Source organism: Leucopleurus acutus, assembly GCF_964270905.1.
Source record: "Leucopleurus acutus genome assembly, chromosome: 1".
Classification (NCBI taxonomy): domain Eukaryota; kingdom Metazoa; phylum Chordata; class Mammalia; order Artiodactyla; family Delphinidae; genus Leucopleurus; species Leucopleurus acutus.
In genome coordinates this window covers 170822917-170967095 of record NC_139142.1, presented here as the reverse complement: position 1 = coordinate 170967095, position 144179 = coordinate 170822917, and the positions used below count along the sequence as shown (strand labels likewise).

The 144179-nt window shown below is 41.8% G+C and overlaps 2 protein-coding genes and 1 pseudogene across 4 annotated transcripts; 1 reads left to right on the top strand and 2 right to left on the bottom strand.

Annotated features, from left to right (window-relative positions):
• Positions 1 to 62486: 62486 nt before the first annotated feature.
• On the top strand, positions 62487 to 63833 carry LOC309961934 (riboflavin kinase-like; annotated as a pseudogene). Its single transcript has one exon. The product of its transcript is annotated as a riboflavin kinase-like (transcript).
• Positions 63834 to 70521: 6688 nt separating this feature from the next.
• MTHFS (methenyltetrahydrofolate synthetase) lies at positions 70522 to 122615 on the bottom strand. Of its 2 annotated transcripts, none has more exons than XM_082853055.1 (3): positions 122393 to 122615; positions 114412 to 114673; positions 70522 to 71797 (listed from the first exon to the last, which is right to left on the bottom strand). In XM_082853055.1, the coding sequence occupies exons 1-3, from the start codon at positions 122507 to 122509 to the stop codon at positions 71565 to 71567; spliced, it is 612 nt and encodes a 203-aa protein (XP_082709181.1). In that variant the 5' UTR covers positions 122510 to 122615; the 3' UTR covers positions 70522 to 71564. The 2 variants fall into 2 exon arrangements, with proteins under 2 accessions (XP_082709181.1, XP_082709182.1); XM_082853056.1 differs by lacking the exon at positions 122393 to 122615 and adding an exon at positions 122100 to 122157.
• A 5531-nt stretch (positions 122616 to 128146) lies between these two features.
• BCL2A1 (BCL2 related protein A1) lies at positions 128147 to 136853 on the bottom strand. The gene is made up of 2 exons (XM_082840614.1): positions 136400 to 136853; positions 128147 to 128389 (listed from the first exon to the last, which is right to left on the bottom strand). The coding sequence occupies exons 1-2, from the start codon at positions 136817 to 136819 to the stop codon at positions 128282 to 128284; spliced, it is 528 nt and encodes a 175-aa protein (XP_082696740.1). The 5' UTR covers positions 136820 to 136853; the 3' UTR covers positions 128147 to 128281.
• Between the last annotated feature and the right edge of the window lie 7326 nt (positions 136854 to 144179).

Sequence of the window (144179 nt, the reverse complement as noted above, 5' to 3'; positions counted from 1 at the left end):
GTGTGGATTCCAATCAAAAAGCACAACTTTTGCAGTTAAATCATCTTCTCTGTGAATCCTAACTCTACTCCTCACTAGTTGCAGGACTTAGGGCAAACTAATTTCTCAGCACCTAGATTTCCACATCTATTAAATGGAAATAATACCTACCACATAGGAATGTTTCAAGGTTTGAATGAGATAATCTGTGTAACACATGTGGACTAGAACTAAACTTGGCAAAACTAAATTCCCCTCTCCCTATAATAATAAATTGAAAATAACATACATTTCCAGCCATAGAGGAATGGTTAAGTAAATCATGAAGCAGCCAGGTAATGGATCTTCTCTGTGCATCCTTTAAAAATGACAATGGGGACTTCCCTGATGACACAGCAGTTAAGAATCCTTGCTCCCAATAATGCAGGGGGCCCGGGTTCGATCCCTGGTCAGGGCACTAGATCCCACATGCATGTCGCAACTAAGAGTTCTCATGCCCCAACTAAGAGCCCGCCTGCCGCAACTAAGGAGCCTGCCTGCCGCAACAAAGACCCGGCGCAATCAAATAAATAAATAAATATATTTTTTAAATGACAAAGAATATGTGGGAAAATGGAAAATGGCTTATGTATCGAGGAAAGGCACAATACAAAGTTGTGTGAGTACAATGCAGGAGGAGGGTGTTGTATGCACACAACATACTATGTGCAAATACTTAGCAACGTGAACATGTGGCATTTCTTGGGGAAAGGTTTGAAGACACTAATGAGTAATGCTACTAATGACTAATGTGTTTGGAAAATACTAATGTGTAATGTTAGTCAATACCATTCACTCTTTTTCCTTGTTAACAGAATTCCAAATTTGTTCAGAGTGGCAATGTGCCCATCACCAAATGACCAATCATGATTTGTTTCAACCAGTCTGGAAACTCTTTCTCTCCAAATTCCCAACCACCCTAGCAACTGAAGAAGGCCATGTGATATGCTTCTGGAAAAAAAAATGGTCTAGTGGAAAATCTGCTCTATGGAGTTTAGGAAAGCTTTGTTTTCCTGATAAAAAAAATAAGAGTAATATGGCAGGTGCTGTCCCTTCCCCTTTCTTTCCTTGGATGTAGATGTAAAGTCTGCGACTACAGCAACCATCCTGTGAACATGAGGTGACCAGCACGAGAGGAGGGTCCAGAAATTCAGCACTGTCATTTTTGAGCCATTAAATCAACATCAAAAACTACTTTCAGTCTCTACACATTTATTTGTTTAAACCTCTACGGTCAGGTGTTCTGTTACTTGTAACCCAACCAACTGATATAAGACACCGTGCTAGTCAATTTACATTCCTATATCATTGATTTTTACAGTAGACATTTAAGGTATATTTTATCAATATAATTCCCATTTACAAATAAGTAAACTGAGAACCTAAGTGACTTATCCAAGGTCATCGCACTATTACATCTCCAAACCAGAATTCATACCCAATCCTTATCTTAGAGTCTTTTCCACAGCCCCCATAGAACATAGTTGTGTACAGAATACAAGGGAGGTTATAAGGCAGAGAAGCCATGAGGCTGGTAAGAGGCACCGAGTCCAGGTTAGAAATGGTGTTGTGTGCCATGCTAGGGGTTTTGACTTTATTGCATGGGTGATAGAGAGCAGCAATATGTCAAGACCTACTCTTCAGCAAACATCGCTGCCATGTTCCCAAGGCATTGTGCATGATAGAGCTCAATAAATAATAAATGAATCCACCCATCAATCAATAAACCACTAAATAATCGGATAAAATTCTCCATGTACACATGGAGAATGAATCAGAGTAGACAAGGTTAGAGGCAAGAAGACCATTTAGGGGATAATTGCAATACCTATTCCACATGAGAGATGTTAAGTAATGAACTATGGCAGTGTCTATAGGACAGGAGAGGGGAACAAATTCAAGATCAATTCAGAAAACAGAATTGATAGGGTCACAATTCTCACATGGCTACCGGCTTGTCTTCTTAAAAGAATATTCTTAAAAGAATATTTTTATTAAGCCACTTGGCTGACCAAAAACCTGGTTTCCCACTACTTGCAGATAGATTACATCCTAAAGTTTGCCACCTGGCATTCATGGCCCTTCATTAGATTCTAGCTCTAAATCTTCAGAGTAACTATTCATCAAAAACTGTTGAATAGAAAGACAAGTTAATTAATTATTTAATTTGCATAACATTTAATCATGTACAAATACCTTCATCTACATTATTTATTTGTTTGAGTCCTCCCTCATTTGCTATTAATTGTTTCCCAACAACCATGTGAGTTAAGCAGAGGCACTGGGCAGTTACAAGTTGCATGGTCTCACAGATGAAGAAACCAAGATTCAGAAACACCAAGTGTGAAGTTGACCCTCTGGTCAGACCCTCCCCATCTGCTGCCTCTGTACTCAAAACGAATCCTATACTGCAACTTGACCCCAAGGTCATGGTCAACTTACTCAGCTTATTGGCCCCAGAACAGAGGGCATGCCTGGTATCCACTGACTCTGTCCAAACCTCAGATGAACTCATGATCAAATCCCACATCCAGAAAGGGTTCTGAGCAACAAAACTGAAGTCATCACTCTTAACCCAGAAATTGGTTTACAGATCTCTGTCCCACACAGATGGGTCATAAACTGCTCTGTTGAACACTCTGTCAAATATGAAACTTCTGAGAGCTTTTCAATGGGCAAAGATGGTTCTAAATCTTTCACAAATCTTCTCCTAATGATTGCTGTGGCAAATATTTTCCCTCTGGTTGGACTGTATGTCAATATCTAGAGTTTCTGACTAACCATATCCTCAAGTCCATTCTCTAGTAGGCCTGTGTCTTTATTCCTGTCTTACCCCTAGGTTCTTCATGACATTTTTTTTCTTAAATTCCATATGTATGTGTTAGCATACGGTATTTGTCTTTCTCTTTCTGACTTACTTCACTCTGTATGACAGACTCTAGGTCTATCCACCTCATTACAAATAGCTCAATTTCGTTTCTTTTTATGGCTGAGTAATATTCCATTGTTTGAGGCCACCCACTGAGGTCCTTGGAGAAGAGCTTCAAGTGAGTATTAATTTCCCTTATGTCTATAGCCCCCAGAGGTTCTATCTTCTCTCACTAGCCTGTACCTGCCTTTAACATTTTGTTTAAAATCTTAGCTGAATTCTTACAAATATCCAGAAGCATCTGCCCCAGGTAAGCCAGTACATGTGTCCTATCTCTCCTTCCTTATTATTCAAGTCAGTTGGTTTTCCTACAACTTCAAGTCTCAGGTAGATTCAAAGAAAGTCGTGAATCTGTAGGTTTTCAAGTGTTGTTTTGGTCATAAGTGTAGAAATTATTCTCTTTTTAGCTCTTTACATCACAAACAGGAGCCAGAGTTCCTGATGTGGATTATTTTAAAATTATAAGACACTGTGTTCAACTTTATAGTAATAAATTTCAAAATGTATTTATTTCTGCAAATCTTGTTTTCAACTTAAAATTATAAAATATTTTGCTATTATTATGAAAGATTGGAGATAGGTAACTGGGTTTTTTTTCTTTTTTCTTTCTTTTTTTTTTTGATAACCTGAACTCAGTGGGACACAAACCTAAATTTTGTTTCTTTCCAACCACTGTAACCTTCAACTCTGCCTTGTCTGTTTCTCTTATCAACACCTTGATGACACTGAGGGCAAAACCTATAGCTTTCTGGTTAGTTTTAGATAATTTTTTTTTTTTTTTTTTTTTTTGCGGTACGCGGGCCTCTCACTGTTGTGGCCTCTCCCGTTGCGGAGCACAGGCTCCGGACGCGCAGGCTCAGTGGCCATGGCGCACGGGCCTAACCGCTCCGCGGCATGTGGGATCCTCCCGGGCCGGGGCACGAACCCATGTACCCTGCATCGGCAGGCAGACTCTCAACCACTACGCCACCAGGGTAGCCCTAGATAATTTTTTTAAGTCCAGTCCTATTTAAAGCTTCAGGTTCTTATCATCCTACCCATCCCCCCAGCTGCTCTCTTGGCTGTACTGACTGGGCAGCCATGTCCTCTGCAGAACAGGCACCTGGCTGGTTCTCAGGGGAGACCACCACAAGTTCTTCAGAAGGTAGTCTCCATTGTACAGTTTCCCAATGTGGGAAATCAACCCTAGCCTGCCCTCTTCTGAGTCAGACTCAGCCTCTGCCTTGTGGTACTTCCCCGAAAGCTTCTCACTGTCAGACCTCCACTCTTAGCTTAGAGGCATGGGGCTGATGAATTCTTCAATGTTTAGTCTTCTGCTCAGTGGTATAGTTGACACACCAAGTGAATGATTTTGTTAACACTCCCATCCTCTACAGGACAAAATTATTTTCAGCAATAAACATGAAATGAAACAAATAATCATAGTCAGGAAAAAAATGCCAGAGAGAAAAATGGTCATTGAACTTCGTATATACAATCATGCCTATAAAAAATGAAATAAAATAAATATTAAAGCACAGAAAGTTCAAACGTAAGGGATAACTCCTTTTTAGTTAATCTAGTTTTAAAAAGAAAAACTTGTCCCTACATATTGGCCTGTCACAGTAATGAATAATATCATTATGGTTTCCATCTTCAAGGCTTAATATCTGCACGTTTGTCAATGACTTCTAAAAATTGATGTTCTTTTCATGTTCACATTCAATAGACAGTATAGCCAGACTTATCGTGTTATTTTGCTTGTAGTTGATAAAAGAACACCCTTTATAAATTTTAATGTCACAAAAGTTTCTTTCACATGAAGCAAGAGATATACAAATAGTTAGGAAAAATCTTAAGTATAAGTTAGACAGAGATTCATTAAAAATCCAATTTCACAATAAATTCCAGAAATCAAAATAATGTCCATGTCTTTGTTTCTTTGGGAATGACTCTGGAGACATTCAGATGGAAAATTTTCACTAAGATGTTATCACCAGAAAATTCAACATAAAGGTCTATTGCATTGGGTAAAATCTTCTGAAGTTTTTCTTCTTCTGCAAAGATCAGAAAAAATGGCTGATAATAACAAACAGAGACACTATTTGACCCACTGCTTTAGAAAGATTGCCTGCTTCTTGGTGAAAATAATTGTCCTTTTGGCTTCTCCTGGCAGTGAGGACCAACACCTTTTGTCATTTCTCCGGGCATTCATATAATGATAGAATTGAAGTCACTCAGGTCCTATTTCTTTGTCTTTACAATCACTGTGCTGCACTTATAACGTGTTTCTAATCCACTGTATAGTTGTAGATACGTATAGTACAAGGAATGGAGATACCAATTGTTCCTGGACAAAGCTCAAATGATTCAGAATCCTTATGAACTTACTCTCCAAAGAGTATCTGTATCTGAGTCCATGGGCAAGGAGTGGGGAGGGCCATGTGCCACTGGGAGTTGTTCGAACTAACTTCCATGTAGATTACAATGTTTAATAAATAAGTAATAAATATGTGCAAAGGTGAGGCATAGAGTAAGTCCCCTACATACGAACGAGTTCTGTTCTGACAGCGTGTTCATAAGTCCAATCTGTTCATAAGTCCAACAAAGTTAGACTAGGTCCTCAACTAATACAGTCAGCTATATTGTACTGTACTGTAATAGGTTTATAATACTTTTCACACAAATAATACATAAAAACAAACACACACAAATAATAAAGAAAACATTTTGACCCTTACAGTGCAGTACCTTGAAAAGTACAGTAGTACAGTACAAGAGCTGGCATCCAGGGGCTGGCATCGAGTGAACAGGCAAGAAGAGTTACTGACTGGAGGAGGGAGAGGAGGTGGGAGATGGCAGAGCTGAAGGATCGTCAGCAACAGGAGACGGAGGGCAAGCTGCAATGTCACTCACACCTGACATAGATGGCAAAGGTTCCTTGCTGGAACCAGTTGCACATTCCTCCTCAAGGGCTATGGATAATATTCTGAGCCATATCCTGTGAGCTGTCTTATAGCTACTGAAACCCTCACCAGGTGGAAGACGTTAACTGTGTGATGACCAGACTGTAGCCATGACACAAGCTGCCACAATTCCGAGAACTGGCCTCAAGGAAACGGGAACAAACCAACCCTGGAACTGAAGATTAACTGTACCTAAAACAATCAAGATGACACTGATCAGACCACGATAACCAAGTTCAAGATGACTGTCAGAGCTGCCTATGCTGTTTCTGCATGTGGCCCACCTCCTTCCGTCTACAAAAGCTGTTGCCCACTGATTGTCAGTGGTGGGGAGTCGGCCTTCGGACAGGAGTCCGCCCTCCCACCCAGGTTGCTGGCATCCAAAACAAAGCAAACTTTCCTTTCACCAACTTTGCCTCTTTATTGGCTTTTGAGCAGCGAGCAACCGGACCCCACTTTCAGTTGCAGTAGGAGGTAGGTTCCCTATCCCACTAAAATGTCCACATAAGATGCCAGGTAGAAAAAAGAAAAGGACGGCCATTGTGAGGACATAAACCCAGAAATCAGGCCAGCTGGCAGGGCAGATGAGAGGAATGAGGTAACTCTACCAGAGCACATTAGCAGGGGGTTGATGAGAGGAGACCAACAGAAAAGATTGTGGTCTCAGAAGCCGGCTCAGTTGAGCCCATTATGTGTCTTCTTATAAACAGGTCCTTTTTAAAAAAAACCAATAGACCGTAAATAATTATGTACAAACTCAATTTCCACTTCAATGAGTCTGTGTTAAGCAAGGTCTGATGAAGAAAAACGGAGTCACTTAAATTGCTGTTTCCATAACCAGTACTGAGTATCATATTTAAATTTGTAGAAACAGTGATTAGGGCACAGAGGGTCCTCAATTCAAACACAGCATCCTTCTCCTGTGTTGTATTAAACACCTCTTCTAGCTGTTTGCCTGAATGTGTGGTCCTGATTCATCTTCTAATTGTTGTCAAGATACAGTTCAGTGGTGGAGGTTAAAAAAAACAAAATGTCTAAATCAGCAGAGAAATGAACATGTGTGCTCCTTCCCTTTCAGTTCATCTTTTTAAGGCTGTTTGGCATTCATCATTGGCAAGATTTTCATACTGGCTGGTGGAATCACAGGTAATGTTCATCTAGCCCACACTGTCACGAGCAGCATCCCTCTGTTTATGGTCAGTACCCACAACTGACAGGTAGCTGTACCATAGTGGACATGAAGTATTTTAATACCGGCTGATAGAGCCTTTGGGCAATTGGCCCTTCTTTTGTAATAAGTCATGAAACAGGGATTTGGAAGTGACCTTCCAGGGCCTACTCTAATTTCACAGGTGTTAAAAAGAGAGGCCAGAGAAAGAAAAGGATTTCTTCAAAGATGTGCAGCAACTCGGTGCCTTTCTGGTTTCCCTTCCTGGTCCAAGATGGGAAAGGAATGAAAATACTATACAATAAGCAGCACCTGGAACAGCTCTGTTCCAGTAGCCACATTTTTTAGAAGTTCAAAAAAGGCAGGTAAGATAAGTACTACTAATATATATTTTTATTTAACTCAGTAGATCCAAAATATTATCACTTCGACATGTAATCAATAGAAAAAATTAATATGAGATATTTTACTTTCTTTCCTTTATACTATTTTTACGGCACACCTTAATTGGGAGTGTGGCTAGTGACTACTGTATTGGACAGCATAGAAGCTGTTTTATTTTTGCATCTGTGAAGTTCCTTCTCTAATTAGAAAATGAGTTCTCAAAACATCTTTAAGAGTTGGCAGAATGAGAAAAATTAATCAACCAATTAGAAATTTAAGGTTAAGCCTTTGGAAGAATTTCACTGCCTTGCAATGTCTTTCCAGGGAAGACGAGTATATTTCCCACTTTGGCGATTTCAAGGAACAATTCAGCTCCACAGATAGTCTTTGATGCCGGCTGTGCTGGGCTCTAGGGAAGCCCCATCAACAAGACAGGCTTTCCCTGCCCTCCAAGTTCTTGCCCCTCAGCAGAGGAGTGCTCTGTACTGGGAGGGTCACCAAGGGCTGAGGGTGGATGAACACCACATCTATTCTAGCATTGCTTTGTGAGAAGCCTGTGGCCACATGAAAGAAAATAGTACGAAGTGTTGGAATTGAGAGTGCTAAGAAAGCACTCCTCTTCCCTGTAGAGCTGAACCAACTGAGAGATGACACAGAATTCAGATGAGCACCACTGTGTCAGTCTGACGGCTGCTAGTTAAACCCATGGATAAAACGGGCTTTCTTCTCCCTCCCTGTGGATTAAATGCCCTCCTAGTCATAGAGAGAATATCTGGACAACTCTTAGCGGGCTTATCACGTGGAGGAGGATGCATGCCAGAATGCCTGTAGCCTGCCAGGAGAAAGAGGGCCAAGGAGAGGGGAAAGTGGGCTCTGCAGGGTCAGTGCCCTTTTCTAGTCTCACCGTCAGATGAGTCATCCCACCTCCCCTGGGATGGTAAGGGTGGTGCTTTCTCCCCAACCCCTCCATAACTCAGGATCCCCAGGGAACAGGCTGGTCAGGAACTCCTGGTGTGGAAATGTCAGTTCCTCTTACACACGTGTTCTGTGGCCTTAACGCTGAAGCACGTGGTCAGCCAGGAGTGCTATCATCCCCTGTGAGGTGGGACAGAAGAGACCAGCCTTTCATCAGGACAGGCCCTCTCCTGCTTTGTGTGCATCACGCTGCGGACACAAACCTCTCTTCCGGGACTGGGGATGAGCTGTTCAGCTTTAGGCCCCAGAGAACCCTGGAATGGAGCCCAACAACACATTAACTATAGGCCACCCTGAACTTTAGGCCAAAAATACACTCACTAGTCTAGCTCCAATTTTGAATTATGCCAAGTCACACTGTCTAGAACAGGCTACTTGGAGACAAAACAACAAGTATGAGTGACAATACAGAATTTCTCCAAGAATTACAATGCCAGTCCCATAGATAATGCCCTAGCTGGAACTATTCTGAACCCCTTCCCATTTCTTATTTCCTGAGAAAAATTGAAGTCCAAAAATTTAAGTTCGCTTCCCTTGTAACTTGAAGTTTGTGCAAATTCTCACAAATTTTTCTCTTCCTGGTCCCTCAGTCTGGCATTTCCAGCCATGGTGGTTTCACCCAGAGTCTGGGTGGAGAGAAGTTTCTTTCAGCATCTTGAAGTCTGGGTTCTCTATTTTTGGAGTGGTTGAAGCTCTTGTAGGTGCAACATTTTAGACTCCAAGTGTCCATAGGATACAGAAAACTATCACAGCACCAGCCCTCAACCGTAGTCACCCTCAGACCCTAGAGCAGTTACCCCAGGGAACCATGCCCAATGGCACCCAGACCCACTTTGCTATTGTCGGCAAATGATCAAGTAGAGATGTAGTGGCCTCTTGGATAAACCGAAAAATCACAAGAGGAAAGTGAAATCCTTCTTTGTTTCAGCCCTGCCAAGGATGCTGGCCCGTCTACACTGGCTGTCTAGAATTCCCCATCAATGAGCTTTCACTCAAGTGGAAGGAATCCCTCATTAAGGGTGTAATTGTGCTCCCAAGTCCTTCCCTTGCCAAACCAGGCAGAAGGCCAACTGTCCCTCAGCCCTGGGGCTTCCCCTAGAACCCTGAATAGAGGCAATGCCCTCTGCTACATGCTTTACCCTGAATCGTGCCTTTCCAGCTTCTAATTTCCCATGCCTTGGTTAAGCTTCTCAATTTCAATGGGAGTATAACCATTCCTTTCCACCAACCTTTTCCCTGTTCCAGCAGGGTTTAATTTCTCCTGGCTACCAGTCCCTTAACCAGCGCTAAGAAAGAGGATGAAGGTGGAAAACAAGCAAAAATACATTTACCTTCTACCCCTCAATGTTCAGCAGTACATAAATTGTAAAAGCTAGAAATCAGAGCACGCGCACTTGAGTCTTATGCCCCAGGGACCAGAGTAAAAACACCATGGAGGGTCTTACCCCTACTCTGCAATCTAGGAGGAAGCAAAGCCCTTGCCCTCTCCATGTGGGACTCTGAAGTTCCCAAGGACTGAAGCTGCTTTTTCAGAGGCAATTCCCTAAGAAAAATCTTCCTGGGACTCTACCTCAGCCTGAGACTAGACTTCTGCATGCTAAGAGGAGGTTCCAGGCCAGCCCATCTTGACTTAAGATGGACACAAGGCAGAGCATTGCTTGGGTAAGCAACTGATCCACAAGGTTCACTTGTAATAAAGAAGTTTGTTTAGCCGGCATCTATTTAAGGCGACTACACACCTACAAACATCAGTCATGATGTAAGCCCGTTGCAGATCACAAATAGCAAACAGTCTAACTAAACCTTTCAACCCAGCTGCACCAGTCAAATCTTGCCATGTACGATTGTGGTCACTGACTTTTTTGTTACATGGCTATTTTATATACATTTTTATTAAGTATAGTTAATGTGCAATATTATGTTAGGTTCAGGTGCACAACATAGTAATCCAACAATCAAATACATAACAAAATGATCACCACAACAAGTCCAGTAACCACCTGTCACCACACAAAATTATTACAGTATGATTGCCTATATTCCTTGCGCTATGTATTACATTCCTGTGACTTATTATTTTATAACTGGAAATTTGTATCTCTTTTTTTAAATTAATTTTTATTGGAGTACAGTTGCTTTACAATGTTGTGTTAGCTTCTACTGTACTGCAAAATGAATCAGCTATACATGTACATATATCCCCTCCTTTTCGGATTTCCTTCCCATTTAGGTCACTGCAGAGCACTGAGTAGAATTCCCTGTGGTCACTGACTTTTGACAGCTTCTTATTAGGGGTTCCCAGTCAGTCCATCATATGGTGAAGATTCAGGGTGCTAGTTAATCACACCTCTCTCCATTCCACATTGTGAGAAACAGACACAGAAATTTTATTGCTGGTACAGTTGGATAAAATTAGAAAATGGGACTTGGACCCAAGGGCAAAGTGCTCTTTTTTCCCCTCCAGCTGCAAGCAGAGTATCTGAATATCTGAATAATATCCTCAGGTCTCTCCCCCATCCCCAACCCCACCACGCCCCCGCAGGGGCAAAGCCTGCCTCTGGTTACTTATCACGTGTAGGAGGCAGAGAAGAAGAGAGAAGGCAGTGATAGAAAGATTCTAAAATAGAGAGAGCTATGGAGAAGGTCAGGCAACGACACACCTGTGCGGTGGCACTTTTCTAAACCTCACCTATTAGGCAGGTCACTCCTCCCACGGGAAAAGCAAAGAAGGAGTGGAGAGAAAAGCAGACACCACCTCCCAGCGCTCTCAGGGGGTAAGTTCCCATTTTTCCGGCTGGCAGTAAGTGTGTGGGCGGGGTGGAGATGAAATGGATGATTCCACCTGCAAAAATATAGGAATAATTTGCTCTGATACAACTGTTCAGTAATTAGTAAAATTTCGCCCCAGAATGGCTGTTAAGACCCCAGAGAAGCTAACTGATTTATTCAAGGTAATACAATAAAGCTAACCTGACATCCCAGACCTTTTATCCTGGGACCAAGTATGTTAATTTCTTTCTTTCTTAAGCTAACAATTACTAATCACTCATCATATGCCAAGCATATGGTATCTATCACACCTAATCTACATAAGAATCTTATGGGGTGGGGTCTATTTTTATGGCCATATTATAGATATAGAAATATGGGCACAGAAAGGTTAAATAACTTCCCCAAGGTCACACAGCTAGTAAAAACAAAAAACACAAAGTCAGGCTTCAGACTCAGATAGTCTGGCTCCTGGGTCTGTGCACTAACTGTACTGCTACAGTCAGGCAGGAGCCTGCTCCCAGAATCTAGACCCATGATTCAATCACTCTTCTCCCTCGTTCCTGCCTTATGGGAGATGCATGCTCAGGCATGGAATGGACCTGGTAGGACTGTCAGGGGCCTCTCTCCCATCTGCGCAGGAGGAGGCTGACCTCCTTATCTCCTCCTACATTCACAAAAACAGCCCCAGACAGTTACTTGGTTAGAGGTAGAGTGGTTAGCAAGACATTGTCCCTGCTCTGTGGAACTCACAGTCTTCTCAGGAAGACCAGCATTGAAAATAGATTATTACAAGACCATGTGGTATGTGCTCAAGCAGAGGGTGTGTACAAGATCCATGAGGGTACAGAGTAGAATGTGATTAGCTTCTGTATCAGGACACATACGACACATTCGAGCTGGGTCATTTGAAGAGAGACTAATAAAGGGACTACCTGCAAAGGCGAAGCCGGGGATTAGGTACAAAGCCTGGGACTTGCAACCGCCAGAAGCCATCACCACCCCTAAGTCTGCTGGACAGCCCTCTAGACCCATGTCCCCTCTCCAGATTCCAGAAACTACACATCATCTCCAGGAAAGGTGATATTGTAAAAACTAATTCTGCCATATAGCAGAATCGCCAAATTCCCAGTTCCCTGAAAGATATAGATAAAGGCCTGACACACATTTCTAAACTGTTGTTACGGGAAGCAGACCTCCACCCGATGAAAACTGCTGACCACAAGAACATAGACCCTAAACTGTTTGAAGCCAGAAGGTTGATGATTCTTGAAACTTCACCTTGATGCCAACCAATCTGAGAACTGTCCAAGAGCTGATCACGCCCTACTCTTTGAACACTATAAAACTGCTCACTACCCACTCCAGGGTGGATCACACAGTCTTGAAGGCATTAGCCCACTAAGGCATTGAAGTCTTAGCCCACTGTGGCCCCCTTTGCCTGGCAAAGCAATAAAAGCTACTCTTTTCAGGAACTTCCCTGGTGGCACAGTGGTTAAGAATCCGCCTGCCAATGCAGGGGACACAGGTTTGAGCCCTGGTCCAGGAAGATCCCACATGCCGCAGAGCAACTAAGCCTGTGCACCACAACTACTGAGCCTGCGCTCTAGAGCCCGCAAGCCACAACTACTGAGCTCATGCCCCACAACTACTGAAGCCCGCTCGCCTAGAGCCTGTGCTCCACAACAAGAGAAGCCACCACAATGAGAAGCCCGCGCACCACAACGAAGAGTAGCCCCCGCTCACCGCGACTAGAGAAAGCCCGCGCACGGCGACGAGGACCCAATGCAGCCATAAATAAATAAATATATAAATAAATAAATTTATTTTTTAAAGAAGCTACTCTTTTCTACTTCAAAAAACAAAAAACACAATTTCTGTGGACGACTCACTGGATCCCTGTTGCTCTCCACTGAGAGGAGCATACTGGCAGTTTTTAAAGACTGCTCTTGGCTGCTGGATATATTTTGCTGAGTATGACTTTGACTTATACTGAGCCACTTGAAGCCCCAGCTCTTATGTGGGTTACATGTTTACAGAGATTCATAAAATCGTGCATTCTGTAGGAAGATTGGTGGAGGCGGAGGATAGAGGCAGAAGACATAGAGATCAGAGCTTGCTGAAAATCTGGCTGGAACCAGATTGAGAGTATTCTTGTAATCTGTGGAATGCCTGCTAGGAAAATGCAGAGAGAGAATCCTGGGTCCAATGCAAGAAGTGAGAGCTGAACCAGGAGGTGGGGAGAGACAAGTCCTAGACTGGGGAGAAAAGCAGGAAGGTTGATTGACCCAGGCAACAATCTACAAGAATCGGAGGGCTAGAAAGCTGGTGGTCAAGGTGAGGGCTGACTAGAGATTGCTGTGTCTACCTGAATGAGCGTGCAGCTGAAGTGTTTTGCTGACCTAGGATTAATTCTGAAAAGGCAGAACCTCTAACTGGCATGAGACTCCTCCAGACTCTCTCATTAAGGTCACCTTGCAGTCCTGGGCAAGCTGGAAGATGAAGCCCAGTCACAAAATGTACTTGCCAAAGTCAAGCCGTCTGAGTTTGAGTTGGATGGCTGGGTTTATGTTTAGAGGCCTGCTTCCCTGGCTTTGAGGATTTCTATCGTGGAGTGGGAGAGAAGGGAGTGATAAAGAAAGGCAGCAGCAGTGGAAAAGCAGAGAGTAACTCCATCAACAACAGCAGTGGTCCTGGCCCTAGTCTCTCTTTGCAGGCAGAGGAAACAGGATACAAAGTAGCCAACCATGGAGGGTTATCAAATACCCAAGGACAAGCTGACAAGGCCAATGACAGTGGGAAATCTCGGGAGGGTCTGATGGGACACGCTGTTTTCCAACCCATACCCTCTGCTCTCACATATTTAGATGCCTGTGCAAAAGGCATGAGTGAATTTAGAGACACGTCCCTTGGCTCGATGGGCAATCAGGATCAAATGTTAATATAATAACTATCCTTATCACAGATGATTGCTAAATCTAGGGTCCTTTTAAAGGAAAAATCAAATATGGATATTTGAGGCTGAATGAATATATTTTTAATTAAACCACATACCCAAGTATATCAAGCGTTGGAAAAGTGGTTCTGTTACACTGAGGTTTCTGTTATTCACTGAGAATTTAATGAGCCTCTGTCTGAAATAACATCACTGAGAATGCTTGCAAATCATGTTTGCTAAGCATCAACAGCTGAATTTTCAGTACACCTCACTCAGAGATTAGCATAGTGCCTTGAGAGTAATTAAACATCATTACTTTAGAACCAAAATGTCCCACACAGTGGGTAAAATAACTGATATGTAATTGTCTAGACATCTCTTTAAACAAAAGAATTCCTAGCTTCAAATGGAGATGGGTGATGGAATGGACAGACTATTATATTGGTTTTGTTTTTCTACACAAACCTGGAAAACCACAGTGGTGGTTTTCATAGTTTTAGTGTTAGTGTTATGTTTTCCACTAAGAATAGGAAATTTTTTCATGTTGACTTGCGAAGCTCAAATTTCCTCTTTAATATCTTCATCTCTCTTACTGCAAAGTTAGTGTTTACTGGTACTACCTGCTTACTCATGTTGAAGCCCTGAGAACCCAGCCTGCCAAGACTCCTGGCCCCAATCACTCACATGCACATGCACACGCACACTCCAAGCCTTAGAGCAGCATTACTGATATTTGGGGCTGGATAATTCTTTGTTGTGGGGGACTGTCTTGTCCATTGTAAGCTGTTTAGCAGCATCCCTAACCTCTACCCACTATCTCTGCCTGTGATACCCTCCCCATGTTATGGGAACCAAAAATGTCTGCAGAATTGTCAAATGTCCCCTAAGGACACCACTGACTAGACAATCAAGGTCTGTAGCAGAGCCCTACCTCTTTTAAAAGTGAATGTGAAGAAGATGTGGTACATATATATATATAATGGAATATTACTCGGCCATAAAAAGGAACGAAACTGTGCCATTTGCAGAGACGTGGATGGACCTAGAGACTGTCATACAGAGTGCAGTAAGTCAGAAAGAGAAAAACAAATACCGTTTAATATTGCTTATATATTGAATCTAGAAAAATGGTACAGATGAACTTATTTGCAAAGCAGACAGATATAGAGAACAAATGTATGGTTACCGAGGAGGGAAGGAGAGGGTGGGATGAACTGGGAGATTGGGATTGATATATATACACTACTATGTATAAAATAGATAACTAATGAGGACTGACTGTATAGCACAGGGAACTCTACTCAGTGCTCTGTGGTGACCTAAATGGGAAGGGAATCCAAAAAAGAGGGGATATATGTATATGTATAGCTGATTCACTGTGCTGTACACTAGAAACTAACACAACATTGTAAAGCAACTATACTCCAATAAAAATTAATTTAAAAAATAAAGAAATAAAAATAAAAGAGGGAAAAAACACAAAATTAATGTGATATCAAGGGCCTAACTTATGGGAAGAACTTGGCAAACATTTGCTCTGCGCCCTAAAATGGGCTGCCAGTCTGGGCACCAGCAATGACACATAACAACCTACACAAATGGCACGAGGAGATTGCTGAACTGGTTTCAGAGCTACTCTGTTTTACTCCATTGTGATTGAACTGTTCAGAGAAAAGTACAGCTCTGTTAAGGAGTGTCTGACAGAAGACAGATGTTAAACAAATGAAGATAGCAAGTAACTGACCAACATAAAGCAGTCATAGATTTTTTTAAAGGAAAAGGATTTAAAACAATTAATAGCTTATGAAGGTTGGTGATTGGTATATCCCTATCTGATTCCCAAACATTTTTGAGACTATGAATGTGGTTCTTTTGAGATTTGTCCTGGATGGACAGAAACCATGGCAAGTTTTTGTCCGGAAGAACGTCAGGTAGCATGTTCTTTTTTTCTCTCTGTTTCTGGTGGGGCAAGAAAGACAAATGAGGAGTGAAGGTACCACAGTGATGCAGTTTAAGGCCTTTCCCAGAAGAGACAGAATGGGGCAAAGGGAATTAACATTTATTTAGAGTCTGTTCTGTACTAAAAACTTCACCTGCATGGTAACCTCATTTTAGGGTCATCTTGTCCTTTGAGATTTAGATAAAATTGACTCAAAGTCTCTCTTTCAGGCCCTTAGGGGAATCCAATCCCTCTCTTAAGATTTCTGTGAATTCCCTAATTATTAGAGAAATGGAAATCAAAACTACAATGAGGTATCACCTCATACTGGTCAGAAGGGCCATTATTAAAAAGTCTACAAATAACAAATGCTGGAGAGAATGTGGAGAAAAGGGAACCCTCCTACACTGTTGGTGGGACTATAAGTCAGTACAGCCACTATGGAAAACAGTATGGAGATTCCTCAGAAAACTAAAAATAGAATTACCATATATGATCCAGCAATCCTACTCCTGGGAATATACCCAGACAAAACTATTGTATAATTCAAACAGATACATGCACCCCTATGTTCACAGCAGCACGGTTTACAATAGCCAAAACATGGAAACAACCTAAATGTCCATCAACAGATGAATGGACAAAGAAGATGTGGTACATATATACAATGTAATATTACTCAGCCATAAAAAAGAACAAAATAATGCCATTTGCAGCAATATGGACGCAACTAGAGATCAACATACTAAGTGAAGTAAGTCAGAAAGAGAGAGACAAATAGCATGTGATATCACTTATATGTGGAATCTAAAATATGGCACAAATGAACCTATCTACAAAACAGAAACAGACTTACAGACATAGAGAACAGACTTGTGGTTGCCAAGGGGGTGGGGATGGGGGAGGGATAGATTGAGAGTTTGGGGTTAGCAGATTCAAAGTATTATATACAGAATGGATCAACAACAAGGTCCTACTGTATAGCACAGGGAACTATATACAATATCCTGTGATAAACCATATTGGAAAAGAATATAAAAAAAGAATGTATGTGTATAACTGAGTCACTTTGCTGTACAGCACAGATTGGCACAGCATTGGAAATCAACTATACTTCAAGTTTAAAAAATAAAATAAAATAAAAAGATTTCTGTGAATTCCTGCAGCCTTGCATTCTCGTTGGCCACCTTTACTCAAATGCCCTGCTCCTCTGGCTTTCTCTGTATCACTCACATCTCACTCTATTTGTTTTTTCCTTCAAATGCCAAACAGTCTCTTCCCTTGACTTTCTCAAAATATCTGCTTCTTTCTTTCTTTCTTACTTACTTTCTTTCCTTCTAAATTTGTCTGTCTTTTAATCTTTCAAATTGACCATTTATTATGCACCAGGCAACTCTGATAGGTCCTGGGGATAAAAAGATGAGTAAAATCAGACATTGAACTCAGAGAAGAGGGACAAAAATCAAATAAAGGGGGCTTCCCTGGTGGCGCAGTGGTTGAGAGTCCGCCTGATGATGCAGGGGACACGGGTTCGTGCCCCAGTCCGGGAAGATCCCACATGCCGCGGAATGGCTGGGCCCGTGAGCCATGGCTGCTGAGCCTGCGCGTCCGGAGCCTGTGCTCCGCAACGGGAGAGGCCACAGCAGTGAGAGGCCCGTGTACCGCAAAAAAAAAAAAAAAAAAAGAACAACAAAGGAACAATCCATGAGGCTTGAAAGCATTTCATAACCCGGAGAGTCAGGGAAGACTTCGCTGGGTGAATGACATCCCTAAATTCTGAGGGATGAATAGGAAGAGGCAAAAGAGAATTCAGGCAGAGGGAAGGGCATATCCTAAAACACTACAGCAGGAAGGAGCCAAGGAAACAAAAGAATGCCAAGTAGATGGGATGCAGAAAGGTAGGATAAGTGTAAGGAGAGATGGGGAAGAGATGTAGGAGGACCAGGACATGCAGGCCAGGATAAAACTCTATGTGATCTTTAACTGGATAGCAGAGAGAAGACACTAAAGTATTTTCAGTGTTGGTGGAAAGGAGAGCCTGGCGATGAGATGACAAAGTGTTGAAAGGCATGGTTAGATGTGAATTTCTCTTAGTGAGATATAACTTACCTATAGAAAAAAATGCATACGGACCAATGAAATGTAAATGTAAACACCAGTATAATCAATATCCAAATGAGATATAGAGCAATTCATCTCCCCAGAGACCACTGCTTAAACTCATCAACCTCCTGACCCTTTCCCCACAATTACCACTGTTCTGAAATCCTTCACCATAGACTAGTTTTGCCTGCTCTTATAATTCATAGGAATGGAATATACTCTTTTGTATGGGGCTGCTGGGTAAACAGCAGATTGTAGAAAGACAATGGTGGATGTGAAGAGACCCAGAGAGAGATAAAGACCATTCAATCCACCGTGGATACGGTGGAGACGGAGAAGAAGTGGATGGATTAAGGAAGGAGCTATTTTGGAGGTAAAATCAATGGTGAAGGATTGGCTACAGAGGTTGAGAGAAGGAGGTATCATGGATGGCATTAAAGTGTTGAGAGAAGGAGGTATCAATGTGAGGAGGTACTTATGTGAAGGTTTGGAGTCTTGGAAAGCCCAATAGTGCCAACAACTTGAATTGCACATGACAATGGTGGTTCCTCAAAATGTTAAACATAGAATTACCATGTGATCCAGCAATTCCACTTCTGTGTATATACCCAAAAGTATTGAAAGCAGGGACTTGAACAGATATTTGTGCACCCATGATAGCAACATGATTCACAATAGCTAAAAGGTAGAAACAACCCAAATGTCCATCAGTGGATGAACAGATGAATGAATAAACAAAATGTGGTATATACATACAATGGAATATTAACTATTCTACCTTAAAAAGGAATGAGATTCTGACACATGCTACAACATGGATGAATCTTTATGAGAGTACGCTAAGTGAACTAAGCCAGACACAAAAGGGCAAATATGTATGATTCCACTTTTATGTAGGTACCTATAATAGTCATATTCATAGTGATATAAAATGGAATGGCATTATCAGGGATTTGAGAGGAGGGAATGGGAAGTTAGTGTTAACAGATTCAGAGTTTTAGTTTGGGAGGATGAAGAGTTCTGGAGATGGACGGTGGTGATCATCGCATAACATCATGAATGTACTTAATACCACTGAACTGCTTACTTAAAAATGGTGAAGATGGTAAATTTTATGTTATGTATAATTTACCACTATAAAAACATAGGAGGAGAGCATAATTTGACCCTAATTTTCTGTGTTAATTAAAAGATTAAACGTTTAAATTGCACATAGATAGCCTTCTTAAAACTTCTCCAGCCCTCCTTGACTATTAAATGATGGGTGGGTAGGGACCTGGAACTTTTCCACGAGTCCCTACCCACCGACCCAGAATCATACTCCCAGCCATTCTCTCTGTCCCTGCCATCTCTGCCATGCTCCACACCAGTTTTCTGTCAATTTGCTTATTAAAGTTGGTGGGGTTTTTTGAATTATTTTACAGCAGGTTCTTATTAGTTATCTATTTTATACATATTAGTGTATATATGTCAATCCCAATCTCCCAATTCATCCCACCACCACCACTGCCCCCCCGCTTTCCCCCCTTGGTGTCCACACATTTGTTTGCTACATCTGTGTCTCTATTTCTGCCTTGCAAACTGGTTCACCTGCACCATTTTTCCAGATTCCACATGTATGCATTAATATATGATACTTGTTTTTCTCTTTCTGACTTAGTTCACTCTGTATGACATTCTCTAGGTCCACCCATGACTCTGCAAATGACCCAATTTCGTTCCTTTTAACAGCAGAGTAATATTCCATTGTATATATGTATCACAACTTCTTTATCCATTTTTCTGTCGATGGGCATTTAAGTTGCTTCCATGACCTGGCTATTGTAAGTAGTGCTGCAATGAACATTGGGGTGCATGTGTCTTTTTGAATTATGGTGGTTTTCACCGAGTATATGCCCAGCAGTGGGATTGCTAGGTCATATGGTAGTTCTATTTTTAGTTTTTTAAGGAACCTCCATACTGTTCTCCATAGTGCCTATATCAATTTACATTCCCACCAACAGTGCAAGAGGGTTCCCTTTTCTCCACATCCTCTCCAGCATTTGTTGTTTGTAGATTTTCTGATGATGCCCATTCTAACCAGTGTGAGGTGATACCTCATTGTAGTTTTGATTTGCATTTCTCTAATAATTAGTGATGGTGAGCAGCCTTTCATGTGCTTCTTGGCCATCTGTATGTCTTCTTTGGAGATATGTCTATTTAGGTCTTCTGCCCATTTTTTGATTTGGTTCTTTGTTTTTATAATATTGAGCTGTATGAGCTATTTATATATTTTGGAGATTAATCCTTTGTCCATTGATTTGTTAGCAAATATTTTCTCCCATTCTGAGGGTTGTCTTTTGGTCTTGTTTGTAGCTTCCTTTGCTTTGCAAAAGCTTTTAAGTTTCATTAGGCCCCATTTATTTCTTTTTGTTTTTATTTCCTTTACTCTAGGAGGTGGATCAAAACAGATCTTCCTGTGATTTATGTCAGAGTGTTCTTCCTATGTTTTCCTCTAAGAGTTTTTATAGTATCTGGCCTTACATTTAGGTCTTTAATCCATTTTGAGTTTATTTTTGTGTATAGTGTTAGGAAGTGTTCTATTCATTCTTTTACATGTAGCTGTCCAGTTTTCCCAGCACCACTTATTGAAGAGGCTGTCTTTTCTCCATTGTATACTCTTGCCTCCCTTATCAAAGATAAGGTGACCATATGTGCATGGGTTTACCTATGGGCTTTCTATCCTGTTCCACTGACCTATATTTCTGTTTTTGTGCCAGTACTATACTGTCTTGATTACTGTAGCTTTGTAGTATAGTCTGAAGTCAGGGAGCCTGATTCCTCCAGCTCCGTTTTTCTTTCTCAAGATTGCTTTGGCTATTTGGGGTCTTTTGTGTTTCCATACAAATTGTGAAATTTTTTGTTCTAGTTCTGTGAAAAATGCCATTGGTAATTTGATAGGGATTGCATTGAATCTGTAGATTGCTTTGGGTAGTAGAGTCATTTTCACAATGTTGATTCTTCCAATCCAAGAGCATGGTATATCTCTCCATCTGTTGGTATCATCTTTAATTTCTTTCATCAGTGTCTTATAGTTTTCTGCATACAGGTCTTTTGTCTCCCTAGGTAGGTTTATTCCTAGGTATTTTATTCTTTTTGTTGAATGGTAAATGGGAGTGTTTCTTTAATTTCTCTTTCAGATTTTTCATCATTAGTGTATAGGAATGCAAGAGATTTCTGTGCATTAATTTTGTATCCTACTACTTTACCAAATTCATTGATTAGCTCTAGTAGTTTTCTGATAGTGTCTTTAGGATTCTCTATGTATAGTATCATGTCATCAGCAAAGAGTGACAGTTTTACTTCTTCTTTTCCAATTTGTGTTCTTTTTATCTCTTTTTCTTCTCTGATTGCTGTGGCTAGGACTTTCAAAACTATGTTGAATAATAGTGGCAAGAGTGGACATCCTTGTCTTGTTCCTGATGTTAGAGGAAATCCTTTCAGCTTTTCGCCATTGAGAATGATGTTTGCTGTGGATTTGTTGTATATGGCCTTTATCATTTTGAGGTAAGTTACCTCTATGCCCACTTTCTAGAGAGTTTTTATCATCATGGGTGCTGAATTTTGTCAAAAGCTTTTTCTGCATCTATTGAGATGATCATATGGTTTTTATTCTTCAGTTTATTAATATGGTGTATCACATTGATTGATTTGTGTATATTGAAAAATCCTTGCATCCCAGGGATAAACCCCACTTGATCATGGAATATGATCCTTTTAATGTGTTGGATTTTGTTTGCTAGTATTTTGTTCAGGATTTTCGCATCTATACTTATCAGTGATATTGATCTGTAATTTTCTTTTTTTATAGTATCTCTGTTTGGTTTGGGTATCAGGGTGATGGTGGCCATGTAGAATGAGTTTAGGAGTGTTTCTTCCTCTGCAATTTTCTGGAAGAGTATGAGAAGGATGGGTGTTAGCTCTTCTCTAAATGTTTGATACAATTTGCCTGTGAAGCCATCTGGTCCTGGACTTTTGTTTGTTGGAAGATTTTTAATCACAGTTTCAATTTCATTACTTGTGATTGGTTTATTCATATTTTCTATTTCTTCCTTGTTCAGTCTTGGAAGGTTATACCTTTCCAAGAATTTGTTTCATTTCTCCCAGCTTGTTCATCTTATTGGCATAGAGTTGCTTGTAGTAGTCTCTTGGGATGCTTTGTATTTCTGCGGTGTCCATTGTAACTTCTTTTTGATTTCTAATTTTATTGATTTGAGTCCTCTTCCTCCTTTTCTTGATGAGTCTGGCTAAGGGTTTATCAATTTTGTTTATTTTCTCAAAGAACCAGCTTTTAGTTTTATGAATCTTTGCTATTGTTTTCTTTGTTTCTGTTTCATTTATTTCTGCTCTGATCTTTATGATTTCTTTCCTTCTACTAACTTTGGGTTTTGTTTGTTCTTCTTTCTCTGGTTCCTTTAGGTGTAAGGTTAGATTGTTCATTAGAGATTTTTCTTGTTCCTTGAGGTAGGCTTGTATTGCTATAATCAACCCTCTTAGAACTGCTTTTGCTGCATCCCACAGGTTCTGGATCATCACGTTTTCATTGTCATTTGTCTCAAGGTATTTTTTGATTTCCTACTGATTTCATCAGTGATTTCTTGGTTATTTAGTATCATATTGTTTAGCCTCCATGTGTTTGTGTTTTTTGCGTTTTTTCCCTGTAATCTATTTCTAATCTCATAGCGTAGTGGTTGGAAAAGATGCTTGATATGATTTCAATTTTCTTAAATTTACTGAGGCTTGATTTGTGACCCAAGATGTGTTCTATCCTGGAGAATGTTCTGTGTGCACTTGAGAAGAAAGTGTAATCTGCTGTTTTTGGATGGAATGTCCTATAAATATCAATTAAATCTATCTGGTCTATTGTGTCATTTAAAGCTTGCGATTCCTTATTAATTTTCTGTCTGGATAATCTGTCCATTGGTGTAAGTGAGGTGTTAAAGTCCCCCACTATTATTGTGTTACTGTCAATTTCCTCTTTTATAGCTGTTAGCATTTGCCTTATGTATTGAGGTTCTCCTATGTGGGGTGCATAAATATCTACAATTGTTATATCTTCTTCTTGGATCGATCCCTTGATCATTCTGTAGTGTCCTTCCTTACCTCTTGTGACAGTCTTTATTTTAAAGTCTATTTTATCTGATATGAGTATTGCTATTCCAGCTTTCTTGTGATTTCCATTTGCATGGAATATCTTTTTCCATCCCCTCACTTTCAGTCTGTATGTGTCCCTAGGTCTGAAGTGGGTTTCTTGTAGAGAGCATATAGATGGGTCTTGTTTTTGTATCCATTCAGCCAGTCTGTGTCTTTTGGTTGGAGCATTTAATCCATCTACATTTAAGGTAATTATTGATATGTATGTTTCTATTTCCATTTTCTTAATTATTTGGGGTTTTTTTTACTTCTCTTGTGTTTCCCACTTCGAGAAGTTCCTTTAGCATTTGTTGTAGAGCTGGTTTGGTGGTGCTGAATTCTCTTAGCTTTTGCTTGTCTGTAAAGCTTTTGATTTCTCCATCGAATCTGAACGAGATCATTGCCAGGTAGAGTAATCTTGGTTGTAGGTTCTTCCCTTTCATCACTTTAAATATGGCATGCCACTCCTTTCTGGCTTGTGGAGTTTCTGCTGAGAAATCAGCTGTTAACTTTATAGGAGTTCTCTTGTATATTATTTGTCATTTTTCCCTTGTTGCTTTTAATAATTTTTCTTTGTCTTTAATTTTTGTCAATTTGATTACTATGTGTCTCGGTGTGTTTCTCCTTGGGTTTATCCTGCCTGGGACTCTCTGTGCTTCCTGGACTTGGGTGGCTATTTCCCTTCCTATATTAGGGAAGTTTTCGACTATAATCTCTTCAATATTTTCTCAGGTCCTTTCTGTCTCTCTTCTCCTTCTGGGACCCCTGTAATGCGAATGTTGTTGTGTTTAATGTTGTCCCAGAGGTCTCTTAGGCTGTCTTCATTTCTTTTTGTTCTTTTTTCTTTTTTCTGTTCCACAGCAGTGAATTCCACCATTCTGTCTTCCGGGTCACTTATCCGTTCTTCTGCCTCAGTTATTCTGCTATTGATTCCTTCTAGTGTAGTTTTCATTTTAGTTATTGTATTGTATTTTTCATCTCTGTTTGTTTGTTCTTTAATTCTTCTAGATGTTTGTTCTTTAATTCTTCTAGGTCTTTGTTAAACATTTCTTGCATCTTCTCGATCTTTGCCTCCATTCTTTTTCTGAGGTCCTGGATCATCTTCACTATCATTACTCTGAATTCTTTTTCTGGAAGGTGGCCTATCTCCACTTCATTTAGTTGTTTGTCTGGGGTTTTATCTTGTTCCTTCATCTGGTACATAGTCCTCTGCCTTTTCATCTTGTCTTTCTGTGAATGTGGTTTTTGTTCCACAGGCTGGATTGTAGTTCTTCTTCCTTCTGCTCTCTGCCCTCTGGTGGATGAGGCTATCTAAGAGGCTTGTGCAAGCTTCCTGATGGGAAGGACTGGTGGTGGGTAGAGCTGGGTGTTACTCTGGTGGTCAGGCTCAGTAAAACTTTAATCCACTTGTCTGCTGATGGGTGGGGCTGGGTTCTCTCCCTGTTGATTGTTTGGCCTGAGGCAATCCAGCACTGGAGCCTACAGGCAGACTCCGGGAGGGCTCATGCCAAGGAGTACTTCCCAGAACTTCTGTTGCCAGTGTCCTTGTCCACAGGACAAGGCTGTGGTGAGCCACAGCCACCCCCCCACTTCTGCAGGAGATCCTCCAGCACAAGCAGGTACGTCTGGTTCAGCCTCCTATGGGGTCACTGCTCCTTCCCCTGGGTCCTGAGGCACACACTAATTTGTGTGTGCCCTCCCAGAGTGGAGTCTCTGTTTCCCCCAGTCCTGTTGAAGTCCTGCAATCAAACCCCACTAGGCTTCAAAATCTGATTCTCTGGGAATTCCTCCTCCCGTTGCCAGAACCCCTGGTTGGGAAGCCTGATGTGAAGCTCAGAACCTTCATTCCAGTGGGTGGAATTCTGTGGTATAATTGTTCTCCAGTTTGTGAGTCACCCACCCAGCAGTTATGGGATTTGATTTTTTTGGGATTGTGACCCTCCTACCGTCTCATTGTGGCTTCTCCTTTGTCTTTGGAAGTTGGGTATCTTTTTTGGTGAGTTCCAGTGTCTTCCTGTCAATGATTGTTCAGCAGTTAGTTGTGATTACAGTGCTCTTGCAAGAGGGAGTGAGCACATGTCCTTCTACTCCACCATCTTGAACCAATCTCCCCTATTAAAGTTTCTTTAATCTGTTGCCCTGATTTCTAGTTCCACCTTACATTCTATGAGTTTTCCCAGTGACCTTCCAAAAAGTCCTACATCTTTGCTTAAGCTACTTTGTTTTGCTGCTTAGGATTTGGTACTTGGAAGCCAAAGAGAAAGTAACTTTATTTGTTTACAGTAAATGTAACACAAAACAACATGACAACTGAAACCAAACCTTTCACTAATATGAATAAATGTAAATAACCTAAACTCACTTAAAAATCTATATGTATATATAGATTTTAGATCAGTTAACAAAGCCAATGAAACTCTATGCTTTCTTAAGGGACACATACACAAAACCACTTCAGAAAAGTTAAAATAAAGGGTAAAAAAAATTTTAAGGTAAAGATAAAATGAAAGCAGGTGTTATGATCTTTGTGTCAAATAATCTATAATTCAAGATTAAAAGCATTGGGACTTCCCTTGTGGCACAGTGGTTAAGAATCCGTTCGCCAATGCAGGGGACATGGCTTCGAGCTCTGGTCCAGGAAGATCCCACATGCCGGGGAGCAAATATGCCCGTGCGCCACAACTACTGAGACTGTGCTCTAGAGACCACGATTCACAACTACTGAAGCCCCCATGCCTAGAGCCCATGCTGCACAACAAAGAGAAGCCACCGCAGTGAGAAGCCTGCGCACTGCAACAAAGAGTAGCCCCCACTCACCGCAACTAGAGAAAGCCCACGCACAGCAACAAAGAACCAGTGCAGTCAAAAATAAATAAATAAACAAACAAGCCACTGGAATAAAAAAAAATGATTAAAAGCATTAAAAAATACAAAGAAGGATACTTTATAATGCTAAAAGTGATAATGCATAATGAAGTTGTACATAAATTTCTGTGCACAAAATAATATAGCAGAAACTTTAATAAACCACAAACTATAGAAGATAAAAGGAAAACTAGACAAATCCACACTAATAATAAGAGAATTTAAAACACCTTCCTCTGACCTAGACAGATTAATGAGAAAATATCTAGCAAGGATAAAGAAAACCTTAATATATAATCAATGAAGTATATCTTATAGCTATATATCAACCCTGTCCCATGATAATACAGGATATTCCTTCTTTTCAATTACATTTAGATCATTTATAAAAATAGACCATATTTTAAGTCAAAGAAAATCTAAATTAATTCCAAAGATAGAAATATTATTAAGAGCATTCTGACCAGAATAAATAGTGGTTGTGTCATGGTATCTCACTGTGGTTTTGATTTGCATTTCCCTAATAATTAGTGAGTTGAGCATCTTTTCATGTGCTTATTGGCAATTTGTATATGTTATTTGGAGAAATGTCTATTCAGATCCTTTGCCATTTTTAACTGGGTTTTTGTCTTTTTGTTATTGAGTTGTAAGAGATCTGAATACCAGTCCCCCTACAGATATAGGACCTGAAAATATTTTCTTCCATCTTATGGGCTGTCTTTTAACTTTCTTGATAGTATCCTCTGAAACACAAAAATTTTTAATTTTGATAAAGTCCAATATAGCTATTTTTCTTTTGTCACATTTGCTTTTGGTTTCATATCTAAGAAACCATTTCTTAATCCAACATCATGAAGATTTACTCCTGTGTTTTTTCCTAAGAGTTTTACAACTTTGGCTCTTATATTTAAGTCTTTGATTCCTTTCAAGTTAATTTTTGTATATGCTTTGAGGTGGCTGTCCAACTTCATTCTTTGCATGTGGATATACAGTTGTTCCAGCACCATTTGTTGAAAAGACTACATATTCGTTCCCTTATTTGTTTTAGCACTCTTGTCAAATATTAATTGACCATAAATGTGAGGGGCTTCTTTTTTCCTGTATCCTCAATTATATCCCATCGATTTATATGTTCATCCCTATGTTAGTATCACACTGTTTTGATTACTGTACCTTTGGAGTAAGTTTTACAGTTGATAAGTGTGAATTCTCCAATGACTTTTTTGGAGGGGGTGTGCTATTTCAGGTTTTTTGCATTTTTGCATTTCTATGTGAATTTTAAAATCAGCTTGTCAATTCCTACAAAAATAGCAGCTGGGGCTTCCCTGGTGGCACAGTGGTTGAGAGTCCGCCTGCCGATGCAGGGGACACGGGTTCGTGCCCTGGTCCGGGAAGATCCCACATGCCGCGGAGCGGCTGGGCCCGTGAGCCATGGCCGCTGAGCCTGCGCGTCCGGGGCCTGTGCTCCACAACGGGAGAGGCCACAACAGTGAGAGGCCCGCGTAACGCAAAAAAAAAAAAAAAAAAAAAATAGCAGCTGGGATTTTGATAAGGACTGTACATTTTACATCTTGTTTTGCTTCCTTTAGTTTCAATGATGGGGTTTTTAATCTATGGACACTTTGATCAAAGTGTACTCCACTAAGCAGGAGACACTGTGCTGTTTGCCCTCATGATGCCAGCAGACATCCTAAAAGTCTATAAAGTGCCCTAATAGACAATGAGCCAAGTCAGTCTGTCTTCCCCTGTGTCACCCTGTGAACCCACAGGCCACCACTACTAAGGGACAGGAGGTCTGAAAGTGGAGACAAAATATTCTCTCCTCACCCCCATTTCAAATATTCTTATAAACTAGAAACCCTGCCTGAATATTGCAATTAATGTTCTCAGGTCAGGAGTGGACATAAATCAGCCCTTTCACTAAATCATACCAGTTTGAGTTTGCTACCCATCACACACACACACACACACACACACACACACACACACACACACACACACACTTCCCATTTGCCCTGCAAAGACTTAACACTTCTAGATAAGCTCAATTATGCATAGAAAAGTGTTTTTTCCTTCGTTTGACAATAGTTTTCAAGAGAGGCCTGGCAAAAGCTGAAAACTCAGCTGTGGGGCTTCTTTTGAAAGAAAAATTGGCCTCTGATTGTACATAAGTGATAATGAACAAGGAATACATATTATGTTGGCCAGATTTCATATGCAAATTAGACTAGCTTCTCTTCTTAACTTCTCTTTCTCCAGCAAAAATATGGTAGGGGAGGCCTTAGTCTGATTAAATGTAAATATTCATGTAGACCTCAGCCATCTTTTGGTGAGTTAGGAGCCAGTATATTGAATTACATCAGACAGAAAATTATTCTCGTGATTTCCCTGGTGGCACAGTGGTTAAGAATCTGCCTGCCAATGCAGGGGACACAGGTTCGATCCCTGGTCTGGGAAGATCCCACATGCCGTGGAGCAATTAAGCCTGTGCACCACATCTACTGAGCCTGTGCCCTAGAGCCCGTGCGCCTCAACTACTGAGCCCATGTGCTGCAACTACTGAAGCCCATGCACCTAGAGCCCGTGCTCCACAACAAGAGAAGCCACTGCAGTGAGAATCCCGTGCACCACAACAAAGAGTAGCCCCTGCTGGCCACAACTAGAGAAAGCCCACGCACAGCAACGAAGACCCAATGCAGCCAAATATATATATATATAAAAGAAAATAGAATAAAAAAGTAAATCATTCTCGCATCTATGTCCTAAATGTGGACTAACTTTGCATTAAATAAATTTATTTTTTCTTCTTAATGAACTTAAAATGGAGGCTGACACTATAAATAGGTGTGCATAGCTGAAATCCAGGTTTGACAACATACTAAATGCATTCTTTGTAAATTCATCCTTCAGGGACCAGACCCATGCTTTGAATGTTCTGTACATAGTAATCAGGTAAAAATAGTAACATATTGCTGACCTGGCAGACTCTCATCTCTACAGGTTCACTTGTAGTGCTGGAAAGCAGAGAACCTAAAAGCAGGAAAAAAAATTAGGTGAAATAAGGTGATTTACACAGATGGTGCTTTGTAGGCTATTGTATGATAAAAATGTTATTTATTTCTATGATAGTGATTATTATTATCATCAGAGTATAAATCAAGAGGCCTTGATTCTACTCTCTGGCTATGTTATATCTTTTTTAGTTTTCTGATACTTTGGGGACCCTTGGCCAGATGCAATAGAAATTAACCCTTTCTTTCATGGGAAGAGTAGGATTTCTATCCCACAAGAATGAGATGAATGGGGCTATCTTCTTTTCTGATTTGAAGACTACAGGCCTCTAATTTTGGGATTAACCTTCAGAGCCTGATGCCAAGCTCTTAGACTCTCCATCTCTTCAACCCCTCTCCCCTCCCACCCCTACTGCACTCCATCTACCACCTGCCAACACCATCTGAAAAGCTGAGCCTACACATGAACAACCTTAGCCTTGGAAATACAACCCATCAGTGACAGATGTACAGGACCCACAAGGAGAAAGCTGAGGAGACACAGTCCTTATGCAGCAAGATACAAATTCTGACTTAAGACCTGTGGCAGTCCATCAACAGAGGAATGGAGATTCCTTTAAAAACTAAAGATAGAACTGCCATATGACCCAGCAGTCCCACTCCTGGGCATATACCAAGACAAAATCATAATTCAAAAAGACACATGCACCCCAATGTTCATTGCAGCACTATTTACAACAGCCAGGACATGGAAGCAACCTAAATGTCTGTCAGCAGAGGAATGGATAAAGAAGATGTGATACATATATACAGTGGAATATTAGTCATAAAAAGGAATGAAATTGGGTCATTTGTAGAGACGTGGATGGACACAGAGACTGCCATGCAGAGTGAAGTAAGTGAGAAAGAGAAAAACAAATAACGTGTATTAAAGCATATATGTGGAATCTGAAAAATTGGTATAGACAATCTTATTTACAAAGCAGAAATAGAGACACAGACGTAGAGAACAAACATATGGAAACAAAGTCAGAAAGGGGGGTGGGATGAATTGGGAGATTGGGATTGACATATATACACCATTGATGCTATGTATAAAATAGATAGCTAATGAGAACCTACTGTATAGCACAGGGAACTCTACTCAGTGCTCTGTGGTGACCTAAATGAGAAGGAAATCCAAAAAAAGAGGGGATATATGTATATGTATAGCTGATTCACTTTGCTGTAAAGTATAAACTAAAACAATACTCCAAAAAAAAAAGAAATTCTGACTTACGACCTGTGGCAGTCCATCAACAGAGGAATGGATAAAGAAGACGTGGAACAGAGGTGCAAGGCCTTCACATGCAGCACCACGTGAGCAACTTAAACTGTACCAAGCACAAAGGAAAGAAAGGGGAGACCTTCGAGGTGGTGGAGGAGTAAGATGTGGAGATCACCTTACACAAATACATCAAAAATAGAACTACATGTGAAACAACTCCTACAGAACACCTACTGAACGCTGGCAGAAGACTTCAGACTTCCCAAAAGGCAAGAAACTCCCCACTTACCTGGGTAGGGCAAAAGAAAAAAGGAAAAACAGAGACAAAAGAATAGGCACGGGACCTGCACCTCTGGAAGGGAGCTGTGAAGGAGGAAAAGTTTCCACACACTAGGGAGCCCCTTCATTGGCAGAGATGGGGGTGGGCAGGGGGGAAGCTTCGGAGCCATGGAGGAGAGCACAGCAACAGGGCTGTAGAGGGCAAAGCGGAGAGATTCCCGCACAGAGGATCAGGGCTGACCAGCACTCACTGGCCTGAGAGGCTTGTCTGCTCACCTGCTGGGGCGGGTAGGGGCTGGGAGCTGAGGCTCGGGCTTCGGAGGTAAAATCCCAGGGAGAGGACTGGTGTTGGCTGCGTGAACACAGCCTGAAGGGGGCTAGTGCGGCATAGCTAGCCGGGAGTCCTGGAAAAAGTCTGGACCTACCAGAGAGGCAAAAGACCACTGTTTCAGGGTGCACAAAGAGAGGGGAGTCCTTCCCCATCTGCCCACAGAAGGCAGAGCACCGCCTAAACAAGCTTCAGAGATGGGCGCAAGCCACGGCTATCAGTTCGGACCCCAGAGATGGACGTGAAATGCTAACGCTGCTGCTGCCGCCACCAAGAAGCCTGTGTGCAAGCACAGGTCACTATCCACACTCCCTGCCAGGAGCCTGTGCAGACGCCACCGCCAGGGTCCCGTGATCCAGGGACAACTTCCCCAGGAGAACACACTGTACGCCTCAGGCTGTTGCAACGTCACGCAGGCTCGCCCCGCATTCCAATTATAACTACTGTACCCCTTCCACCCCCCAGCCTGGTTGAGCAAGAGCCCCCTAATCAGCTGCTGCTTTAACCCCATCCTGCCTGGGTGGGAACAGATGCCTCTATATGCTGAGGTGGGGCCAAAACCAAAGCTGAACCCCAGGAGTTGTGCAAACAAAGAAGAGAAAGGGAAATTTCACTGTGCAGCCTCAGGAGCAGCAGATTAAATCCCCACAATCAACTTGATGTACGCTGCAGCTCCAGAATACCTGAATAGAAAATGAATCGTCCCAAAATTGAGAAGTAGACACATGTTAATCAAACTATCAAAATTAAATACAAAGAAAAAATATTAAGAGCAGCAAGGGAAAAGCAACAAATAACACACAAGGGAAACCCCATAAGGTTAACAGCTGATCTCTCAGCAGAAACTATGCAAGCCAGAAGGGAGTGGAAGGACATATTTAAAGTGATGAAAGGGGAGAACCTACAACAAAGAGTACTCTACCCGACAAGGATCTCATTCAGTTTGACAGAGAAATTAAAAGCTTTACAGACAAGAAAAACCTAAGAGAATTCAGCACCACCAAACCAGCTTCACAAAAAATGCTAAAGGAACTTCTCTAGGCAGGAAATACAAGAGAAGGAAAAGACTTACAAAAACAAACACAAAACAATTAAGAAAATGGTAATAAGAACATACATATCGATAATTACCTGAAATGTAACTGGATTAAATGCTCCAACTAAAAGACATAGACTGGCTGAATGGATACAAAAACAAGACCCATACATATGCTGTCTACAAGAAACCCACTTCAGACCTAGGGACACATACAGACTGAAAGTGAGGGGATGGAAAAAGATATTCCATACAAATGGAAATCACAAGAAAGCTGGAGTAGCAAGACTCATACCAGACAAAATAGACTGTAAAATAAAGACTATTTCAAGAGACAAAGAAGGACACTACATAATGATCAAGGGATCAATCCAAGAAGAAGATATAACAATTGCAAATATTTATGCCCCCAACATAGGAGCACCTCAATACATAAGGTAAATGTTAACAGCCATAAAAGGGGAAATCAACAGTAACACAATAATAGTAGGGGACTTTAACACCCCACTTTCACCAATGGACAGATCATTCAAAATGAAAATAAATAAGGAAACACAAGCTTTAAATGACACAACAGACCAGATAGATTTAATTGATGTTTATAGGACGTTCCATCCAAAACGACAGAATACACTTTCTTCTCAAGTACGAATGGAACATTCTCCAGGATAGATCATATCTTGGGTCACAAATCAAGCATCAGTACATTTAAGAAAATTGACATTGTATCAAGTATTTTTTCCAATCACAACACTATGAGACTAGATATCAATTACAGGAAAAAAACTTTTAAAAATACAATAAACAATATGCTAAACAATACGCTAATAAATGACTAAGAGATCACTGAAGAAATCAAAGAGGAAATAAAAAAATACCTAAAAATAAATGACAATGAAAACACAATGACCCAAAACCTATGAGATGCAGCAAAACCAGTTCTAAGAGGGAAGTTCATAGCAATACAATCCTACCTCAAGAAACAAGAATAATCTCAAATAACCAAACTAACCTTACACCTAAAGCAATTAGAGAAAGAAAAAAAACCCCCGAAGTTAGCAGAAAGAAAGAAATCATGAAGATCAGTTCAGAAATAAATGAAAGAGAAATGATGGAAACAATAGCAAAGGTCAATAAAACTAAACGGTGGTTCTTTGAGAAGATGAACAAAATTGATAAACCATTACCCAGATTCATCAAGAAAAAAAGGGAGAAGACTAAAATCAACAGAATTAGAAATGAAAAAGGAGAAGTAACAACTGACACTGCAGAAATACAAAGGATCATGAGAGAATACTACAAGCAACTATATGCCAATAAAATGGACAACCTGGAAGAAATGGACAATTTCTTAGAAAAGCACAACCTTCCGAGACTGAACCAGGAAGAAATGGAAAATATAAATAGACCAGTCACAAGCACTGAAATTGAAACTGTGATTAAAAATCCTCCAAAATACAAAAGCCCAGGACCAGATGGCTTTACCGGCGAAATCTATCAAATATTTAGAGAAGAGCTAACACCTATCATTCTCAAACTATTCCAAAATATAGCAGAGGGAGGAATACTCTCAAACTCATTCTATGAAGCCACCAACACCCTGACACCAAAACCAGAAAAAGATGTCAAAAAACAAAAGAAAACAGGAGACCAATATCACTGATGAACATCGATGCAAAATTCTCAACAAAATACTAGTAAACAGAATCCAGCAGCACATTAAAAGGACCATACACTATGATCAAGTGGGGTTTATTCCAGGAATGCAAGGATTCTTCAATATATGCAAAACAATCAATGTGATAAACCATATTAACAAACTGAAGGAGAAAAACCATATGATCATCTCAATAGATGCAGAGAAAGCTTTTGACAAAATTCAACACCCATTTATGACAAAAACCCTGCAGAAAGTAGGCATAGAGGGAACTTTCCTCAACATAATAAAGGCCATATATGACAAACCCACAGCCAACATCATCCTCAATGGTGAAAAACTGAAAGCATTTCCACTAAGATCAGGAACAAGACAAGGTTGCCCACTCTCACCACTCTTATTCAACATAGTTTTGGAAGTTTTAGCCACAGCAATCAGAGAAGAAAAGGAAATAAAAGGAATCCAAGTCGGAAAAGAACAAGTAAAGCTGTCACTGTTTGCAGATGACATGATATTATACATAGAGAATCCCAAAGATGCTACCAGAAAACTATTAGAGCTAATCAATGAATTTGGTAAAGTAGCAGGATACAAAATTAATGCACAGAAATCTCTTGCATTCCTATACACTAATTATGAAAAATCTGAAAGGAAATCAAGAAAACACTCCCATTTACCATTCAACAAAAAGAATAAAATATCTAGGAATAAACCTACCTAGGGAGACAAAAGACCTGTATGCAGAAAATTATAAGACACTGATGAAAGAAATGAAAGATGATACAAACAGATGGAGAGATATACCATGTTCTTGGATTGGCAGAATCAACATTGTGAAAATGACTCTACTACCCAAAGCAATCTACAGATTCAATGCAATCCCTATCAAACTACCACTGGTATTTTTCACAGAACTAGAACAAAAAATTTCACAATTTGTATGGAAACACAAAAGACTCCGAATAGCCAAAGCAATCTTGAGAACGAAAAACGGAGCTGGAGGAATCAGGCTCCCTGTCTTCAGACTATTCTACAAAGCTACAGTAATCAAGACAGTATGGTACTGGCACAAAAACAGAAAGATAGATCAATGGAACAGGATAGAAAGCCCAGAGATAAACCCACACACATATGGTCACCTTATCTTTGATAAAGGAGGCAGGAATGTACAGTGGAGAAAGGACAGCCTCTTCAATAAGTGGTGCTGGAAAAATTGGACAGGTACATGTAAAAATATGACATTAGATCACTCCCTAACACGATACACAAAAATAAACTCAAAATGGATTAAAGACCTAAATGTAAGGCCAGACACCATCAAACTCTTAGAGGAAAACATAGGCAGAACACTCTATGACATAAATCACAGCAAGATCCTTTTTGACCCACCTCCTAGAGAAATAGAAATGAAAACAAAAATAAACAAATGGGACCTAATGAAACTTAAAAGCTTTTGCACAGCAAGGGAAACCATAAACAAGATGAAAAGACAACCCTCAGAATGGGAGAAAATATTTGCAAATGAAGCAACTGACAAAGGATTAATCTCCAAAATTTATAAGCAGCTCATGCAGCTCAATAACAAAAAAACAAAAACCCAATCCAAAAATGGGCAGAAGACCTAAATAGACATTTCTCTAAAGAAGATATACAGATGGCCCACAAACACATGAAAGAATGCTCAACTTCATTAATCATTAGAGAAATGCAAATCAAAACTACAATGAGATATCATCTCACACCCGTCAGAATGGCCATCGTCAAAAAATCTAGAAACAATAAATGCTGGAGAGGGTGTGGAGAAAAGGGAACCCTCTTGCACTGTTGGTGGGAATGTAAATTGATACAGCCACTGTGGAGAACAGTATGGAGGTTCCTTAAAAAACTATAAATAGAACTACCACATGACCCAGCAAACCCACTACTGGGCATATACCCTGAGAAAACCATAATTCAAAAGGAGTCATGTACCAAAATGTTCATTGCAACTCTATTTACAGTGGCCTGGAGATGGAAACAACCTAAGCATCTATCATCGGATGAATGGATAAAGAAGATGTGGCACATATATACAATAGAATATTACTCAGCCATAAAAAGAAATGAAATTGAGCTATTTGTAATGAGGTGGATAGACCTAGAGCCTGTCATACAGAGTGAAGTAAGTCAGAAAGAGAAAGACAAATACCGTATGCTAACACATATATATGGAATTTAAGGAAAAAAAAAGTCATGAAGAACCTAGGGGTAAGACAGGAATAAAGACACAGATCTACTAGAGAACGGACTTGAGGATATGGGGAGGGGGAAGGGTGAGCTGTGACAAAGCGAGAGAGAGGCAGGGACATATATACACTACCAAACGTAAAATAGATAGCTAGTGGGAAGCAGCCACATAGCACAGGGAGATCAGCTCTGTGCTTTGTGACCGCCTGGTGGGGTGGGATAAGGAGGGTGGGAGGGAGGGAGACGCAAGAGGGAAGAGATATGGGAACATGTATATGTATAGCTGATTCACTTTGTTATAAAGCAGAAACTAACACACCATTGTAAAGCAATTATACTCCAATAAAGATGTTAAAAAAAAAAAACAAGACAGACTCTGCCCTCCTGGAGTTCTATTACGGATGCCCGACTTAAACCATCACAAAGACAAACATGCACTTACATACAGTCATGAATGTCATGAATGATAAGTACATGTCATCTGAGTTGAACGGCGTGTGGGACAAGGGGACATCAGGGAAGGCTGCTCTGAGTAAGTGACACTTAAGCTGAGACTTAAAGGCTGCATAGGGGTGGCCAGGCGAAGGGGAGGGAAACTCCAAGCAGATGGCCTAGCATGTGCAAGGGCCCCGCGGCAGAGAAGAGCTTGGCTTTCTCCACGTGCTGGAGAACATGTCTGGGGCCTGGTGGGAGGGAACCTGCTGGGAAGTGAGGCTGGAGAAGGACGGAGGGTCAAACCAGGCAGCCTAAGAAAGACTACGGATCCCATCCTGAGTGCCTTGGAGATCAGTGAAGGGTAAAGCAAGGGAGGGACGGGATCCAGCTGGAATTTGGGGAGCTACTGTGTGGAGACAAGACACCTGGAGCAGCTCTAGTCATTGTGTTACCTGGGCCCAGCTTGATGTGGGGCTTCAGGGAAGACCAGTCTCCTAGGGGAGCTCTGGCGGGGACAACACACAAAAGAAATGTCAACATCTATAAGACAGGTCTAAATAAAAAGGTTTAGAAGAGGCGAGAAGGGGGAGATGGCATTTTGAGGCAGGCCTTGGAATATGGGTGATGTTGGACCTGAGGGTAGGTGTGGAGAGGGTGCCCAGGCAGAGGGGCCAGAGAGACCAAAGGCAAAGCAGACCAGGTAGTTGTCCTTGGTGTCTATCCGGGCAGGAGGGGGCCTGAGAGGGCACAGCTCCTCTGCTCCTTTTGCCACCACATTCAGCCTCCTGACTGCCAGTGCAGGTCATGGTGATGGTTCAAGTGTCTGGAGTGGCTGCTCTGATCCCAAGGGGCCAACATGGTCACTCAAGCCTGGGTGGGAGATCAAAGATGCCCGGGAGTCAGCAGGAAGCCACCTGAGGTCACAGCTGGACGTCTGTTGGATGGGCTGGATGGTGGGTTTATGACTTCTAGTCAAACTCGCCCTTGCTCCATTCAAGCCCCACACAAACAAATGAATAACCACCTAAAACTACTTTTCAGTTTGGGAATTTCAGCAAACCTGCATGCGTGTGCATGTGCGTGCACACATGTGCACATTTGTGTCAATATGAACATGCACCTGCAAGTGTCCATGAATGTGCCCCATGTCAACATGCATGTAATTAACAGCTCAAGTTCACAGAGCGCTCACCACCACTCTAGGTTCTCGCTTGAACCACCTTATTTAATCCGCACCGTGGCCCTGGGCAGTAGACAATATTGTCATTCACACTTCACAGACTGGGAAACTCAGGTGGGATGTTAGCCAGATACCTCTCTGTGTGCAGAATGCTTTCTTGCTCCCAGAATCCTAAATCATACATCGACTCCTAGAAGGAGAGAGCTTTCCATCTTTCATCAAGGTCACGCACAGAGACAACAACCCATGCTTCTTTCCCGTAAAGCCCTTCAAAAAACTCGAAAAAATTGGACCTGAAATAAAACTGTAACATTTTTCATGTAGTCTATTAGTAGGTGTCTGTCAGAATATTAGGAAAAGGCATTCAGTCCACCCAGGAAAAAGAAAAATAACATGGTAGAATGCAGCAGAAAATGGCATGTTTCACGATTTCTCTGCTCTCTAATAAAACAAGTCATGGGGGCTTCCCTGGTGGCGCAGTGGTTGAGAGTCCGCCTGCCGATGCAGGGGACATGGGTTCGTGCCCCGGTCCGGGAAGATCCCACATGCCGTGGAGTGGCTGGGCCCGTGAGCCATGGCCACTGAGCCTGCGCGTCCGGAGCCTGTGCTCCGCAACGGGAGAGGCCACAACAGTGAGGGGCCCGTGTACAGCAAAACAACAACAACAACAAAAAAAAAAAAAACAAGTCATGAATCTGATCTCCAAAGGCGTCTGTTCTAAATCCACCACCTGATGTAATAACTCTTTAAAAACAAACAAGTAAAATTTAATCTGCTCATAATGAATATTGTTTTTAGGTTTCCAGCATATTAAAAAAAAAATTGTAGGGCTTCCCTGGTGGCGCAGTGGTTGAGAGTCCGCCTGCCGATGCAGGGGACACGGGTTCGTGCCCCGGTCCGGGAAGATCCCACATGCCGCAGAGCGGCTGGGCCCGTGAGCTATGGCCGCTGAGCCTGCGCGTCCGGAGACTGTGCTCCGCAACGGGAGAGGCCGCAACAGTGAGAGGCCCGCGTACCGCAAAAAAAAAAAAAAAAAAAAAAAAAAAAAATTGTAGGTAAAAGGCAAAGCATTCAAGCCATCTTGGCTTTCCCATCTATTAAATCATTTCAGCCTCAGTCCAGCCTTTGACTATCCAAACTGACTTGTAAAATGACCCCGTTAATTAGTGTGGAGGAATGTAAAGCATGCCCGTGAAGTTGCTGGCCTTCCCTTTATGATGACTCCAAAGAAAACCGTGCAGATCTTTGTGAATCCACCCTGCTGCCTTGCCCTTTGCTCATTCTTTCCTAAGAAGAATCCACAGCGCGCTTAGAGCCATGCCTGGCACAGGTAAGCACCATAAAAGCATGAACTACAAGCAGGATGCTGATGGTCCCCACCACTGGCCGATTTCCTCTCCTGTTTGTGCATCCTCTCAGGCCACAAAAGAAACAGCCTCCTACGACCCCTGCCCGCCCTGGAGTTTATCGTAGAAGTCAACTGAGCGCCTCACTTTTCACCACACCACCCCATCTCTCCACTTCCACCACCCTGACCTTTCTTGAGTCCTTCAAATTTGCTCTTCTCCCTCCGACAATAAGACCTCGCACACGGTTCCCCAGCCTGGGACACCCTTCGTCCCTCTCCTCCCATTTGACTCGTGCTCAGCCCTCAGACTGCTCCTTAGGTGTGGTCTCCCCAGGAAGCCTTCTCTGAGCTCCCTGAGAGTCAAACTGCCCTGCAGTGGACCTTCACCACCCCTTCATGTCCTGCTCCCTCAGGGCGCTGTGGGGTGAACGTTCAACTTGTCTGATGGATGGTGTGTCCCCCTAGTGCATCTCCCCAGGTGGACTGGAATTCCAACGAGGCATGACCACAGCGCCCCAGAGCTGAGCACCTGGTCTGCAGCATAGTAGACACTCGGCAATACTAGCTGCATGACTTTACACAAAGGGGGTTGAAATAACAGCGTGAAAGGGAAGGGGCTAGAAGAGCGACAGCAAGAATGAGAACAGATGCTCTCCTTGGCTCTCCTTCATCCACCCTCTGGGCCTCTCCATCCCTATCCTGGTCCTTCCGCAGCCACGAGACACAGGCCCATGCCGGTCCCTTCAGAGCCCATCTGGCTGCAGTGCAATCACTCTCCCCAGAGCTCTTAGGATGCACCTGGTACATCTCAGTGAAGAAGTGGCTCCAAGTAATACCCAGTCCCTGTGTCCAACCCTCCTCTCCTCTCCCTGCCCTGAGGGGAGCTCACCACATTCCAGTGCCATCTGCTTGGGCACAGAAGGTCAGGCTCCCCCTGGCAGGAAGGGCCCTGTTGGCAACAACGGTCCCTGGGCCACCATGGAACCGGCAACCAGAGTAGGTGGGCAGAAGGTGGACACAATGGTCTGGGGTCAGGGACACAGTCCCAGCTGCTGAGTCCCATGGAGGACATGGGAGGTGAGCCAAAGGTCTCCACGGAAGGCAGGATGGTGGAACGGGTCGGCTCTGGGGGAAAACTGTCACAAGCCATGAGGGATGGCGTCCTGCTGGCACTGGGTGTGCCCTGAATCCAGAGGGTGAAAGTAAAGAAAGAATGCAGTCAGGAAAAGGTGAGGAGTCTGGCTCAACACCCCTAAAGGCCAGACTGGCTGGAGAAAAGGGGTGTTGGGACTTTGTTAACATCCATTAGTAGAGCCCTGGGTGGGGTGCTGGATGGTAAGCCATGGTTCAAAGGGCCACAAGGGAAGGTGAGGTAGAGAAGTCTACTCCTCCCAGGTCCTGGGGGTGGTCTGTGGCACACCTGGAGGGACCCCAAGGGGAGGTCAAGGCACGGTGCAGACAGTGTGAGCAGCAAGACCGGGGGCAGGTGCCTTTATTAGGGTTCAGGGTGGAGTGTTTCTGGAGTTCCCAGGCTGAGGCAGGAGAGCAGGGCTTTGGCAAGCTCCATGGGGTTCTGATCTAAGGGACACAGAAGGGGAAGGAGCTGGGAGGAACAAGAGAGTGTTCATCACCAAGCCCTTTGGGGAAGTCATGTCAGGAACTGACACTCACGTGTGACTGTGGGCTGTTACCTGGGGCGTGCTCTCAAGGGAGGGGCTCTTGTCAGCTCACGGCCCTTGCAGGAGGCTCAGCCCACAACATGGATGCCGAGGCAACAGTGTTAAGCAGTCGTTTAACTAAACTCTCCACAAGGGGCTAATGTGTGTCCTCATGTACCAGCTGGAGGCAGGATCCGGTCTACACCAGCACAAGAGAAGGCAGGAAACATCATCCAGACCAGGAGAGAGGCCACCCACAGCAAATCCACAGTACTGCTCAACTGCGACAAGGCCCTTGGTGCTAAGATGAAGGCCACCTGCCATCTCTGAAACAGGCTTGCTGTGTGGTACTCCCTCAGGAATGTTAGTAGAAAGAGCAAGGCTTGTAACTGGGGAGATGTGGGTATGAATTCCAGCTCATCCCCTACCAGCTGTGTGACCTCAGGTAAGTCACTTAACTTCTCTGAGCCTCCTCATCTATATGGGATGTGTAAACACTGCCTCACAGGATTAAGGAAAAGATTTAGGTAAAGTGCTTACTGTGTGCCAAGCTGTGAGCAAGGCTCTGTAGATGAAATTGTGAGCAAAGCCAGGCATGGCTCCTGCTCTTATAGGACTCGGGGCCTAATGGGAAAGATGGACATGAAGCAAGTTATCTCACAAATAAATGTTTCATCACAAATTGCAGTAAACGTTAGAAATAAAATGTATCAGAAAGCTCAACATCTCTAATAATTAGGGAAATGCAAATGAAAACTACAATGTGATACCCTCTCATACCCATGCAGATGGCTAGTATCAAAAAAAACAGAAAGAAACAAGTGTTGACCAGGATGTGGAATAATTGCAACTTCTGTCCACTGTTGGTAAGAATGTAGAAATGGTACAGTTGCTATGGAAAAACAGTATGGGGGTTCCTCAAAATATTAAACACAGAATTACCATATGACCCAGCATTTCCATGCCGGGGTATACACCCAAAAGAAATGAAAGCAGGATCTTAAATAGATATTTGTACACCCAAGTTCATAGCAGCATTATTCACAAGAGTCAAAAGGTGGAATCAACCTAAGCGTCCATCAATAGATAAATGGATAAACAATATGGTATATATACAAGGGAATATTATTCAGCCTTAAAAAGGAAAGAAATTCTGACACCTGCTACAACATGGAAACACCTCGAAAACAGTACATTAAGTGAAATGTCAGTCACAAAAGGACAAATACTGCATGATTCCACTTACATGAGGGCCCTAGAGGAGTCAAATTCATAGAGACAGAAAGTAGAAGGGTGGTTACCAGGGGCTGAGGAGGGGGATGGGGAGTTAGTGTTTCATGGGTACAGAGTTTCATTTAGCAAGATGAACAGAGTTCTGGTGATGGATGGTGGTGATGGTTGCACAACAGTGTGAATGTACTTGATGCCACTGAACAGTGCACTTAAAAATGCTTAAGTTGGGGACTTCCCCGGTGGCCCAGTGGCTAAGGCTCCACGCTCCCAATGTAGGGGGCCAGGGTTCGATCCCTGATCAGGGAACTAGATCCCACGTGCTGCAACTAAGTGTTGGCATGCTGCAACTAAGGATCCCACATGCCACAACTAAGGCCTCGTGCAGCCAAATAAATAAATATTTTTTTAAAAAATGGTTAAGATGGTAAATTTTATGTTTCATATATATTAACACATAGCATTTTTTCAATTGGAAAAAAAAACCATCAGAAGCTAGAGAGTGGGTAACAGTAGGCCTTGACCTGGTGTAGTTTTGGGGTCCTCCTGGAGAAAATGACATCAGAGTTCTGATGGGTGAGCAGGGAGATCAACAACAGCCTAGGATTAAAGGGGCTGGGAGGGGAAAAGAGCACCTGCCAGGAGAGGGGCGTGTGTGGCAGCTTGGGTGGGAGGACCTGGCACTTTGGAGGGACTGAGAGGAGGTCACAGAAGCAGCCGGAGGATCCCAGAGGGCACTGTCACCCCAACAGGAAGCTGTGACAAGCTTCCTAGGTCTGGCTTAGCATCCATCAGGAAGGGCAACCCTCAGCCCTACACGCAGAAGAGCACAGCACCTACCTCAGGATGGTTGCCAAGTTATTCAGACATTCCCCCAAGAGCACAGGGCAGCCTTGATTGAGAAATCTTTGAGGTTTCTTGATTGAGAAGCCTCTGAATTGAGAAATCTTGATCCCTTTGTCCCCAGATCGGGCCTTAGTCCCAAAAGGCCTCTCTACTACTGCTCTTGGAAAGCCCAGCACATGCTCAGGACAAGGGTTTCTGGGAGCCAGGCTAAGATCCCAGGATTCTCAGGATGGGTGTGCACATAAGGTGCGCTCTGCACCTACCTGCCCCGGCACCCAGCCTGCTCACTCAACAGGACGGACCATGGTGCTTACATCCACCAATCTCCTTGTCAAAGCACCAGCAGAGATTCTTTTTATGTATTTCTTGGCTTTCTCCCCCAAGTCACCTTTTCTTAGAATCTCTGCCCACAAGCTCCAATAGCTACAGCTTTACAAAAGGGGGAATGCAATACAGCAGTTTCCAACCTCTCAGCTCCCTTAAGTCTCTGCCTCTTCTGTCTCTCTCTGTCGGCTTTGCCTCTTCTCGAGTGTGTAATTAAACCAAAAGAGCATGGAAAACCCCCTTCTAATCAATAAATCAAAACGTTGGTCCCCTGTGACATTTTTTTCATTACAGTTCTGTAGGTCAGGCATTCATTAATTCTCCCGGATGGAGTTCCCTGCTGGGACATCCGAGTAGAATTAATGTAGTCTTTGAGTAATTATGTATTTTTAAACTATCCTCCTTTTCTTTCCTAAACAGCCAGAAAGAATTGTTTATAAATGAAGGAAAATGCTATGGTCTCATGAGTTGGGTATTTGTAAAGAAGGAGATTCAAATGAGGGTACCAATTAGAGTAGCAGGAAACATTTGGGGTATTTGCTGAGTCAAGGAAGACCCATTTAGAAAGAGGTGAAAATAGTTCAAGCACCGTTTAGAAACTCCTGACATGACATTTCAGCTTTATAATGAGTACAACTGGGGTACCAGTGGCCTTGAGCTCTCGTCCTTATGCCCTCCCCCCACCCTCACCATCCCATCATCTCTTTCTTCCTAGCTGTGATAGACATTGCTAGCGGCTTATCCAACACTGATTCTCTCCTTCTCTCAATATTCTATTCCAATAATAGAACCCTGATTTTGTTCAGCATGTCAATATGTCTAATTTAAAACATCTCCCCAACCCCACTGCAGGTAGAGGTGACCTGGTGAATCTGACTAGCCAGTGATATGTCAACAGTAGTCTGCTGTGTGGGACCTTAGGGATAACAAAACCAACTCACCTGGCAAATGGCTGTGCCTTTCTATCTTCTTCCTGCCTGGGATGTGAAAGTGATGCCTAGAGGAAAGGCAGCCATCTTGCAACCATGAGGATAAAACCCACAGGTTAAGAATGACAAAGCAGAGAGCCAAAAGAAACCTAGACTCTTGGTTTCTCCCTTAAGCAGCTGCGCCGGCCCTGAATAGGCTTCTTTAGGAAATTCCTGTGTGTTTAAGCCATTGTTAGATAAGTTTTCTGTGACATGCAGCCAGTGCAAGCCCTATATGATGTACATTTCTAGCTATCAGGACTTGCAGAGCCAACTAAATCATCCCAATTTGCAAGAGTTCCCCTCTGTTAACTGGAAAACTATTACAACAACCCAATTCAGGCAGGACTGCTAATGACCTAAGCAGTAATCAGCAAAATGTAGCCCACAGGCCAAATCTGTCTCTCCACCTATTTTTTTTTTCCACCTATTTTTGTAAATAAAGTTTTATCGTAACACCCATTTGTTTATGTGTTGTCTATGGCTGTTTTGCATTGTAACCACAGAGTTGCGTAGCTGAGAGAGAGACTCTATAACCCTCAAAGCCTGAATGTTTACTATCTGACCCTTTACCAAAAAGTTTGCCAATTCCTGGCCTAGATCCACCACGTAGGGCGTCTGCTGAAGGCAAAGGAAATATTGAATGAGTAATGAAAGAAGGTAATTATAAATGCCAGCTATGACCAGTTGTAGAAAATGAGACTATAATACTCATGAATATTTCTTTCTTATTTTGATATAAATATTTGTACAAATAAGCCAAGTCCTTTTCCCTTTATCATCCCCTGATCATCTGCATAAGCTGTGTTAATAGCAGTTAGCCTTATATGTCAGTATTTAATATCTCAAAAGGAGAGTGTGAATTGGCTACGAAAAGAGCGAACATTACCCTAAGACCAAAAAAGGGACTTTATATCCTGTTCTGAGGAAGATACACTGAGTATCTTCCAAATGCAAGATATGCTTGAGGAGCTGCTGGCAGAGGAGGGGACAGAAAGCAATACCTGGAGCTCCCACTGTGACAGAAGGAAAATGGGTTCCAATGGTTTTTTTTAGATTATTCATTCCTTTAATTTCTCCTCAGATGCAACCATAAATCCATATTATTAGATTTTCAATGAATACTAATTTCTTAAGGGAAATACATAGATGCTCTAATTTTCCTTTCCCCTCCTAGGTTTATTGAGATGTAAATGATGTAGGACATTGTATAAGTTTAAGTTATACAAAGTGGTGATTTGATACAAGTATATATTGTGAAATGATGACCACAGTTGGGTTAGTTAACACCTCCATAACCTCATATAATTATCTTTTTTAAAATTAATTTTTATTGGGGTATAGTTGCTTTACAATGTTGTGTTAGTTTCTTGTTATACAGCAAAGTGAATCAGCTCTATGTATACATATATCCCCTCTTTTTTGGATTGCCTTCCCATTTAGGTCACCACAGAGCATTGAGTAGAGTTCCCTGTGCTATACAGTAGGTTCTCATTAGTTATCTGTTTTATATGTAGTAGTGTATGTATGTCAATCCCAATCTCCCAATGGACACTAGGGGGTGGGGGGAGCGGGATGAATTGGAAAATGTGTTCCAATTGCTCAAATAAAAAGGAAAAGGGGATAAAGGCCACAGAACAGGTAAAAATAATGTGCTGCAGGGGTGTGGAAGTAGCTAGAGCTTTGGAGACGGCCAGATCTGAATTACAGTCCTGGTACCACCACCTACCAGCTGTGTGACCTTGGTAATATCACCCAGTAGATGCCTTTGTTCCTTCCCCTTTTCTCTCTGGAAGGGAACTTCAGGGAAATGACATTTTTTGGTGGTGGGGAACACGTCAGGAAACGTTTCATAGAAAAAGATGTGCAACCAGGCCTTGCAGGAGAGTGGTTCGTATTTTTCCATGGCGTGTAGAATGAGTTAATGCATTTCCGTGGGACAGAGTGGGAAAAGGTCATTCTGCAAATATTCAAAAGCAATTTCATGAAACAGTGAGCTCTCATCCATCTGCTGTAACAAACTGGCTGGGCACTGTGGAGCCTTAAGCAGTATACATTCTGTGAAATTATGACTCCCACCGGGGATATATCATATTTTCTTCAAGGCTGAAATGAAAAGATATACAGTACACTGTACACATAGGCCTATTAGGCTGGGAGAAATCTCGGAGCCATTTTGCTGTTCATGGAAGATCAATGATAAATCAACCTGTGTAATCTGCAACCGACTGTTTCATTTGTTCTTTAATGTTCCTCTGATCTTTTGGAGATGAAGGAATTTCACATAAAACAAGTAGTCTGATGAACTTTAATCTTGCCCATAATTGGATAATAAAATTGGGTACGTGCAGTAATTAAAAGGATTGTGATAGAAGAGTCAATTTGCAGTTTCATATTGAGCCTCTTCCATAAACAGAGGAGTTCAGTTCAGGACACACTCAGCATCAAAAAGTGGCCCCATGGGCAGGAAAGCTACCCTTTTTTGTTAGAGGAAAATGTATTTATGGAGAAGATATACCATGTCAGTCATGGCTCATACTACCACCTAAGGCACCTTGAGATCAGGGACATCAGTTTTAAAGATTAGGCTCCAACCTGTTCGTGAGCAGGAGGTTAACCGCTCGATTTTTACTTAAGTGAGTTCATTTTTCCAGGTTATCTGTAGATTGGTTCATCTATTACCCATTCTCCACTGCTGCTGGTTTTGCATAAGTGCAGACTTGCAACTTGCACACAAGTCTGCATGTGTCAAATCTTTGTTTCTGGGCTCCCTAGTGAGGCCTGCCATGCTTGCTCCCAGCCTTAAAAATCTCCAGCCTCTCCTCTGCCCAGTTGGGTCCTGCTGGGCTGGCTCCAACTCTTTTCTTAGGGCCTTCAAGTCCTATATCTGGACCCTGAGCTGGGCCTCCAGTGAAACCACCTTTCCTGGGTCAATCCCTGCACCCTGAGGAGCTTTCTCCATCATCACTTTCTAGGTTTTCCAACACTTTTCTTTGGCCTGCTCCAGTCCTGGCCATGGCTTGCTACCAACCTCTCCATCCTCAACTAGTAACTGACCACAGACCCAACAGTGTGGACCATCTGCCACCCAGATCCTGCCCAGCTTTAACTCGGCTGCCACACCAGGCCATTCTAGTTCCTTCAAAGCCTTGCCGTTCGTGATCTTTTGGAAGCCTTTCTTTGCAATACAGCACATAAAAATATGATGGATTTCTCATTTATCAACTGATAATAAAATAGCCAATGGCCTACAAATTGTTGATCTCCTTTGATCAATCCTGCAAGATATAGTTGTGAGGACAAAATCAAACAGTGGATTAAAAAAAGGATCTGTAATCAGGAAAGTCCTAAACACATATGAATGCTATTACATGGAGCAAGGGCTGCCTCTATTTTACAGATAAGGAAACTGCCCCCGAAAGAACAAAGGTGACCTGCTCTAAGCCTCTCAAAGCACAGGAGGCAAATTCAGGACTAGAATGCAAGCCACTCTTCCTACACTCTAGTGATCAGTATTACTGCTTTCTTTCTATTGTCTTTAATAAATCATGTTTCTTTGATTTTTGTGTATGATAAAACAAACAGACATATAGCCATATTAACATTTTAGTACATATTCTTCCATTGATTTTTTTTCCTACAAAATGCAATTGCTGTCTTTTCCCCACAAAGTGCAATTATTGTGACATATTGCTTTGTAACCTGTTTTTTTTAAAACCTGAGAACTTGAACATTCTTCCTCTTTAAACATTCATCAACTATATATATATACATATATATATATATATATATATTTTTTTTTTTTTTTTTTTTTTTTTTTTTTGCAGTACGTGGGCCTCTCACCGCTGTGGCTTCTCCCGTTGCAGAGCACAGGCTCCGGACGCGCAGGCTCAGCGGCCATGGCCCACGGGCCCAGCCGCTCAGCGGCATATGGGATCCTCCCAGACCGGGGCACAAACCCGTGTCCCCTGCATCGGCAGGAAGACCCCCAACCACTGTGCCACCAGGGAAGCCCCATCAACAATATTTTAAACGGCTATGCAGTGTATGATTGGTATAAATGTGCCAGTCCCCCATCATTGTGTGGCTATATTTCACCAGATAACACAAGTTATCACTATGAAAACAGCCCCATGCTGAACATCTTTGTTTATATCTCTGGGCAAATAGCTTACATTATTTCACTGGGATAAATTCCTGAAAGTAAAAATACAGGGTCAAAAGTCATGGAACATTGTAAGATATCTGTTACATTTCGCCAAATTGCTTTCCAGAAAGACTGAAAAACTTATACTCTCACAGCAGTATATAAGAGTGTCCATTTCCCTGCATCAGAGCCAAAACTCACTATCATTGTTCTGATTAGTTTTTAGCACTCCTATGGTTTGACTTGGAGCTCTATGATGATATATGAAATTAAATATTTCTCACATATTTGTGGCTATTTATGTCTCATCGTTTAATTATTTTTTTAAACATCTTTATTGGAGTATAATTGCTTTATAATGGTGTGTTAGTTTCTGCTTTATAACAAAGTGAATCAGATCTACATATACATATATCCCCATATCCCCTCCCTCTTGCGTCTCCCTCCCACCCTCCCTATCCCACCCCTCTAGGTGGTCACAAAGCAAGAGCTGATCTCCCTGTGCAATGTGGCTTCTTCCCACTAGCTAGCTATTTTACATTTGGTAGTGTATATATGTCCATGCCACTCTCTCATTTCGTCCCAGCTTACCCTTCCCTCTCCCTGTGTCCTCAAGTCCATTCTCTACGTCTGTGTCTTTATTCCTTTTCTGCCCCTAGGTTCTTCAGAACCTCTTTTTTTTTTTTTTAGATTCCATATATATGTGTTAACATATGGTATTTGTTTTTCTCCTTCTGACTTGCTTCACTCTGTATGACAGACTCTAGGTCCATCCACCTCACTACAAATAACTCAATTTCATTTCTCTTTATGGCTGAGTAATATTCCATTGTATATATGTGCCACGTCTTCCTTATCCATTCATCTGTTGATGGTGTGTCTCTTCTTTTATGAATTACCTTTTCATGTCCTTTTCCCTTTTTCCACTGGGCATATTTCCTTGTTTTCCTATTGATGTGGGTAGCATTTACTGCATAGTCCATGCATTAGGACAGTAAGAGACCTCCAAAGTGGGACGTGACCTCCTGAGCCAGAGAGAACTAGGGAAACTGGTCTTACCATACAGTCCAGAGAAAAGGAATTTGACAACTTTATCCTCCTGCCTGAGCTCCCATCTGCTGAGAGGTGGTTCTGGAGAGAGCTCTGGTGAGGAATGATAGAGGGAAGGTACACGAGAGGATACTACAGCCCCTGTTCTGATTCTGGAATAGGGAGAAGGAAGAAGAGGGGGAGTGGTATGAGGAGAAGGAGGAGAGGAGGGAAGAAGGAGAGAAAAAGGAGCTAAGGAAGAGAAAACAAGGGGAAGACGTTAATGCAGGAAAATGTTATTGGGGGACTCAGCAGAACGGCAGGGAATCAGCAAGGAGATGGCAGAGGAGCCAGCAAGGGTTAAAAAGGATGTCAGTGGTGAAGTTCAGCACTGTACTCTAGTCTTACGACTGGCAATTGGAGGATGACAAACAGATATAGTCAAGCAGGCAAAGGGAGCTTACATTAATGCAGGGAGGAGAGGTGGTGGTAGGGACGCCCACAACTCCTAGGCCACCAAAGTACCCTGGGCTCATCCCTGATCCCCAGATTGCAGGTCCCTTTCTACATTATCACACTGCCTTCTGCGCTAAAGCCATTGCAAATTAATGGACTTCTAAGAGGCAAATAACTTCCTCTTAGACTGAAATGCTGGCAAAAGACCAGTCATTTTTCATCTCTGATTAAAACGTCTAAGGAAGAAATTGGAAATAATTCAGCAAAAGGAAGCTCCCACTCTTGAAGGTGCAGAGTGCAAAAGTAATTTGGAGGGGGTAGTAAAAAGGCAGCACCCTGCCCTCTCTGCCAGGCTCTTTCTCACCAGTATACACAGGGGTTATTTGTAGGTAGGTAGGGTCACTGGGGTAACTGGAATAAGCTTAGGCAAGCAGAATACAATTGGAAAGTGCTCAGGACCCTAGAGTCACTTGTTCAGTGTTTCCAAAATGTGCCTTTGTTAGAAGTACTTGTTAGAACCACAAATTACCAGTCTTTTCCCCTGGAGACTGTGATTCAGTATGCCTAAGTCAGGACCAGGAAATGAGACTTTTAAACGAGGGCCTCAGGTAGTTCTTATGATCTAGCAAGGAGGTGATTCTGTCCAGTGCTTCTCCCACTAAAACCCCTGAGAAGATCAGACAAACAATACCAAGGAGTTTCGTTCTATGGCACACTAACTTATACAGATCAACATTTCTACTGCAAACAGATAGAAACTATGAACAAAATTACATTTTTCAAAAATTCTGTTTACAAAACAACAGAGAGCTAGCAAATGTGGCAAGATCTCAAGGCACTGAGATCTCAGAGAAGGAAATCACAGGAGGTGAACCTGACATTGGGCACAGCGTTTGGCCTCGAAGCATTTGCTGATTCTTAAGAGAATCCTAAAAGCTGAGAAGATGTGTTTTGTAGAAACTGATCAGTGAAGAAGCCAAGAGAAGGAGAAACAAAGATAGAAACCAGCAGCCAACAGGGCGTGAAGTTGAACAGTGTTTTTGTCGTCTCGGCAAACTGGGGGAGAAAAATGGAGGCTCAGGGCAAGACGGGGTATCCTGGTACACACCCCAAGATTTCAACTAGGATCTGAAACCTAGGAATAAGGACTAACCAGAAAGAGAGCCTTTTTCACAAAGACTAAAGCCTAGTTTCAAATCTGCTCAACCCAGACTGGATTATGATGATCTGCCCCTCCCTTAACTTCCAAAAGCAAAAGTAGATCCTCTCAGAGTCTCAAATTATCTCACAATTGTTCATACACAATATCTGACATTCGATAAGCAAATTACAAAGTATCCTAGGAGGTGTGAAGGGCCAAAAACCAAGAGAAAACATAGACATAGAAAGAGATCCAAGGAGATGCCAATATTGGAATTATCAGATAGGCTTTCAAGACAACTGTGAGTAATATGTCCAAGAAAATGAAGGACATAAAGAAATCCAAATTTCACTTTGCTGTACAGCAGAAACTAACACAATATTGTAAAGCAACTATACTCCAATAAAAATTAATTTTAAAAGTATTAGTCATCACAATAAGGATTAATAATGAGTTCCAATCTGTAAGTTTGACTGAAGCACTTATCCTGCCTCTCTTGTAAAATCTATACCTCAATTAATCAAATAGTTGATGAGTGGCAGTTGCACCTTTTAGATGTTTTCCAGCTAATAATAAATGAAGATAGAATGATAGAGAATAGGATAGAATGTAGCCATTTTGCAATCCTAATAAATAAAGAAAAAAAAAAAGAAAGAAAAGAAAATGAAGGACAAGGTGGAGAATATTAGTAAAGGATTAAAATGTATTTTTAAAAATCAAATAAAAATTCTAGAACTGAAAATATATAACTAAAACTAAGAACTCCATAGATGAGTATAATAGTGAATTAGGCACAGCTGAAGAAAGGATTAGAGACTTCAAAGGTCACTAGAGAATATCTGGATTGAAAGAATGGAGAGAAAAAAATAGATGGAAAATATTGAACAGGGATGGGGAGGCAAGTATATAAGACAAAATGGGACATGGCAAACAGGTCCAACACACATGTAATTGGAGCCTTGGAGAGGAAAGAGCAAATGAACAGAAGTAATTTTTACAGAGATAATGACTGAGAATTTTCCAAAACTGACCAAAGACATCAAACCATAGATGAAAGAAGTGTTATGAACCCCAAACAGAATAAGTACAAAGAAAACCATATCTGGGCACATCCAGTAAAACTGTTAAAAACCAAAAAGAAACAAAAAATCTGTACAACAACCAGAGATAAAAATTAAATTAAATTTTAATTTATTAATGTATTTTATTATTTACTTTCATTATTTTATTAATGACCAATTATATCAGAATCCCTGAGAGTTGGGCCAGGACACAGAGTGGGGAGTGCTTTTTACATATGTAGGTTCTAGAGCCCCACCATCAGAGATTCTGATTTGGTCAACACGGAGAAAGGCCCACGAATGTGCATTTTCAACAATCCATTGAGGTGATTCTGATGTAGAAGTTCACGAAACACACTTGCTCAAACCTAGCTATGTCCTTATCCCTTTATGTTATAGCTGAGGAAAATGAAGCCCAGGCCAGTTGCAGGGTCACAGTTAGTGTACTGCATAGTCAGGGGTCAATTCTGAGATGCAGCTCTTCTAGCCTGGTACCTGCAGCATCCTAGTCCGCTGCAGGGAGGGCCTATAAGGACTCAAAACCAGAGGAAAGATGGCAGGGAGGTACTGGAAATTCCTGATCACCTAGATGAGACAGGCACTATACAAGGCACTTTCACAGACTTCCTCTGATTCTAAAAGTGGGCTCAAGCTATATATACCATTTACCCAACTTACAGTGTGCCAGGCACTGTATTCAACGCTTTATCCATTATCTTTTTAACCTTTACCACAAACCTACAAGGTAGATATTATTACCATTCCCCATTTTATAAAGAGGCACAGAGAAGTTAAGTACCTTATACAAGGTCACACAGCTCCTAAGTGGGGGAGCCAGGATTTGAACCCACAGAGCTTGATTTTAGAGTCTATACTCATAACTCCTATGTTCCACATGCCCCTTTCACCTACCAACTCTCACACATTTACCGCGGAGGCCAAAAGATGGCTCCTTTAACTGCTCCTCATCTAGACTGTTTTTGGTGGTGGAGTAGCCTGATAGAGCAGAAGGTGCACATGACCAGGACTTGGAAAACCCGGGCTACAGCCCTAGCTCTGCTGCTTCATCCTGTGGTTCTGTATTTAAATTCCCTCCCTCCTGTGCTCACCAATTTTCTTCACCTGGAAAATAGGGGTAATAATATGTATCTCAGGATTGTGGTAAGGATTAAATGCCTCTGCAGACCTATAGCTAATCCAAGAGTGAGCTCCAGGGTGTGGCGTGACACCGGACGGGATGAGTTTGGGTTCTACTGCTCTTGGACAGACCTGGACACTTTGCCTGCAGGGTGGCTGGCTGCACGGTGGCAGGTCCTAAGAAGCTGTGAGGCTCCATCTGCAGTGTGACCCCGTGCAGCTGGCCTGCAGCATGCCACAGTGGTTCATTTCCGCAACAGCCAATGCCAGCTGCCCAGGGTGAGCTCATCCTCTGTCCACAATCCGCACCACCGACAATTCCCACATTATTAAGTGGCTCGCCTAGCCGCACTTGTTTTTTTAAAATGGCATGAGCAGCCATGCAGTTATCTATAGGTGTTTCAATAAGCTTAGAAATCTGATCATCTCATTCTCTGAAATTTCCCTTCTAGTGCCTGATGTGGATGGGATTTTTCTTTTAACTTTATCTAAGCCTTAATTAAAAAATGGATGGATTCGATGGTAGAAATCAACGCATTTACAGGTGATAATAACACTGGCAGGACTAGGTCTGGGCAAAACTATCAAGAGGTTAAAATGAGGTATGGAACCCCTCTCCTTTTGTCACCTGCTCTCTCATTCTGGGGGCACAGATACCCACCTTCACCCCTGCAGCATCTGCCCCAAATCCAGCACCTTCCAGTGATTTTCCATCATATTCAGGACTCCTTTATGGTCCCTTAGTCCCTAGCAGAACATACCCAGGGTACTGCTTTCCGCTAGATAACATTGGAGGTCTCATAATCATGTGACAAGGACCCTTCCTTTGCAGAAAGCCCCGTCCCCCTAGGATTCAAAGTGAGGGTGTTGGGGAAGAAGAGAGGGGAAGGGAGAGACATAGAGATGGGAGACGGATTTGGAGGGAGACAAAGAAAGAGGGAGAGAGAGAAGGAAAGAGAGGGAGCAAAGGGATGAGAGGGGAGGGAGATGGGAAGGAAGGAGAGAAAGATAAGGGGAGGGAATGCAGATGTGTAATGGTTGGACCATCTATAGAGAAACTGGAAAGCAAGGAACATAACCACTTGGTGGATGACAGAATGGCTTCTAAGGAAATCGAGAGAAAGCGCAGACTTGGGGGAAGCAGCCCACTGAGGACTGGCTGAGAGCTGGCACTTTGTGGTCAGAGAGAAGTAAGCCAAAAGGGCATTTCTGTAGGACTTCCCTGCAGTCTTGTGGTTAAGACTCCAAGGTTCCACTGCAGGGGGCGCGGGTTCGATCCCTAGTGGGGGAACTAAGATCCCACATGCCATGTGGCACAGCCAAAAAAATAGAGAAAAGCAAAAACAAACAAATGAACAAAACAGAAAGGCATATCTGAGCTGATAGAGAAACCCCAGCTGGCCCAGTCCTGGAAAAAGCTGATTTCACGAACTGATTTCTACAGACCCAACTGGAGGGGCTGAGCTACAGCAGCTGCCCTCACGGGGCCCAGGGCTCCCCAGTGGGAGGCCCGGTGAGACCACTATAGCCACCTTTTTGGCCTTATGATGACAGCCTGGCCTGGCCCCCAGGCGTAGGTCCTGAAGGGGAGACCAAAGTCCAGCTCCACATGAAGGGACCCCTCTCCCAGTCTTCCCATTTACGCCAGGTGACTGTCTCTTCCAATCTGCCACATGCCCAACTTCGTGGACTCAAGTACTCGAGGGAACTCAAGCAACCAAGCCCAAACTGAGCTGGTGGACCCAGGACCCAGGAGAGCTCCCTGTAAGCGTTCAGGAAGAGATCGAGGAGCACCTCCTTTCTCCAGCATTCTAAATGAAGATGGGGGCATGGGGTGGTGAAAAGAACATGGGCTTTAAAAGCAGGGAAGCCTTGGTTCAAATCCTGAGCCTCCGCTTATTTGGAATATGATCCTGGTCTCAGTTTCCTCTTCTGTGAATTGGGCACAGTCCTACCTCCTAGAGGGACAAGGCCCTGAATATGTTAGTGTATGTACATACATGGGGAGTAGCTGTCCTGCACTTCCGTGTCCCTGGCTCAGGTGCGAGACTTCAGCCAGAGTAATACTCCTGCCCTCCCTCCTTTCCTCCTCTCCCCACTGGCTGCTAGGATTCACAGAAGGACCTTGGAGTTTGAAGGATTCAGCCTTCCCTGGTTTCTTTGTTTTGGACCTGTCTCCCCATAGAAAAAGTGCTCTCTGCCACACGCTGAGCTCTTGCCCTGCTCGGAGGGCCTGTGGGTGTCTGGCCAGTTGTACTCATGACTGGCTGAGGATGAGGGCGGGAGCAGCCAGGCAGGAGCCAAGTCTTAGGAAGCCCTACATCCAAGCCCCATCCTCCACCCACTATCAACAAAGCTGAGTCACAGATGTAGAAAACAAACTTAGAGTTACCAGAGGATAATGGGGGTGTGGGAGGTGTGGATAAATTGGGAGATTGGAACTGACATATACACACTAATATATATAAAATAGATAACTAATAATAACCTGCTGTATAGCACAGGAGACTCTACTCAATACTCTGTAATGGTCTACATGGGAAAAGAATCTTTAAAAAAAAAAAAAGAAAAAAGAAGAGTAGATACATGTATATGTATAATTGATTCACTTTGCCATATACCTGAAACTAACGCAACATTGTAAATCATCTATACGCCAATAAAAATTTAAAAAAACAAAGCTGATACTTGACTTACCCTCTGTCTGAGCCCTGTGTCTGTCTCTCAGCTGGTTCTGAACTCAAGAGGAAGAAGAAAGTTAATGTTTGGTGGTTCCTGGTACATAGAAAGTACTCCCTAAAAGCCTGCTACATATGCATCCCCCAGAGGTAGGGTCCCTCCACCAAATCTGGCAGAACTTCCAGGATTCTCAGTCCACCTGAGGGACACTGTTCCTCCTATAAGAAGCCACCCAGCAAGCAAGAACCAGTCAGCAAACCTGTCTCCCATGTCGGTGATGCACCCTGATGGACTTTGGGTAAAGTTTCCAGGGTTTTATTTCCACTTGCTCCTGCCCCAGGGTCAGGGGCAATCCTGCTCTTTGGCAGCCTGTGAGCCGTGGCACCCTCTGTTTAGAGCTCCAGTCCTCAGCTAACATATTCAACTTCTTCCTCCAAGGAAACTCCAGATACCGTGGTCCAGAAGACACTTACTGTTTTTCTTTCTTGTCTGCTGCTTCATGTAGTTCTGATGGGGCTGCAATCACAGGGCCCTTCTTCCTGACCTTAACAAGCCCATCATATATTCCCTCCCAGGAATGTGAATATTGAGCAGAGATGCCCTGACATCCCTCTAAAGGATTTACAAGTTTCTGCCACTAGGATCCCCAGGGCTGCCCTGTTTTCTGTCCTTCGTGCGTTTAGTTCTTCCTTCAGTTCTGTGAACTCCCAGTATCAGATTTTCCAGGAAACAAAGTGAGTTGGAGATTGGTGTGCTGGAAATTTACCGAGGAGTGCTCTAAGGCTTTGAGGGAGGGAAAGAAACAGAACTGGGCAGGGAGAGAACTGGAACTGCAATGCAGCTGTGCACAGCACACAGGCCTCAGCCAGTCCCATGGGAGCTGCAGCTGGGATGGCCCTTCAGTGGCGGCCTGCCTTGAAGCAAGGAGCCAGGCCTTCGTACCACTACAATGACCAGACACTGGGTATCCTTCACCAAGAAGGGGCGCTAACCTTGGGAAAGATGACTTTATTTAGCCAAGAGCAATTCCAGGCGAGGGCCTCAGCTCTGAGCTGCCAGCAGCCAACATTCTGGCAGCTGGAGCAAAGCATATTTCAGTCCTAAAAGGGGATCAGGCAGCTCATCACAGCACCCACTGCTCCTTCCAATATCTCTTTTTCTCTTACTTAAGTTCAGTCTCTGCTTGAAGTAAAGGACCATAGCTGATAGAGTCAGACACAAAGTAACCTCAGACAGTAGACTCCAATTTACCTCCTGCCTTTGGAGAGCTCTCTTCAACAACTAAATCAAGGTTGATCTGTCCACTGTACATCATCCACATTCAAAAACGAGAACAAGAACGTGAACTTCTATCAACAGGAATGCCGTGCAGACTACTAACCACCATGGAGTTCCGCTTCAGTGACCAGTCTGTGCCTGTCAGCTATCCATGTACAATTACCATGTGTAAAATGTTTTTCCATGGGGCTTTTCCTTGTCCCTGGAATTTCTGCAGTCTCCATGGCAGGGACAATGGTGACAGGTATCTACACATTCTAAAGAGAAGTGATGGACATGTTGTTTTAGCCTGGTCCCCTGAAAATCAGACCCTGGGACAAGGAAATGCAGGCAGAAGTATATTTGGGGAAGTGGCCCGAGAAACAGGAACGGGGGACTGAGAAGAGGAAGCAGAGAAAGGTCACGGAAGTTCAGCGCTACTAGCCTGGTGATCCTCTGAGGAGCAATGCAGAAGAGAACTCAGAATTGTCTGCCCAAAGGTTGGAAGTGGAGAGAATTCATCGACGGGCTCCTGACCTGCACTGGTCAAGCGCTGCCCCTTGGGACGCTGACTTCCCCGCACTGCAAGGTGTGCACATGCGCCAGGGTGACTGAGAGGGCTCTTGCAAGGGTCTTACTCAGACATGACATTCCGGGGTGGGAAGCCCTGCAGGTGAGGAGAGATGCTATCTTCACCTGTAGGCAGCCAGTTTGCTGCAGCAATGGCTGGAGGAGAACACAGCCCCAGAGGACATAGGAGCAGCACAAGAGGTGTCCAACACACATATCCGTGCCGGCTTTACCAGCAGGTAAAAGGTAGCCAGCATGGTTCTTCAACTAGCCACCACAATCATCCATCTCCAGGTTGTATCAGAAAAGATAAGAGATTAAGACGATTCTTTGAAATTAGGGACTTTGCAGCTATAGAGAAGGCTGTGTCATTTTCCTTGCCCTCCCTGTGCCTCTGGAGGGCAGGGGCTGGGAGGAGGCTACCAGAGGTCAGCGGGAGAGTGGATCGGTGCACGCAGTCCCAGCAGAGATTCTCACAAAGTGCCTCTATGAAAGACAGCCCGTAAGTGGGCATTTGGCATGCAGAAGGCACTGATGGCCAGGTTACACCAGCGCCCACTCAGGTGAGCTTTGTCCTTTTCCTCCATTGTCAGAACTTTCTGCGCTGGAAGAAAGGAGCAAGGGAAGTGAAATACCACACTGAGACCTCTCCCCACTTCCCCACAAGTGGAAGAAAGAAACAAGCATGGAGTTGGATGAGAAGGTAAACTTTTGATATAAGGTTGGACTGAACTTTTTGAAACCTGAGAATGGAAGATAAACAAAATTGATAAACCATTACCCAGACTTATCAAGAAAAAAAGGGAGAAGACTGAAATCAATAGAATTAGAAATGAAAAAGGGGAAGTAACAACTGACACTGCAAAAATACAAAGGATCATGAGAGATCACTACAAGCAACTCTATGCCAATAAAATGGACAACCTGGAAGAAATGGACAATTTCTTACAAATGCACAACCTTCTGAGACTGAACCAGGAAGAAATAGAAAATATGGACAGACCAATCACAAGCACTGAAATTGAAACTGTGATTAAAAATTTTCCAACAAACAAAAGCCCAGGACCAGATGGCTTCACAGGTGAATTCTATCAAAAATTTAGAGACGAGCTAACACCTATCCTTCTCAAACACTTCCAAAATATAGCAGAGGGAGGAACACTCCCAAACTCATTCTACGAGGCCACACACTCTGATACCAAAACCAGACAAAGATGTCACAAACAAAGAAAACTACAGGCCAATATCACTGATGAACATAGATGCAAAAATCCTCAACGAAATACTAGCAAACAGAATCCAACAGCACATTAAAAGAATCATACACTATGATCAAGTGGGGCTTATCCCAGGAATGCAAGGATTCTTCAATATATGCAAATCAATCAACGTGATACACCATATTAATTAATTGAAGGAGAAAAACCATATGATCATCTCAATAGATCTAGAGAAAGCTTTCGACAAAATTCAACACCCATTTATGACAAAAACCCTCCAGAAAGTAGGCATAGAGGGAACTTTCCTCAACATAATAAAGGCCATATATGACAAACCCACAGCTAACATCGTCCACAATGGTGAAAAACTGAAAGCATTTCCACTAAGATCAGGAACAAGACAGGATTGCCCACTCTCACCACTCTTATTCAACATAGTTTTGGAAGTTTTAGCCACAGCAATCAGAGAAGAAAAAGACATAAAAGGAATCCAAATTGGAAAAGAAGAAGTAAAGCTGGCACTGCTTGCAGATGACATGATACTACACATAGAAAATCCTAAAGATGCTACCAGAAAACTACTAGAGCTAATCAATGAATTTGGTAAAGTAGCAGGATACAAAATTAGTGCACAGAAATCTCTTGCATTCCTATACACTAATGATGAAAAATCTGAAAGTGAAATTAAGAAAACAATCCCATTTACCATTGCAACAAAAAGAATAAAATATCTAGGAATAAACCTACCTAAGGAGACAAAAGACCTGTATGCAGAAAATTATAAGACACTGATGAAAGAAATTAAAGATGATACAAACAGATGGAGAGATATACCATGCTCTTGGATTGGAAAAATCAACATTGTGAAAATGACTCTACTACGCAAAGCAATCTACAGATTCAATGCAATCCCTATCAAACTACCAAGGGCATTTTTCACAGATCTAGAACAAAAAATTTCACAGTTTGTATGGAAACACAAAAGACCCCGAATAGCCAAAGCAACCTTGAGAAAGAAAAATAGAGCTGGAGGAATCAGGCTCCCTGACTTCAGACTATACTACAAAGCTACAGTAATCAAGACAGTATGGTACTGGCACAAAAACAGAAAGATTGATCAATGGAACAGGATAGAAAGCCCAGAGATAAACCCACGCACATATGGTCACCTTATCTTTGATAAAGGAGGCAAGAATATACAGTGGAGAAAAGACAGCCTCTTCAATAAGTGGTGCTGGGAAAACTGGACAGCTACATGTAAAAGAATGAAATTAGAACACTCCCTAACACCATACACAAAAATAAACTCAAAATGGATTAAAGACCTAAATGTAAGGCCAGACACCATCAAACTCTTAGAGGAAAACATAGGCAGAACACTCTATGACATAAATCACAGCAAGATCCTTTATGACCCACCTCCTAGAGAAATGGAAATAAAACCAAAAATAAACAAATGGGGCCTAATGAAACTTAAAAGCTTTTGCACAGAAAAGGAAACCATAAACAAGATGAAAAGACAACCCTCAGAATGGGAGAAAATATTTGCAAATGAAGCAATTGACAAAGGATTAATCTCCAAAACATACAAGCAACTCATGCAGCTCAATATAAAAAAAAAAAAAACAAACAACCCAATCCATAAATTGGCAGAAGACCTAAATAGACATTTCTCCAAAGAATATATATAGATTGCCAACAAACACATAAAAGAATGGTCAACATCATTAATCATTAGAGAAATGCAAATCAAAACTACAATGAGATATCATCTCACACTGGTCAGGATGGCCATCATCAAAAAATCTACAAACAATCAATGCTGGAGAGGGTGTGGAGAAAAGGGAACCCTCTTGCACTGTTGGTGGGAATGAAAATTGATACAGCCACTATGGAGAACAGTATGGAGGTTCCTTAAAAAACTAAAAATAGTACTACCATACAACCCAGCAATCCCACTACTGGGCAGATACCCTGAGAAAACCATAATTCAAAAGGAGTCATGTACCAAAATGTTCATTGTAGCTCTATTTACAGTAGCCAGGACGCGGAAACAACCTAAGTGTCCATCAGCAGATGAATGCATAAAGAAGATGTGGCACGTATATACAATGGAATATTACTCAGCCATAAAAAGGAATGAAATTGAGTTATTTGTAGTGAGGCGGATGGACCTAGAGACTGTCATACAGAGTGAAGTAAGTCAGAAAGAGAAAAACAAATACCGTATGCTAACACATATATATGGAATCTAAAAAAAAATGGTCAGAAGAACCTAGGGGTAAGATGGGAATAAAGATGCAGAACTGCTAGAGAATGGACTTGAGGATACGGGGAGGGGGAAGGGTAAGCTGGGACAAAGTGAGAGAGTGGCATGGACATATATACACTACCAAACGTAAAATAGATAGCTAGTGGGAAGCAGCTGCATAGCACAGAGAGATCAGCTCGGTGTTTTGTGACCACCTAGAGGGGTGGGATAGGGAGGGTGGGAGGGAGGGAGATGCAAGAGGGAAGAGATATGGGGACATATGTATATGTATAACTGATTCACTTTGTTATAAAGCAGAAACTGACACACCACTGTAAAGCTATTATACTCTAATAAAGATGTTAAAAAAAAAAAAAAAAGACTCCACGCTTCCATAGCATGAAGCACAGTTTCGATCCCTGGTCGGGGAACTAAGATCCCACATTGCCCGCCGTGCAGCCCCAAAAAATAAATAATAAATTAATTTAAAAAAAAAAAGATCCACAGGCAATCGATAAGTCACTTTCGAGAACATTTTGGTTCCTCATTGAGATCTCCCATTCCTGAACTACGTGCTGTTAACACAGCTCTCTTATTCTAGATGCATTCTAATAGCCAACTGTATAATGATCTAATCTAGCTCTTACCCAGAATATGGGATTCTGATGTAACTAGAATTATTGGTCTAGAAGAAATGAGGGGTGTGTGTGTGTGTGTGTGTGTGTGTGTGTGTTGAGAGAGAAAGAGGGAGAGAGAGATAAGAAGGGAGGTTGTAATAAAGTTATAAAGGGTCCTAGATGCTAGCCAGGGGTTTACATTTTATTCTTTGGGCAACAGAGAACCATCAAAAGCTGTTAAGCAGGCAAGCGATATAAGTAGAGTTATATATCTTACGACGATAACGCACGGAAGCATGGAGGATGGAGTGAAGGATGTGCCTCCCCACACTGCTATCTCCATTGTCCACTGGGTCTTATATCAATATTAAGCATTACTACACGGAGTAGCGTTGGCTACCTTACCTTCTTGTTAGATTTGAGGAACAGCAAATATTTAGGACTTATAGGATCTATCTATTCTCCAGCATCAACGTCCACAAGTATCCAACCCAGATCTTCAGAATAATATAGTACTCGTTCTCTTTTCATGAGAGGAAATAACAAACACTTTTTGCATTTCAATCCTAAAGAGATTATTTCTCAGTGATAAACCAGATGTTCACCATTTCTAACAGTGAACTCCTTGGGATCTGATTCACCACTGAAACAATTGTTTGCTTCTTAAGTATACTTTTTAAACATATCATTTTAAGACTAAAAGTATAGGTAGGGACTTCCAAGGTCGCCGGTGTTCCGGAGCCCAGACACAGCCTCTGAGTCGCCCAACACCTTCTTTTCGGTCAGCTGCGTGAGGGTCTCGCCGGGGCATGTCGTCCGTGCCGCTCAGCCCGTTGTACGACTGTGCACTCGCCCCGCCGGCCGGCCTGCGGAGCTCCCGCCCGTGTCCCCCAGCGGGTCCGGGAGGTCCTGGCACCGCCTCGATGGCGGCTCCGCCGGACGCGCAGACTGGACCGTAGCCCGCACCCCGAGCTGACGGCGTCATGAGGCACCTGCCCTACTTCTGCCGCGGCCAGGTGGTGCGGGGCTTCGGTCGCAGCTCCAAGCAGCTGGGCATCCCTACAGCTAACTTTCCTAAACAAGTAATAGGTAATCTTCCAGCTGATGTATCCACTGGCATTTACCATGGTTGGGTCAGTGTTGGAAGTGGAGACGTCCATAAGATGGTGATGAGCGTAGGATGGAACCCATACTACAAGAATACGAAAAAGTCCATGGAAACTCGTATCATGCATACTTTCAAAGAGGACTTCTATGGGGAACTTCTCAATGTGGCCGTCGTCGGCTACCTCAGACCAGAAAAGAACTTTGATTCTTTAGAGTCACTTATTTCAGCAATTCAAGGTGATATTGAGGAAACTAAGAAACGACTAGATTTACCAGAACATTTGAAACTCAAAGAAGACAATTTCTTCCAGGTTCCTAAAAGCAAAATAATGAATGGCCACTGATGGAAAGGCATCTTATTTATTCATTCACTGTTTTCTAATATTTTACTGCTCATAACTCTACAGTCTCATCCTGGTTATATTTTAAAAATCAAACATTTTCCTACAGCTGTGAATTAAACAGTACAACGTAGTTACCATATTATGTTCCAACTGTTCAATTAAACCCATCATGTTACAGTACTAAAAAGGTTCATTTTAAAAATCAAGATTCTTTTTTATGTAATATGCTGATTAAAATGTACACTTGAAAGGTCTTAAGTGTTTTTTAATGGAAACGAAATATATATAAATATGGGTAACAGGCAAGTCACTAGTTTGAGATGAGAACTATAATTCTCATGGTAAAATTTTAGCATGCATGTACTGTGTAGCATGCTCTGCTAATCAGAAGGCTTACAAAAGTAACTATATTAAGCAGAGGTTTGACAGTTTATTACAAACCTAAGGGGAAAAATCCAGACTTCATATTTTTGATATTTTGTGCATTTATATATTATTATAGACATAAAGACTTGTGAAATTTCATTTCAATTAGTCATTTCCTTTAAGGGCTCCAGTCATTGTACTGGGTTCCATTTTTGTTACAGCTGCCTCAGTTCTAATTGGTCTAGACTCTCTCCCGATTAGTTTTTTTGTTTTTCTTTTAAAACAGTAAAATGAGTGTTTTTCGAGTCTCTAGGTCTCATTTTTGTGTTGTATAACACTTCCCTCTTTAAGAGTAGATATTCTTCAACATTTTTCTTAACCTTTGTTTTCTGTAAACAATTGTGTGTCAGTTTTTCCATTTAGAATATCCAACTCTGCATTTACAAAAGGTAGAGTTTCATCTGCGTCTGTATCTGCCATCCCATCCCTTCACTATATGAAGAGCGATTAAGTGCATATCTCTTGCATTTTAGAAAAAACACCCAAAATTTCATCTGTAGGTTTCCCCAAAGTTTAAATGAACACCTAGCAGTTCATTTATATATACCAGTTTCTTAAACAACACAAAATACTTGTTTCCCCCCTAGGGAAACTAGTTAAGAGCCAACTAAACTATGAAATACAAAGTTATTTGTTTTTAATGTAATTATATGTTCCTGAGCAAATGCAAACTGTTGTAGCTGTGTGTGCACAATGTAATTTAAGGCTAAAGAGTGCTATCTAGAAGGTAATTTTAAAGATAACTCATTATAAAACCATTTTCCCCTAATCTGCATAAATGAGAAAACTGATTTTAACAAAACTGTTTATATAATATTTAGAAAAACATCTAAAGCTAATGTTGGAGAAGGGGAAAGCAGGAATAAATTCAGTTGGATGTTTTGACTTTTTGGTGTATGAATTTACGGCAAACAATGTAGTATGTGTCTTTTTCATTTCTCATTTATAGAAATACTTAGAAAATGTAATTTCATGTTAGAAATCCTATACTTGAAAGAAGCCCCAATTATCAGTGGTTCTATGAAACAAAGTTAAAAACAAACATGGAAGGTGTAAAAAAGATGTGTTTCTTTGAGTAGCTTGCGACTGATTATATCCTCATTAAGTGTGAAAATTCTTTGATATTGTCACCTTACATTTTGTTAAATAACTATTGTTTTTGAAAAACCTATAGTGTGTGGTTTACGACTTAGTTAATAGCGTCTACAATTTTTTAAGTTTTATATTAAGTGTTTATATATTATAAGAAATGGCAGTAGGGCCACTTTTGATTAGTCAGTGTTTTCAGGCCTTGAAATAAATCTTGATCAAGTGAAAAAAAAAGTATAGGTAGGATATTTACGGGACACATATAAGAAAAACAGCTGCAACTGGGGGGTGGGCAGAGGTATGAAATGCAAAGAGAATTGAGGGACTTAAAAAGTGCTCCTCGTCTTTTATTTAGGCTCAGAAGTCCTCTGATGCACCCAAACAGTGGATACTGGTCAGCCAGGCGAAGTCTGAGAGGAAAAGAACCGAAAGAAAGGCATCTGCTGTTTCCTAGGTGACAGGGTTCTTTAAGGCACTCTGTTTGTCAAGGACTAACTTAGAGAAATTATTTCTCTAGTACTCAAAACACTGTGGGCAAGAGAACAGCCCCAAAAGAGCACTCAGAAGACAAGGAGACCAGTATTGGTACACAGGGGACCAGCGAGATGAAAGGGTCATGGGAGGTCAGATACAAACATGTGGTCAACAAGAGCCAAGGACAGGAGGGGCGGATGAAGTCAGTGCCCTGCAGCTCAGGCCGCCTCTTAATGGAGGGACCAGAGAACCAAACCCTCTACCCATCCAGCTGGGAGGACATGTTCTTAGAGCAGTGGTCTCCAAACAGGGTGACACGCCCCAGAGAGTGGGCAAGGTGAACCACTGGGGCTTGGGAAGAAATTAGAATCTCTAGTTATATTTATTTTTTATCTTTAAAAGACAAGGAATTAAGTTTTGCTGAAGCTTAAAACATAGACTGACGTCGGCCCCTCACTCTGCCAGCACATCAGAAGGCCCCATGTCCAGTTAGTATGCAAGCCAGAAAATAGCGGTTGGATACTGCGAAAGGAAGTGTTTCGTTCCTTTCAGCATACTGAGACGTACTGTGTTATTTTAATATTTCCAGGCACATGGATTTATGTGTTACCTTATGTAGTTTTTACTAAACCAACCCTCTTAAAGTGGAAAAGTGGCTTAAAAAGATCTTGCAAAGAAACAGGAGCACAAAGATAATTCGAATAATGCAAACACAAGCGAGCAACAACAGCCGGTGTACTTCTGCTACGGGTAAAAGCTGTTCACCAGCCATATGACAAGGAAAAGGAACAGTGAGATTTGCCAGCAAGTGAGCCGCCAAACTTGAAATGATCACAAAGATATTTTGTATCAGGGATCTGTGCTCATCATAGTAATGATGAACGTCACTCTTCAAATATATATTGAAAAGTGTGAAGCCACTGTGGTTAGCAGAAGCTATGGGTCCAGAAGATGAAGACAAACCTCCATAATGTTTTCAGTAATATTTAATATCATGAATTACTAACTAATATACTTTAAACAATGTTCCCTAAATATAATCCTAAATGTTTATGCCTTTTTTCTTCCTTAATAGTAAAAACCCAAAATGTAGCATACCATGTAGAAAACACTTGTTCTTCCTGCCATGGAAATATGGATGAAGTACTCATGAAACAATTTAGGGATAAAAATATCTGGGCACATTTGCCAAGATATACTATTGGATACCATGTAGAAAGCACTGCTGGGACTTCCCTGGTGGTCCAGTGGTTAAGACTCTGCACTTCCACTGCAGGGGGCCTGGGCTCGGTCCCTGGTCAGGGAACTAGATCCCACATGCATGCCGTAACTAAGAGTTTGCATGCCACAACTAAGGAGCCCGTGTGCCACAACTAAGGAGCTGGCAAGCCACAACTAAGGAGCCCAGAAGCTGCAACTAAGGAGCCCAGATGCGACAACTAAGGAGACTGCCTGCTTGGACTAAGACCTGGTGCAACCAAATAAATAAACACTAAAAAAAAAAAAAAAAAAAAAAGATGAGTTTTGCACGTTTTTTTTACACAAATGTTGAGTGTTCAAAACTTTTTGACTTTTCTATGATTATAAATGGCCACCAGTAAATTGCTACCTAAGCAAATATCTCCCTGCATTCCACACCTCCACACCAAATACATCTCAGTTGAATCTTCAGGGTAAAAGTCATATATCATCTAAGACACAGAAAGGAGCTTTTTTCAGAAAGAAACATGATATGGAGAGAGCATACTGAAAACGGTTATTTGGAAATATTTTCATCATTATATGATTATGTTGCGATAAACTATGCTTGACACCTATAAACACTTTCGTATCTGCACAACTAAAAAACTTGGAAGCAGAATTTTTCTAACTCAGTTTAAAACCTTTCAAGGAGTTTCAATAAGTTTAAAACCCATTTACTAACAAAGTAAATGTGCAGCATCTTCTGATTAATATGCAAGAATAATCCACCTCAAGAATATGGATACTTACTCGCCCAATTTCAACTTTTTAAAAAATTTGCAAAACTGACAGAACTGCAAATTTTAGTGTAAGGGCAGTACTGCTTCCATGTGGATCTGCTTATTTCTGGAAGGCATCTTTTTCAGCTATAGAAGCCCTTAAAACCAAATACTAAAATAAACTGAAATTAGAACTAGACTTTTGAATCATTCAAAAGGGGTTAAAATAAGGTTTTCAAAAATAGTAAATTTCCAAAAAACGTCCATCACGTTGCTCTCCTTTATAGAAATTGAGTACATTATATTATAAATTATAGATATAACTGTTTCAATGATCTCATCCTTTCCTTTTATGTATATGTTTCCTAACATACATAATTATTATTTAAAAAGAAATTTGCCACTTATTTTTTTAACATCTTTACTGGAGTATAATTGCTTTACAATGGTGTGTTAGTTTCTGCTGTATAACAAAGTGAATCATCTATACATATACATATGTCCCCATATCTCCTCCCTCTTCTGCCTCCCTCCCACTCTCCCTATCCCACCCCTCTAGGTGGTCACAGAGCACCGAGCTGATCTCCCTCTACTATTGCCCATCTCTGGAGCTTGCTTAGGTGGTGTTCTGCCTTCTGTGGGCACACTGGGATGGAATCCCCTCTCCTCATGCACGCCGAAACAAAGGTCTTTCGCCTCTCTGGCAGTTCCAAACTTTTTCCTCGGACTCCCTCCCAGCTAGCTGTGGCGCACTAGCCCCCTTCAGGCTGTGTTCATGCAGCCAATCCCAGTCCTCTCCCTGGGAGAGGGAAAGCCCGAGCCTCAGCTCCCAGCCCCACCCGTCCCGGCAGCTGAACAGACAAGCCTCTCGGGCTGGTAAGTGCTGGTCGGCACTGATCCTCTGTGTGGGAATCTCTCCGCTTTGCCCTCCGCACCCCTGTTGCTGTGCTCTCCTCCGCGGCTCTGAAGCTTCCCCACTCCGCCACCTGCAGTCTCCACCCGCGAAGGGGCTTCCTAGTGTGTGGAAACCTTTCCTCCTTCACAGCTCCCTCCCACTGGTGCAGGTCTTGTCCCTATCCTTTTGTCTCTGTTTTTTTTCTTTTGCTCTACCCAGGTTTGCGGGGATTTTCTTGCCTTTTGGGAAGTCTGATGTCTTCTGCTAGCGTTCAGTAGTTGTTCTGTAGTTGTTCCACATGTAGATGTATTTTTGATGTATTTATGAGGAGGAAGGTGATCTCCACATCTCAGTCCTCCGCCATTTTGAACATCTCTCCACTTATTTTTAAGCACATAAATAAACACATATTTGGGGCAGGGGCTTGCAGGGATTAGAGATCACCCTTACAGGGCAGGAGGCCTAAGACTGCCTGGACATAGGAGGAAAGATGACCATAAAGATGCAAAGAAGAAATGTATTAACAAGGCCAAACAGCACAGATAATGCAACACACACATATGGACTGGCCAAGGAAGGAATTGCAACTGCAGTAATAGAAAATGTGTTCCAGAATAATCCAACCCTGAGATGATGCTGAAAGGAGAGAATCTCAGCAGCAAATAGCAACCAACGTAAAAACCGGCAAGGTCACCACGCACTCAGGGCAACAAACACATTGGTTCATTCCTTCATCAAGGATTTATTGGCCATTTATTTTGTGCTAGGGACTGTGATAGGTACTGGAGTAAACCATGAACTTGGCAGAAAATCTTCCTTTGAGGAGGTGACAGGCAAGTGGAGGAAATAAGCATGTTAACTTATGACTAAATGCAATGTGATTAACTGAATTTCAATGATCTCTGAAAGGAAAAAAAAAAAACAAAAAAAGAACTGGGACCAGAAACCAATAAGCTTCTGCACCATGTCACCCACGCCTAGACATAAGACACAGTTATCCATCTCTTACTTAGTAGAATTCTGTAATTAGTGTACTGTTCTTGCTGATATCTGTTAGATGAACTAAAGTTAATGGTTTACTTTCTGGTTAAATTAAGCACAGTTCTATAGAATAGGCAATTATAGACATACATATATTTCCAATTCTCCAATAATAAGGATTGTTCTGTTCAGATCTTGTTGCTCTTTCTCTTCTGCCTGGACTGTCCCCTCACCTAAGACCATCATCATTCTTCTTTCATGTTGGCTCTCTTCCTGAATTTGAGGCCTTGTTCTCAGCCTCTGCTTGTGTCATCATCACCTGCACCGTCAGGGCTTTTTCCCCTTTCCTATACCCTCTGCGCAATGACCACTGCCCATTAATGGTCACTAGGGAAAGGTCCTCTTTCCAGGCGAGGGACCCTGCAGCCCTCGGGCTTTCCTGAATCTCAGCCCCTGGGTCTTCTGGCCAGTTGATTTTGTGTTCTGTTTGCACTTGAGGAGCTGGGGAGGGGCTTTTCAATGCTCTCCTCTGCCAGAAGAACAACACAGATTAAGTTCTAACGTGTTAAAGTTCTAAAGTTTCCAGACCTGCAGCCGTCCAGGAATTCTACTGTTTAACCACTTCAGACCAACAGCCATGTCAGCTATGTTAACTTTCACCTTAACCTTATGGTTGAAGTAACCCTTAAGATTTCTCACCAGTACAGCAATGTGGTCTCACAGCTTGTAGAAATTCTGCCCCCCCCCCCCATTTCTCACTGTATATACTATATTGTGAACATTTGATTTTAGCCCAATTGACATTTTTTAAGTGTTTTTACTTTTGTGCATAAAACACCAACTCATATGGTATTATGAACAGGGATGCGTGTTTCAAATGAAACACATCTGAATGTATTCAACTAACTCATTCAAAAAAAATTCTCATTGTCATACTAGATAGTCAAAATCTGAATCAGCACTTCTCCATTCAGACTGGCCACACGTCCAGAGTTCAACGGCCACATGTAGCGCTTATGCTGGCCAGTTCTAGAAAACCGATTTGTTCATGTGGATGAGAGTATCAAATGAGGAGAGACACAGGTCATTAAATAAATTGTTTCTTCACAAACTAGAAAATATGTTTCTGGAGTCGAAAACAATGCCGAAGAAGTAAAGTCTTTCCTCCAAACTAACAAGTATTAATTTCTAGGCTAAATAATTTTATGTCAATATAAATTACAATTAGCAATCTAATAAATTCTAGTACTTTGGATTTTTTAAAAAATTATCTAACACCCACCATTGTCTGTGTGTCTACCGAAAGGGGGAAGTATAAAGATTATCCCTGTTCTTTGGCACTCACAGTCTGATGAAGGGGTAGACATGGCCATTAATATTTGACATGTAGGACAATGTGATAAGGAGGACAATGACCAGGGCCACTTAAACAAGTGAAGGAACACAGGAAGACTTCACAGAAGAGGTGACATTGGAGCTGAGTCTTGAAGGATAAACAGGAGTCTTCCAAATGAACAAAAGAGGAAAGAGCACTGCAGCCAGAGGAAAAGCACACTTACAAGGCACAATGGGCAGAAGAAGCTGGCAGTGTTTAGGGAGCTATGTGAACGTTTGCATAAGTTGTACAGAAGAAGAATACGGGGAGAAGAGAGGCTAGAAAGAGACAAGTAGGGGTCCTTCATGATCAGGTTCATGTTTGATAAGATCACTTTGACTGTAGTTTGAGAAATAAAATGAAGAGGACCAGACTGAAGGCAAGGAAGCCACGGCTGAGGCTCTTGCCCAGTTCAGCTTAGAGATGCTGAGAGACTGGACAAAAGGCACGACAGGGCGAGGAGAGAAGGGAACAGATATAAGAGGGTTTCCAGAAGCAGAATCAACAGGACCTGGTGAGAGGTAGGATGTGGGGTGTGAGTGAGAGAGCAGGACCCAGGAAGCCCCCTGGGTCTCTGGTTATAAGCAAATCTTCCTCCCACAAAATTCCCTTTCCCTGGCTGTGATGGCATCTGCCAACCTTCAGCCCAAATTTCATTTCCAAAGCAGATACCACCCATAAACAGAAATAATTTCTAACTTACAGGATATCAGATCTTAAACTCGTAAGTGACTGACACACAGAACAGCAGAGATGGAAACAAATCGGCCGAAATTAAAATATTTAAATCAGAAAAGGTTTCAGTCCTTTAACCATCAAAAGCTACAAACTGTCAGACATAAAATTTCAGGTTGAGTAAGTGAAGCCATGATGAAAGGGTATAATATTCTTGGAGAACTTTGTACACAAAGCAAACACCAATAAATCATTTAATAATTGCTGAATCTCCATATGCGAGCCAGACTGACCCAGGCCCATGACAGGACTTAATGAAAGTGTCCACTACAGATGAGCTTATTTTCCCCTCACGCTCTGAGTTGGAGCATAGTGCCTCATAAATATTTAACTTAAACTATAAAACAGAAAGATCAACCTGGGACATTAATACCAGAAAGTTAAGCTGAAAATCATATGGTGACAGCCTCCGTTTTAATTAATGTTCTATTACACACACTGCTATTGATTTTTTAAAATGGTTTCATGTTCGGTATCTAACAATTACACTGAAAACACTACAGCCCATATTCACATTATTGTGCAATTTCCACTAATTTCTGACAAGGGAAAATACACATGTTTGGCTTTTCTCTGGCACAAAACCTTGATTATTTGGCTGTGGTCATCAGGATTTAAGATGCTGAGGAGTCTTCGTAAAGCACTTCATCTACCTTCATGTCATTTTCATCCACGGGGACCTGAAGGCAAATCTGCTCTTTGAAAGCCAAGGCCAGGGTGTAGGGCCTCACATCCTGGGACTGCAGACAGCGCTTCAGGTAGGCATCGTAGTAGCCCTTGCCCCGCCCCAAACGGTTGCCATGTTTGTCAAACCCAAGACCCGGCATGAAGATGAGATCAAGTCCCCCTGCGGAAATGAGGAATAAAGTTACGAAGGTTAATGGTGTCTGGAAAAGACTGATCGCTTCCAGATCTAGTTTTTGTTTTTTAATGACATCATTTTCTCTGATTTTTAAAGAAATACATGATCACTCTAGAAAAATCCTAACAGTAAAGAGTTGGACAAAGAAAGAAGTAAAAATTCCTCAGCAACTAGTAAGTCCGTCATCCATGTCCTAGCCGTTCTTTCATGTATACCTGTACAGAAATGCCAGATTCCCAGGCCCCGTCCACACCTAGTTAAAGAGAATCTCCAGGGATAGGGCCTAAGAATTCCTTTTTCTCTAATTTTCTTTCTTTAAGCATACAGCTGACCCTACATACTGTCCCAGGACACTGACAACTGAAGGAGTGGGAGAGGGTCAGAAAGAAGCCAGAAAGGACGGAGCTATTCTCAACGTCAATGAGCAGAAGGAGGGTTAGCTGTTAAGAGGACCAAGCTTACTCTCTTCATTTCCCCTCTTACTGGAGAGGGAAGGCCGGGTTGTCCTGCTTCCCTGGATTCATGTGAGAGCAACCTTCGACCCACTCAGGAACATTCCAAAGGTACAAGATGGGGACCCGTAATTGGTCCTCTGGCTGGAACTCTCCCAGGGAACACAGGGACCAGAACTGGCCATGGCATCATGAGGGCAGAGCTGGCTGCTGGGGCTCAAGGTAGAAGGCAGGGTCTTGAAAGTTATAAAAAGCTGACCACAGTGAAAGGTGTGATGAATGCTATAAAGGTCACGAGGATGTCCATGGATTTTGTGAGGTCCAGGGAATGGTCCTCCAGCCCCTTGCAGGGAGCACGACACACCAGCACTACTCAAGAGGCACATCGCTTACGCAACGCAGCAGTCTGTCTGTAGCCTTCCTGTACTGAGCCTTGGCCTTTTGAGGGCTGTCCTGGGGGCTTCTGGGTGACCTACAGCTTAGCAAGGGCTAACCACTCATACAGCATTGCTGGCAAGGACATACCAGGGTAGGAAGCCATGAATTCTCTGGAACAGGGTGTTCAGAGTAGAGGTATTCAGACTGCCAGCTAGGCTGGCCCCCACTGTAGCAGCTGTTACGACTCCCTGCAGAGCCGTGAGGTGAACTCAGCTTCTCTCCGGCTCCCGGCACACGCCTGTAATCCCTTGCCTGCAAAAACCTGGCAGAACACGCCTCAGATTACAGTCCTGGCCTTCTCATGGAAACCTGCTCGCCTACTCCAATCCCAACTTGCTAAGAGGCCCTGGTCTCTGACTTTCATCTTCCCTCCCTGTCTCTGCCCTGCTCATCTCTCTTGGGAATAATGGTGGCTTGTGCACTTGACTTTGCTTCCTCCAAGTCCCCCTGCTGTTGCCAGAGCACTCTTGGGCTTAAAGTTCAGCTCCGTCATTATACCCAGAACACACACGCACACAGCTTTTCCTAGGTTTCTTGCGTCTTTACAGTGTGGCAAAGGTGCTTTGTAAAGTCCTCTGGGGGATACACAGATACATCCCTGCCCTTCAGGAGACGGAGTTCAGTTAACATAAAAAATGCACACGTGTAACATCCATTCCAACGTAAGGCAGCAGTGCCTGCCAATTGCCCAAAAAGCGTTAGGGACAAGAAGTCCTAGAGACTTCAGCAGAGGGACAGCGACATGGCTGGGTGGTCAGGGAAGGATCCATGGGCAACTTTGACTTGACCTAGGTTTTTAAGAATGTGCCAGAGTTGGATCTGAGTGTATTTCAGAAACCAAGGGAAGAGGCTTCCCTGGTGGCACAGTGGTTGAGAGTCCGCCTGCCAAACAGGGGACACGGGTTCGTGACCCAGTCCGGGAAGATCCCACATGCCGCAGAGCGGCGGGGCCCGTGAGCCATGGCCGCTGAGCCGGCACGTCCGGAGCCTGTGCTCCGCAACGGGAGAGGCCACAACAGTGAGAGGTCCACATACCGCAAAAAAAAAAAAAAAAAAAAAAAAAAAGAAACCAAGGGAAGAATGGCAGGAGCAGAGTGATGAGGAGGGAATAGGGCAGAAGGACCAGGCTGAGGAGTAGCAGAGGCATGAGGAGTTCGTCAGGTAGGGGCAAAAAGATTTAGGAGTTAAAGGCAAAGAGACCCCTACAATCCAAAAACAAGTAACCCAATTAAAAAAATGGATGAAAGACTTGAATAGACATTTATGCAAAGAAGACCAAAAAATGACCAAAAAGTATATGAAAAGATGCTCAACATCATTAAATCATCAGAGAAATGCAAGTTAACACCTCCATGAGACATCACCTCACACCTGTTAAGACAGCCATATTTTTAAAAAACAGAAAACAATAAATGTTGGTGAGGATGTGGAGAAATTGGAACATTTGTGCATTGTTGCTGGGAATATAAAAAGATGCAGCTGCCGTAGAAAACAGTATGGAGATTCCTCAAAAAACTAAAAATAGATCTCCCATATGATCCAGCAATCACGTCTCTGAGTATTTACCCAAAAGAACTGAAGTCAGGGTATTGAAGAGATCCTTGTACTCCCATGTTCACTACAGCATTATTCACAATAGCCAAGAGTTGTTAATAACCTAAATGTCCATCAACAGATAACTGGATAGACAAAATGTGGTACATACAATGCAATATTATTCAACCATGAAAAAAAAGGAAAATCTGTCATACGCTACAACGCAGAAGTACTTTGAGGACATTAGGTGAAGCAAACTAAGCCAGTTGCAGAAGGACAAATACTGCATGATTCCACTTACAGAAGGTATCGAAAGGAGCCAAACTCAGAAGCAGAAAGTAAATGGTGGTTGCCAGGGGCTGGGGGAAGAAGTAAATGAAGAGTTAAATCTACTGTACAACATTAACAAGCCTGTACCATATATTTTAAAATCTGTTAAGAGGGTGGATCTCATGTTATGTGTTATTTACCATAATTTTTTTTTAAGGCAAAGGTAACAAAAGGACAGCCAGGAAAATTTCCATCAGAGTCAACACACAAGAAAAAGAAGGTAGAACTTCAGAGCATTCACCTGTGGGCAGTTGGCAGACGAGAATGAAGGAAGGAAACAGAAAGTTAAGAAAACAATGTTCTCAAATCCCTCACGTTAGAATTAATGCTGCCCCCTCTATTCCTGCTCCTCTCTGTACTCCGATTATAGCTCTCCCGGAAGTCTACCTTGTACTACAGCTGTTTGTATATGTCTCTGGCTGCCCTACCAGATCGAAAATTTCCTTGAGGACCATAATTTTTTCCAAGTCATCCTCCATGCTTGAATTTTAATAGAATTCTAGGCCAACCTGAAAGATGAGTGTGTGTATATATATATATATATTTTAATGATTTTCTTTTATGTGGACCATTTTAAAGTCTTTATTGAATTTGTTACAATACTGCTTCTGCTTTATGTTTTTTTTGGTTTTTTGGCCATGAGGCATGTGGGATCTTAGCTCCCCAACCAGGGAGTAAGGTGAGGACAAGACAATATCATTAGATTCAGCAACAAGGGAATCAGCAGGGCAAGGATACTTTAAGTGGGGAGATGGGGACAGACGCTGAGCTGCAGAATCTTCACTGACCAAAAAAAAATGAGGAAAGAGGATTCTACAAAGGCCTTTATTTATTCTTGAGACTGAAAGTCTGTGCTGGCACTGAGGATTCAGTTCACCTTCACAAAACATTCTTTTTAACTCTGGCCAAGGAGGCAGCAGCTGGGCCACAGACACCTCTTAGGATGCTCTGAATTCAGACTCCCCATCCTGGGTTCTGCAGAAGAATATAATCAGCTCAGCCAGTGGACTATCTTTGCCCTAATACTAAAGAGAAGGCTGAAAACAGTCAGTGTGAGAGCCCAGCAGTTAAACAGAGCTTTCTAACCCTACTTTCAACATGTCCTGTGCAGAGCCTTCTATTTCTTTCTCCTCTCTCTTCTTTCTAAGTCGGGTGTCATGGCCATGTCTCCCACAAAGTCCTCCTCAGGACCTTCATGACTCAGGGACTCCTTCTCCAGGCACCTCTCTGCACTGTTGCCAGAGTCCTCAGCTCCACTTGTGAAGGTGCCATTTCTCCCAGAAGTCCAACTACTCACCCCACCTCCAGGCACTGCCGGTCCCAATCCATCCTAAAACGTGGCCTTCATCATGACACTCCATGCCCCAGAACTTTTAGTCACTAACGATCTCTTAAAGATAACATCAAACTGGGTATGCGGAGCCCACTACACTCTCACCCCAGTCACCTCTCCAACAGTACCTCCCGTTCAGTTATACTTGGGAGATCCTAGTTAAATGGATGGACTCGTTATCCCACAAGCCCACCCCCCAACTTCCCACTTTTGCTCTTGTGATGTTATTTTCCATGTAAGATGCTTCTAATCTTTTCATTAATTTGTCTAATCACAACAGTCCTAACAAACCTCAGTGAAACTTCCATCTAGTCCTCCCTGCCCATGCAGTTCAGTGTGACCAGCTCTTATCCTACACTGCGAGGTGCCCATGGTCCATTAAGTAGGACGAATCCTTTCCCCTACCTCTGGGAGCAGAATTGTGCTTCCCCAGAGAGATGCTGAGCTCAGTTATATTTACTATGAAAGGAAGAATGAAAGTAAAAGACAGAATGAGATGTCTTGTGACCGTATTTATCTTAGTTCCCTGACTATATTCAAGAAGTTACCAATCCCAGGGCTTCCCTGGTGGCACAGTGGTTAAGAATCCACCTGCCAGTGCAGGGGACACGGGTTCAAGCCCTGGTCCGGGAAGATCCCACATGTCGTGGAGCAACTAAGCCCGTACGCCACAACTACTGAGCCTGCGCTCTAGAGCCCGAGAGCCACAACTACTGAGCCCATGTGCTGCAACTACTGAAGCCCATGCACCTAGAGCTCATGCTCCGCAACAAGAGAAGCCACCGCAATGAGAAGACCACGCACCACAAAAAAGAGTAGCCCCCACTCACCGCAACTAGAGAAAGTCTGCGTGTAGCAACGAAGACCCAGTGCACCAAAAAATAAATAAAATAAGTAAATTTATTAAAAAATAATAAGTTACCAATCCCACTACTGGGCATATACCCTGAGAAAAGCATAATTCAAAAAGATACGTGTACCACAATGTTCACTGCAGCACTATTTACAATAGCCAGGACGTGGAAGCAACCTAAATGTCCATCGACAGATGAATGGATAAGGAAGATGTGGCACATATATACAATGGAATATTACTCAACCATGAAAAGAAATGAAACTGAGTTACTTGTAGTGAGGTAGATGGACCTGAAGTCTGTCATACAGAGTGAAGTAAGTCAGAAAGAGAAAAACAAATACCATACGCTAATGCATGTATATGGAATCTTAAAAAATGGTACTGATGAACCTAGTGGCAGGGCAAGAGTAAAGATGCAGACGTAGAGGACGGACTTGAGGACACAGGAGGGGAAGGGGAAGCTGGGACGAAGTGAGAGAATAGCACTGACATATATACACTACCAAATGTAAAACAGATAGTTAGTGGGAAGCTGCTGCATAGCACAGGGAGATCAGCTTGATGCTCTGGGACGACCTAGAGGGGTGGGATAGGGAGGGCAGGAGGGAGGTGCAAGAGGGAGGGGATATGGGGATATATGTATACATATAGCTGATTCACTTTGTTGTACAGCAGAAACTGACACAACACTGTAAAGCAATTATACTCCAATAAAGATGTTAAAAAAAAAGAACAAATAGATTATATGAAGGCAGAGCAGGAGCAATAATCTATAAAAATACTAATTGAGCTTAATGCAAAAATGCAAGAAGAGAGCACTTCAATAAAATATCCTTGCATGAAAAAAAAAAAGAAGTTACCTGTTCAGACCATCCTATGCAGCATCTAACTCTCATCCAAAATCCAGCTTCTGGAAGAGGAGAAGAAAGCAGAGAAGCTAACACTTGTTAAGTCTACAATTTGTCAGACACTATTCTATGCCCCAGGGATAGAAGGATGAATTAAATCAGCTGCTCAGTACATCTACCTGGTGAGGCAGGAGGGCAAGGATTACTACTCTCCCCTGAAACTTCACAGGTGAAGAAACATACACAGTGCTCAGAGAGGTCAAATTGCTCCTTAAAGGCATTCAGCTTATAAGAAATGAAGCTGAGGGCCGGCTGCCCAGGTGGATCACGATTTGACAGCACACAGTGCTCCTACTGCCAAAAGTACAAGTGGCCTTAGGCAAAGGCACAGAGAAAACATGACCAGGGCAAGCGCCTTAGAGACAGTGGAGCAGAGGGGTGGCGTGTGCACACTTGGAGACAGCCTACCTGGGTCTGAATCCCAGCACTACCACTTATTAACTATGAAACATCAGTCAAAATTGCCTTCACCTAAAATGGATAAGCATACTATGCTGTAAAGAGTCTCTAAGCTATTAATACCAAATGTCAACTTAATCAATTGCTGCATGCATACTCCTTAGGCCATGTAGAGACACGGGCGCTTCCATTAAACAGGCTGCTCAAACATGAAGAAGCTGAAACCCTAAAATAAAATACAGAATCAATAATTCTTAATAGCTCTTATGGTAGAACTCTCAAAAATCAATACCATATGCTTTGAATTCATTAATGCCTGCCTCGGAAAGAACAGATTGAAGCACGACCCCCTTGAATCACTTGATAAATGGAAAATTTATAAATGGAATATTTCCTGCCATATCAATAAACAAAGGATGTCACAGTCACCAATGATTGCAGCCCTCCAGCGTGAGCTGGTGAGCCAGGGCTGAAAAGAATACAAGCCATCTAGCAGCCATCAGACTGCAGCCACTCCCTGCGGTGAGCCCTGAGGAAACCCGGGATGTGAAAATACAGGATACAGCCCCCAGATAGCTGAGGTGCACATCAAAGGAATGATTTCAGTGAGCCCAGACTCTTGCATCTTCCCATACATAGAAAAGCGCTAATTTTCTTAACTTGAGATATCTGGTTTTCTTTGTTTAACAATAATCTTTTGACATTCCCGACTACCTGCCCTTTGTTGAAAAATTCCTATATATCCTGGCTCCTCCCTCGCCCCCTCGGAGCAGTTTCTAAGAGCTATCTGAGATGCTGCCTCCTGGGCTGCAGTCCTCATTTTGCCCCAAATACAACCTAACTTGCAACTCTCACATTGTGCGTTTTGTTTTAAGTCAACACACTCTTCATAGTAAAACAGTGGAGAGCAAACAAGCTAGTAAACAAAACCATTTATGTGCTCATAGTCATAAAATATACTCAAGTTCTGATTATATATAAAAATTGGGTTTTCAAAAAATGTCTTTCCCTGCAAATCCATAATGCTCTTAAAGAGTATTCAATGAAATCACCTAATGCAGACAGCTATTTTTAAAAATCTCATTGTAAATGCACCTCCACTCTTTCTGCTATGTTTGGTCACAATGTATTCTGCCCACTTGGGAATCTCCATATAGAATCAAACACACTATAGTAAAAACCATCTATTAAAGACACGATTATCATATGATTGATATTTCTGTGTTGTTATTATAAGATCCTTTCTTTTAGCACAGGTCCTAACTAACATTCATGTCAAAATACAGGGACTGTATTTGTCACAAGAGCACTGGGACAAGCACCCAACACCATGTGAGGCATCCGTTCCCCTAGGGTCCCCAGGTATGACAGGTCACTCCACTAATCAGCTAATGAGGTATTCAGAATGTAAGACAATCTCTGTGTGTCTTATATTTAAAATCTAAGTGTTTCCAAGTTCAAGCTTGTAAACCCTGCAAACACTGACTATGTGTTTAAATGAAGGAAGTAGGAGATGATAGTAATTTAGATTCTTCTAGGTAAAGCTGAGAGCAAAGAAATAAGAAACATGAATAGTATTTGGTGACTTAGCTGCTGAGTATCTTACCAAAAACATCCTCCTCCTCCTCCTAACCCAGAGAGCCCTGAAAAATATCGAGGACAACAGGACAGAATTTGAGCTAAGATGGATTATAAAGACCGATCACTCTTTTACCTATAATAAATATTGGTAAACCCCTATAAGAATATCTCAGGAAGGATCCGAAAAAAAAACAGTAATAGTGGTTGGCTCTGGAGAAAGGAATCAGGGAACAGGACGACTTACTTGGGTGGGAAGGACACTTTACACTTTCACTCTATCCTTTGCACAGTTTGTATTTTTTACCATGTGCCTATATAACCAAATTCTGCTAAAACCTTTTAAAACATGAGCCCTCTAGTGTTTCAAGGACAAGAGCCTTGGAGGTTATATAGCACAGCAATTGAGTGTGCCGGCTTCTAGAGAGACTGCCTGGGTTTGAATCCCCTAACTACCACTTACTAGCTAAGAAACATTAATCAAGTTACTTACTCTCTCTTAATTCTCAGTTTCTTCTCCTTAAGACGGAAATAATGCTACTACCTACTTTGATAGAGTGACTAAATAAATAAATAAAGGCAGGTATGTAAAAGCTCTAGTAAATGTTCAATAAGTGTTAGCTGTTATTATACTTAGGGTATGAATAATACTTATTCTCTTTCTGTGAACTCTGAAAGTTAGCTCTTGTTGAATAATCAAAACAGTCCCAGCACTAATACTCCAACAGTTACGGTACGTAGATTTCCAATTAGCCCAAACCACCTGTAATGGTGGGTAGACTCTCTATTGCCAACTGTGTGCAGGCCAGAGATATCCACAAGTGAGTGCCCGAGCCCTGAGCAAAGCAGGGGGCCACGTGGACTCTCTGAAACACGAAGTCTCTGAAATAGATGTCATGGAAAGGATCCCGCCTGTTACAAATGGCCTTTCCCTTTACAGAGATCCTTTGAAAAGAAGCTGTTGGGACTTCCCTGGTGGCGCAGTGGTTAGGAATCTGCCTGCCAATGCAGGGGACACGGGTTCCAGCCCTGGTCCGGGAAGATCCCACATGCTGCGGAGCAACTAAGCCTGTGTGCCACAACTACTGAGCCTGCGCTCTAGAGTTCATCTGCCACAACTACTGAGCCCACATGCTGCAACTACTGAAGCCCATGCGCCTACAGCCCATGCTCCGCAACAAGAGAAGCCACCACAAAGAAAAGCCCACGCTCCGCAACGAAGAGTAGCCCCCGTTCACCGCAACCAGCGAAAGCCCTCACGCAGCAACAAAGACCCAATGCAGCCAAAAATAAATAAATGTATTTATTTTTTTTAAAGTTAGTTATGGGGCTTCCCTGGTGGCGCAGTGGTTGAGAGTCCGCCTGCCGATGCAGGGGACACGGGTTCGTGCCCCGGTCCGCAAGGATCCCACATGCCGCAGAGCGGCCGGGCCCGTGAGCCATGGCCACTGAGCCTGCGCGTCCGGAGCCTGTGCTCCGCAACGGGAGAGGCCACAACAGTGAGAGGCCCGCGTACCGCAAAAAAAAAAAAAAAAGTTAGTTATTTCCTTAAGTGCTTTTTATTCTATCATAAGGCTAGCAAGATATATAGGAAATAACTCTAAAATTATGTCAATAGGAAATGACAATTTGATACACATTATTTTCTAAATCATCACCATCACCATAAACAACTACAACTGTCTCCTATATGAGAGAGCAAGTTAGACGCTAAAGACCAAAAAAGTGACAGTGAAGGTCCCAATACTTTACTATAGGGGCTGGAAAACTATGACCTATGGGCCAAATCTGGCCTGCTGCCTACTTTTGTAAATAAAGTTTCAATGGAACACAGCCATGCTCTGCTTTCACACTAAAAAAGCAGAGCTGAATGGTTGCAACAGACATTGTTTGGCACATAAAGCCCCAAATATTTACTATCTGGCCCTTTACAGAAAAAGTTTGCATAGCCCTTATTTGGAGCATCTACCATAGGTTAAAAAAGAAAAGAAAACAAAACAAAACTATATTTCAGCTTATCCTATCTTCGCAGATATCGACCAAATAAATCTTACTGGAAAAAAAAGAATTAAACTGTCTTTATTGCAGATATGCAAAAATGCTTTGCAGAAAATAGATCAACAGCAGCAGTAGCTTTATCCAAATGGCATTTTCTATATGTTTACTTTGGCTCTGAGTTTGGGATACTTTCAAAGTTGTTCATAATCAGATGGACCTTAAAAAGTTCAACAAAACTGAGAAGAAATTATAGAACTTCCTACGATTTTTCACTAACCTCAGGCAACGTCTGGTTGTCTGATTTTTCTCATCTGTAAAATGGATAGACGGAAACCTTCAATTTCCCAGATCTCTTTAGATTCAAAGTTTAGTGATTCTGAGAATTTTAAGGACAATTCCCTGTATATCTGTGTGACACAATCAATAAATAAATTAAGCCAGTCACAAAAAAGCAAATGCTAAATGATTCCACTTATATGAGGTATCTAAAATAGTCAAATTCACAGAAACAGAAAGTAGAACGGGGGTTACCAGGGGCAGGTGGGAGGGGGAAAGGGGGATTGTTTAATGGACACAGTTTCAGTTTTGCAAGATGAAAAGGTTCTGGAGATCTGTTTTACAACAATGTGAATATACTTAACACTACTGAACTTATACACTTAAAGATGGTTAAGAGGAAAACAAAGGAAAGATCAGCGGCTTCAGAGAACCAGGCTGAGTCTTCAGGAAAATCAGAACTCCACTGGCAGGTGGGGAAATCATGGAGAACAAGCAGGCAGTATCTTCAAGATTACAGACAGGGGAGAAAGCAAATAGATCTTTTCTGCCACTTAAAAAACTCGACATAGAATATTCCTAGTTAAGCGGTTTCGTTCCTTATAAAATTTATTACAAAACTGCCCACTCTTCCTACACACTACCAACGATATGTCAGAAGGGACTCCTGAGAGGGCCCTTGTCAGCCAGATCTCTGGGCTGCAAACAAGACCCAGGACTCTGGACACCACAGTTCTAGCCCTCCCTAGCCATAGAAAATTGGATTTCCTTCGAAGCTTTTAAAAATCTTTAGAAAGGGTAAGACAAATACGTTCCTTTGTAGTCAAGAAACTGTTCTGTATTTTGATAGTTGTAGTGGTTACACAAATCTATACATGTGACAAAACTGCATAGAAATATGCACACACATACATATAAATGAGTAGATGTTGAAACCTGAATAAGGTTGGTAGATGGTACAAAGTCAATGTCCCATTTTCGACCTTGTACTACACTTGTGTAAGAGATTATTATCAAGGGAAAATGGGTGAAGGCTACTTAGGACCTCTCTGTACTATTTTTTTCAACTTATTATTTCAAAACAATAAACCTTTAGGAAAGCATCACATACTGTGACTTCCACCTCAGAAAGTCTAAAACCATGATACAACCACTATGGAGAACAGTATGGAGGTTCCTTAAAAAACTAAAAATAGAACTACCATATGATCCAGCAATCCCACTCCTGGGCATGTATCCGGAGAAAACCATAATCCGAAGAGATAAATGCACCCAATGTTCAATGCAGCACTATTTACACTAGCCAAGACATGGAAGCAACCTAAGTGTCCATTGACAGATGAATGCATAAAGAAGATGTGGTACTTACATACAATGGAATATTACTCAGCCATGAAAAAGAATGAAATAATGCCATCTGCAGCAACATGGATAGACCTAGAGATTATCATACTAAGTGAAGTAAGTCAGAGAGAGAAAGACAAATATCATATGATTATCTCTCATATGTGATATCTAATTTTTTAAAATGATACAAATGAATTTATTTACAAAACAGAAACAGACTTACAGATATCAAAAACACACTTATGGTTACCACAGGGGAAACGTTGGAGGGGAAGGGATAAATCAGAAGCTTGGAATGAACACACACACTACTATATCTGACAGATAATCAACAAAGACCTACTGTATGGCACAGGAAACTCTACTCAATATTCTGCGATACCCTATATGAGAAAAGAATCTAAAAAATAATGAATATATGTATACGTATAACTGAATCACTTTGCTGTACACCTGAAACTAACACAACATTGTAAATCAACTATACTCCAATAAAATTTTTTAAAAAAAGTCTAAAGCCAAACCAGCCCAAATCTACCCTCAATCTTACCTTCGTTTCATTGACCTTAAACTCTAAACATAATCACCTTTTCACCAGGTGTCCTGATAGATTCACTTTCTAGCCTTCACAGGCTTGTCCCATGTTTCGAGTCTCTGTACTTTGTGGAAGTCCCACCCCATCTTTAAGATTCAGTCCATGGGTACTTCCTTCACCTTCACACCAATCCACACGGGCTCTCACTCCTCCAAAATCAGGTGAGCGCTGATGTCAGAGGGGTAGGTACTTAGCATATGTACGCTGGAAGCTTCCACCTCTGTGATGAAGATTAAATGGCCTATATTTTTTCTATAAGCAGATATTGATAGGGAAGAGTCAGCTGATTAAAGGAAGGCTATTTCTCTGAAACTGTCACTTTGCCTACTTCATAACTTTGTCTAAAGCTGCCCTTAAGTGTTACCCTGGTTTCTTTACCCTGAATTCTCATAAGACAGAATAAAAAAACATTTTTCTATTACTTGCTGTATTTACTGGAAAAGATTATAGATTCTTGGATAATACTTTCTGACACAGGGGGTACTGAATGATTTATATCATTTCTCTTAAACATAACCAAATAGGCTGTGCAGAGAGTGGGCAGGGAGTTGTTCCATTGGCCGTATACAAGTTCTGATGTTATATCTACAGTATGAAGAACAGGACATTCTATCAAAGGTCACTTTCACATCCAATAATTCTACATTCAGGTAACAAAAGCCAACTGTTTTCTGTTCATTTCACCCAATTATTATTATAATCTAAGAATCTAACATCTTGTTCATAAAATTTTTTTAATATTTACCTATCCAAACAAATGGAAGAGCATCTGCTTCCCTTTCTCCCAAATACAGCTTCTATACTGGACTCTACACATTTTCTTCTCTGTGGTTTTGGTGACTATCTTTTACCAGTCTTTCAGAGAGAGGGTGTTTCAGAAACAGGAACACCTGAGTTTCAGCCTCACTCTGTGTGACTGTGTGACCTTGGACAGGTCATTTCCCATCTACTACACCTGTTCTTTCTTCTGCAAAATCAAAGGACAGACTTAGATGATCTCCAAAATCTCTTCCAGTTCAAATAATCCCCAGTATGCTAATTAAATGACTAAAGAATATATAAATGTGGGAGACTGGAGACAAAACCTCCACCTCAGACTAATAAATTTATAAAACACTGACATCTGCTGGAAATTGGTGAAACTACTCAGCCCATCCAAAACATAGCAGCCTTTAAAAACCTAGTCTTAGATACCTCACTTTGAAAACATGTTATCAAAGATGCAAGTCTCTTATGAAATTAAGTTTTCTAAAATTTCATTTTATAGAACTTAAAATTTTGAAGGAAATAACTTTAAAATTACTTCAGAGACTTCTGGAACCAGAAGTCTGGTTCAAATAGAACCATTTGGAAATTTGAGCCTATGTTCCTAAGCCTTCCTATATGACAAAAATAACCAACTTGAAAATATAATGAAGGAGGAGCTTCAAGTTGGCGGAACAGTAAGACGTGGAGATCACCTTCCTCCCCACAAATACATCAGAAATACATCTACATGTGAAACAACCCCTGCAGAACACCTACTGAGTGCTGGCAGAAGAACTCAGACTTCCCAAAAGGTCTTTTTAAAAAGTTTCATCATGGGGGGCCCTGAACCAAGATGGCGGAGTAAAAGGACGTGCTCTCACTCCCTCTTGCAAGAACACCAGAATCACAACTAGCTGCTGGACAATCATCAACAGGAAGACACTGGAACTCACCAAAAAAGATACCCCACATCCAAAGACAAAAGAGAAGCCACAGTGAGACGGTAGGAGGGGCACAATCACAGTAAAATCATATCCCATAACTGCTGGGTGGGTGACTCACAGACTGGAGAACACTTATACCAGAGAAGTCCACCCACTGGAGTGAAGGTTCTGAGCCCCACGTCGGGCTTCCCAACCTGGGGATCCGGCAATGGGAGGAGGAATTCCTAGAGAAACAGACATTGAAGGCTAGTGGGATTTGATTGCAGGACTTCGACAGGACTAGGGGAAACAGAGACTCCACTCTTCAAGGGCACACACAAAGTAGTCTGTGCACACCAGGACCCAGGGGAAGGAGCATTGACCCCATAAGAGACTGAACCAGACCTACCTGCTAGTGTTGGAGGATCTCCTGCAGAGGTGGGGGGTGGCTGTGGCTCACCGTGGGGACAAGGACACTGGCAGCAGAAGTTCTGGGAAGTACTCCTTGGTGTGAGCCCTCCCAGAGTCCACCATTAGCCCCACCAAAGAGCCTGGTTAGGCTCCAGGGTTGGGTTGCCTCAGGCCAAACAACCAACAGGGATGGAAACCAGCCCCACCCATCAGTAGTCAAACAGATTGAAGTTTTACTGAGCTCCGCCCACCAGAGCAACAGTCAGCTCTACAGACCACCAGTCCCTCCCATCAGGGAACTTGCACAAGCCTCTTAGATAGCCTCATCCACCAGAGGGCAGAGAGCAGAAGCAAGACGAACTACAATTCTGCAGCCTCTGGAACAAAAACCACATTCACAGAAAGATAGACAAAATGAAAAGGCAGAGGGCTATGTACCAGATGAAGGAACAAGATAAAACCCCAGAAAAACAGCTAAATGAAGTGGAGATAGGCAACCTTCCAGAAAAAGAATTCAGAAAATTCATAGTGAAGATGATCCAGGAGCTCGGAAAAATGGAGGCAAAGATCGAGAAGATGCAAGAAATGTTTAACAAAGACCTAGAAGAATTAAAGAACAAACAAAGAGAGATGAACAATACAATAACTGAAATGAAAACTACACAAGAAGGAATCAATAGCAGAATAACTGAGGCAGGAGAACAGATAAGTGACCAGGAAGACAGAATGGTGGAATTCATTGCTGCAGAACAGAATAAAGAAAAAAGAATGAAAAGAAATGAAGACAGCCTAAGAGACCTCTGGGACAACATTAAATGCAATAACATTCACATTATAGGGGTCCCAGAAGGAGAAGAGAGAGAGAAAGGACCAAGGAAATATTTGAAGAGATTATAGTAGAAAACTTTCCTAACATGGGAAAGGAAATAGCCACGCAAGTCCAGAAAGTGCAGAGTGTCCCATACAGGATAAGCCCAAGGAGAAACACACCGAGACACACAGTAATCAAATCAGCAAAAATTAAAGACAAAGAAAAATTATTGAAAGCAGCAAGGGAAAAATGACAAATAACATACAAGCAAACTCCCATAAGGTTAACAGCTGATTTCTCAGCAGAAACTCTACAAGCCAGAAGGGAGTGGTATGATATACTTAAAGTGATGAAAGAGAAGAACGTACAACCAAGATTACTCTATCTGGCAAGGATCTCATTCAGATTCGATGGAGAAATCAAAAGCTTGACAGACAAGCAAAGGCTAAGAGAATTCAGTACCACCAAACCAGCTCTACAACGAATGCTAAAGGAACTCCTCTAAGTGGGAAACGCAAGAGAAGAAAAGGACCTACAAAAACAAACCCAAAACAATTAAGAAAATGGTCATAGGAACATACATATTGATAATTACCTTAAACGTGAATGGATTAAATGCTCCAACCAAAAGACACAGGCTTGCTGAATGGAAACAAAAACAAGACCCATATATATGCTGTCTACAAGAGACCCACTTCAGACCTAGGGACACATACACACTGAAAGTGAGGGGATGGAAAAAAATATTCCATGCAAATGGAAATCAAAAGAAAGCTGGAATAGCAATACTCATATCAGGTAAAATAGACTTTAAAATAAAGAATGTTACAAGAGTCAAGGAAGGACACTACAAAATGATCAAGGGATCAATCCAAGAAGAAGATATAACAATTATAAATATATATCCACCCAACATAGGAGCACTTCAATACATAAGGCAACTACTAACAGCTATAAAAGACAAAATCGATAGTAACACAATAATAGTGGGGGACTTTAACACCTCACTTACACCAATGGACAGATCATCCAAAATGAAAATAAATAAGGAAACACAAGCTTTAAATGACACAACAGACCAGACAGATGTAATTGATATTTACAGGACATTCCATCCAAAACCAGCAGATTACACTTTCTTCTCAAGTGCGCATGGAACATTCTCCAGGATAGATCACATCTTGGGTGACAAGTCAAGCCTCAGTAAATTTAAGAAAACTGAAATCATATCAGGCATCTTTTCTGACCACAATGCTATGAAATTAGAAATCAATTACAGTACAGGGGGAAAAACCGTAAAAAACACAAACACATGGAGGATAAACAATACATTACTAAATAACCAAGAGATCACTGAAGAAATCAAAGAGGAAATCAAAAAATACCTAGAGACAAATGACAATGAAAACATGATGATCCAAAACCTATGGGATGCAGCAAAAGCAGTTCTAAGAGGGAAGTTTATAGCTATACAAGTCTACCTCAAGAAACAAGAAAAATCTCTAATCAACAATCTAACCTTACACCTAAAGGAACTAGAGAAAGAAGAACAAACAAATCCCAAAGTTAGTAGAAGGAAAGAAATCATAAAGATCAGAGCAGAAATAAATGATATAGAAACAAAGAAAACAATAGCAAAGATAAATAAAACTAAAAGCTGGTTCTTTGAGAAGATAAACAAAATTGATAAACCATTAGCCAGACTCATCAAGAAAAAGAGGGAGAGGACGCAAATCAATAAAATTAGAAATGAAAAAGGAGAAGTTACAACAGACACCGCAGAAATACAAAGCATCCCAAGAGACTACTACAAGCAACTCTATGCCAATAAAATGGACAAATTCTTAGAAAGGTATAACCTTCCAAGACTGAACCAGGAAGAAATAGAAAATATGAACAGACTAGTCACAAGTAATGAAATTGAAACTGTGATTAAAAATCTTCCAGCAAACAAAAGTCCAGGACCAGATGGCTTCACAGGTAAATTCTATCATACATTTAGAGAAGAGCTAAAACCATCCTTCTCAAACTGTTCCAAAAAGTTGCAGAGGAAGAAACACTCCCAAACTCATTCTGTGAGGCCACCATCACCCTGATACCAAAACCAGACAAAGATACTACAAAAAAAGAAAATTACAGACCAATATCACTGATAAATATAGATGCAAAAATTCTCAACAAAATACTAGCAAACAGAATCCAACAACACATTAAAAGGATCATACACCATGATCAAGTGGGATTTATCCCAGGGATGCAAGGATTCTTCAAAATATGCAAAGCAATGTGATACACCATATTAACAAATTGAAGAATAAAAACCATATGACCATCTCAATAGATGCAGAAAAAGCTTTTGACAAAATTCAACACCCATTTATGATAAAAACTCTCCAGAAAGTGGGCATAGAAGGAACCTACCTCAACATAATAAAGGCCATATACGACAAAGCCAAAGCAAACATCATTCTCAACGGTGAAAAGCCGAAAGCATTTCCTCTAAGATCAGGAACAAGACAAGGATGTCCACTCTCACCACTATTATTCAACATAGTTTTGGAAGTCCTAGCCATGGCAATCAGAGAAGAAAAAGAAATAAAAGGAATCCAAATTGGAAAAGAAGAAGTAAAACTGTCACTGTTTGCAGAGGACATGATACTATACATAGAGAATCCTAAAGATGCCACCAGAAAACTACTAGGGCTAATCAATGAATTTGGTAAAGTTGCAGGATACAAAATTAATGCACAGAAATCTCTTGCATTCCTATACACTAATGATGAAAAATCTGAAAGAGAAATTAAGGAAACACTCCCATTTACCATTGCAACAAAAAGAATAAAATACCTAGGAATAAACCTACCTAGGGAGACAAAAGACCTGTATGCAGAAAACTATAAGACACTGATGAAAGAAATTAAAAATGATACCAACAGATGGAGAGATATACCATGCTCTTGGATTGGAAGAATCAACATTGTGAAAATGACTCTACTACCCAAAGCAATCTACAGATTCAATGCAATCCCTATCAAAGTACCAATGGCATTTTTTACGGAACTAGAACAAAAAATCCTAAAATTTGTCGGAGACACAAAATACACTGAATAGCCAAAGCAGTCTTTAGGGAAAAAAACGGAGCTGGAGGAATCGGACTCCCTGACTTCAGACTATACTACAAAGCTACAGTAATCAAGACAATATGGTACTGGCACAAAAACAGAAACATAGATCAATGGAACAAGATAGAAAGCCCAGAGATAAACCCACGCACCTCTGGTCAACTAATCTACGACAAAGGAGGCTAGGATATACAATGGAGAAAAGACAGTCTCTTCAATACGTGGTGCTGGGAAAACTGGACAGCTACATGTAAAAGAATGAAATCAGAACACTTCCTAACACGATACACAAAAATAAATTCAAAAATGGATTAAAGACCTAAATGTAAAACCAGACACTCTAAAACTCTTAGAGGAAAACATAGGAAGAACACTCTTTGACATAAATCACGGCAAGAACTTTTTTGATCCACCTCCTAGAGTAATGGAAATAAAAGCAAAAATAAACAAATGGGACCTAGTGAAACTTCAGAGCTTTTGCACAGCAAAGGAAACCATAAACAAGACGAAAAGACAACCCTCAGAATGGGAGAAAATATTTGCAAACGAATCAACGGACAAAAGATTAAGCTCCAAAATATATAAACAGCTCATGCAGCTCAATATTAAAAAGAAAAACAACCCAATCCAAAAATGGGCAGAAGATCTATATAGACATTTCTCCACAGAAAACATACAGATGGCCAAGAAGCACATGAAAAGCTGATCAACATCACTAATTATTAGAGAACTGGAAATCAAAACTACAATGAGGTATCACTTCACACCAGTTAGAATGGGCATCATCAAATCTATAAACAACAAATGCTGGAGAGCGTGTGGAGAAAAGGGAACCCTCTTGCACTTCTGGTGGGAATGTAAATTGATACAGGCACTATGGAGAACAGTATGGAGGTTCCTTAAAAAACTAAAACTAGAATTACCATATGACCCAGCAATCCCACTCCTGGGCATATACCCAGAGAAAACCATAATTCAAAAAGACACATGCACCCCAATGTTCACTGCAGCACTATTTACAATAGCCAGGGCATGGAAGCAACCTAAATGCCCATTGACAGATGAATGGATAAAGAAGATGTGGTACATATATACAATGGAATATTACGCAGCCATAGAAAGGAACGAAATTGGGTCATTTGTAGAGACGTGGATGGATCTAGAGACTGTCATACAGAGTGAAGTAAGTCAGAAAGAGAAAAGCAAATATCGTATATTAACGCATATATGTGGAACGTAGAAAAATAGTACAGATGAACTGGTTTGCAGGGCAGAAATTGAGCACAGATGTAGAGAACATTCATATGGACACCAATGGGGGAAAGCGGCGGGGGGGTGGTGGTGGTGGTGTGATGAATTGAGTGATTGGTATTGACGTGTATACATTGATGTGTATACAATTGATGACTAATAAGAACCTGCTGTATAAAAAAATAAATAAAATAAAATTCAAAAATTAAAAAAAATACGGCTTCCCTGGTGGCGCAGTGGTTGAGAGTCCACCTGCCAATGCAGGGGACACGGGTTCGTGCCCTGGTCTGGGAAGATCCCACATGCCGCAGAGCGGCTGGGTCCATGAGCCATGGCCGCTGAGCCTGCGTGTCCGGAGCCTGTGGGAGAGGCCACACCAGTGAGAGGCCCGCACACCGCAAAAAAAATAAATAAATAACTAAAATAAAAAATATATATAATGGAAAAAATTCCATTCACAACAACAATATTAATTGATTAGGAATACACTTATGAAGAAATGTGCAGAAACAACATGATTAAAAGCAAAAACATCTATAAAGGAGCAAAGAAAAAGTCTTGATTAGGGAAGCATGCCATATTCCAGGAGAAGGCTAATGTAAAGAAATCCATTTTCTCCAAACTAATCTAAAAATCTGACACAATTCCAACCAAGGTCTCTAGAGGATCTGAGGGGAGAAACTGACAAAATAATTTTAAAGTTAATCTCAAAAATGAATGTTAAGAATAGTCAGCTCAGTTTTTTAAAAATAAGAATAATTAGGACTTATTCTACCAGGTATTAAAATACATTAAACAACCCTTATACAGCTATGTTAATCAAAACACCATAGCACTAGTGCCAGAATAAGCAAACAGATCACTGGTAAAGAACTAAAATGTCCAAAAACAGACCCAAACATATACAAGAATTTATACATGAAAACGGTGCCATTTCATACCAGCAAGAAAGGGGTATATTATTCACTAAATGGTGTTAGGACACCTGGCTATTTTTTTGTTTTTGTTTTTGTTTTTGTTTTTTCACGGTACGTGGGCCTCCCACCGCTGTGGCCTCTCCCGTTGCGAAGCACAGGCTCCGGAAGCACAGGCTCAGCGGCCATGGCTCACGGGCCCAGCCGCTCCACGGCACGCGGGATCCCCCCGGACCAGGGCACGAACCCGTATCCCCTGCATCGGCAGGCGGACTCCCAACCACTGCGCCACCAGGGAAGCCCCTGGCTATTTTTTTAATAAAAAGTTAGGTTCCTTCTCTATACGTTAATGCACATTCAAAAAGGATTAATACTTTAATATTAAAAAACATGAAATAATAGGATAAAATGAAAATTTACAGATTCTCAAAAATAAAGATTCCCTAAAAAGAAGCCAAAGGTAAAGATAGTAAAGGAAAAGACTGACAGATTTCACTAATAAAATTTTAAAATATCTGTATCCCCCCCAAAATAAAAACATATACAAAATTAAAAAGAAAATAATAAAATGGATAAAAATATTTGCAGCATACATTACAGACTAATGATTAAATTTAATATATAAATAATTGTTACCAACCAGAAAGAAAATGATGAATACAAAAAAAAAAAGATAAATTCTCCAAAAGAAATGGGGCCAAAAAAGCACTTTATTAAAGACAAATTAGGAAGGGTTAAAGAACATATAGAGAAAAGAGAACCTTTGTACACTGTTGGTGGGAATGTAAATTGGTACAGCCACTAGGGAAAACAGTATGGAGGTTTCTCGAAAAACTAAAAATAGAGCTACCATACAATCCAGCTCCACTCCTGGGTATAGATCCAGAAAAAATGAAAACACTAATTTGAAAAGATACACGCACACCAATATTCATAGCAGCACATTTACAATAGCCAAGATATGGAAGCAACCCAAGTGCCCATCAACAGATGAATGGATAAAGAAGATGTGGGGTGTGTGTGTGTGTGTGTGTGTGTGTGTGTGTGTGTATTTATATATATATATATATATATATATATATAATGGAATATTACTCAGCCATAAAAAGGAATGAAATTCTGCCATTTGCAGCAACGTGGATGGACCTAGAGAACATTATGCTTAGTGAAATAAGTCAGAGAAAGACACATATTATATGATGTCACTCATACATGGGATCCAAAAGATAATACAAATGAATGTATGTGCAAAACAGAAACAGATTCCAGATATAGAGAACAAACTTGTAGTTACCAAAGGGGAATGGAAAGGGGGGAGGGGCAAATTAGGGGTATGGGATTAAGACATACAAACTACTACGTATAAAATAGATAAGCAACAGAATATTTTATATAACACAGGGGATTATAGACATTATCTTGTAATAACGTTTCATAGAGTATAATCTGTAAAAATACTGATTCACAATGCTGTATACCTGAAACTAATATAATATTGTAAATCAACTATACTTCAATAAAAAAACATACAAAAGCTTATTATATATTTTGACATTTTCCATAATGAACACATATTAACCACTGTTAATTTTCTGAAGGAGGAAATTAAAATAAAATTGAGGATTACTCTTTTGATTAACTCTTCAAAACAAAACCAGAAACATTGATAAATCAAAACTAAGATATTTCTAAGGTTGAAAAAATTCAAGCAGTAGGGCTCATAAGATGACCCAAATGAATTTCTTCAGAGATTGTTAACCAACTTTTTCAATCTATTTATACATAGAGTATACTTTCAATATACTAGTCAGGTTTCCTGTGGCAATGCACTTTTTTGAGAAACTTATTAAAAAGGATATATTTCCTCCCAATAAAACCTCATAACAAACTACCATTCACACTTAAAGACTCGGCTCAGATAGTACTTCTCTTCCCAAACACTTCCGGGCAAAGAGAACCCTGTCCTGGGTCCCCAGAGCACTCTGGGCGCATACCACCCCCAGTGATCCTTACAATCAGGACTGAAATTGCTATTTCATGTAAAAGAGTAGTGATCCTCCTCATCATCAAGCACTAACTATGTACTAGGCATTGTACTAAAAGCTTTATACAAATTTTATTTCGTCTTCATAACAATGCAGTGAAACAGATACCCATTTTCAAATGAAGGAACAGAGACTTAGAAAGAGGGGGTTTACTCATGTCCATTTGGCTAGCACACAACAGGACCAGTAAACAAACCCAGCTCCATCTGAGACCAAAACCCCACTCTTTTTTTTTTGGCTCTGTTGGGTCTTTGTTGCTGCACACGGGCTTTCTCTAGTTGTGGCGAGCAGGGGCTACTCTTTGTTGCGGTGGGCAGGCTTCTCACTGTGGTGGCTTCTCTTGTTGCAGAGCACGGGCCCTAGAGCACACGGGCTTCAGTAGTTGCGGCACACAGGCCCTAGAGAACTTGGGCTTCAGTAGTTGTGGCTCTCGGGCTCTAGAGCGCAGGCTCAGTAGTTGTGGCGCACGAGCTTAGTTGCTCCGCGACATGTGGGATCTTCCCGGACCAGGGCTCGAACCCGTGTCCCCTGCATTGGCAGGCGGATTCCCAACCACTGCACCACCAGGGAAGTCCTGATGCCTCTATCATTTTATCCTTCCCTTTCTACAGTAAAAGCAGAGGTACCAAAAAAAAACTACCTTTAACTGTAGTCTCTTAATTCTAGCCCATAATTCATACTCATTTCCATATACGTAAGGATTGCTGTTTTCTCCTTTCAACTAACCCTTCCCAAATTTATATTTACAGTTTCTCTCCACTTTTACAATTATCCTAGTCTAAGAAATAATTTCAAAATCAAAATGTGACCTAGAAACCTCATCTAGAATGAGGAATTAATATTAGTCTGGCCCTATTTGTCATAGCCTCATCTTCTAGCTACCAGGCTCCTGTCTGTAATCTCAGGATTCACCCCATAACCATACTCTGATGACTCCTGAATCAGTATCTCCTGTTTCCTAACCTCCAGATCTATACATCCAACTAGCTATCTCCCAGAAACTCCCTGAGGCCCCAGAGAAACCTCAACTGGGATTCATTCTCTGCTACCTGAACCCCACCAAACCTGCTCTCCCTCCTGCATTCCCCCTGCCTCAGATAATAGCCTCACACGCAGATGGCAAAGCCAGACTGTCCCTCAATATCCTCAGACAGTAAGTCACCAAGGCCAGCAGGCTCTACATCCTGCCGGTACCTGCATGTACCCCTCCTCTTCAATCAGGTGGTCATCATTTCTCATCTATTCTATTCCATCAGATTCCATCTGATGCCTCACTCCTTTGGCCTTCATCCCCCCAGCTGGCAGAGCAATCTTTCCGAAACACAGAACTGGTCATGTCACTGCCCTGACTGAAGTCCTTCAACAACTCCCCAGCACCGACAGAACAAAGTTCAACCCCTTAGGTATGACATACAACACCCTCTGTGATGTGGACCTGCCAGGCTCCTCCAGCCTCGGGTCAGCCCACGACCACCAACCGAGTCACAACCTGCCTCTGGCTGAGCATGGTACAGGCTGCTGGGGGCCCACCTAAACATCCATTCTCCCCTTCCTTCTTAGTGGCAGAACTAGGACTTTATTCAGGAGGCCATGAATGCCACTGTAAGACTGTATTTCTCAGCTTCCTTGGCAGCCACATACGGCCTCATGCCCAAGCTCTAACAAATGGGGTTGACGACACAAAGGGTGCTCTTTTTCCCACACCACCCTCTTTTTCCTCCTGGTGCCTGGAACGCAGAGTTGACAGCAAAAGCTTGAGATGCCATGCTGGACCATGTGGCAGATGAAACAAGACTTGTCCCTGATGACTGTGGGGCTTCCACGGCAGCCACAGACTTCTAACACTACTCCCAGACTTCTTTTCCAAGTAACCCACTGTCACTTTAGGGTTTTCTGCCATATACAGCCAAACCTAATTCTAACTGATAGGTTCAACATGCCCTCCTCTTATTCTCAGCCATGCACACAATGGCAGCAAGGAAGGGCACTGTGCTGTGTCACAAAGAGCGTGCCTTTGGGGAAAGCAGCCCTGGCAGGAACTCCTGGCTCTGCCTCTTAACTGCAGCGTGTCTACAAATAATGGCCTTTCTGAGACTCATTTTCCTCATCTGTGAAACTGACAATATTGTTGTCATGATGAATAATGAGGTTCCATATATAAAAGCAGTTAGCATAATGCTTAGTATGTACGAAGACACTCAAAGGGTAGCTACTCATAATTTACCAGTATCTCTGCTTCTGAACATAAAGTTCCTTGGGAGACTGCTGCCTCACCTTCTGTGCCCACTATGATTAAATCTCCAGAATCTGAGCTCTCAGAGTCCTTTACACACCTCATGGTGTTTCCTCCTGTAGAGTCTAAGATACTTGACCCTTATAAGCAGGCCTCGGGCTATGCCAACTTAGTACTCTCATTCCTGGCACAAAGCCTGGCACATAGAGGGCGTAGAAAATATGTGCTGCATAAATGATTGAGCAACTAAAACATTTTAGAAAGAAAAAGAAAAGGGCAAAGTTGTATAATTGATCACTGGGCTCCATTTGTGATTTTTACTTGCCTAATTCTGACTTCTTTTGGACATTTAGAGAATGTCTTTATGGCTGGCACTTAACAGTTTCTTAGAGTTAAAAAAAAAAACACAAAAGAATTTTGTTCAGTCCACGCAGATTTCCAAATATTGTGATATGGTTTTTGTTTGCTTCAAGGGAGGGGTTCATAAAAACAAAATCCTGTAGCAACTTTTATGGATAAATCCAAAATGTTATCAGTAATATAACTGCCACAGTTCACAAAGAAAAATCTTGATTTGCAAAAGATACACAATTTCTACTACAAGGAGACAAGGTAGAAACGAACCTGAACTTGTCAAATTACCGTTATTAAGAAATAAGTCTTAAAATTCAAGATAAGGACCTCAGCACACCTATCTGACTTTCTATACTTCCAGTGAAATGAACAAAGGAAAATAAACTTGGGAGAAAATATCTATTAGTATTAGAAACCAGGAAAGGATGCCATGTCTATGTCAGAAACTTTGAGGTATTTTTACAAGGTAAAATTTAGGAAAAAAAGAAGATGATAATGAATCACCTATTAAAGAAAAGCCTGCCTTGGGAACAGCTGGAAGAAACCACAGCAGCACCTCAGTCAAGTCACAGGCCAGGAAGAGCAGGTATGTTATATAATGGTAGGTCTCTGGGCAGCAAGCATCCAGGAAGCAAACTTTGACCCTTCTAGGGCCTTGGACACCCAGTGCAAAGTCAGTTTAATAAGAAAGATGCCTGGGTCCTCATCCCAGCTTACACTTGGTGCAGTGTGCTGAGCGAAGTGTAGGTACAGCCACAGCTCCTAACAAAGGCTCCAAGACATAGAGTTTCTGTCCCTTCAAATCTAGGGCTGTCACTACAATGCAGAAAACAAACTCTTTTTTTCTAAAGTTTAGGTATAATTGGCATAGCATTGTATTCGTTTCAGATGTAAAATGTAATGATTCAATGCTCGTATATACTGCAAGATGGTCACCACCATAAGTCCAGTGAATATCTGTCACCATTACTCAGCCATAAAAAGGAACGAAATTGTGCCATTTGCAGAGATGTGGATGGACCTAGAGACTGTCATACAGAGTGAAGTAAGTTACAGAGAGAAAAACAAATATCGTATAATATCACTTATATGTGGAATCTAGAAAAATGGTACAGATGAACTTATTTGCAAAGCAGAAATAGAGACGTAGACGTAGAGAACGGATACTGGGGGAGAAGGGAGGGGTGGGATGAGTTGGGAGATTGGGATTGATATATATACACTATTAGGTATAAAACAGATAACTAATGAGAACCTACTGTATAGCACAGGGAACTCTATTCAGTGCTCTGTGGTGACCTAAATGGAAAGGAAATCCAAAAAAGAGGGGATATATGTATACTTATAGCTGATTCACTTTGCTGTACAGCAGAAACTAACAACATTGTAAAGCAACTATACTCCAATAAAAATTAATTATAAAAATATCTGTTACCATACATAGTTACAAAATATTTTTTCTTGTGGAGAACTTCTAAGATCCATTCTCCTACCTATTTTCGAATATACAGTTCAGTATTATTAACTATAATCACCATGCTGTATATCACATCCCTGTGACTTATTCATTTTGTAACTGGAAATTAAAACAAACTTCATACACTGGCAAAGTTCTCTCCAGCAGTTGCCTACAACACACTTGCTCCCTGCTCCCTTTATTACATCTCTAATCAAGGAAAATAAACTAGCACATTTAAACTTTTCCCTTCTTTCTCTATCTGGGCCTGAATATTCAGGCACATAATCTCTAACAGAGCCCATCAGAAGTACCAATATGCGACAGACCTAAACTTCTTTCAGAGGAGTGAAGAAGGAAAAACCACTGCAGTCTGAAGTTTTAGAAGTTTAATTAAAAAGAAGAGAAGGAACAGGGGTAACTTTTTGCCTGTGTGACAGCTATGATGGCTTTTGAGAGGCTAATGCCTGAGGATAAATACAGTGGAAGGAATATAGGCAGACCTCATGAATAAAAGGATTTGTGTTTTTGTCCAAGGGAGGCCCTGATCATAGGTCTAGAAGACCACTGCTTTGAGTTCCACAGTTTCCTTTCAGCCTCTAAGTTCTTCCTTCGTTGTCTCTCATGATTGTCTCTTTATGTAAATATTAGCTTTACCTGTAAGGTATACTGTCCAAACATTTACCTTGACAGAGAGTCTGAATCTACACTTCCCAGAGGTTACCCAATGGCATTTAAAAAGAGCACTGAGAAAGAGTCCTGGATACAGCAGAATGAAAAAACCTCTTGTTGGAAGTTAGGATCTGGGCAGAACCCAAAAACAAAAGGGGAGCTGATGTGGGTATGTCTACAGTGTGGTGGGGTGACAGACAGCAGCTTGATAAAACAGATACACAGGCCATATAAAGCACTGCACTCTAGGTGTGCAGGGTCTATGCAGTGGCAACACTCTGGGGCTATGTGATCTACTCAGTGAGTGTGCATACACAGGGATGTGAATGCAAACATACAACCTCCAGAACATTTTTCTGCAAGAACTTCTAATAATAAAAACATACTCCTGGGACTTCCCTGGTGACGCAATGGTTAAGAATCCGCTTGCCAATGCAGGGGACACGGGTTTGAGTCCTGGTCCGGGAACATCCCACATGCCACAGAACAACTAAGCCCATGTGCCAGAACTACGGAGCCTGCGCTCTAGAGCCCGTGCTCCGCAACAAGAGAAGCCACGGCAACAAGAAGCCCGCACACCACAACAAAGAGTAGCCCCCGCTCGCCGCAACTAGAGAAAGCCTGAGCGCAGCAACAAAGACCCAATGCAGCCAAAAAATAGATAAATAAATTTATTTTTAAAAAAACATACTCCTTTAGTATCAAAAAGGCAAACCTGCAAAACCATGTGCATCAACTATTTATTTTACTTCCCACAGTTTCCCCCACTCCCCAGCCTCCGTCTAATTCACCTCTCCTCTGAAACAGCTTAAGACGATGTTAAATATTTCTATTCAAGGTAGTGCAGGTATATCATCACCACTCTCCTCACTAACTCTCCCAACTCAATAGAAACGTAAAAGTTAGCAAACTATGCAAATGAAGTACAATTCTTGATTGATTCCCATCATCAATTAACTGTTGAGGTGATTGTAGAAAGCCAGATTCTCAATGGAGTAAAATCAATATGCTCTTTCCAAAGACATAAGATTGCATAGCAAAAAACCACTTTTTTAAAAATGGTGAAGGGATTTCCTGTGTGCCTCTTTATGTACATTTCCATATGTCACATATGCCAAATATATATCATTTTCATTCATTATTTTGATAGATACTTTTCTTATGGTGACCCAAAATAAATAGACTGCCAGATATTTCTCCAGCAAAGACGGGTTTATTCAGGATCTGCAGAGAATTGCAATTAGGGGTCTGCAACCATGGTGAGCCACATGCAAGTCTCCCCACGGCAAGGGAAAGAGAACACTTTATGGAAGGGGAAAAGGAAGCTGGAAGTGGGGAACTATAGGAAACAAAGAGTCCATGCCTTTCATTGGCTGAGTCCTTGCCAGGAAAGGAGTCTATTCTTCCCACTGGGCTCTGCTATCACCCCAGGGCATGAGCGCTCCCCGTTTCTGGTCTCCTGACTATTTAACTGAGGCTTGTGTTTATTAATTTTTTACATTTATACTGCAGCGAAGTCTCTTTTTCCCTTGAAGCTTGTTATAACCATCAAATTCAGAAATATTTCTTTAGTTTCTTTAATGTGGATTAGTGAAAAGTATAGTGAGTAGGAAAAAGTAAGATGGTCAGAAAAACGAACAGAAGTTTTCCAACCACATTTATTAAAGACACCTAGTTACCAGTGAGCAACCAGAACAAGTGTGGGGAGAGGGGCATACCTCATGAAAGTTCTAAGAACTTTTTCTAATGAAAGCTTCTATCACACTATGGAACTTGTAACTTGTCCAATCTAAAAATTATGTTTCTAAATAAGAAGATTAAGAACCAGCACTAAAGAGGCAAAATTTTAAATCCATAGAAGTCTTCAACTCTTCAACTTGGAGAGGTATCTCCAGTTAACACACAGACCTACAATTTAGTGAGAACATAGAAGACATGTCGAAGCTTTGGTATAAGTGTATGTGGGACAGAGAAGAGGGGAGGAGAGGAGAGACAGAGAGAGAGTGTGTGTGTGTGTGTTCCGAGCTGCCCCAGTAATCAGCTATCCAAGGTCAGTACGGGGCGCTCTGGAATTTTTGATTTATGATTTCAGTGAGGTCTGAATGTTCCCTAAATGCTTTGTGATTTGTAGCGCAGTGCCAGGAGACATAAAAGCAATAAGCAAGGCGCTGCATGCAGAACGAAGTATCTAGCTTGTTTTTAAGCACTCTAAACTTAAATAGGAATTTCCACTGAAACTGTATTCAATTCAATTGAATAAAAGAGATTAGAGAGGAAGACAAAATATGTAATAGTTTGTACTTTATATTAACTTTTTCTCTCCCATTTCAATATGTTATAATAAGTTTTCTGCCAGTTATAATTTTATGATGTGAAAATGAGTCATCATTGAAGGAGCTCTTTATTGGGTTTCTGAATAGAGCAGACACTTTCTTCACAGAAGATAATCTTCTTAGATTCAAAGTGAAATATAACTTGTATTTTGAAGGCTTTGGAGAGAGATATTTCTAGGTATGTTTTTCAAAATGTAGATCTTTTCATGAAAAATGAAAGAATGGGGAGTGTTGCTGGTTTATTTGGTAATATAAATATCAAAGCACTGAGTCCTAACTACTGGACCACCAGGGAATTCCACTAAGTATCAATGAATTCATAAAATTAATGAGTATGAAATTTGTAAATTTCAAAGATAATAAAAATTCCTAAAAGAACCCAAGCAACGAAAAAGCAAGTTTCTTACTAAGGAAAAAATGGATATGACACAAGACTTCTCATCTACAGTGCTAAATACCACAAGAAAATGAATCAATTGTCTGGAACAGGTCAAGAAATTACAGCCCCAGGGCCAAATCTGGCCTGCTGTCTGTTTTTGTAAATAAAGTATTACTGAAACATTGCCATACCCTATATAAATATTGTCTATTTTATATTACAACAGCACAGCTGAATTGTTGTTACAGAGATCCCACGGCCTACATATTTACTATCTGGCACCTGACAAAAAATGTTTGCCAACCCCTGGTCTAGAATTTTGAGTGAAAAAAAAAAAGTGTGACCCAAGAATTCTTACTCCATTCAAGAATTCACTGCATATACAAACACAGGCTCAAAAATAAAAGCATTCCAGGGCTTCCCTGGTGGCACAGTGGTTGAGAGTCCGCTTACCGATGCAGGGGACACGGGTTCGTGCCCCAGTCCAGGAAGATCCCACATGCTGCAGAGCGGCTAGGCCTGTGAGCCATGGCCGCTGAGCCTGTGCGTCCAGAGCCTGTGCTCCGCAATGGGAGAGGCCACAACAGTGAGAGGCCCGCGTACCGCAAAAAAAATAAATAAATAAAAATAAAATAAATAAAAGCATTCCAAAAATATGCCACCCACAGATCATACTGAAAACAATTACTTAAAGGAATACTCCATCTGACCAAGAAATTAATAAATATACATGTCAAGAATGAGGAAGACATGATTTAAAAAGCAGAAGCAATGAACCATGAACCTAGGAAAATTTAGAGTTGACTTTAAATGACTGTTCCTTATAAATATAGTAAGAAAATAATCAAATGTCAAAAAATTCCTTAAAGAATAGATACACATTTTAAAATTATTATTATTGATTTTAAATCCTAGTTTATGTTTATTAAAATCTAGGACAAAAAAGCACATTCACTTTCTTATCTTTTACAGGAGTAAAAAAGTCAATCAATACTATATTGATAATGCTAATGAGAATTTGAGGTTCAAAAACATGTTAATGTAACCAGTAATAGAAATGGATACCTGACTATGAAGTACTAAAGAGAAAAAAGGATACAAAGGAAAAAGAAATGGCAAAAAAAATTCTTTTTCCAAAAACAGAAACCAAGATAACAAGTAACAGAAGGGAACGCCAAACACACCAGTTATCACCAAAAAGAGGACAGGCTGAACCCTTCTGATACAAGAAGACTCCCAGTTGGGTGTAAAAACAAAAATCCAATTGTATGCTATTTACAAGAGGCATGCCCACAGACAATGGCACCAAAGATTCAGGAGAAAGTCAAAGGCATATTCAAACACAAAGAGGTAGCAAAATTGATAATAAGGTAGAATTCGAGACATAGAGCTTTACATGGAAAAACAAGGTTGGTTTATATCCATTAACAAAATCCACAATTAAACACAATAGTTAAGAAGTCTTCAGTGCTAAGAAACATAGTGTTGAAGCATATAAAACATGTTAAAACTTAGAGAAATTAACAAAACTTGCATTTGTTTTCACCAAAATGTTTAAGTAAAATTAACACTTGAAGAAAATGTACTGTTTGTCCTATTGCTCAGTGAGTCCACTGATATTCCACCAGGGGCCAACTAAAAGATACACGGCCTTTTGAGAAGTAGATGCATAAACCAGTGGCTTTCAAACTTTCTGGAACCTACAGTAAGAAAAACACCGTGACCCATTTTATATACACATAGACACAGACATATACACATGCATGTACACATACACAGATACACACAGACACACATGCAAATCTTTACTTAAATAAAAGGTTTTTTTCTATGTCTTTCTTGTTTGTTTGTTTTTTAATGCTACTAAACTGAATTTAAAAGCCCCAATGAGTCAGGCTTGAAGTGTGAAAACAACTGGTCTAGACAATCGGATAAACTAATTCATCCCAGGACTTCTTACAAGTGATTCTGGCTTCCAGCATCACTACACCCAAAGAACACTTATATTATTATGTGTATTTGCTTTAAACCAAAGTAATGAGATGGGCAGTTAGGAAGACATTTTTTGTTTCTGTTCAATTTCCATCTCATAGCTCCCTGCCCACTTCATCCAATAGTAATATTGGCTTGTTCTGCTTGCTTATTTGTGGATAATTAGTTAATACATACCTGATTTTATGGATGATGAGGAGGATAAAAAAAATAAACATTGGTAGATTATGTTCGCATTTCTTTGCAGCTACTATCAATCATTCATTCAACATACAATCATTAGGCTTATAGAATTTTTTTTTTTTTTGGCTGCGTTGGGTCTTCGTTGCTCCGCGCGGGCTTTCTCTAGTTGCAACGAGCAGGGTCTACTCTTCGTTGCAGCGTGCGGGCTTCTCATTGCAGTGGATTCTCTTGTTGCGGAGCACGGGCTCTAGGCGTGCAGGCTTCAGTAGTGGCAGCACACAGGCTCAGTAGTTGTGGCACACGGGCCTTAAAGCGGGCAGGTTCCAGTGGTTGTGGTGCACGGGCTTAGTTGCTCTGCAGCATGTGGGATCTTCCCGGACCACGGATCAAACCTGTGTCCCCTGCATTGGCAGGCAGATTCTTAACCACTGCGCCACCAGGGAAGCGTGGGGCTGTTGATGTTTTAGAGAATGTCTAACCACAGGTTAGGGATAGCCTCCATCTTATCCGTTTTATGGGCAGAAGCCCAGAGGATCTATTTCCTCAAATGCCTTCAGCAGTGAAAACAGCCCTTTAAAATTCTTCATTAAAGCATTCTGAGGGGACTTCCCTGGCGGTCCAGTGGTTAAGACTTCGCCTTCCAGTGCAGGGGCTGTGGGTTTGATCCCTGGTTGGGGAGCTAAGATCCCACATGCCTCGTGGCCAAAAAAACCAAAACATAAAACAGAAGCAATAGTGTAACAAATTCAATAAAGACTTTAAAAATGGTCCACATCAAAAAAAATAAAAAAGCATTTTGAAAGCCCACAAGACTGGGATGTTTCTTTATGATGAATTATAACCTGTTCTTCTTTCCAGGGAAGTGACTTCGGGAATTTTCTCCATTGAAAAATGAGAACAAGAGATGATTTCAAGGAAGCTGGGCCAGTAAAGTGAAATGAAGTTCTGCCTTTGTCCACTTGGCAAATGTCAGGGCTGAATTCTCTATCTTAGGTTATCGTGGTGATCTCCTAACTGGCCACCCCTGTCCAAACACTTGACTTCTCTGTCTCATGTTCCTGCCAAAGTGACCTTAAAACTCACCTGGATTGTATCACTCCACCACTTGAAAACTTTGTTTTCACCCGCTCGCCGCAACTAGAGAAAGCCTGTGTGCTGCAATGAAGACCCAACACAGCCAAAAATAAATAAATAAATTTATATTAAAAAAAAAAAAGGACATCAACAGCCCCAAAACTGTTCCATTAACCCTTGAGGACAGAGTGAGAGAAAAGGAGAGAGGACTTGCCGATGAAGAGAGCAGGAGTGGGGCACGGACACCCGTGGTGGTATTTATTTACAAACCAGTTTTCACCACTCCGACTTGAGGTTTGAGGATCAGAAGACGAAACTAAAAACAACTTATTTTTTTCTAATTCAAACTCCTCTTAAAAATTCTGCCTCGGGACTTCCTTGGTGGCACAGTGGATAAGACTCCGTGCTCTCAAAGCAGGGGGCCCGGGTTCGATCCCTGGTCAGGGAACTAGATCCCACATGCATGCTGCAACTGAGAGTTCACATGCTACAACTAAGGAGCCTGCGAGCCACAACTAAGGAGCCCACGAGCTGCAACTAAGGAGCCTGTGAGCTGCAACTGAGGAGCCCGCCTGCCACACCTAAGGAGCCCATGTGCCGCAACTAAGACCTAGCGCAACCAAATAAATAAATAAATAATTTTTAAAATTCTGCCTCTTCTCTCAATTTAACATATACAGAAACATACATAAACCTAATAGACATTTTAATGTCTTGATTAAAGGTAATAAAATAAAAACTGAATTGGAAAAGGAGTTTAAAAACCTGAAGTTCTATAGGTAGAGAGTTTTAAGTCACCTAGGTTAGCCCTTTTAATGACACTTAAGTGTTCCACAGTACATTAAATGAATCACTATGTTTGAACAGAACATTTGGCAGGCTAACGCATCTTGGCAAGAATAACAGGCCATAATCCCTAAGGAAGTATCTTTTCATTTTAATGGGCTGGGAGTTAACAAAAAGTAAACCACCACTCTCGGAAATGAGAATATAGTCTGAAGTTGCTGCTGCAAAAGATAAGATAGACAATCCTGGAACAGCTCCAAGAAAGCCTACCATGTGTACACTTATCATTCATATGAAAGGCCCTGTTACAAGTGAAAGCCTAGGCTGTTCTTCCTGTGCATTTACTTGAATACAAAATGACTGAAAAAAAAGCTTAACTTCACAACCAGTGTACTTTCAGATACATGTGACTTAGCGCAAGTTCTTCCTTGGGAAAATATGACGATGTTCCCATGCATACAATTACCAACAGTACCTGTTCCGTGAATAATGGTTCTGGTGCAGTATACTGTCAGGAGAGAAGGAAAGTCCAGGTGGTAAAGCAACATTAATGAATGAGGTGTTAAGAAAAGAAATGGCACTTCAAAGGGCACTGGAGTGGAAAACAGGAGAACTGGGTGACCACTGCATTGTTATTAACTGCCTGTATGAACTTGGGGAAGTCACTTGACCTCCGTGGGCTTCAATGATCCCCTCTGAAAACAAGGAAGATGGAACGAGGACCATTAGTGTTTGTTCCACCTCCCCCAGTGCCTAACTCTGAAGGCAACGTTCTCAACTGTCCTGAGGGAGAGGTCACCCAAAACTCCTGCAAGGGCCTGTGGAGTGTGCAGAAGAACGTGGTACGTTAATGCCCACAGACTGGATTATGAACGCAGCAGGGACCCAGAGGCTGTTACACATTTCACCAGGCACTCTGACTCAGGAGATGCAACAGACTTCAGTCTAGGTATGACTGTGCGTACTTGGCATTATAGAAGGACACAGAGCAGCATCTCCACCTCCTCTTGGGCCCAGGAGCTACCCCAGCATGCAGCTTCTTTTGCTCCCTCATCCACATGGGGTGCATCAAGAGCCAAGGTGTGTGCAGGTCCCCTTGAGACCTGTGAGTTCCTACCAGGTTTTTACATGGGTCAAGACTCAGAGATCCAAGGCCTATGCACCAACTCATAGCTCCCAACCCAGGTGCAACGGCACACAGCAGACACGGCAGGTACAACATTCCACCAGATCTTAACTCTACAGCTTCCCCAAAGCGAGTGCTGGGAGCAGATCAACTGCAAGGTTATTCCAGCCCAGGTCTAACGTGAACCCTTTATTCCCAAATACCAAATAAAAGTGTCACAGCATCTTATAAAACAACTATTTCTGATATACTTTTTAAAGTGCCCCTAGGTAGATGCTTATTATTTTTTAAATCCAGCTTTCCTTTAATGACTATAAAATACTGATCACCCATAAATTTATATAAGCATTCTTTGAATTCATAATAGTGTTGGCTTTACCTCAAGACACTTTCACTGAAAGTCTGATGTGAACAACATGATGCTGGGGGACTTCCCTGGTGGCGCAGTGGTTAAGACTCTGCACTCCTAATGCAGGGGGCCCGGGTTTGATCCCTGGTCAGGGAACTAGATCCCACATGTATGCCGCAACTAAGAGTTTGCATGAAGCCACAACAAAAGAGCCCGCCGGCTGCAACTGAGACATGGCGCAACCAAATAAATAAATAAATAAAATATTTTTAAAAAAATAAGAAAACAAACAAAAAAAACATGATGCTGGCACCAAGAGTACAGGTGATTTAGGAGAAGGACTCTGCTCTTAAAGAGTCCAAGTCGGGGCTTCCCTGATGGTGCAGTGATTAAGAATCCGCCTGTCAATGCAGGGTACACGGGTTCGAGCCCTAGTCTAGGAGGATCTCACATGCCGTGGAGCAACAAAGCCCATGCGCCACAACTAGTGAGCCTGTGCTCTACAGCCCGCAAGCCACAACTACTGAGCCTATGCTCTAGAGCCCATAAGCCACAACCGCTGAAGCCTGAGCGCCTAGAGCCCTGTGCTCCACTTGCTGCAACTAGAGAGCACTCGCGTGCAGCAATGAAGACCCAATGCAGCCAAAAATAAATAAATAAAAATTAATTAATTAATTGAAAAAATAAATAAAGAATCCAAGTCTCCAATGCTTTTCTCCTGGGCCACCAAGCAATTCTCTGACATCCAGCTGGGTGTCCTACAATTCAACTCAATTCTGACACAATCCACCTGGGGACAGTGTCAGATCCTACAGGGTAAGGGCTCAGTCCCACAAGACTGCCTGCCCTACCTGCAACCCCCATGCCAGATGTCAATGGCAAGTCCAGGTTGTTACCTGTACTTCTGGCCTACAGGCTATACATCGGAGGTTAATTTGCTAGAGCAGCTCACAGGACTCAGAGAAACATTTTACTAACTAGATTACCAGTTGACTGTACAAGGATACAGCTCAGGAGGAGATATACAAGGCAAGGTACAGGGAAAGGGAGCACAGCATCCAGCAGCTCCACAGGCTTGCCAGCCAGGAAGCTCTCCAAACCCCATCCTTTGGATTTTTATGGAGGCTTCACTGCAAAGGCATGATTGATTAAATCATTGGTCACTGGTGACTGATTCAACATCCAGCCACTCTCCCCTCTCCAGAAGTCAGTGAGGTGGGGAGACTAAAAATTCCAACCCTCTATTCAAAAGTTGATTCCCCTGGTTGCTTTCCAAAGTCACCACATCAACATAAACTCAGGTTTGGTTGAGAGGGGTGTGCTATGAATATCAAGACACCTTTATGGCTCTTATTACTTGGGAAATTCCAAAGATTTTAGGAGTTCTGCCAGAAACTGGGATGAAGACCAAATATGTATTTCTTATTATAAATCACAATACCACAAAGTCTCTCAGCAAAGAAAAGAAATATACCCCCTAGGAGAATTTGTACAACAGGTGGATATATGTTAAGTGCTGGGTGAGTAAGAATTAGAGAAGAAAGGGACTTGAGGACTGGAGGCAGTCAAGGAAGGGTTAGAGAAGGTAAGAACAGCTTGTTGTTGACAGTAACTGCCATTCTTGATCCCTCACTACATGAGCCAGTTCACTACAGGGCACTTCACCTACATCATCTTACTTTATCCTCTAAACAGCACAATGAGTGGCCACTGCAACTATCCCTGATTTCATAGGGAAAAATGTGTACTTTGTGATGTTGAGTAATTTCCCCAAATGGTAAAGCCTAGATTCAAATTCAGATCAGTCTGACTCAAAAGGCAATGACATTAAGCGCTAGACTAAAAGATACCACCTGGAAGAAACACCGAAGACATTCTAGCCTTGAAAAACAGTAGATGTAACCAAATTTCACAGTAATGCACATAGTGTGTTGTCAGATGACAACTCAACCACTGCAAAAACAACAGAATCCACATCAGCAACAAGAGCCCCTTTACTGGGCACCTACTATATGCCAAGCACTTTTCATTCAAGCTTCATAACAGACCTGTGAGGTAGCTTCATCCACTCACAGGTGACAAGACTGACACTCAGAGGAGTTCAACAACCTCCCCAAAGTCACATAGTTAGAAAGTAGCAAAAGTAGAACTCACATCCAGGCTTACCTGATTCCCAAGTCTGGGTTCTCGATTGCTATGAAATACTGTCTTCCAGCAGACTACTTTGGCTGAAGCAGAGGAACTGCACCAGGCGGAAGAAGGAGTCAAGGTAAAAAGACAGAGCGGCCCAGACAGTGGCCTGAATGTTTACATGTTATCCAGTATCCCTTCTCTTGGCAACAGTTAGCTAGCAGGAACCTCAGTCTGCTCAGGCACACAGACCTATGCTGGGTACCGGGAAAGGCTTGAACAGGGTAGATGGCCTGTACAAAAAGAGGTACTTTAGGAAAGGCAATATGGCCAGAAAACCAACTGGAAGTGTATTCCAATGGAACAGATACGAAGAATCAAAACTGTAGACAAAGGATCCTCTAAAACTGGAATTAGAGAAAGACAGGTGATAAAAATATTACAAAGAAAAACCTGGTAATACTTGATAACTGGATGGGTAGAAAAGAGACAAGAATAAGTCTATGTTTACAAACTGGCTACTAACAGAAATGTGAAAAACACAAAGAGAACAATAAGAATGAATTCTGACATGCTGAAATCCAGGGACAGTGGGACATCTAAGTGGCGACAAAAAGCTGAACAGGACAGCACAAAGGAGAGGGCCCTGTGATATGCTGGCACAAACCTGCCTCCAGAGGACAACAGGTTGGTTAACTCCACAACTGCAGGGACCAGGTCCACCCTGTTCCCCACTGCATACCCCATTACGCCTCCCACAGACGAGCACTCACGAAATATCTTCTGAATAAAGTATTACGACCCAACCCAAATTTTTCCACCCTATCGTCAAGGATATCACAACTCTGCCAAATGCCTTGATGAAATTCATACCCACTCTCTTTACTATATTCTTGCAGGTGCCATGCAACCCTACTGAAGAAAGAAAGGGGCTCAATTTAATGGGAATGACTTCAATAAACCAATCCTAACCCTCCCAAAAGTATTGATCATGAACAACCTAGAGGGATGTTACACATGTCAGGTTCAAAGATTCTGTCCTTGACACTGCCCCATTCAGTCATTTTTAAATGTTTTGGTTGAGGACTAGAAAGTCTTCATTATGATCATTTATTTATTTCAGTTATGTGTCAGGCACCCACACATAGGTATGAATTCCTAAAGAGCTTCCAGAAAGATCAAAAATAAAAAATCAGCTCTGACAAAGTTATGACTGCAAAGAGCCTGTTATATTCTATAGAATTTCAGAAATGATTGACAGCATAGGTGAATTTGATTTTGGACTGTCCGGTATCCATTGCCCTTGTTCTGGAAACCGTACTTCGTTTTCCTGTGGTAAATCGCTCCCAGCCCACTCTCAGCTCAGTGGTTTGGGTAGGGCCGCACAGATGGGCAAAGGACCGTGTCCAGTCAGTCAACACATCCTTTCTCCCTGGTTACAGTGCGTGGCTCAGGGATGGACAAGTAAGACCCAGGCCTAGGTCACTCAGCCTCGTCCATGTCCTTGGCCACAGTGATCGATTTCAGGATGGCCACTTGACCCAATTCGGGTCAATAAGAGTTAAGACCAGGACTTTACTGGGACCATTAGAAAACAGACTTGCTCTTTTCTGCTGGGACTGCTAGCAGTAAGGATGCTGTGGAACCTGGAACTACCACGGCCACCTGTGGCAAGAAATGAAGCCAATATAGGTGAAAGCGGAGTCAAAAGGCAGAGATAGAGTAGATCCTAACGACTCTGATCTGGCCATATCTAAAGCTAGCCCTTCTGTGGATTTTTCAGTCTCTGGGCCAATAAAATCCTATTTTTGCTTAAGCCACGTTGAATTAGATTATGGCCTTTCAGTGGAAGGACTGCTGGCTAATCTAATTGCCCAAGCAGCCCTCACTTGGAGAACAAATGCAGTAAAGAGGCAGACCCTCCACTTCTTTTACACTTCTGTTATTTTGCTATATACATAATACAAAAATAGCCCATGTGAAATTTTTGCTTACGAACTTATATTTGCAACTGAGGACACCAGAGCTCACTTTTTTCTAACCTGCCATAACGTGAGCGAACCAGAAAGATAAGCAGGCTACATAAGCTATACTGGGAACAATCTGAGCTCTAGTCAGGTTGTCACAAACACGATGAAGCTAGATTTATGCTGTAGCACTGAAGATGCCACATTCTAAACTGCTGATGTGAGCAAAAATCCACGGTGCAGAATGTGATGCTGGGAGATAACAAACAGCAGAGACTGCAAATCGAACATTCTACAAACAACAGCAAAGAGCATTAGCTCCCAGGCTGCAATTGCAAGAAACTACAGGTATAATTCCCTAACCCTTTGCAATGCCAATTGCAAGCATCTGCAAAGAAAAACACATGGGGAGAAAAAGCAACCCGTCCCACAAATACAGCATGAATAAATGGTATGGAGGAGAAAAAAAATGAACAAGCAGTTTTGTGAGTGAACTTTTTTCTATTCAGGGCCAAGCCCTGACCTTCTATATTCTTAATATTCTTTTCATTTGACTTATATTTGATATATACAACAGGTTGGGATAGTCATTCTACTTACATATGTTTTCTGTCTCCCCAGCTAGAGTGTGAGTGCCTTGAAGTCCAGAACCTTATCGTCCCAGAGCTAATACAGTGTCTGATACAAAGTAGATGTTCAGAAAATGTTTGTTGGAAATTATCAAAATGTTAAACACTCAAGTAGCATTGAGTTGACTGCATAATGAATAATCCTGCCTTCCTTGTTTAAAATTAATAATAGTTACCATTTACTGAATAGCTCCTATGTGCCAAATGATGTGCTAAAACCTATAAATAAATGATTTACCTCACTTGTTTGAACTGAGTTTATCCTAACCAGGAAGTACAGCTAAATTAAGAGGAAAGATCATGCTTCTTCCTTACTCTTCCCCGCTATCGTACTTAAACAGAAATAGAACTAATGCATGAAGGTTCAGGGTGACACATTTTAGCTCAACCAAAGGAATATATTCTACAAGGAGCAGAGTTGTTCTACAAAGACAATGGGCTGCCTCTGGAGAAACTGGTTACTGGAGGATACCAAGTAGCATTTCAATTAGCCAGGACATCACAGAGTGATGCAAGCATGGAAGGAGATGTTAATATGGTCAACCAGAATTAGGAAAGTGCCCTGGGCTCTACCCATAAGCCCGTGAGTCTGGAGAAGTAGCTGATGAAGTGTGAGCAATGCCAGAGCCTACAATTCCTATCTTTCCTTATCTATAAGCCTGGGCTACCTCCCAAGATACACTACATTCCCTTATGTTTCATTGTCTTAAAATTTTTATAATGTTGGCATTCATCTGGTCTAGGAGGTAGATCTGAGTGTACTTTTGGTGTCTAAACATCTAGCAAAGCACAGGACTGTATAATATAGGAGAAAAAGTAGCAAAGTAAATAATCCCCCTACTACCATGAGACCTTGACTCTGTCCCTTCCCACGCTGTCATACTGATTTTACAGGTTATGTTGTAAAAATGAAAAGGAACAGAAATTGAGAGAAGATTGCATAAAGCTTCATTGGGATTTCTTTGCAACTGTTTAAGTCTTAGTCAAAAATACATACCTCTAAGACATGTTTGAGGCATTGTAGTACAAAATAGTACCTTAGCTTGTTTTGCTTCCAGCTCTTCGACTGCTTGATAATGATTAAATCTCCCAAGTGGCTGTTGGCCAGGGAATAGCACGTATAAAGGTCCAGCAGTAGAAAAAGCAAAATGGGGTTGGCCTAATTTGAAAAGATACATACACTCCAGTGTTCACAGAAGCTATGTGCAATAGCCAAGGCATAGAAACAACCCAAGGGCCCATCAACACGTGATTGGTTTAAGAAGATGTGGTGTACGTGTGTGTACACACACACACACACACACACACACACACACAATGGAATACTACTTGGCCATAAAAAAGAATGAAACATTGCTATTTGTGGCAACATGGATGGATATAATATCAAATATTATATGATGTCACTTGTATGTGGAATCTAAAAAAATAATACAAATGAATCTATATACAAAACAGAAACAGACTCATAGAAAACAAACTTACGGTTGCCAAGGCAGATAAATTAGGAGTATGGGATTAACAGACACAAATTGCAATGTATAAATAGATAAGCAACGAGGATTTACTGTACAGCACAGGGAACTATATTTAATATCTTATAATAACCTATAATGGAAAATATACATATATATATGACTGAATCATTTTGCTGTACACTTGAAGTTAACACAATATTGTCAATCAACTATATTTCAATTTTTTAAAAATGGGGTTGGGAAACTGGGAGAGATTCAGAGTGGCTGAAACTCAGACTATAAAGTGAGGGAGTAGAAAGATGTAAAAATGGAAAGAATAGCAAGGCCAAATCAGGAAGAGCCTTGTTAAGGAATGTTTGATTCAAACTAAGGGCAGCAGAAAGTCACTGAAAGACTTTACACAGGGGAGAGAAATGGTCAGCTTTGCATTTCAGAAATCTTGTTTCAATTACTACATAGATAATAGACTGAGAGGGAGGAGAGGAAGAAGAGTTAGGAGGCTGTTATAATAACCCAAGCAAGGGAAGATGGTGGCTTAGACTGCAGTGGTAGCAGTGGGATTAGAGAGGAGTGGACAGGTTCAATAAATAACTCAGTAAGTAAAATCACCAGGGCTCAGCAATGGGCACACATGGAACATGAGGGAAAGAGAAGAGTCAAGGATGATCTTGAGATTTCTGGCATGGCGAATTGGGTGGTGATGGTACTATACACTAAGAGAAACACAGGATAGTGGGCATGAGGCAATATGATTCAGTTTGGAACATGTTGTGTTGGAGATGACCACGTGATACCCAAGTAGTTGACAGGTCTGAGCTGGAGATATAAATGCTTATAGCATTAATAATAAGGTACTCATTACCATACAGACCATAACTGAAACCATGGGAAATGCAATATTATTCAGGGAAAATGTATAATCCAACCCACAAGGTCAGGGCAGGAGTCTGTGAAAAGGCAACAACACCTAATACCTTACTATTACAGTTGACACTTCACAGTTTACAGAGGGCATCGCACCCTGAACTAGGTTAGGTCGGTGTCTTGGAATATAAGTGAAATATAAATTCATCCCTGTAGGAAAAGTGACCCCCACTGACCCAACCATAACAAGCGGATCAGAGGTCTAACAACCCATCACAGCCTGAGAGCATCCTAAGGTGCGGATTCTAATACCATAACACTCACCTGTGGACAAGGCCTCCTCCCGAACCTCGACCTCACTGGGCTGATGAATATTCCAGGATGTTTTGGGAAGTGAAGAGATTTCCTCAGGCGATGCTAATTTCACCATATCCATGTGATTGCTCTGGAACTGGTACCGTGGGATAAAGCAGGTTTTGCCTTGTTGGAAAATGTCCTTGATGATCTCTTCTGTCTCAATTTCATCTTGCATGCTCAGAAAGATGGAGATTCTTTTGGACTTTTGATACTGACTATGGGTAAACACCTAAATGGGAAATGATGGCGGTTATAATTTCCAAGGTTATACTTTTAAAAACTAGTGGCTCCCCTTAACAGTTTTAATGCTTTCTCCCTTTTCTCTCAGCCTTCTCCAACCTCTTTATCCAAAAACAAACAAACGAAAACAGCAGACTAGTATATAATAGGTCAAATAATACGCATCCTGAAGCCTGACTTGAACTTCTGGACCCAACACTTACTTCTCTGATCCCTTTACCCTTCTCTGGCACACCTACTCTGGCAGTGTGACAATTCATTAAAAAGTCACTGTGAGGGGCTTCCCTGGGGGTGCAGTGGTTGAGAGTCCGCCTGCCGATGCATGGGACGCGGGTTCGTGCCCCGGTCCGGGAAGATCCCACATGCCGCGGAGCAGCTGGGCCCGTGAGCCATGGCCGCTGAGCCTGCGCGTCCGGAGCCTGTGCTCCGCAAAGGGAGAGGCCACAGCAGTGAGAGGCCCGCGTAAAAAAAAAAAAAAGTCACTGTGAGGCCCTGCTGTCTACATCAGGAATTCCAAGCTTGAACCCCATCTACCCGTTCTAGCAGACTTCAATCCTGTCACCCACTTCCCCGAGAGTCTCTTCTTTATTTTAACTCTGAAGCTCTCACAAGCTTCTTTACTCCCGGGATGGTCAGCCTTCTCTCCTGCCAAATTCTACCCATTTAAGTCCAACTCAAGGCCTAACTTTTCCTGACTCCTAGAGAACCCTTACTATGTTTAGAGTCACTATACAACCTAACAATTATGTGTTGTCATAATTTGATTATTAATTGTTTGGTGTGCCCTAAATGTAGCATCCTGGCCAGTCTGTAAACTCCCTGTGGTGGACAACATGCCATACAGTTCTCTTAGCTCTACCCACCTCCGTCCCATCCGCTATAAGCTCTTCTGTTCAAATGAATGTTAAAATGTTCACGAAGACGGAAGGTAGGGGGATCCTGGAGAGGCAAAGCCCCTCTAAGAGCAAGTGCCATGTTGTAAAGAAGGCGCACCTGGGGGAAAGCATCCCTTTGTTCTCAGTTTAATTAATTAATTAATTAATTTTTTGGCCGTGCTGGCGTGCGTGATCTTAGTTCCCCGCCTAGGGATTGGACCCGTGACCCCTGCAGTGGAAGCACGGAGTCTTAACCACTGGACCGCCAGGGAAAGTACTCCCTTTGTACTCAGGTTAATCATTCATGAGGCAGAAGAAACGGGCTGAGCTTTGCTCACATTAGAAATTTTAATAATCTCAGAACTTCCCCAGTCTCAGAAGTTAGCTCTTAGTCCCCTTTTTTTTTTCTTCCTTTTCTGTTCTTCCCCGTTCTCCGAGCTAAGAAGGAAAAGTTACTGCAGAAGTGACTTATAGGGCTTTCCTGGTGGTGCAGTGGTTAAGAATCCACCTGCCAATGCAGGGGACATGGGTTCGAGCCCTGGTCCGGGAAGATCCCACATGCCACAGAGCAACTAAGCCTGTGCACCACAACTACTGAGCCTGCGCTCTAGAGCCTGCGAGCCACAACAACTGAGCCCATGTGCCACAACTACTGAAGCCCGTGTGCCTAGAGCCTGTGCTCCACAATAAGAGAAGCCACCACAATGAGAAGCTGACGCACCACAACAAAGAGTAGCCCCAGCTCGCCACAACTAGAGAAAGCCCGCATGCAGCAACGAAGACCCAACGCAGCCAAAAATAAATAAATAAATTTATTTTTTTTAAGTGACATAAATACGAGTGCCAGAAAGACACAGGCACAGAAAGTCAAGTTATTCCTAATAAAAAGGGACACAGAAGTTAAGTAAATAGAGCACACCAAACCAGTGCTAATGAAGGAAGTTAACTCTACCTTTCCGAGCAGTTACATAGCTATTATCAGGCCTGAAGTGAGCAAAGCAAATGGAACTGTGAAACCCAGACGTTGGGCAGATCTGAGGCTTTTGGCATCCAAGTACTTTCTGGGAAAGTTAAATGTCTATCTTGTTCTGTTTAAAGCAGAACACAGTAAATTAGAAGCTGAATAAGCAGTAATAAACATCAGTTAAAATTCAGTGTGAGACTATGTATACACACTTATCTTTCTTTCTTCCTCAAATCTCACTTATATGACAGTAAAAAAGCACACAAAAAAGAAAGCCATGATAGCCCCGATAACAAGAGGATAGAGATTTGACTAGTTTCTGCAAGACAGAGTGGATGGGACAGTATTTACAGACAAAAGAGTAGCAGATCACAACACTTGGGGAACATGGGTGTAGGTCAGACAGAATCCATTCTTCCCATGGAATTCCAAAGTGACTAAAAAAGCAAAGGAAATCCCCATTAGCTATCACACCTTCCTTCATAAATATGTACAGACAGTAATGGTTCATCAAACATTTTAGAAAGCCAAAACACAAATTAGAAGGATTTTTTAAAAGGGGAATTGATACAGCCACTATGGAGAAGAGCACTTTAAAAAACTAAAAATAGAACTACTATATGATCCAGCAGTCCCACTCCTGGGCATATACCCAGAGAAAACCATAATTCAAAAAGACACATGCACCCCAATGTTCATTGTAGCACTATTTACAAGAGCCAGGACATGGAAGCAACCTAAATGTCCATCAACAGAGGAATGGATAAAGAAAATGTGGTACATATATACAATGGAATATTACTCAACCGTAAAAAGGAACGAAATTGTGCCATTTGCAGAGATGTGGATGGACCTAGAGACTATCATACAAAGTAAGGCAAAAAGAGAAAAACAAATTAATGCATATATGTGGAATCTATAAAAATGGTACAGATGAACTTATTTGCAAAGCAGAAACAGAGACACAGATGTAGAGAACAAACATATGGATACCAAGGGGGAAAGGGGGAGGGGGTGGGAGGAATTGGGAGATTGGGGTTGACATATATACACTACTATGTATGCAACAGATAACTAAGGAGAACCTACTATATAGCACAGGGAACTTTACTCAGTGCTCTGTGGTGACCTAAATGGGAAGGAAATCCAAAAAAGAGGATATATGTATAAGCATGGCTGATTCACTTTGCTGTACAGCAGAAACTGACACAGCAGTGTAAAGCAACTATACTCCAATAAAAATAAATAAATAAATAAATGAAAATAAAAGAAGAGGTGGGTGGAGTGATCCAGCAGGAAAGTGAGATCATTATAATTCAGAGAACATGGATTTTTAAAAATTCTACTTAGTTTTCTCAGACAAGTTCAAGAAGATAGATGCATCTATAAAACAACAACAGGCTGCTTTGGAAAGAAAGCAATCAGAGAATTAAAAAATACCTGGAAATTAAAATTAACATTACCAAAATTAAAACAATTCAGGAGAAAGCCTCAAGTAGGGGAAAAAGACAAAGACGTGGGGAAAATAAAAAATATTAAGAGACATAGAAGATCAATCTAGGATTTTTACTATTTGATTAACAGGAATTGCAGAAAGGAAAAGAAGTAATCAAAGACATAATAGGTAAAGATACCAGTCTTCAGATTGAATGGAGGTCATGGATGCTGAGCAGAACAAGGAAAAATAATTTTAAACTTGAAATTCAAACTCTCAATCAGGTAAAAACATTTCCTAATGTATAAAGTATTAAAGAGTTTACCCTCATAGATATTTTCTCCCCAAAAGTTACTTGAGAATACAATCTAATAAGATAACAACAACAACAAAAGGGGCTTCCCTGGTGGCGCAGTGGTTAAGAATCTGCCTGCCAATGCAGGGGACACAGGTTCGAGCCCTGGTCCGGGAAAATCCCACATGCCGCAGAGCAACTAAGCTCATGCGCACAACTACTGAGCCTGCGCTCTAGAGCTCGCGAGCCACAACTACTGAAGCCCACGCGGCTAGAGCCCATGCTCTGAAACAAGAGAAGCCCCCACAATGAGAAGCCCGCGCACCCCAACAAAGAGTAGCCCCCGCTCACCACAACTAGATAAAGCCTGCACACAGCAACGAAGACCCAACGCAGCCAAAAATAAAGAAAGAAAATAAAGAAAAAGAAGAAGGAAGGAAGAGGTCTAAGAGAGAAGATACTGGATTCAAAAAACAGCCGTAACTTAAAAGCAGAGAAAGAGGAACCCCAGGGCAATGGCTATAGCACAGACTCAAAGTCAACCAGACCAGAGGGAGCAGTGGACTAGAGTGCTTTCAAGAAGAAAGTGGATTTATTTTAACAAACAAAATGAAAAAGAATCTATTGATAAGGCATATTCTTACTTTGCCAAAAAGGAAAAACAAAGGCAATCGGAAACTTGAACAGAGAGCTAAATTAGAAATTTATACACCAAATAGGAAAATTAAGAATGCCGTAATTTCGAGCAATTATAAAGCATAAGAAAAAAGAAAGTATTTGATATTAACACTTGAAATATTCCCCTCCTAGCCACACACGTCTAGTGACATTGAATTGTATATCCTTTTCTTACACATTCAATATTACAATTTGGTTCTGTAGTGAACACTATATATATAACCACAATACTGTAAATACTATTTACTTGAATTTCAAGTTTGGAAATCAGGCACAGAAAATGCTCAGTAGACTTATTACAGTTACAGAACAGAGCACAAATATTATAAAAACTTGGCAATGTAAATATAACGATAAAGGTGTCACAAATTGGCAGATAGAATGGAAAACAAAATGAGTACTTGGCACTAATTTCCTCAGCTTATTTGTTGAGGAGTCAAGATATGGCATAAAGTATAATTTCTTTACCATACATTACTTTTCTGATAAACTTCTAAATTATTAAAAAAGTGCTGTGTCAATAAGAATAAATTTGCCTTTTTTTAAATTATTGGGAGAAAGGCATCATTTAATACCTTTACTGTATTGAACGTGCACTATGGCAAAACATTGTTCTAGTCCCAGTATGTTGATATTTTGGGCCTTGATCCATTGGTTGGTCATGAAGTCAACAGTGGGTTACAATCAGCAAATGAAATAGAAAATATTAAAGTTTGTTGTATATAGTAAGAGTTGTCAAACACCTGGTTGTGAAACAGATTTCTTATATGAGTACATTTATTTGTATGGAGTAAAATGTGTTTATTACTGGGAGTCATGGGTCTGCTTTTGAATTTTTCTCTGTCGGATGCCAGCTCTCAGTTGTCAATCTACTGATATCAGTGGTTCTGTCTCTATATGGCTACTATTCCCACCTGGAGTTTTTTTTAATTCTAATCTACTATAGACAAACCAAACTGAACTCACCTTTATTGTCCCCATGCCCCTCCAAAATCTGCTCCAACTCTTACCTTCCTTGTGCCTCGTAATGTTCAAAACCCTTTATCCGCAGCTCTAAAGTTTGGAATCATACGTGGCTCCCCTTTTCCAGTACTCTCTCATCTCCATCCAGTTAATTGCCAAGTCCCGCTGATTCTCACTACATAGTCTCCCATTCACCTGCTTTTTCCCCTCACCTTCACTGCCCATGCCCTCGTTTACATCTTTATTACCTCTCACCCAAATTATCACAACAGCCCCTTACTGGTCTCCATGTATTTTTTTCTCATTCTTCCACCCCCAACTCATTTTCCAAAAATGCTGCCAATATTCTCTTCCTAAACGATGTATCAAAAATATGTGAAGCACTCTATGCATCCCTTAACACACTGCTTTAACCTTCACAATAGGTCTTCAAGGATGACATTATCCTTTTATAGATAAGGAACCAGAGGCTCAGAAAGATTAGAGACTTGTCCAAGGCCATATGCAGCTAAAACACAGTGGGGCCAGATTAAATCCAGAGCTAAAGAGTTCCAAAACCCATGTTAAATTGTCTTTCCTTCTCTTGCCAAAATATTCCTGCACATGTTCACCCACCCTATCTTCCCTTCACCTGACAAAATTCATCTTGTACTACAAAATATTTCTCAAACTTCTCCCTATAGAAAGAAAGCCTTCTGATTCCCCCTCCCCTAAGCTAGGTTTCTACAGCTTTGGTGTTTACCTTTACCCTATATCTCAAAGCACTGCAATTCTTTATTCACATGTCTGTTTCCTCTTGAAGACTCTCTGCTCCTTCAGAGTAAAAATCCTACCCTAATATTTATTTATTTGGCTGCGCTGGGTCTTTAGTTGCAGCACGTGGGATCTTTTAGTTGCGGCATATGGGCTCTTAGTTGCAGCATGCAGGATCTAGTTCCCTGACCAGTGATCGAACCCGGGCCCCCTGCATTGGGAGTGCAGTCTTAACCACTGGACCACAAGGGAAGTCCAATAAGCCTATCTTTTTCATTCCTACAACCCACTACATAGCAAAGTATGGCCCACAGTATGAGTTCAATATATGTGAATTAATTAGCTAAACTTTAAGCACCTAGAGAGTAAGGATAAGACCCTATACTTCTCTACATCTACTAAAGTAACTAATGCCTTCCTCATATAGCTAAAAGTACTGAGTTTGAATAAATAAGCTAACATCTGCATAGATCCCCTCCCGCACACCTATGTATATGGAGAGGGGAATGAAATGCTTGTATTTGCTTTAACCCATAGGAACCTTGAATTTGAGAAACTAATGGATGATAGACTAGTGAAGGATAATTAAGAAATTCTTACGGCATATCTAATTTCAAGGGACATCAAGGAAAAGAACTCCCATGCTAATTTCCGAATATAACATTGGTATCTATGTCAGAGACAGGATGCTGGGGAAGAGGGATCATTAGTTTGACTTAGAATTACTAACATTTACTTATTCACGGGACATCAATTTTTTTTCCTTCGTGCGTCCAACAAAAACCAGTCTCCCAAACACGTGCCTTCCGGACAGGATCTGTCCGCCAATTTACTGATACGAAAACTGGCGTTACATGAACTTGTATTATACTACAAGGTAGTATATAACAAGTCAGTCTGCGAAAGTAACAAAATCGAGGTATTATAACCAACAGGCACGAAACTGGACTCATTCCCCTAATTTCTCTCTTCTGCTTCCTATCTTCTTGGGCAGCCTAAGTATGAGAATCAGTTCTTTCATTAATTCAAAAAAGCATTTAATGTTCACCTACTGAGTGATGAGAAGGCTAGGCCCTGAGGCTACGAAGACAGGGCTCTGCCCTCCACAGGCTCACTGAAGGGCTTCCATCCTTGAGCATCTCTGCACCCCATTTTGGGCTCCCTCGTCTGAAGTAATTGCATCTTTCTCTGTTCAATTTACTGCAATGACTGGACTCTATTTTTTTTTTTTTTTTTTTTTGGTCGCGCTGCGTGGCATGTGCGATCTTAGTTCCCCGACCAGGGGGCCAACCCGCGCCCCCTGCAGTGGGAGCGCTGAGCCCTAACCACCGGACCGCCGGGGGGAAGTCCCCTGTAATTCATTAAGACTCTAAGACTCACTGAAGGCACACTGGCGCTCAGCTGTCCGCCCGTCTCCCCCTCCAGATCTTTCTGCTCTCACGCTGCTCTTACCTCAGCAGTCTGTCACCCACTTCCATCCTCTCCCTCACAAACCCCATAACTCTCCACGGCGCGAACACTGAACCCAACAGCGTTCCAACACCCACAACTGGACTTGCGCGCGCTGAGGGGAACACTGCACGCCCTCAGAGGAACACTGCGCGCCCTCAGAGGACGTGCGCGCGCCGGGCGGACGTGCGCGCGCCGGGCGGACTGCGCGCTCCGGAGGCTTGCGCCTGCGCAGATCCGCAGGCCTGGAGGCTTCCGGGTCCGGCGTTACGGTGGCTGTTGTCGCGTTCTCCCACCTTCTGGGCCAAGAGGCGGGACTGGCGCAGCCGCTCCTCGGCGCTCAGCGCCCGCAGACGCCGCTTCAGCTCGGCCCGCAGGCTCCGCTTGGCGCTGCTCACGGCCGCCGCCGCCATCTCGCGGGTGCGATCCGGGTCCCGTCCGCAGGCCGCTGGGACCGCTGGCCCCCCGCTTCCGGGTCGCCGGGCGCACCACGCCTCCCGCCCTTGGTACCCGAACTACGTGCAGCCTTCGCGGTCAATGTACGCCCCTCCCCCAGCAAGTCGAGGGCAGCCGTGACAGATCTGCACGCCTGACCTCCCTGGGCCGGCGGTACTACTGGAAGGAGTTATATAAAGACTCAGGATTCCCTGGGTGCCACGTGTCGTGTAGTACTGGGGCTCTCTGGGGCCTGAAAAGGCAAAGGCAGGCCGAATAGAGAAATTTACACGATACACAGACCTGTTAGCTAAAGGGAAGATGACTTTTTTTTGTCTGTAATAACGCCTTCCTCTTTTTCTTTTCCAGTAGCTGGGAGGGAGCTGGTTTACTGCCGATGGTCGGGACAGATGCTTGATGAAGCAAGTGATTTTCTCTTACTATCAGCATGTCTCTTCTGTTCACCTCTGGAGAACTCAGGACTGAAAGTTAGTTCATTACAGGCTCAAGGTCGAACAATATTTTCACTGTAGAATAACTGGAACTTGCTCCTACTATAAAAGTTCTGTTTCGGGACTTCCCTGGCGGTCCAGTGGTTAAGACAACGGTTCCAAAGCAGGGGGTGCGGGTTCATCCCTGGTGGGGGAACTGAGACCCCACATGCCGCATGGCCAAAAAAATAAAATGAAATTTAAAAAAAAAGAAAGTTCTGTTCCTTCAGAAACTGAAGACTTGAGGAAGTGGAGACACCAAGAATTTTTTCTTCTTGCAGGGCATGTGACCTGGATTGGGAGGAGAGAGGATAGTAGCTCAAGGGAATAACTAGGCGTGGAGAAAGGCTCAGTAATCTGATGAAAAGGTGAGAAAGTTAATAATTCGGTGGGTAAAGAAAATAAACTGAAATTGTTGGAAGTTTAGAGAAAATAAACAGTGTGGTACTGCCACTTGAATATACAGTGTGGTACTGCCACTTGAATATACAGTGGCCCAGTGGAATAGGATAGAAAGAACAGAAGGAGACATAGAACAGACTAGCCTCCGTAATCACATAAGCCAATTCTTTATATTCTCTTTATAGATGGATATTGTCTATTTGTTCTGTATCAATACATACACATATATATATATATATATATACACACACACATATATCAGGAAATAATATTAATAGGAGATATATTATCAGGTATATATAATAAGATATAAGATATATATCCTACTGGTTCAGTTTCTCTGAAGAACTCTAATACAGATTTCTGTATGCTAACAATGAATAATCTGACATTTAAAAAACAATTCCATTTACAAGAGCATTAGAAAAATAAAATACTTAGGAATAAATTTAACAAAGGGAGAGTTAAACTTCTGAAAGCAACATAGCATTGTTGAAAGAAAGAAAACCTGTATAAGTGAAAGGACAGCTCATGTTTATAGATCGGAAGACTTAGTATTTTTAAGATAGCAGTACTCCACAAATTAATCTATAGAATCAATGCAGTCCCTATCAAATTTGGCCTTTTTGCAGAAATCAATAAGCCAATCCTAAAATTCATATGGAAATGTAAGGAACCCAGAATAACCAAAACAACCTTGAAAAAGAAGAACAGAGTTGGAAAACTCACACTTTCCAACTTCAAAAGTTACTACAAAGTTACAGTAATCAAGACAGTATGGAATTTGCTTAAAGATAGATAGGAAAATGTCATAGAATTGAGAGTCCAGAAATAAGCCTTTACATTTATAGTCGATTTTTTTTTTTTTTTGACAAAAGTACCAAGATAATTCTATAGGTAAAGAATAGTCTTTTCTAACAAATGATGCTGGGACAACTAAATGTCTACATGCAAAAGTTAACTCTAAGTAGATCAAAGACCTAAATATAAGAGCAAAAATGAAACTCTTGGAAGGAAACATAGGCATAAATCTTCATCACCTTGGCTTCGGCAGTGGTTTCTTATAACACCAAAACCACAAGCAAGAAAGGAAAAGTAAATTGGACTTCATCAAAATTAAAAACATTTGTGCATCAAAGGACACTATCAAGAAAATGAAAAGACAGCCTACAGACTGGGACAGAATATTCACACAAGTCATATATCTGACAAGGGACTTGTATCTAAAATATATAAAGAACTCAAACTCAACAATTAAAAATATATATATATAATCCAATTAAAAATGCGCAAAGGACTTGAATAGACATTTCTCCACATCAGATATCCAAATGACCAATAAGCACTTAAAAAGATCACCATTAGTCATTAGAGAAATCCAAATCAAAACCACAGAGAGGTACCACTTCTTACTAGGGTGGCTATAGTCAAAAAAACAAGAGATAAATGTTGACAAGGGTGTGGGGAAATGGGAACCCTTATAATGTTCTACATATACATACAAGAAGGGTGTGGAGAGAAGCCAAAATAGAATACAAGCAGGGACAAACAAACTGAACTGTATTGTCAGTGATTAGCATAACCACAACAAGTGGGTGGAGAAGAAAAAAAACTAAAGTAAGTTTGGAAAACAGTATTTTGACTGTATACTGTAAGGCCAAAGACAAAAATAACTTTATACAAATATTGCACTCTAGTTGGTACGTTTATTTTTCACAGGGGTGTATATTAACAATTGTGAAGCGACTTTATTCTAGAATTGAACAAATAAGGAAAGATATTATGGATAATGAGTCAGGTTTCTCCTTGTTGGAAAAACAAGTTACACATAAAGAAAGAGGGAATTGGGGAATGAACCCTGTGGTGCTGGATAATTAGAAGTGTCAGTATTGAAACTAACACAACATTTTAAATCAACTATACTCCAAAAAAAGAAACGAAGTGTCAGTATGAACCCATGATTTTAAATATATAAACAAATGGATAGATACAGAAATAAATAGAGATATGTATGTTAAAAGCACACATATATTTCCTAGCTCTGTTTGGGAGAGGGCCAGAAGCAGTGACACTGCAGTAGCAATGAAATCTAGCATCCAGATCTTGATTTCTAAATATTCTCTGATAAACAACCAGGGCTTCTTGATTCTAGAGTTGAGGCAGGAACAAGATGGGCCTGGAACAAATTGTAGGGCCATAGAGTAAGGAAGTGATTTTTTTAAAAATAAATTTATTTATTTATTTATTTTTGGCTGTGTTGGGTCTTCATTGCTGCATGTGGGCTTTCTTTAATTGCAGTGAACAGGGGCTACTCTTCGTTGTGGTGCGCTACCTTCTCATTACAGTGGCTTCTCATGTTGCAGATCACAGGCTCTAGGCGCACGGGCTTCAGTAGTTGTGGCTCGCGGGCTCAGGAGCGTAGGCTCAGTAGTTGTGGCGCATGGGCTTAGTTGCTCCGTGGCATGTGGGATCTTCCTGGACCAAGGCTCAAACCCATGTCCCCTGCATTGGCAGGTGGCTTCTTAACCACTGCTCCACCAGGGAAGTCCCTCTGTTTTTATTTCTTTTGAATAAATACCTAAGAGTGGAGTTGCTGGGTCCTACAGCAAGTATGTGTTTAACTATATGAGAAGTTGCCGATCTGTTTTCCAAAGCAGTTGTACAGTTTACCATTATCACCAGTGGTGGATGAGAGTTCCAGTTATTCCACATCTTCCTCAAGGGTGGTATTATTAGTCTCTTTTATTTTAGCCATCCTGGAGGATGTGCAGTGGTCTCATTGTGGTTTTAATTTGCATCTCCCTCATGATTAATGGTGTCCAGCATCTTTTCCATGTCTGTTGACCATCTACTTTTGTGTGTGAAGTGTGTTCCAATTTTTCGCCAATTTTTTTTTTTGCGGTACGCGGGCCTCTCGCTGTTGTTGCCTCTCCCGTTGCGGAGCACAGGCTCCGGACGCTCAGGCTCAGCGGCCATGGCTCACGGGCCCAGCCGCTCCGCGGCATGTGGAATCTTCCCGGACCGGGGCACGAACCCGTGTCCCCTGCATCGGCAGGCGGACTCTCAACCACTGCGCCACTGGGGAAGCCCTTTTGCCAATTTTTAAATTAGGTTGATGGTCTTGTTGTTATCGAATTGTACGAGTATTATATTTATTCTGGATACAAGTCCTTTGTCAGATAATAATGTGACATATATTATCTCTCATTCCATGGCTTGCTTTGAGATTTTTTTTTAAAACAGCTTTATTGAAATATAATTCACATACCCTCTCTTTGAGTGCTTAACTGTGTCTTTTAAAAAGAATTTTAAAATTTTGGTGATTTCTAAATTACCATTTTTTTTCTTTTCTGGTTCAGGTTTTTTGTGTTGTAGGTAAGAAATCTTTGCCTACTCCAAGGTTGTGAAGATTTTCTCCTGTGTTTTCCTCTTGGAGTTTTATAGTTAACATTTAGGCCTGTGATCTGTTTTCACTTTCATTTTTGTGTTTGGCTTGAGGTAGGAGTTGAGGTTCATAAAAGTCTTTTTTCTTTTAAGCAAAGTGCTAAACAGAATACACAGTGAGCTGCACTTTGAAAGACCAGGTCACCAACCAAGCCAGAAATGGTCAGTGATATCCCAGTGTCACTTTGTTAAATAGATCATGGCAGTGTAAAAGCCAGGGTTTGTGGTTTCTTGTGCAAGTGTATTCTAGGTAGCAGTACCCTTACACATGCTTCCTGTTTATGTCCGTTCATGACTATTCATTCCCACCACTTAGCTCTGATTAATGCAAAAATGAATTAAAACGTAACACATTTCAGAAGGGGGAGGGGAGGCACTTGGCTGAAGGAGGAAGAAGAAAATGCTCCCTGCCTCCTGCAGACACAAGCCCAGGTGGCCTAGGTAGTTGCCTCTCAGATGTGATTTGATAAGTAACCAAAGCAACTTTTGTCAAAAATATTTCCCTGCTGACTTGCCCCAAAGTCCTAATCCCCACCGTTAAGAATCACTATGAGAGGTAAAGCATGAATTAACTGAAAGCCCCTGTGAAAATGCCCATACCCTGAAGGGGGTTGCTGGGGAGGGAACGCTCTGGTTTCTTTATTGGATCAATCAACAACTTCCTAGGAAAGGAAAAGCAAGCCCCAGTGGGGCAGATATTGTATTGAGGGAGGAAAAGGAAGAGTGGGAAAGTCGAGAACAGGGTACCGTGCTCCCATATTGCAACCAGATTTGCTGACCTAAAAATCAGAACCCAGGGGCTAATAAATGACATAATTTTCTACTTTGTGAAATTTTTAAATAGAGAGTTTAACAGCGGCCCAATGTTGAATCGTTTACCTGTCTTTGTTCAGACTATCCCGGAGTCTCCTCCATATCTGGTTGCCATATTCGTCAACTTTACATGGCAACTCTAAAGTGTGGCAGAGAGGGCATTGGTGGAAAACCCTACGTAAGCATCTAGGGGCACTGGGGACTCCAGAAAGCTTGGAGCCCAGAGGTACATGGGAAGAAGACCTCACCCATCATCAGTCTAGACTGGTGACACCGAAAATGATTTTTGGGTAATGGACACACCCTTAAGAGAATCTGCCAAAGACATCACCTTCCTGGTCATCATTCTCTTAATTCAATCTCTGTACCCTGTATTGAGCTTTACCCTTTTGTTGGACCCGCAGGCAGGACACAAATTACGTATAGAAACAAATACATACAATTTATTCATTAAAATGGGGACAAAATTCCCATAACTCTGGAATGTCAAGTTATATCATCAAAGTTATTTGTTTAGAAGTAGAAGTAAGTGTTGGCAAGTGCTTCTTGTACGATTCAAGAAAATTAGGCAGATTTCACAATATGGAGTGTCCTTTTTGGTCAATAGTACTGCTTCAGGAGACATAATATTTCACAGATCTTTCCTGTAACTTCCAGAAAAGTCAGCCAGCCAGATTTGGGTTCAAACTTCTTTACAAAGCCATTTTCCTATGAGAGAACAAATTTAACATTTTAACAATTAGTGGAGACTAAGTTTGCTGGAATGAAAAGCAAAGAAACTTTCATTTAAATAATGCAGGTAGTCAATCTTCTCTGTACTTTCACCAGTTTTATTCTATTCATCCTATTATCATTCTCTATCATTCTCTATCTCCCATTCTCTATCATTCTCTATCTCCCATTCCAGACAGCGCTGTCCAATAAAAATATAGTGCGAGCTTCCTATGTAATTTTTTTTAGTAGCCACATTTTTTTTTTTTTTTGGCGGGATCTTAGTTCCCCAACCAGGGATTGAACCCACACCTTCTGCAGTGAAAGCGCAGAGTCCTAACCACTGGGTCGCCAGGGAATTCCCAGTGGCCACATTTTTAAAAGTAAAAAGAGGCAAAATTAATTTTTCAAATATATTTAGTTCATCTAAAATGTTGTGATTTGGGGAGTTCCCTAGCGGTCTAGTGGTTAAGACTCTGCACTTCCACTGCAGGGGGCGTGGGTTCGATCCCTGCTTGCTGAACTAGGATCCCGCATTGCCTGCCTCACAGCCAAAAATAAATGAATGAATGAATGAGTAAATAAATAAACTGTTATGATTTCAATATGTAATCAATATGGAAACAAGATATTTTACTTTTTTTTGTACTGAATCTTTAAAACCCAATGTGTGTTTGTACTTAGGGCATCTCTTAATTCAGACCAGCCACACTGCAACTGTTCAAGGGTCACAGGTGACAAGTGGCTGCTCTATTGGATGGCATAGCTCTAGAGGACAGAAAATCTATCTTTTTTTTCCCTCTTTTTCTTTCAAATGTCTGGTATTGAAATATGGATTTATATTTGTAAACCCCATTGTGCTGAGAGTCATAAGGACTCAACAGTAAAGCGAGATTAAATCAGTGCCTCTGAGCCTGTGAGAACATTGTGGTTTCCATTACAGTTCATTCTCTTTTTGATTAGACATGTTTTTTTTTTAAAATAAGAGTATAAACCGGACACTGTATGTAATTAATTTATAATCTATTCTTATAGAGCATCCTCACTGAAAAGTACCTATGAGATCACCCGGCCTAATGCCCTCTCTTATTTTCACAAATGAGGAAACTGAGGTCCAGAAAAAAATAAGTTACATAAGGTTACCTGACTTCTTAGTGCTTGGACCTCTACTGGGATGCAGACACCGTTCTTTTCACTCCGTAAATTTTCAAACCACCACCAAGAAGATTAGAAAATAGTTAAAATAATTTTTTTTTAATGTTCGTCCTGTAAACATTTGCTCTACCTCCAGCAAGTTCCATTTCTGGGGGTTACAAATGCCTTCAAGTAGTTCACAGTCTAGTGTGACTAACATCAAAATGTAAACCAAGCATATTTCTTTGACAGAGAACTCTGTAGTGCCTTGGAATTGTCATTTTGAGCATCACTGGCAGCGCAGACAAACACCAGTCAGGTGGATTTTCCATTGAAAAGACTGAGCAAGAAAGCCAGCGTCCACTAACCCTCTGTGTGAAGTGTGGAGTCATGCTGGGAGATGCATGCTGTCACATGCTAACACAGGAGACAGACTGCCCCTTCTCTTCTTCCTCTGTCCCCTGCCCTTAACACACTCACACATTTCCCGTACATTCTAGGTGTGCATGCACTTCAGTGCTCTCCTTCCTAGAATTTTCACAAACCCCGTGTTAATGGGGCACTCTAAAATGATTTTTATTATTGTTACAATGATCACCATCTATTACAATTAGGCAGATAATATGTCATCCTCATATATATTAAAGTTCTAAACTAAAGCATGAACAAAGGAGGGACTTTCCTGGTGGTCCAGTGGTAAGACTCCGTGCTCCCAATGCAGGGGGCCCGGGTCCGATCCCTGGTCGGGGAACTAGATCCCGCATGCATGTCACAACTAAGAAACCCGCATGCGACAACTAAGACCGGGCGCAGCCAAAATAAATAAATAAATGAATAAATATTAAAGCGTGAACAAAGGAAAAAACTGACAAATTCAGCAATATGAAGATGAAAGTTTTTTTAAAACGATAAGAAACTAAAGAACAACAGACCAGGAGACTATTTACATTTGCCGTGAAAGAGTTCGTTGAAATGTAAGAGAAAAATCATCAAGCCCTTAATAGTTAAAAAAGGCAAAGGCTGGGCTTCCCTGGTGGCACGGTGGTTGGGGGTCCGCCTGCCGGTGCAGGGGACGCGGGTTCGTGCCCCGGTCCGGGAGGGTCCCTCATGCTGTGGAGCGGCTGGGCCCGTGAGCCATGGACGCTGAGCCTGCGCGTCCGGAGCCTGTGCTCCGCGGCGGGAGAGGCCACAGCGGTGAGAGGCCCGCGTACCAAAAAAAAAAAAAAAAAAAAAGGCAAAGGCTGTTAAAAAGAGAAATATAAATCATTAACAAGTATATGGGGGGAAGAGTGGGTGGGATGAATTGGGAGGTTGGGATTGCCATATATACGCTAATATATATAAAATAGATAACTAATAAGAACCTGCTGTATAAAAAAATAGAATTGTCTTTAAAAAAGTATATGGGAAAAAATTCCACATTACTAGCAGTTAAATAAATTCACATTTTAATATATGTTACTGTTTTTTAGACCTATTAAATTGACCTTGTTATCTTAAGCCTATTAAACCCTCAAAATTATATCTAATGGTTCCGCCCAATGCTGGTAAAGTTGTGACATTGTCCCATTGATACAAACCTTCTGAAAGCAATATGTATTCCAATATGTATAAGTAGTGTAATTATACTCATATATGAACCAATCATTCTAGTGTTAGAAAGTGATCATGAGGTGGTCTTCTAAAATGTGGGGGGAAAACCATCTTCATGTTCAGTATTGAAGCATTATTTCTAAGAAGGGAAAACAGAAACCAACCCAAATGTCTAACAGTTGGGCGTGGCTTACGTAAATTATGATGCATAAAACTGGAGCGATATTCTGTAGACACTGAAAGTGTTAACATGGAATAAGTGAGGCAAGTTGTTTAAAAAATCACTCTGACTGCTATGTGGAGAACAGACCATCGCAGGGCAAGCATGGAAGTAGGGACACTGATAGGAGGCTCTTGACATAGTCAAGTGAGAGAAGAAAGTTGCCTGGAGGCACTGGATATGCAGTATTTCAAAGGTGCCCCCAACAGAATTTGCTGATGAGTTGGACAGAGGGTATGAGGGAAAGGGGTCACGGGTGACTCCCAAAGTTAGAGAGCTGAACTTAGGTTTCCTGAAGGACCCACAGGAAGACTTGAACTATGTTTCACCTTAGTTTTCATTAAATGATTTTTAAATCTCAAGTTAAAATTCAAAAGAAATACAAGACGAATCTGGCCCCCAAATCTATTTAATCAAAGGATATGTAAGAATTCTTGAGATTGTATTACATTGCTGCTAGATGTTTACGCCTTTTGGAGATGCCTTTGCCGGATTGAATACTTAGTCAGTCGTCTACATGCCTGTGTATGTCCTTTTATTTGCCTTCACCAGACCATTATTTAAAGCAAGACGATCATAAAAAAATACAACCTACTTTGCCTAACTCTTATGACTCACGCTTTAATATACTGGTCACTTGGAAAGCACCAATTCTGACTGTACATCCCTACTTTCAAAAGGGGCTTTCTTTTGGTATTAGAGTAGTTTTAAGAATAACATATTTAAACTTTCTGGAATTTCCCATATAACCTTCATAGTTGTATTAATATCTGACAGTTTACAAAGCACTCTTACAGAAATGTCCTTTAATCTTTTAACTTCCCTTCTAAGGTACATATTACTGTCTTCATTATATATTACATATAACATAATATAATATTTATTATATTTATTATATTAGGAATTTGAGTTTCAAGTTACTTCTGAAACTCACTCAAGATCACACTTCTAGTGAATGGGAAAACCAGAGTTCAAATTTCAGTTTCTATGCTAGTTCATTCAATCACTCCATCAACAAATATTTGTTGGCTACCTTCTATACCATAGGCCCTGGGCCAAGCATGCAGTATTCGGTGGTGCATTAGGTAGACATGATTCCTCCCGTGTGGAGCTGAGGGCTGAGTGTCCTTTCCACTCAACCAGCACAGGCACAGGAGAATGCTTAACTGAAGAAGGCAAAAGTAAGAAAGCCACCTAGCTGCAAAGGAAAGGCAATCCCAAGGGGTGAGATGAATTTCATCTCAGGCACATTCTGATGGTTTTTAAGAACCAGGCTTTCCTCATGAATGCCAAAGACTGATAAAAACAAATAGCACTAGCTCTCCTGTGAGATCTATGAGAGCCTATTCGTTTTCAGCACGTCAAATTGGCAGAGGGACAGGAGGAAATAACGGTAAATGTGGAAGAGGAATAGAAAGCGAGATGAGAAGCAGCAAAGAAAAAAAGGAAAGAAAGAAAAGAAGCGAGAAAGGGAGGGAGGGAAGGAAAAAGGGGAGGAAGAAAGGAAGGAAAGTAACTCACTTAATCTCATAAATAATCTAATTTATGAGATTATGACCCCATTTTTGATACACTGGTCTTATTTTTTAACCTTTAGGGCATCTGTTTTAGATGGTGGCTAATATCTAACTATAGTTGATGATATAATTTCTGGAGATTAAATCTATTCAGGGAAGTTAGGCAATACTACTACTAATAATAACAATAGCTCTAAGCTTGTATTGAGTTCTTATTTGTAGAAACTGTGTTCTGGGTGCTTTATATATAATATTAATTGATTTAATCCTTACACCAGTCCTGGGAGATAGACGGCAATAGTCTCCCCATTTTACACATGAGGTTTAGGGAAGTTAAATAACTTGTTTACATCACACAGGTAGTAAGCATGAAATGAACTCAGGTCCGTCTGATTCAGAGTTGGTGCTCTTATTATCTCTGCTGTCCTCACATACCACATTCTTGATCCAAAAGTTTTCATAAAATCTCTGGGCACACTTAAAATTTAATTAAATATGGGTACTCTCTAGTTGTAGGTGAAATGCCCCTCTCATCTCTTATTATAGGCATGCATCTTTAATCTGGAGCCAATGACAAGCACATATGAATGACTGTGGACAGGACAAGAGAGCAGTGATTTTTTTGGAGAGTTTTCCAGGACGGTAGAAAGTCAGAAGTTGGTGCTTGCTTCTTGATGAAGTTGTAAAATGCCTCCTCATCTTCCTCTCTTCCTATGGGCCACCTGACTCCACTAGCACAGGCATGGGATTGCACCCTTTCCCTGGAAGTAAGTCAGTCAAGAGTAGGTTCATTCATTCGAGCAGATTTGGCAGCATCAGTATGCAAAGAAGATACTGGTTTGCCATGCTGGTCTGTACTGATTCACAAAAGCACTGCCCGTCTTGAACAGATTCAGTGTCTCCTATGAGCTGGGAAAGGAATATTGAGGTTGCTTTGAAATGACATCTTAAAGGGCATTTCTATTCTGCCTAAGCTGTTCAAGTGGAAAAGTCGAGAGCTTAAAACCTACATAAGGACTTGGTGAAGGCTGATGTGGGGGGGGGGGGCACATGTGTGTTTATATCCTGCCATACTCACTCACACTTACACCTGTACCACCCCCAAAAGATGAGTACACTTCTAGACTTTCTCAGAGACAATTCCACACCCTCCACTAATTATGAGTTCCAGGAGCTTACAAAATTTATTGTTAAGAAGTTAAAATTTTCAGTAACGTTTATTCATTTTCTGGGTGTTCCAAATACAGTGCAAACTCATGCAGAGCTTGTAAACTAGTATGCTCATACGTGGGCCTCTGTGCTAACAAACTTCTGCCTTCACTTGAAACCTACACAGCGTAATAGCTGAAATTTCCACCCGTCCTTCAGTATAGCTTTCCACAGCAACCAGAAAAAAACACGACCAAATATCTCACATGCTTTGTCTAGCCCCAAGTCAGGCTGAGTTCCAGGAAGAAAAGGTGATGGAGAAAGGGGAGTGGCTGCAGTAAGCCCTAACGTTATGCAGGAAGACCTCAACAAAATGCAAAAAACATCAAGTAAAAGATTTCATCAACGTTTAAGACATAAGCACCGAAGACATCTATAGTTTTAAAAGACAACAAATTAGAAGATATCTACCACATATATAAAAATAATTTGTGTCCAGAATATTCCAAGAATTCCTACGAATCAGTGAGAAAAAGACAAAATAATAGGAAAACAGCAAAGGATATAAATAGGCAGTTCTCTGAATAAGAATTACAAATGGTCAATAAACATATGTAAAGACGCTCAATATGAAAAGATGTTTAACCTCACTAGTAATCAAGGAAACAAGAATTAAAACAAGATAAATTAGGTATATATTTTTAAGCCAGCGGAATAGGGAAACTATGACAGACTACTATAACCTAATGTTAGTCAGCCGGGAAGGGAGGAAGTGTGGGATATTTGAACAAGCTGTGACGGGAGCATGACTTGGTAGAACCACTTTGGAGGACAAGAATCTAGTAAATTTTAAAAAGTGTTTACACCATGACCTAGCAATTCTATGTCCCAATATCCATCCTAGAAAAACACACACACAAGGGAAGACATGATTAAAGATATTCAATGAAGTATTGTTTGTGATAGCTCTGGAACTAAATAAATATCCATCAGCTAGAAATAACCATTCAACAGCATTTACATACAACAGCGTATATGTATGTAGTACTTTTTTTTTTTTTTTTTTTGAATATGCTGCAACTGAGCCCCCTGCAGTGGAAGCTCGTTGTCTTCATTAACCTTGGACCGCCAGGGAAGTCCCTGTAGTACTCTTTTAAATACTTATTAACGTGGAACAACTAAGCCCATGCACCACAGCTACTGAGCCTGCGCTCTAGAGCCCGCGAGCCACAACTACTGAACCCCTGTGCCACAACTAGTGAAGCCCATGCGCCTAGAGCCCGTGCTCTGCAACAAGAGAAGCCACTGCAATGAGAAGCCCACACACCACAACGAAGAGTAGCCCCCGCTCACCCCAACTAGAGAAAGCCTGCACACAGCAACAGAGACCTAACACAGCCAAAAATAAATAAAAATAAATAAATTTTAAAAAATAAAGTGCCCTTGGATGAAAAAAAAAGAATACCATGTACTATTTATACAAATAATTTATAAATACTATAAATTATTTAGTATTATATTAGTATTGTTACATAGTATTTAATAATTTATAACAATTGTTTTTACAAAGAAGTGCTGAGTATATTTTCTATGGATATGTTCAACAGGCATGTTTTGCATGTAAAAGAATTGATACCAGTGGATAGCTCTGGGAAGAGGGGAGGCCAGAGTTTGTGTTGAAGAGAGGACATAAGTGCTGTAAAAAATAAGTATTCAGTGTATTGGGATATAAAGAAAAGCATATAGGTCCAGCTGCGAAAGGCCCCTTATCAATATGAGTTGTAATATAGGCTCCCTGCACGATCTTAGCTTTTTGAGACACTGATAATAAAGTGAATTTTTATTTGGAGATTCTTGAATAGTTTCTTGCTGGTGGTGCAGTACATTATTTTTTTTTTAGTCACCAAGCTTTACCAGCCAGAATTTGTCATATTAGAAAACTGAAAAAAGAATCAATTTGTAAGTAATGAACTTGCAAAAATTTACACCTGTCTTTTGTAACATAATATCTAAATATAACAGCATCTAATACCAACTCTTTCTGTACTAATTCTACATTGTCATGACAACGCTAACAAGAGCTAAGTCTCAGACTAGACTCTGACTCTAAAGATGCATTAGGGAGGTGCATCTTTTATTAATCCCCAAAACTCACTCCTGCAATTTACATGGTTAGGAATAAAAACTGAAACCACAAGAGTTTTCCAACTATAAAGTTTTAAGATTCATTGGAAATGAGCTAGAAATTTTATTTTAAAATTTTAAAACTTTTAAAACAAACTACCCAAGGAAAATATAATCCTTATGTAGTTTTTTTTTTTTTTAATCAGCAAGGAAACTGTCAATTCCTATTTCAAAGTAAAGAACAACGAAGAATATTTCCATCACACATACCCAGCCTCCATTCTGCCTTATCCATTCTCCTGTGTTTTTGGTTATGAACTCTGCAACAAAGTAAGAAATCTCCTTGTAAGTGTCCACATCTGGGGCAATTCGCCTTCCTAGAAGTTTCTTGATGAGAATGCCTTCAAATGCAAATATGGTCACAATCCTTCCCCAGTTAACGATGCCATCTTCAAATTCCCTTTCCATCACTTGGTTGAATATTGTTCTGGCGGTGTCTATGGACACAACATCAATATTGTCCAAGCATGGTTTCAAATTCTTTTCAACTTCGTTTTGGACTGAGAAAGCAACGTCTTGTAACACCCTGGATGTTTTGCTTGGACCAGATCCAGGTTGCGGTATCTGCAAGACGTACTTCAGGTAGTCCTGGGCCAGCATGTGAATATAGCCAAACTCGCTGTCGGTCATCTTCTTCCTGCTGGAGAGCAAAGTCTTGAGCTTGTTCACCTGGAAGTGACCAAGGCAGTCTGAAGCACAAACTCACGCAGCTTCGCGTAATATGACACATGGTATCTGGAGGCTGGTGGAATTTCTGTTTGCATCACTTGATAGTATCCTTCCTCCTTGTCACTTTCATAGGTAGGCTCTGTGTGAAAGAGAAAGTTTAACATGTGAAAGAAGAAAATGTTTCAAAGAGAGGCCACTTCCTCATCCTGTAAGTGATTAATGCAGTTTTTTTTTGGTTGGTTTTTTTGGGGGGGAGTACGCGGGCTTCTCACTGTTGTGGCCTCTCCCATTGCGGAGCACAGGCTCCGGACGCGCAATCTCAGCGGCCATGGCTCACGGGCCCAGCCGCTCCGCGGCATGTGGGATCTTCCCGGACGGGGGCACGAACCCGTGTCTCCTGCATCGGCAGGCGGACTCTCAACCACTGCGCCACCAGGGAAGCCCTAATGCAGTATTTAAAGTTTTAAATTCAAGGATGTGGAGAAATTAGAACCCTTATACACTGCTAGCAGGATTGTAAAACAGTGCAACCCCTGTGAAAAGTTTAGCAGTTCCTCAAGAAGTTAAATACTATAGGGACTTTCCTGGCACTCGAGTGGTTAAGATTCCACTTCCACTGCTGGGGGCACGGGTTCCACCCCTGGCTGGGGAACTAAGATCCCACATGCTGTGCAGCGCGGCCAAAAAGAAAAAAAAAAAAGAAAGTAAATGTAGAATTACCTTATGACCCAGAAATTCCACTTATAAGTATATGCCCAAAAGAACTGAAAACAGGGACTCACACAAATCCTTACACACGAATGTTCACAGCAGCATCACTTAAAATAGCCAAAAGGTGGAAACAACCCAAATGTCCATCTGCAGATGGTGAGATAAACAAATTGTGGAAGATTATTCAGCCATAGAAAGGAAGTGCGGATACATGTTACAGCATGGATGAACCTCAGAATCATGATGCCAAGTGAAAGAAGCCAAACGTAAGAGGCTTGTATGATTCCATTTATGTGAAATATCCAGAATAAGTAAATCCAGAGACAGAAAGCAACTTGGTGATTGCCGGAGGCTAAGAGGAGAGGGGAGTAACTGCTTAGTAGGTACAGGCTTTTATTTTGTGATGAAAACGTTTTGGAACCACATAGAGGTGGTGGCTGCACACCATTGTGAAGATACTAAACGTCACTAAATTGTTCACTTTAAAATGGATCATTTTAGGAACTTCCCTGGTGGTGCAGTGGTTAAGAATAAGCCTGCCAATGCAGGGGACAGGGGTTTGATTCCTGGTCCGGGAAGATCCCACATGCCACAGAGCAACTAAGCCTGCGAGCCACAACTGCTGAGCCCGCGTGCTGCAACTACTGAAGCCCACACGCCTAGAGCCGGTGAACCTCAAAAAAGAGTAGACCCCACTCACCACAACTAGAGAAAGCCCCCACTCAGCAATGAAGACCCAACACAGCCAAAAATGAATAAATAAAATAAATAAATTTATTTAAAAAAACTAAAGGGGTTCAAGCTTCTCCATCCCTTTCCTTTCTGTTATTCATTTCCTAAGTCCAGTCTCCTGTCAAAACAGTCTAGTATCTATGGCTGCCCTAAATGTAAGAGATCCTCTAAAAAGTCACACTAGGAAATTAGTAGCTTGATATTCTACTCCCGAGCACCAGGATTATAGAAGAGGTTGATTAGAAAGGACTCCTTAACCCAAAGGAATTTTCCTAGATTTCCTAATCTAGACATTCAGGTGGATCATCATCCTCGTGGCAGTTGTGGTCACAGCCACTAAAGGTGTGATCACGGTGTTCCAAGCTCTCTTAACAGCATTTTACTCACAGTAATTCAAATACGTTAATCTTTACAACCCAAGAACTTCTGATAGAAGACAAAAACCTGCTATAAGCCAATACCTCTAATTTCTCTTTTTAAAAAAAAAAAATTATTTATTTAGGCTGCACTGGGTCTTAGATGCGGCATGCGGACTTCTTAGCTGCGGCTCGTGGGATCTTTAGTTGTGGCATGCAAACTCTTAGTTGGCGGAATGCACGCAGGATCTAGTTCCCGGACCAGGGATCGAACCTGGGCTCCCTGCACTGGGAGCTCAGAGTCTTACCCACTGCACCACCAGGGAAGTCCCCCTCTAATTCCTCTTAAGTCAGCCAAATTGTCCAATGTATGGATAGAAATTAGGAGCCAGAAAGAACACTAGACTTGGAGTCAGAGGACCCAGCCTCGGTCCTCCCCAAATCCCTGCTCCCTTATTATGTGTCCCGGGTTTGTAAAATGCGACCATACACATTGACCTCAGAGTGGTGAGGTATGAAACAGATGACCCCTGTAGTGCCTACAACCACACCTGGTGCAATGTGGGGGCCTAATCAGCCCTGGTTCCCCATCATTCTTTTACGGACTAATGAGAAATCGGGCTTCCCGGGAAAGGCATAACTTCCTAAGTGCACAGTTTCAAGTGAAATGCAAATCTGCCATTTATTTAGCTTTGGCACCAATTCTGGGAAACAGCTGGCAGACGTGGTGAAATTACTGGCTAAGAAGAGCACTGGGGGTTTGGGGGCGGATTTCAAGTCTCTTCACCAGAGTACCTGGCAATTAAGGCAGTTAGGGAACCATATCCCTGTCTGCTGGCTGCGTCTTACTGTCGACTGAGGAGCCAGTCTCGCTAGTAGGCAGGAGTAGTGGGTGGGAGAAAGAGGAGATAATGCAGGGTCCCTTGAGAAACGGAATTCACTTTTTTGTTTTCTATCCACTTATGGAGTAACTTTGATTCTTTGCATCAGTGTCTCTGAAGAGCTGCAAACAGGAAAAAAAAAATCCATTTAACTTGTAGTTCTGAATTATCTCCAGAGAAGGAAGGGAGAGATGGTGCTTAGGGTGCTGGTTCATAGGAACCTGTGGGCCATGAAAACGCACCTCTCAGACTTCATACCACGAGAATGTAATTGACTAAGGGCCCCAGGTGCCGGGCCCTGAATCTACTGCCTACCCGCCTCTGCACTGAGGCCGCGCTACCCACAGGCTGTCCCAGGTCAATGACTGGGCAAGGCAGGAATAGGAAGAGCGATTCCTGTAGGTCAGCCTCCTTCGAGAGGTGACTTTGATTCAGTGACTGGCCATCAGCTTTGTGAAGCCTTGCTTAGACTGCACTCCAGCCTGAGGCTCTTCTTGCCCAATCTTCCTTCCTCCTGGCTCTTCTTCTGCCAGGTCAGTCCTGCGCTGTGGTCTGACAGCTCTCCCAGCCTCTTCCACCTCCCTCCCCGTTCCCACCCCCCACCCCCCCCCACCCCCCCCACCCCCCCCCCCCCCCGCACAGGCATTTCCCCCCACTAAATCTCTCACACATCTAATCCTCTCTTGGCATTTTCTCCATGGAGTTCTAAACTGACACGGGACCTGTATAGAACAAGGGAGCGTACAGACACGTGGTCAAGCCACTGCTCCAGGATGTCCCCTGGGGAAGTCGCCCCCTCCCCTCCTAGAGGATGCCTGTGGGTTCACAGGAAGCCAAGGGCAGGCGGCTTTCTGTCCTCCAAGCATCGTAAGAACCACCACAGGGATGGGAAAATTTATTTTCTCCCACCATTACATTCCCATGGTGATGAGCATTTCTGGAAAAGTAGTATAAGCATGTGGTTTAAGAGCGGCAATTAAGCCTTCCAAGGTCAGGGTCTACCTTTTTTCTCTCTTGCCAGTGTCGAAGGCTGGACCCAGGGAAGCCAGGTGGTTGATCTTTGTTGAACAAATGAAACGCACTGATGTCACAACTGGGGCCAACTACGTTAAAGGCTCTATATTCCTGACCTTCTGGATCTGAAAAGGAATTATTTTAAAAATTCTTAAGTATGGTAGCCTGCTTTAGTTTATCTTGGAGCATTTCCAAATACTCACTTTTCAAGGACAGGTGGAAGAAAGACAAAGTCTTTTCCAGAAAGAATTATTTGTATATAAAGTGCAAAGAGACTGGAGTGGGGGTGTGTTGCGGTGGAGCAAAGTGTGGGACAGAGACAAGTAGCTGACCAGGAACCAGGCGGGGGACAAAGGGAGGTATCCTTTCTCAATGCCACTGTCACCTGTGTCTGCATTCACCAGGGTCCTGTATCTAGGCCATTAAGGACCAGCACATGGTTCCCTATCTCCTGAGCAGCTCTGTCCCCATGAGGAGCTTTGTATGAAATCAGGGGTTCACCTGAGTACAGTCTGAGGGAGTCAGCCAGAATGGGTGGGGTCTGGAAACCATATGTGTACATTTTTTTTTTTTGAGGTATAGTTGTTTTACAATGTTGTGTTAGTTTCTACTGTACAGCAAAGTGAAGTAGAGTTCCCTGTGCTATACAGCAGGTTCTCATTAGTTATCTATTTTATACATATTAGTGTATATATGTCAGTCCCAATCTCCCAATCCATCCCTCCCCGTCCCTTTCTCCCCTTGGTGTCCATCCGCTTGTTCTCTACATCTGTGCCTCTGTTTCTGCCTTGCAAACTGGTTCATCTGTACCATTTCTCTACATCCCACATATAAGTGGTATTATATGATATTTGTTTTTCTCTTTCTGACTTAATTCACTCTGTATGACAGTCTCTAGGTCCAACCATGACTCTGTGTCCAACCATGTCTCTACCATATGTGTACTTAATTATTCCATAAACACACACTAAGCTGCTACTGAGTACCGGGGTTTGTGTTAAATGCTGGAGAAAACTTTCTGCCCCTAAAGAATTTTTAATCTAGAAGAAACTATGCCACATTATAGGGAACTGCATCAAAGGAACTGCAAAGTGAATAATTAGAGGAAGTTGCAGAGGTATAGCTTCAAATATGGGGATCCTTCCTGGAACCCATCCTAAGGCCATGGAGCCAGGCTTCTGAGAATCTGGAAGTGCACACGTATGACACTGATCTACTGTGGACTGAGGGGTGCAGATGGATGGGGGAGGGGGGTTGACGGTAGAATATGATTTCCCAAATCTGTGCACACCTGGTAAGCACCTATGGCCTGATGAAAGTGTTCTCCATACTGCACTCATTTTGCCAGAAGTTTCTACTGAAGAAGCATGGCGTCTTGGCTAGGGCTGAGGGAATTACTAGTGTTTGTCATGAAAATAAGAATAGGAAGAGTATGAAGCCTCCTAATAACTAATTAACAACTTCTTCCAGTTGTAAAGTACTGGGGGCTGCAATGTTGCAATTATTATCACAAACATATATGTGAACTACAACCTCGTGTCTAGCCATGGTGTTTACATGAACTGCCACATCCATACACATATGTTGTCTATTGCTTTCTAAATGCTTTCTAACAAATCGGCTTCCAACACTTAGTGGCTTCAAACAATAATCATCTGTTTTGCTCATGAATGTGAAACGTGGGCCGGGCTCAGGAGGGATAACTGGTCTCTGCTCCACGATGTCTGGGGTTTAGCTGGAATGTCTCAACAGCTGCGGCTAGAACAGCTGGGTTTGGCCGGGCAACTCTCTTCGCGTAATCTCAGGATCTCTCTGCGTGGTCTCTCCAGTGTGGCAATCTCAAATTGGTCATACTTCTCACATGGTGGCTGAAGATCCTAAGAGCAAGCATTCCAGTGACAAATGTAGGAGCCGAGTGGTCTCTTACGACCTAGTTTAGAACTCACGGAGTATCATTTCTATCATATTCTAGTGGTAGAAGCCATTACATGCCTGCTCAAATTCAAGGAAAGGAAACACAGACACTTTTTTTGATAAGAAGAGTGTCAAGAATTTGCAGGCATGTTTTAAAATTGCCACAATGTGCAACTCACACGCAAAGTCACTTATAGACACAATCATGTTCGTGTACAACGTAACCAATATCATCCTCATACAATCCTTTGGATTGGAAAATCAGGGAGGCAATTCTAATTTTGGGGTGATCCTGCCCACCTCTACAACCATCAGGTTACTGCAGGGCTGAGAATCCTCTGGATTAGATCCTCGGAAGCCAGAAGTCTTCTAAGTGGGTTGAGGCACGATTGCCTGGAGAAGACCTCATTTAATCTCCTTCCTGATGGCAGAGACCTCATCATGCCATGAGCCCACCTCCTGCTCTGACCAAGAAGCAGAAAGCAATGACTGACAAAGGTTAAGTTTTGATGGGGAATATGAGGGAAGAAGCCTGAGGCCACCCTGGCTGATGACTGGCTCGAGGACTAAGGGTCCTGTGTGCATGACCTCAGGGAGAGGCTGCCGAGGTCAACTTCTCTTTTCCCCAAAGGCAGACCTTGGGCGGAAACTTGCTTGGCTTTTGGCTGCTTCGGAGGAGGTGGCCCAGGGGAACTCCCACCGTGGTTTACTCTTTAGCTCCTCTGAGCTTATCATGACTGCTTCCCTTTTCCAAGGCTCCGGCTGGGGCAAATTCTCTGCAGAGAGCAACGGACTTCAGTGGGAACACCATCGTAACACAAAAGGGAGGGGGGAAAATAGAAGCCACCTGGGTGCCCCCCAACCCCGCCCCTTGGTCTGGTGGAGCCAAGCCTCGATAATCAGAAAACACAGTGGAGGCAAGTCCCCTCCCTGTCACGAAAAGCCAGTAGCCCAGCGCGACAGGGCTCCCAGTGGGAGCTTGGTTCCTATCGGAGGAGACGAATTTCCAGGAGTCCTAGGAGTCCTAGGAGCAATATAAGCAGGTGGGACTTCCCCCAGTTCTCCTGTTGTCTTTGGGAACAAGGCTGAAACTGGGCCCTGGAGAGAACAACCAGCTGTGGACCAAGGGAGCTGAGAGGCAGGGAGGGAAGATGAGAGGTATCACCAGATGCGGCTTGTGGGGTGGGGTTTTGACTAAGGTTATAGAGGCCACAAAGGAGATGGAGGAGGAAAAAGAGTAGGGGGTGCTGAAGCCAGGGGGAGGTGGCAATTATAAATGGGCCCACATAAGACAGAATGTCTGAGTGCAACATGTCCTCCTGCACTGATTTGTCCCTCATCCCTTCTGCACACCTGTGTGGACAGGTGTGTGCTCAGACCGTCTTTCCTCACCCTCTCTGGATCTCACTTGAATACCCACTGCTCATCCCGCTCCCCAGATCAGGATCCTCCAAGGGCTTCCTGCTGTCTCTGAAGAGGAGCCCAAACTCCTCGAAGGGTCTTCGTGCTCTGACTCGACCTCACCTCACCCCAGTCCTGCCCCCTGCCCTGACTCTGTGGGGTGCTCTCCTCGCTCCAGGAATTTGTTCTTCCTGCTGTCTCCCACGGCAGCGGCTTTCCTCTTTCATCCGTGTGTTGCCGAACCTTCTCCATCTTCAAGGCCCAGTCAAACCAAACCTTCCCTACTCACCTGAGCCGAGAGAGATCTCAGTG

What these genes read in the sequence shown, in the direction of transcription:
- MTHFS (XM_082853055.1), bottom strand. Translation starts at nt 122,509, where the DNA reads ATGGCGGCGGCGGCCGTGAGCAGCGCCAAGCGGAGCCTGCGGGCCGAG. An exon ending in CCCGCCTCTTGGCCCAGAAG is followed by an intron (nt 114,674 to 122,392) that starts GTGGGAGAACGC and finishes TTTCCCATTTAG; the next exon opens with GTGTTTACCCATAGTCAGTA. An exon ending in GGAGGAGGCCTTGTCCACAG is followed by an intron (nt 71,798 to 114,411) that starts GTGAGTGTTATG and finishes TCATTTCCGCAG; the next exon opens with GGGGACTTGATCTCATCTTC.
- BCL2A1 (XM_082840614.1), bottom strand. Translation starts at nt 136,819, where the DNA reads ATGACCGACAGCGAGTTTGGCTATATTCACATGCTGGCCCAGGACTAC. An exon ending in TAAGGCAGAATGGAGGCTGG is followed by an intron (nt 128,390 to 136,399) that starts GTATGTGTGATG and finishes GTTCTCTCATAG; the next exon opens with GAAAATGGCTTTGTAAAGAA.